The 118,704-nt window shown below is 38.1% G+C and overlaps 3 protein-coding genes and 1 pseudogene across 3 annotated transcripts; 1 reads left to right on the top strand and 3 right to left on the bottom strand.

The window, feature by feature from the left end:
• The first annotated feature begins 5,548 nt into the window (after positions 1–5,548).
• Positions 5,549–61,088, top strand: LOC121319644 (annotated as a pseudogene).
• A 4,835-nt stretch (positions 61,089–65,923) lies between these two features.
• LOC121319643 (endoplasmic reticulum-Golgi intermediate compartment protein 2-like) lies at positions 65,924–80,821 on the bottom strand. The gene is made up of 14 exons (XM_041257273.1): positions 80,609–80,821; positions 78,420–78,568; positions 76,698–76,806; positions 76,046–76,092; positions 75,675–75,745; positions 74,775–74,815; positions 74,556–74,657; positions 73,287–73,382; positions 72,895–72,950; positions 72,387–72,485; positions 72,061–72,158; positions 69,807–69,969; positions 69,348–69,427; positions 65,924–67,430 (listed from the first exon to the last, which is right to left on the bottom strand). Exons 2-14 carry the CDS (start codon positions 78,526–78,528, stop codon positions 67,365–67,367), a joined length of 1,137 nt encoding a protein of 378 aa, XP_041113207.1. The 5' UTR covers positions 78,529–78,568; positions 80,609–80,821; the 3' UTR covers positions 65,924–67,364.
• Positions 80,822–82,880: 2,059 nt separating this feature from the next.
• Positions 82,881–85,422, bottom strand: kxd1 (KxDL motif containing 1). Its single transcript, XM_041257272.1, has 5 exons — positions 85,240–85,422; positions 84,632–84,749; positions 84,168–84,320; positions 83,743–83,789; positions 82,881–83,562 (listed from the first exon to the last, which is right to left on the bottom strand). The coding sequence occupies exons 2-5, from the start codon at positions 84,724–84,726 to the stop codon at positions 83,312–83,314; spliced, it is 546 nt and encodes a 181-aa protein (XP_041113206.1). The 5' UTR covers positions 84,727–84,749; positions 85,240–85,422; the 3' UTR covers positions 82,881–83,311.
• A 23,104-nt stretch (positions 85,423–108,526) lies between these two features.
• LOC121319104 (tumor necrosis factor-inducible gene 6 protein-like) lies at positions 108,527–109,253 on the bottom strand. Its single transcript, XM_041256294.1, has 2 exons — positions 109,051–109,253; positions 108,527–108,798 (listed from the first exon to the last, which is right to left on the bottom strand). The coding sequence occupies exons 1-2, from the start codon at positions 109,184–109,186 to the stop codon at positions 108,527–108,529; spliced, it is 408 nt and encodes a 135-aa protein (XP_041112228.1). The 5' UTR covers positions 109,187–109,253.
• Positions 109,254–118,704: the final 9,451 nt, after the last annotated feature.

The raw sequence follows: 118,704 nt of genomic DNA, 5'->3' as shown, positions 1-118,704 counted from the left end.
GTTAATTTAAGAGCAGGAGAGTTTCTGAAAGTGATTTATTACTTACTTATCGAATGTGCTAATTGCACTTCGGTGTACAAATCTTGATAAATCTGGCCTAAAGTATCTGAAGGTACTGTGGCTACTGTAAAAAAGTAACTAGCCCATGCATTTCGTATTCTATGATTCTTACCACTGCACATGTGTGTCTTTGTTTGCTCTTGCCCCATGAACAACATGACTAGCCTCCTGCTCTTCTCCTTAAAAACGGAACAGCACAGGGTCCGGAATACGTAATGACGTTGTTGAGAATGTCATGGTTTTGAAGTCTCTTGTTTAGAAGATGTTTATTACCTTTGTAAATTCTAAACCCAGTCATTTATTTAATTTATTTATTATTATTTTTTATTTAAATTAACAAGTGAGACCTGGCTAAGAAATGTTCCAGTTCCAGAGCTCCATAACCAGTAGTTTTTTTTCTATTTGCTTTGAGAAAAAGGTGATCAGGGTACAATTCTTGTGAAGTACTCCATTTACAGTAGCACTGTATTGAGTACTCTGGTTTTACGGCACCACAGTACACAAAAATAACGATGCTGTTTTATTTTGTTTAATAAGCTCTTTTAATGTTCATTAGAAAATCAATTAAAATGATTATATAATTCATTTTTTAAATGTTAAATGCATTATACAGGCATGACATACAGTACTTACAAAATAAGGAATCGGTTGATAATAGAAGGTCTATATTAATGATCTAAACTGTGTGATATACTGTAAATACAGCCTAAACCAGTTATGCTTTCTTTTGTATTCCTCACAACTGAGTTCTGCTGGACTTCTCTGTTTAGTTTTTTTTCACTGTATGTATCAGAATTGTTATTGGAAAAAGTACTCCGAATCACATAAAAAAATCTCATTCCAAGTGAAGAGTAAGAGCAAGCAGGGTGACCTTTCAATGATAGATTACATGCTTGTTCACAGTTCTTGCTTGTCCTGAACCCAGGCAACGATTCATTGAAAAATGTTTACATGGAAACGTCATTCAGGGAATAATGACTTCAATGAAATACTTCTCTCTCAATTTAATATTAGTAGTGTTTTATAACACCTGTATTCTGGAACAGAGCCACAGCCATTTTTAAAAACATGTATTTATGATAGCAGACCCTGTTTAAATACTGCAGCTGTTAAGTATTTTAACATGATGATCTCTTTACTCATTTTAGTCTGTAGAAGTATTCTAAATGATGGTGGTAGTTAGATGATTAAAATAGGTCCCAGCATCACTGTTTAAACATCAATCAACTTCACTATTGAACCAAAAGCAATCAATATGCTTACATCCAATAGGAACTACTACAGCACAATGACTGCATGCTTGGGTGTGCTCAGTTTTGTAAATTGCAGTTACTGACTCAAGGATTGGAGTGAATAAGATTGCTGTGATATCAGAGTGATAGTATCCTAGTGACAGTTGAAAAAAAAAAAAGTGTCTCCTACCTAGGACTTTATGGGCCCTATTTAGCATCTATGTGCGTAGCCGCTATTGCTAGTGCAAAAATACGCTATCTCCAGTGCACCATCCTAGACCTGAGACACCTCAATGGGGTCTTGAGGAAGAGGAGGTTCCAGATGGTCACTTATATCCACATCATCCAGTCTGTCCGGCTAGGTGACTGGTTTACAACAGTGGACCTGTCGATCCAGCACACAGGAAATATCTCTGCTTCGTCTTTAAGGGGAGCATCTTCAAATTCTCTGTGCTGCCATTCGTCCTCTCCTTAGCCCCCTGCACATTTTCAAAGTGCATGGATGCCATCCTAGCTCCCTTGTGGCTGCAAGGGATCAGGGTGATGAATTGCCTAGATGACTGGCTGATTTGTTCCCAGTCCCAGGAAGGAGCAATGGCCCACACAGCGATTGTGCAAAAAGACAATTAACACCAGTGCAGGGTATGGTCTATTTGGGTCTCCGGCTGGATTCCCTTGTAATTCAAGCCTACCTGTCAGATGACGGGGTAGCTTCTATTCGCAACTGCCTGGCCCTGTTTCAACCAGGGTCCACAGTGTAATTAGTGTTGTACCAGAAACTACTGGGTCTGATGGCTGTAGCGTTCTCAGCCATTCAACTGGGGTTACTTCACATGCGGTCCTCACCCGTCAGAATGGTGACTGCACCCTCAGGAGGTGCAACGCATTTGGGAATGCGTCGGGGAATCCCAGGTCGATTTATTTGCGACGGCAGAAATGACCCATTGCCCCCTGTGGTTCTCCCTCTGCAGCTGTGGAGGTTCTCTAGGCATCAATGCCCTAGCACACGAATGGCCCAAAGTACCTTTATGCTTTCCTGCCTATACCGCTGCTCCCTGCCTTCCTCGAGAGCGACTGTCCTCCTGGTAGCCCCCAAATGGCCCAGGCAAACCTGGTTTTCAAACCTCTGCCAGCTCCATGTGCAGTGGGATCTCCTCAGTCAGGCAAAAGGCACACTGGCACACAGAACCAGGCTGACTCCATCTGTGGGTCTGGCCCCTGAACGGGACCATCTGTCCACCCTAGGGCTCTCAGACACAGTAGTGAGTACACTGCAGAATGCTAGGGCTTCTTCCACAAGAGCGCTGTATTTTATATTTTCAAAAGTGGTGCATGGCCAGCGGCCATGATCCCGTGTATTGCTCTATAGCAGTTATTTTACAGTTTCTGCAATATCTACTAGAAGTGGATAAATCCCCCTCTATAGTGAAAGTGTACCTAGCAGCCATATCTGCATGCCGTGTTCCCATCGACTTAGTGTCCCTGGGTGCTCATATTCTAGTGGTTTTCTAAAGGATGCTAGCCGGTTACGATCTCCTATAAAGGATGTCCTTCCTGAATGGAGTCTAGATGTGGTACTGGAGGCTCTCAAGAAGGCCCCGTTTGAGCCCATAGATACTATAGAGCTGAAATATCTATCTATGAGGACAGCCTTTCTATTAGGTATCACTTCCGCTAAGCGACGAAACACCAAGAATGGAAGGTGCCTACTTGAAGACCCCAGAGATGTGTCCTACTTAGCTCAATCCAGACGGTTGTCATGATGATGCTCTGGGTAGACCGCACTGGGTTGATCCCTGGACCCAGCATTGCAGCCGTTGTGTGTGCTGATGCGATGGGGAGGCAAAATGAGATGATCCCTGGAGCCAGCATTACACTTCAGCAATCAACACCAGACAGAAGGATATCTACATCATTAGATGGAAAACAACGCAAATGGATGGAGATGCAGATGGAGCACATTAGTTTACTGCAAAGCTACATCTTAGGTAGTGCTTATCTTGGGGAGAGCTGAGTTCAAACCAGAATGAAGTTTAACATCTACTCTCATGTAATGGAAATCATTAGCACATTTAAAGGTATGGTTATACCTCTGTTTGACAGGGGTCGTGGGATTGAGCAGTGGTGTCAGTAGTCACTGCTTCAGTGGATACAAGTTATCCCCTATCAACCAGCCTCTCAGACTGTCATACCACTGAAACGCAGCTGCCACTTGCAAATTAGCATGGATAAACAAGTTGAGCAACAATAGTTTGCATACTCATGTGTGATGTAGTTATTTGCATCAAAGATCACACACACTACTTGCATGTTGAAAGAATACGTCCCTTACGATTTACATAGAAGTGCCTATTCTGTGGTGGTGCGTGTATCTTAGTGCTACAAGCAAACAGTGTGCTCTCCGCATATCTCCTTCCATGTCAGCCTAAAGCAGTTGGTAGATGTCAGTGATTGTCTGTAAAGGTGAAATTGCTGCACATTGCATATCAGACAGGCTCAGAAAAGACAGATGACTTTTAAATATTTGGGGACGTCTCCTCCTCCACTCTTTGTCTGGCCACATAGGAATAATAATAATAATAATAATAATAATAATAATAATAATAATAATAATAATAATAATAATAATATTATGATTTCTTAGCAGACACCCTTACCCAGGGTGACTTACAATTGTACAGTACAAAGTATCACAAAAAATATCAAATGAATCCAGTGCGCACTCCATATTTCCTTTTTTAAATTTAGTCTTCTCCAATTTTTTACCAAGTTTCTCCCTAATTTAATGTACCCAATTATTTTTCTGTATCCTCGACTCATTGCTCGCAACCCCCCCCCAGTCTTTTCTTTGCCTGTTTCCCTGATAGTTTCACCGGTATTTATAGTCGACCATATAATTTGCGCTCAGTTTACACCTGGTTTTCATATGTCTACTGAAAGGCAAACGCTAACTCTTTTGATGGTTTGCTAAATCGCTACATTTGTATTTAAATGAGGACACTCCCCAAGTTCAGCCAAAGTCAAGCGCTGACGCCAACTTGCTGAATGGGCACAAAAATACGTGTTGCTAAATCATATAGGTGGGCAAAGTCACCTGATTGCGCCTGATTCTGGTGCGCTAACTGTATGCAAAAGTGTTTTCCGATTGCCTGAGGGGTTTGCAAACTTTGCTAAATAGGGCCCTATGGCCTAGATATTCGAAAGGTTCGTGCACCACTCAAAGGGTTATGCGCGGCGCAAATGGCCGTTATGTGTGAATGCGCAAAATGTGCCATATTCGAAACTTATTTTTACGTGCCACAATCCATTTTGCGCTGTGCACAAATGTAATGTATGCATAGCGCAATTTGGCGGGAGTGACCGACACCTGCAAGATCCTGCCATGTTCGAAATTGTGCGACAAGCACAACACCAGTTTTGCGAGGCACAAAATAACGCTTTTAAAAAGCAAGCCTTAACTCTGCGCACATCACTCCGGCACTCACTCATCCAATCACTGAAGTGAAATGCAGAGGCTTTCTGAGGTACTACAACAATGGAAAACACCCAGCGATCATACAAGGCCAGGGTGTCCTCAGCTCACCATGCACAAGCGACCCCTTAGACTGGCTGTGCGCCTGCGGGCTTGCCTGTAAGCTCTCCAGAGCTGCGTTGTCCTCCGACGCTGTAGCTCTGGGCTTGCTGCATGGCTGGCCTGCAGAGTGAAAAGAAGTGCTCGTCTGATGGCATACGCTTCGGAGGACAGCTTGTGTTCGTCTTCGCCACTTCCGAGTCAGCGTAGCGGTGCGCCGAGGCTAAATACAATTGGGCATTCCAAATTGGGAGAAAAACGGGGTAAAAATGAATTGCTGACTACTAAATTAGTACTAAAAATTCTGTTCGAATTCCGTAGAATCTGTGATGGCCCTTTAAATATTTAGCTGATTAGCCATGCTAATGCCTATGATAATGATAAACATTAGATACAAATTTATGCATGTGTGCAAATTTCATATGCTTAAGCACAACACATTTGAATTGCTCTGAATGCCAAATTTGAATGAAAATGGCTAAGTTTTGCGATAAGTGTGACAGGCTTACAATGCGCAGAATGCTTCCATTACATGCGATTAGCCAAGCGCCCTATCCTCAGCAATAGGCAAAGGGCTGCAGTGCCCAAAGCCTCAATTCGTAAAATATCGATGTAGTTGCATTCTCAGTGAAACGTGGCGCCTGCCTGGTGGCTAGAAATTTGCAAAATGTACTAATACAACCACCATATTAATAACTGGATCATTTGACAATTGCTGTTTGAACGAAGCTCTGCCTGTTTGTTAGAGGAACCTATAGTGTGACATTCTAGATAGTGGGAGTGGGGCCAGAACCAGCCTGTAGTCTCTCTGCATGCAAGTTCTTTCGTTCTGATCTCTGACATCTCAGTCAAAACCTATATAGGGAAGAAAGATCCCGACCAGAAAACAACTCCAATCACACCCATGATCACGGTAAGATAATGTTTTATTTTTCTCCGGGCTCAGTTCTTCAGGAGGAATGAAAGAAGGTTTTAAACAAAATGCTCTTATGGTGCTCGTGTCAGTTATATTACGGAATTCCTACTGTACCACTGTACATTCATATTGTTTTTTTATATTCTACAGCGACACTGAGAAATTGTCAAATACATATATATGGTTTTATGCTGAAGATAGATCATCTCTGGTACCGGTAGTTCGGGTTTTGCATGCTACGGTATTCCATTTGCAAAATGCAGAATGCAATACAAATATTGAATGTATATATATTTTTTTTAATCAGTCACAAGTATATTGTTTATTTTATTTTTTTTTTTTTCAACTTGTAAATTATTGTATTCAGTGCAACGGTAGCAGTGTGTGTGTGTGTGTGTGTGTGTGTGTGTGTGTGTGTATATGTGTGTGTGTGTGTGTATATAAAATCAAGCGTAAGCGGTTCAAGCGCAACACTGTGTGTGGCGTGTGTGCTGGCAAAGTGGCATTATCCTACTAATCTACAACTGTATAGTGCATGCGGTAGTTTTGCATTACGGGTCTTGAACAAAACAAACAGCGTTTTTTATACACACTGTGTTCACCGTACACTGTTCAGTGAGTCTAAACTGTGGCGGCGTTAGGCACATGCAATCGCATGGTTCCCAAGCCGGGCGTGGTTCCAGTTTTTTCTTTTTTTTTTTTTTTTTTTTTTTTTTTTTTTACATTCTAGTAACAATATTTACAAATTCAAAACATGACAAGACAACAAAGGTGCCAGTTACGTATCACTGGTGACTAGGTAAACCCAAAGCGCAGTGAAAACCGTTTTTTGACAAGTTCTGGCCGGGGGAGGGACTCTGCAGGTGCGAGTGCTGCCTATTAGTGCACAACACACATGACTATTTGGGGAAAGAAATTGCATTACCAATACTGACAGTCGCGTGACCTGACAAGACTATTACGATCAAACAGGTGGGGGTTGTACTGGAGATTGTAAATGTGTTTAAGGTTAACAAATACAAATAACATTAAAATTACAAATAAGGTATACCCTTTCTTACACTTATTACACAGACCGGTTAAATTGTTTGATTATTTTTGTTATAGAATAGACCTGTTAAATGTAATATTGCATTTAATTATATAGTCTAAAAAACGTTAGGTTACTCACCGTAACCCTGGTTCTCTGAAAGAGAAGACGAGCACCAATGACATTACGTATGGGAGATGCCTGCCCATTGGGTAGGTATCGCTGAGCTCTCTATACCAGAGCTGCTGATAGGGCTCTTCCTGGGATGATGCAGTCGGTCCTGCCCACTGAGAGGATAAAACTGGTATCCAAAGGAAGCCATTTCTCTTTTTCCATCGAACCTTTGAGGACGACCGATGCGACCTTGCGGTTGGTGGTTGTCTTCTTTTTCAGGGAACATGAAGTAACCTAACGTTCCCTTTCAATTTTGGAAACGACCACCACTACATTATAATGGGGATAATGTGTACCAGAGCTGTCGCAAGGAAGAAGGAATGGCAGCATATGAGTGACGCACAAGCACTGTCTAATCCAGAGGTCAGCAATGTGAATTTACACTCTCACGCACCCTCGTGCCTAAAGAAAGCAGGGCAGGGTCTACCTTAGCGGAGGTGATAGCCATGAGAAAGGCTGTCTTTATAGACAGGTACTTCAGCACTATGGCGTATATGGGCTCAAACGGGGCCTTTGTCAGAGCCTCCAGTACAATATTAAGGCTCCATTCGAGGAGAACAGTCCTCCTGGGAGGGCATAATCGTAGAGCGCCTTTTAGAAACCGGGTAGCCAAAAAATGTGCACCTGGAAACACTAAATCTATGGGGGCATGGCAAGCAGAGATAGCTGCTAAATACACCTTCAAAGTGGACATATTAGCATCAAGCAGTTCTTGCAGAAACTGTAAGATGACTGGCATAGGGCAAGATACGGGGTCGTGGACCTAGTGGAGTCTGCCCTAGTGCTCTGCAACATACCCACAGCCGCATCTGATAGCCCTAGGGCTAACCAGCTGTCCCTTTCAGGGGCCAGACCCATAGCCGGAACCTGCCTGGTTCCAGGTGCCAAAGAGTGCCTCTCGTCTGACTGAGGAGATCCATGCGCCGTGGAATCTCCCAGGGCTGGCCATGCAACAGCTGGCAGGGGGTCAAAAACCAGATTCTCCTGGGCCACCTGGGGGCCACTAGGAGAACTGATGCTTCCTCTAACTGGACCTTTTCGAGAAAGGCCGGGAGCAGCGGTTTAGGTGGGAAAGCGCTCCACCATCTGAGGGTGGAGTCGCCACTCTGACGGATGCTTACTGTTCCTGGAGAGGAGGTCTGCTGCCCAGTTCACTGTTCACCCATAGGGACATCAAGTTTCTCTGAGCCCAAGTCAATAGCCTGAAGGCCATGTGATGCAACCCTGGGGACCATAGGCCACCCTGGTGGTTGACATACGCCACCACTGTCGTGTTGTCTGTTCGGATTAACACATGTGCACCACTCAGTACTGGGAGAAAGTGGTGGAGAGCAAGTGATACCGCTTGTAACTCCTACATGTTTATACGCAGGGATGTCCAGCAGTCTGGTCAGGAGCCGCATACTCCTCTGCCTGAGATAGTTTATTACTCTGATCCCCTGCAGCTTCAGGGGGGGCCAGGATAGCGTCCATGCACTTGAAAATATACAAGGAGCTAGGGAGACACCAAATGGCAGCACAGCAAACTTGTAAACGCTTCTTTTGAAAGAAGCAGAGATACCTCATGTGCTCTGGACGAATGGGAATGTGAAAGTATGCGTCCTTTAAGTCCACGGTGGTGAACCAGACCAGACAGCTGGACTGACTGGAGAATGTGACGGTGCATCAGCATTTGGAACCTCCTTTCTTTTAAGAACTCGTTGAGGAGCCTCAGGTCAAAGATGGTGTGAAAGCTGCCATCTTTCTTGGATACCAGAAAATACCTTGATATTACCCCTCTCCATGGGAGGTGGGGTCTATGAGTCAAATATCTTGCTTGCACAGCAAGGTGGCCACTTCCTCCTGGAGTACCGAGACCTGGAGAGTCTGTCACGAAAGTATTCGTGCTGCCACGAAAGAAATGGAGGTCCCAAGCGGAACTGAAGCGCATAACCATTTTGCACAGTGGCGAGCACCCAGGAGTGGAGGTGCAAGCGCTCCAGTACTGCAGCTGTTGTGCCGTAAAGGGGGTCTGAGATCTCCTCCACGGCTGGCCCAAAGGTATGTCCTGGGGATATAGGCGTGTCAAGCAGCACAGCCTTATTAGCTTCAGGAACTCTGGCTTGTGACAGCCACAGCTATCTACGAGTCACTATGAAGCTAGTCAGGCTCCGGTCAAGAGTTTACCCTTGGAGACCGGAGATCTACAGCACCATGCTGGACAGGAGATGTAATTCCGTGGTCACCGGCTCAGTGAGCAGGGCCTCACACAGTACACCGTCCATATAAGCTGTGAGCACACTCGCCGTGTTAGACAGGCGTGCTCCCTTCAGCTGCTTGAGATGCGTTTCTGTCATCTTGCATTGAGGCTTCGGGGCATGCCGGGTCTCTAGCCAACCCACCCACCGGCGGGGCCTTAACCAGGGCCGAAATGGTGGAGTCTACCAGCGGGAACCCTACTAGGTCAAGTTTTTCTGCGCCTTCCTGAGAGGCAAGCAGTGCGGCCTGCTTTAGTATACTATGACCTGAAGCCGGGCATTCACAGGAGGAGCGTACCTCCTTCCTGAAATCTAGGAAGGCTATGAACTTCTGAGGGTGAGGAGCCATCGCCTGCGTCCGGAAAATGGACCGGCATAGTTCTGCCGTTAGCGTCCAGGGGACCTGCAGGAAGGCTGCAGCGTGTCCCATAAGTGCCGAAATTGAGCTAGACAACCGAGGGGCACTGGCTTCCGAGGCTACCTCGAAGCCAGGTTTTTCCTCAGCAGGGGGCTCACCCACCTTCATGTCAGAGGAGAAGGAGGCCCCTTCCCCAGAGGCCACTATGGAAAGCGTGTCCTCTTGAGCTGTTGAAGTGTTGTCTGATTTACATTTTATGTATTAACAGTAGTCTACAGTTGCAAGTTGCTGAAAAATATAATCATATTAAGATAAGGTGTTACATGCAGCGCTCCAGATATGGTTTTGGGTTTGGGAGTAGCTTACCCTCTAATTTTAACACTGAGAGAGTAAAATGTATCTTCAGGAGGTAAAATGCAACTTTACCAGGGGGCAGCGCATAATTGATTGAGCGCTGGGGCTTAGGTCGGCCAGGGTGTCCTCAGTTCACAGTGCATCAATGCTGTAATTACTATTGAAAAGCTTTGTAATTTTTATTTAAAAAAAAAGTTAAATGTGATGATAAAATATTCAATAACAGTCTAATTCTATCCTTCTAAAGTAAACAAAAAAAGATAATATACTTTTTAAAAAAAATGTCTAGCTCCTGAAGTATTTTTTTATAGACATTTGAGTAATGTCTTTCCTGGTTGAAAGACTTCTCACTCCGATTCTTATGGCACAGCTTGCACTGTGTTCTGTCCTGCTGTAAATGTTGAAATCGACTGGCAACCTCTTTATAACGTTCCTCAGTTTGCTCTCCCTGTGCCTCAGCCATGTTGATATAGAGAATACTGAATTGGTACTGATACAAGATGTTAAACTGGAGCATCTGGTGGTGAGGCTAATGGGATTGCCACTCAAAAGTAAACAAGTAGTGATGTTGTGTTGGAGTCATGGTTGTAGAGTCGGGATTATGGAGTCAGGGTTGTGGTGTCAGGTGATTTTTGGGTTGGTCAGAAAGAGGCCTTATTTTTTTTTCTTTATCAATTCAGGTGCAGGGGGCCCCCATGACTTCAGTATGTGAGCTTAACTCTCTGGCAACCAACTTTTGGCCAATCAAAAGTCAGGACATCATTTCTGAAAACAGATTGCTGTAAAAAGAGGTGAATTTAGGTAGAACAAGAGCGTAGCGTGTAGAGTGAAAATAGATTTGCCTTCTTTTGCAAGTGTTTTGCAAGAGATTGAGATGACAGAATCAGTTCTGGAACTGAGAAAGGGAAGGTCGTAAGATTTAAATAAATACAAATAATGTGTTATTTACTAATAGCTGGTGTGAGAACTGCTTTTATTTCATTACCCTCCAACACATAACAATACCTATGAAGTTACATTATTCTGTTAATTCAAGTAAACTGGACATAATGTATCAGAGTGTTCAAACCTTAGCGGTCCAATTTATTTTCACATGCGCTGTTTATTTTACGTGCGCTGTTTATTTTTTTTTTCAGAGTAAAACAGGTTTAAAAGGCACTGCATAGCAAAATGACATCAGTACTGCATCCAGCTAAGCCCCACCCCTTGTTTGCTGTATTTTTCACATACCTCTTAATAGTCGTGCATACTCATGCTCGTTTTATTACCAAACTCCTCAATCATATGATCCAAGTCATTATTGTATTACTATAACATCTCATAAAGCTCTGCAAATGTCTGTGATATTCTTTGAGCGCTGGATGCGGAAGCAGCTACCTTCTTTGTTTGTGTCCGTGTTATCTCTGTGGTGCAGGGGCTATGTGTATTGCTCAGATACACCCCTTTTTTTCGGCTTCATTAGCTTCCTTTCGGTCTCACTCGGTCATTGAAAGGTTTTTTCTGGAGAACAAAAGACTAGAGACCTGTGTGCTTGACGTGTTTTTGATGATGTCGGACAGTGTCCGACATCAAACTGGAAAGGGAAAAGTGTAATGTTGGACCTGATCTGACATAGGACTGCAAAGGGTTAATGTAAGGTAGGAGAGAGTTGAGCAGCTCCGGGACCTCAGCTCCAGGCTCCGCAGCACTCTGGTGAGCGTGAATCCAGCTCTGCTCCGGCTCTAGCACTGCAGCTCCAACTCCGCTCAATGTACCTGTGTTTGCCAGTTATCGAATAGTGGGGAGTTGTTATGATGCTTATTATTGCTAAGATTCAAACTGGGGGAGAGGCAGAGATTTGCAGACACTGTTTTAAAGGGAGTTGAAAGCTGCAATAAACAAGCTTTCTTTGTTCAAAGTTTAAAATCAGTTGTTTGTCCATTTACGCAAAGTAACCACATGCAGTATGCAACAAAAGCTTTCCTATACCTAATAAACAGTGTGTTTCGTTTGCATAGCCACTGATTACTGTTGTTCTACATCTTGGAATTGTTTCAGAGATACTGGTCTGGCAACCCTGCCCTGGTAGGGGCCCCAGAATCAAGTATTGCATGGGTCTCCCAGGGGGCAAATGACGCCACTGAGTCTAAAATCTGGAACAAATGGGTGTGTATATTTTTTCCATTCCAGTCCTGTTTCAAATAAGACTGTGTGCTTCTAGTTTTGACGGGACACTTATTGATGCTTCAATTAAATGTTTTAAATCCAGCAACTGCTAAGTTTTTAAATCTGGTGATTTAGTTTAGAATGACCAACTAGTATGCCTCAATAACATATATCTTTATACACTACAATAACTAGCTTTCTAGCACATTGCTGTGTAACACTACATGGAAACAGCCATCATTGTCTCATCATAAGAAATTTATTGGGCTGGAAACTGTTTTAAACTGTGTGTTTTCAACAAAAAGGGTGCCTTAGCATTCCACCTGTTAGCATTAGCAAACCTGTTCTTGGCACGTGTGGAATTACACACAGGACAAACCTCCCACATGTAAAAATATTAACTGTCTAGACTTTAAATAATAATACAAAACTATATTATCTTGTTTTATTAGTACTTCTATTGTAAATTAGTTAGGAGGAGTGGTCTATGTCTTGAAAAGCAATATTCATCTCTGTGCCAGTGAGCAGTTGCAGTACCTTAAGGGAGCCAGCAGGGGCAATGCAGACAATGACGAGAAATACCAGAGATCTGATACTTTGACAACTTACATCAGGTCTTCCTTGACTTTTTGGAATGAGCCATTTTATGCAGTATGCCATGTACTCCATGAAGATGTGTGAACAGCAGGGATAGACCCTTCCAAAGCAGAGGTAATGTAAGCCTCCAGCCAGGTTCCGAAGCAGTTTCATTTCATTAAACCTGTTACACCTGATGTAGAACGGCCCTCCAGGACCAGAGTTGTCTCTGCTTAGTAGTATACTTCTGTCAAGTTGGTGGCTATTATAAGATTGCCAAATTCTGGGGTCCCCGAGTGGCTCACCTGGTGAAAGGACATCCATGTGGTGCGCAGGGTGAGTCATACAGCACAGGTTTGCGTCCCGGCTGTGCGGAGTCGCCGGTTTTCGCTGAGGGTTCCGAAGGGTTATGGAGGCAAAACCGTCAGGGGCTATTTCTCATTGCAATACAGCGAACCCTGCTAGCCAGGCACCCAGTGAGTTGCAAGGTGTCAACTTTCTGGATTTAAAAGAGGAAGCTGACTTGGCTGTGGAATTGGAGGGTTCCCACCACCCAAGAGCTACAGAATCAGAGGACAACACAGCTCTGGGCAGCTTACAGGCAAGCCTGCAGGCGTCCGGCCAGACTACAGGGGTCACTGATGCACTGTGAACTGAGGACACCCTGGCCGACCTAAGCCCCAGCGCTCAATCAATTATGCGCTGCCCCCTGGTAATGTTGCATTTTACCTCCTGAAGATACATTTCACTCTCTCAGTGTTAAAATTAGAGGGTAAGCTACTCCCAAACCCAAAACCATATCTGGAGCGCTGCATGTAACACCTTACCTTAATATGATTATATTTTTCAGCAACTTGTAACTGTAGACTACTGTTAATACATAAAATGTAAATCAGACAAAACTTCAACAGTGCACCTGTCAAGTGAACATGTGTTTCAGAAAAAGTATTTCAGAGAGAACAAGCTTCATCTACCAGTAATATTTCAAGCTGACCAAACTGAAAAAAATCTCTGTAAAATGTAAATTGTGCATGAGAAGTAACTTTTCACAATTACAAGTTTGTTCAAGTAACTTGTAACTGAAACAGACTACTCTTTACCCCAAAACTGACTGTCACAAATTTTTTTTGTGTAGGACAAACTCTTTGGTTGAGGCTCAGAAATATTTAGAAACAGTCAATAAACCTTAATTTAAACATGTGACACATAAATGTAGTCATTTGAGACATGGATAACATCTACACCTTTATAACATTCTCCACTGGCCAGTTCTTTGTATACAGTACATGGCAGCAGACCTGTCTACCTATGGGAAGGACATCCTTGACTCAGAATGGACTGTATAGTCTGTTGCCGTGGCAGGAGTGGAGCTCTGTAATTTTACTCTCCATGGAAATGTACTTGCATTTGATGGAAAGCTAATTTAAAAGCATAAATCAAGCAAAGCCACGTAAGTAGAGTAAGATCTGCAGCTACTGCGGAAAGGCATATTCAAAGGAACCATAACACATACAAAATAGCACATAATAACACAGTGATGCTGCCTGCAAGGTGACTGTCTGATTTGAATTATAGACACTAGCCTAGATAACCATGCGCCAAAGCCAGTCTGGAATGGAAATGTTTTAAGGATAAATAATAAGTCTTCAGTGCTAACAATCCCACTACGCAAATAAAAGCCATGACAAAAAATAGATCTGAGATAAATATTTCATTTGTATCCTTTTCTCATGCAAATACGTGGAAGCGTGTCATTCACTGTAGTGTTGATGCTTGTCACTGGCAATTTCCCAAGCAGTCAGAGGTTATTACTCTAGACCACAATTTGGTGGTTTGGAAACAGAAACATGTACAGGTGGAACTCTATGGCCTTGATGTGTCCGTGTCCAAGTTGTTAGCATGTATTAACAGAAATGAGTCTTTAACATTGTCAAGGATCTACCATGCTAGAATTGGAGCAGTTTAAAATGTGGACCATACTGTACCTTGGCACATGTACGAAATAAATGTTTCCAAATTAATATACAGTATACCCAGAGTCCTATTCTTAGGTATTAGTAGGAGGGTGTGTGCTTCAGTTAAATCTTGATATGATTTACAGTAGAGATGAGTCATCTTCAGAGAATTACAGCTAGCTGTATCAAAGTTATACAATGTAATCTATTGTTTATTCCAGGCAAATAGGGGTGCAGGCTTTATCTGACTATATTTGTATAAAGCAGCCTCTTGTGTGTGCTTTTGTTGCCAGTGAACTGTTTTAGATTTACCAAATTAAAACAGTTATTCCATTTATATAGTGCTTTTTATACAAAAGTATCGTAAAGCACTGTAGAGAACATAGCAGAAAAAAAGAACAAACCACAATACATTTGTATAGCATGTCACACATACAACTGCCACACTCAGACCATTTAAATAACAGTTTACACATAATAATACAAAAGTAGCAATTGTAAAGTTACATTAAAACCTACTAAGATAAGAAAGCCATTTTATAAAAGTGCGTTTTTAGTCTTGACTTGATATAAATATATATATGATATAAGAAAGCGTGTTTTGTGGGTAACCAGGGTAGATGATGCATTGGTTCTCTCATGGCAACTAACCTCCCTTTCAATTCAAAGATGACCAACAACAATACTTCTGGGATGTGCCTGCCACAGGTCAGGTATTTATTGAGCATTTTATGTCATTGATGCATTGATGCCCTCGGTCCTGCAGAGCCTCGTGCACTGATGCTTCGACATCCTCGGTGCAGCAGAGCCTCGATGCCTCGGAGCTTCACCACCTTCGGTGCACAGACACCCTCTACATCGATACCTTTGGTGCATTTGGTGTTTTGGTGCTGCAGAGCCTGGGTGCTGCGGTGTTTCGACACCCTCGGTGCCCCAGAACCTCAATGCCTCAGTGTTTCGGTGTCTTCAATGCACAGACACCCTCTGCATCGATACCCTTGGTGCATTTGGTGCTTCAGTGCATTGGTGCTTGGGCACTTTCGGTGCTACAGAACTTCAGCGCCTCTGTGTTTCGTGTCTTTAGCACAAGGACATCCCGTGCATCGGTGCTTAGAGACATCGGTGCATGACTCCTCTGCTTGACGCATCGAGGCTCAGACACACATACTGCAGATGCTCCGGGCAGCACCGTGTCTAAGTTCCAGCCTTGCACGTCCTGTGGAGGGATGCTTCCCGGACAAGCACCTCTTGTGTGTTAAGTGCTTGAGGATGCAGCACGCTTCGTCTGCCTTAGGTGACGAGACGTTCTGCTCGATTTGTGCAGCATCCTAGCCTTGCACCCTACTCTTCACCTGTCTTCCAGTCTGTCACAGGGTATTCCCTGTGCACAGGCTCCTGCCCACCATGTCCATAGCCACTCACGGTCTCCCTCGAGGAGCAGTAAGCGAACCAGGCACAGCAGGCAGGCGAAGGACATTTCAGACCTGAAGAGCCAGGTGGCCCAGGTCCTTGAATATCTGATCAGGTAGCAGGCTTTGCCCGCACGCCTGCCTCAGCTCCGCCCCCAGCACCTGCCCCAGTACTGTCCCCGCCTATACTTGTGGTCGACGACATCTTGGACTGAGATGAGGCGATGAGTGAAGGGGACCAGGACGCGATTTCCATCATAGCCTCCTGGAATGAGGATTCCCTGGAGCAGCAGAAGACAGAGGTACAGGAAGTGATTCAGGAGACAGGGTCCAGCTCTGAGATCCTCTGTGTTCAGACCTATGCAAGCTTCGACCCCCCCCAGCTTTTTCCGGTATTCCCAGATTTCTTAGAGGAGGTTCAATCTTCCTGGAAGGACGGGGGCCTTCGCCCCATCTTAAACCTGAGACACCTCAACGGGTTCTTGCAGGAGAGGAGGTTCCAGAAGGTCACACATCGCCACATCTCCAGTCAGTCTGGCAGGACGACTGGTTCACCACTGTGGACTTAAAGGACATGTACTTTCACAATCCTATTTGTCCTGCACACAAGGAATACCCCCGCTTTGCCTTTCTGGGAAGCTTTTTTGAGTTTTCCGTGCTGCCATTTGACCTCTCTTTAGTTCCCTTCACGTTTTCAAAGTGTTTAGATGACATCCTAGCTCCCTTGTGGCTGCAGGGGATCAGGGTGTTGAACTACATGGACAACTGGTTGATTTGCTCCCAGTCGCAGGAGAGAGTAGTGATCCACACAATGATCGTGACAGACCATCTGGTGAGACTAAGCCTCACCCTGACCGATACCAAAAACCAATTAACACCATTGCATAGTACGGTTTACTTGGGTCTCTGACTGGATTCCCTTACAATGCGAGCCTACCTGTCGGACGACAGAGTGGCCGTCATTCAGAACTGTCTAGCCCTGTTTCAGCAGAGATCCACAGTACAGTTGGTGTTGTGTCAGAAACTGTTGGGTCTGATAGCCTCAGCTTCATCAGCCAACCCACTAAGATTACTTCACATGCGCCCGGCCCAAATGCGGCTCAATGCCTTTCGGCTACATCCCAAATGTAACAGACATCATCAGTTGATTGTGTCTCGCATATGCTCAGAAGCCCTACGCTGGTAGAGGCAAACCCCTCATCTGCGAGAAGGCATAAAGATGGGGGTAATCCACAACTGTCACATGATGATGTCAGACGCATCCAACTCGGGTTGGGGTGCGGTCTGGGCAGGCAGAGGAGTCCACGGATCCTGATCAGGCCACTGGACATCCCTGCACATAAATGTGCTGGAGCTGCGAGCGGTCCATCTCGCTCTCCAGCACTTCCTCCCAGTGCTCCAGAGGAGACATGTCCTTGTCCACACAGATAACATGTCTGTGGTAGCATATGTCCACTGCCAGGTAGGACTTCGGGTTGCACCGCATAGCGTCTCAGTTGCTGACCTAGGCAAAGAGGCACTTGCTGTCCCTCTAGGCTGTTCATCTCCTGGGAGGGTCTGTGGCAGGCTGGCGAGTGGATAGAGGCCCAGAGACAGACTTCAGTTCAAACAAATATACTTTTATTATAAATAAACACAAAATGAAAGGGCACAAGGGCCAAAACAAAGCAATTTAAACACAAAAAAGATAAAAAGCAAAACTTACAAAAATAACAGTTTCCAGGCTGGGCAATGCCTTCACTGGATTCAAACTTTCTAAACAACCAAAAAAAACACAACCTGCTTCCTCAGCTCCATCTCTCCAAATGAGAAGCAGAGGCCTCCTTTTATATCAGGTGGCTGGGCGCTGATTGATCGTTAATCAACCTAATCAACTAATCAACCCCAGCCACCTGAACATAATAAACCCAGGCAGGTAGGGGAAGTTAACCCCATCCCTGCCAATTTAGGGCAGAGCTTTGCTCTGCCACAGGGTCCTCATCCATCAGAATGGCAACTCCACCCTTAGGTGGTAGAGTGCATTTGGGAATGGTTCTGGAGGGCCTGAGTTGATCTCCTTGCCACAGCAGAGACGACTCATTGCCCCCTATGGTTCTCCCACCACTGCTGCAGCGGTCCACTAGGCGTCGACAGCCTAGCGCACATGTGGCCCAGAATGCTTTTATAGGCATTCCCACTGATCGAGAAGCTATGAGGACAGGACGAGAGCGCTGTTTTAGTCTGACCAGCTGTTCGTCTGTCATGGTAAAACAACCCTGCCTTCATTATTTCACAGCAATAGCACTATACATTAAAACTCAGTCAGGATAATAAGAGTGCATGATGCCAGGGAGTCCTGCAGCTGGAAAACCACATTGAGGGCATAATTGTTTGGTGGCAGCAGTATCACTTAAAGTACATTTTTGGTTTCAGTTTGCCCCTACTAATAATCCATGTAATTCCACACTTGGCAGGATAGAATTTCTACTCCCCTTTTTGCTCTCCAAAAAGTACATTTCTTAATTAATTTCATCATCTTATTGCTTGGGCCGTCTGTGCACAGTCATGCAGAACTGACATAAAGTTATGCATGAGTGAGTAGGACAAGCTTCCAAGGAGTAAATGTCCTGGACATCGAGTTCAATACCTCTGTACTTCCTTTATCGGGTATATTTACATGCAGTCTTTATGCATGTATATTTACTCAAGGAGGGTCTGACCAAAAAATATTCTTCCATCACTGTTTTGATAGTAAAAGAAAGCATTTTCCTGTCTATCATACTATCATCTTTTTTTGTATCAAAACTGTCAATCATTCAGAATTAGGCCAGTACATTTTTTGCATTCAATGTTGATGTGTTAAGTAAACTCCGAAGTCTGCATTCAAACACCAAATCAGAAACATCCTAAATTTAGTCAATCCTGAACGCACATCAAGCACATTTGCAGCCATCCTACCAAGCTTTAAAAACACACCCCCTACCCTCTGTGCAGAAGTTTTTCTGTTAGGCTTCCCTTGAAAGATAAAAGAAACAATCTTTCTTGGTAGCCATGTATCACTGTGTGTTCTGTGTAGGGTTGGGCAAAATATTCAGGAAATGTATTTTCAATACAAAATACAAAATATTCAGAAAACAATGTATCAAAATACAAATACAAATTACTTTGGAATCACTGTATTTTCAATACAAAATACAATTGGCATTATATATATATATATATATATATATATATATATATATATATATATATATATATATATATATATATCATCCTTCCAAATTTTTAGCTATAAAATCAACCGACAATTATAAGTGGGAAGAGCAACTTCAGAAATTGCTTTATACACCCCAAAAATTTTTAAAACATTTGAGTACTGGAGAACTCTGGGGTAATGAGAAGGTTCGTGGTTCCAAGCAAAAAGCGAAAGTTTTTTCTACGTCAAAATGCACAACACACACTTAGTCGCAGTTATTTAAAACTAGACTGACTTTGGCACTGGGGTCTTTCAAAAACAGTCTAGAAAAAAAAACAGAACGATTTGGTAGGGGCAGTAATTCTATAGCAAGCAAAAACCTTTGAATATTCAAACTATATTTATTTAATGAATAACATTAGTGTAGTTTTCAGTACACATTGATGTACTAGACTGATATGTGGCACTGTATAGTTCTTTATCCGTTCTCCTTCAGCAAAACAAGTTTCTAGAAGAGGTCATCTGACAGTCGATTTCTTTGGGGGCTGAAAATCAAGCCAGCAAAAGAGAAGAGACGCTCAACAGGAGCAGAGGAAGGAAGAATGATATTAAAGCATAAAATCAGCTTCTTTATGAAAGGGTATTGCTCTAAAGATGCCACATTCTTCCTTGGGTCTTCAAGAAAATGAAGCATCTCCAGCTCAGCTTTGTTGCCTGTCATTGAGGGATTACTTACAGTATCTGGGAAACATCTTTGCTATCCATACAAACAATGAAGTCATCTTCTTCCTCTTCAAGGGGTCTGTCACTAGAAGATTCTGATACAAGACCCAGCTCTTCAGCAGCCTGAAGCATTAGTTGATGGAATCTTCTGGTGTCTGCAGAAAGACAATGTGGTAGCCAGCACATCATTGTTGATTTACAGTTACTCCCAAGACAGACTTTTTTTTTTTTTTTTTTTTTTTTATCGAATACATGATCACTATAATTACATTTTATACAGCTGCAGTTTAATATTTAAACTCTTACTGACAATGTATTTTGGAGCATTTCTAACTTACAAAATACTCAGGAAATGTATTTCCGTTACAAAATATAAAATACTTCTAAATTGGCGTTAGCATTACAAATTAAAAAATACAAATGTTATGAAAATATGTATTTTAATTAGATATATTTTTGATACTGCCCAACTATGGTTATGCGTTGAGCGAGAAATCTCAGTCCTGAACCACTCACCAGAAAGCTGTGATAAATGGATGATCATTACTCAAGCTGTTGCCGTGGAGCATCTGCTGAGTAAGCTCTGTGTTCACTGTGGGGTTCACTGAGGTCTCAACTGATCAGATTTATTTAATCAGTCAGGATGTCCAACCATCCCCTGCAATCCAGATTTATTACTTACAGAGCATGTCAAGGTTTTACCCTTCTAATTAAGGATTTAACCTGAAGATGTGGTTTCTGATCTGAGACACCCAAGGTTTGGAGAAGGGAGGAGCTTCTTGTACACTAGATCTTTACTTAGCATGAAAATTCAGAGATTCTCTGCTGATTATGGATCGCGTCCTCAGTAATGTACTATAATGCAGGACAATGCACTACAATGCCAGATAAGTTTACTGAGCGTCTTTCAAGGCACTTTACATCAGGTGGAATACCCTCAAGTGCTGCTTTTCCTGGATTGGAATACTGGTTCAGATGGTACCAAAGAAAATAAAAGCTATATAAATAACCTAATCGAGGTATGGAAGACCAACACCTAACAGCTTTTGTTGTTTCCTCTAGCAAGTTTTTGATACTAATGCTAAATCATAAAAATACATACTCCAGATGACTGCTGACAGAAAAGTTTCTGTCACCAGCTGGGCATAATTCAGAGCTTTCATCCCGTAATAGCATGGAGGTTTGCTGGCCTCATTAGGAATGAGCTTTTTGTGGTGTAGCGGAAGAAGCTGTCAGTCCTACACTGTGCCGCTGCGTTGCGCCATTAGCTCCATGATTGAGCAAGGCCAGGCAATAGCAGTGAAGGACCAAGTACATCCTATGTTCTACAAACGCTTCTCAATAAACACATTATAAACCTGTTAGTTGTTATACTCTTAAGGGAGGGAGGGGGTGAATAACCAGAGACAAATAATGGTGGCGCCCATCTGCCTGTCAGAGTAGGACATGTTTTCAAAGGGTTTACCAGTCTTTAGTTAACTCCTATTTTTTGAAGAGGCAAAACACAAACCAGAAGCAAACAATGGTTATATACCTCAAGTTCTCTTCAGCTTTTGTTTTTCATTTTGTAATATTAACATGACTTTTCAGACATGAGCCATCCTTAGCCATCCTTAGCACAAATTCTAAAAGGCTTTCAGTATAATTATCACATGCCGCTGCCCTCAGATTATAAGACTAATCAAGACTGAATCAAATGCCAAAATCTTTGTGTATCATTATAATAAGTTACATCACATAGTTTGAATGTAAGAAAAAGTCTGGCAATTGAACTGTACTACTTCATATAATAAGTAATTGTGTTGTTTGTTTTTGTTCTGATAGCATAAAGAGTTCCTGTTTTATAAAGACTACTGGTCTGCCATGGCTGCCCAGACACAATCTGATTAATTGTATTGAAGAAGCCCAAATAGCCAGGCACAGTCCATTAGTGTACTGATTGATTCAATTAGGGTACAATCATAAAAAAAAAGGGGGATGGCCATCAGTGTCAGAATATATAGGCCTTTCGGAATGCACCTGCTTTCCATCTCCTGGGCTGATTGCAATACTGCTCCATCATAGAGGGGAAGGGAAGAGACACAAACACTGTGCTATTTATTATACCACTGTAGCAATGCAGGTGTGTCAGTAATTGGCAGTAATAGCCAATACAGTATGTAGGCTGTCCATAAAAAATAATAAAATGCACTTATTGTGGTAATCGAAGCCCCATGGCAACTCCTACTGTGCTGTCTTATCAAATTTATTGAGTTATTGTGCACTGTGCCACTGTACCTTGCCATGTTTTTGTTTTATTGCTTGAGGATGTTTCTTTTTTTAATTTTTTTTTTTTTAGCTATTCAGCAATCTATTATTTGTTCATGCTTCAACTTCAAGCTGTTGCTGTTATCAGAAATATTGACAACAATGCATTAACACTAATGTTCTGGTTGATTTCAAACTTCTTTTTAGGTTCAGCCTACATAAACATTCTGGGAGATGTATTATGTGTCCTCTTTCTTTGCTAATGTGGGCCTCACATTGGCTGCACTGTTTTATCCATTCAGCTTTGCACACAATTTATTTATACAGTTCAAGAACAGCAGAAGTAACTGAGAGAAAGGGTTCTATTCTCTGAAGCTTTGCACAAGAAGAAACATTATTTGGTGCCTCCCAATCCCTAATCAGAGGCATGCTTCATTTTTTATTAATATTTATTTGAGCAACTGTATATTGTAATGGAAAATACTTTGTAAAGCACTGTTTAAAATACCTAACCATAAGCATAAATGCTAATATAAGAATACCAGATTACCTGTGTACCTCAAAATTTATCTAAGAGACTTTAAATACATTAATTTAATACATTATATAAGGTTTTTATTTTAACCTTGGACATCATTTAAAGGGGAACAATGTTTCTCTACAGGTTAAATAACCTTGGAAGTGCACATGAGAGTTTTATCAGTATAATTAATTTACCCGTTACCCAGCATACACTTATAAAGGTTTTCTGTGGTAATATAAAAGTATAGCAAAGTGTGAAAAAAGTATAGAATAGTGATAACACTGTAAGCATGATAAGCTTAAGAAAGAATGGTAAATTAACAATAATTATATTTAAAGAAAAAAAGATAAAGCATTGTAACTCATAGTACGAACACAGTCAACTGCAATAGTACTATGAAAAGCTTCTCTCTCATTTGCCCATCCAAGCAACTGCTATTTTTCACACACACACTGGTACATTTGAGACAGGCAACCACGTCCTTGTATTTACATAAAAAAGCAGAACCGGGTGGCTGGTATTTGAAAACAAAGGCTGGTGTGCTAATAATACCAGTCTGGTATTTCATTTTCTGATCCCCTCCTCTATCTGCAGGTGCCATCAGCACAAGGCTGGGAACGGGATGGCAGAGAGACAGAGCACTGTGGCATCCATTGCTGGTTACTATGCAGGAAAGGACATCCTCATCACTGGAGCAACTGGCTTCATGGGCAAGGTGCTGGTGGAGAAGCTGCTCCGCTCCTGTCCTGATGTGAAAAACATCTACATCCTGGTGAGGCCCAAGGCCGGCCAGTCCACGCAGGAACGGATTGAAGACATGATGAAATGCAAGGTAAATGAACTGCTGTTGATTAGTGATCTGAACAGAAAGATCTTCTCAGGACATCATAACCTTTCACCAGTGAGGTGCTCTATAGATGTGACATGAACTCAAATCAGATGTGGTCACGTGTTATTCACATCCATGCCTTGTAAGCCTGTTGAACATTTGATAAAATGTGTTTTCTTATAAAGGGGTCTGCTTCCAGAACTTAATCTTAGCATAGAGGAAGGGCCTCTGTGTAATTTGAGTTTACATGCTCACTATTTAAATATCTTCGGATACAAATCAAACTAGATGTCTTTGATTCTTATAATGAGTATAGAGATGAGGGTGAAAGTCCATATACCAATACTGTCTGAGTTTACCTGCATGTATAGGAAAGTGTACATGGAAGATTCTGGCCACATACCATAGAAAGTCTTGGAGACAGCTTTAAACAAGATAGTCTGCACATTTCAAGGGGTTCACTGACAGAGCAAATGCACAGAGAGAACCAAGAGCGTTGGTATGTATGGACTTCACTCCCACTGTAATTTGAACACCCTCCAAAAAATGCATGTTCCCAAAACTAAATCACAGTATCCTAAATCAATATTTAATAGTCCTTACAGATTTGACTATTACTGCACAGACTCGCCGGGAATAACCCTCAGGGTAATTTTGACTCGAGTTTGAAGTTGCTTTATATGTAAAGAAGGTCAGGTTTTACATCTGGGAATAAGGCTTCATATGAAAGATCAGATCATTATTCACACTGCATACGAGGGACTGGACTTCAATGTTTGTTTTCCAGCACAAACCAGACACCAACTACTTTACAAGTAGACCTGGTTGTGAAGTGAATAGGTACTGGATGCAAAATTGGAGAAGCCTAAAGGAGTGTTTATAGTATTGCAGTGAAGACTGATTCCAGATTCAGTTCTTTGTCCATAAGTACAGTGGTATGTATAAGCTCTTGATGTAAACATTACAGGAAACTAAGGGGATTACCTTTCTATCTATTTCCAAAATGTTTCTATTCAAGTCTGTAGTTAGCCATTCAGAACTTGCTGATGAGTTTATAATTGAATTCTTGCATTGTTTTAGAAAGAGAGCATGCATTCTTGACACTGTTGGTGGTGGATTTACAGGCAGCACCAGAATACAAAGGAATGACACTCTGGGGATGCTAACATCCAGACAATGCTTTGTACAATTTATGCTGTTATTTCAACGAGTTACATTTTTGTTCTGTTTACTGTGTATCTGCACAGTAAAAACCATAATAGATAAAAGAACCATAAAGATGGAAAACAGCAATTATTGCATTGAAGTTGGGTAATTGGTGTTTCTTTGTGCCCCTAAATGGGGTATAATTCAGTTTCAGTTACACTTTGGGTGTGTGCAACACAAACCTTAAAAAGTGCAGTAGTAATGTTCATGATTTAACTGCAGCATGAACATCTGAAGGGCTATCAAGGGTGGAGAAAATAATTGGGGATAGTCATTTGTTGTTCTGCCACTCCCATTGACGTGTGAGCTAATTTCACTAACTACAGTGTACAGTCTACTACATCTGGACATGCTTCGATCATGGGAATGGGATCTATCAAAACTGTTTTATTCTTGACTTCCTTATTATGGTTGTCAGCATAATGAATACACTGTTTTACCTTGAGACAGGATATTGTCTTAAAACACACAAAACATTGTGAATCACATGCAAATGTATGGATCCACCAGTGCAAATATTGCTGGGTTTAATTCAGGAAATATTAATCTGACATATTTGAATAGTCTGAAGTGCATACTCCTAGTTTGTAATATGTGCTAACTACTATATGTGTTTCATTACTACTATATGTGTTTCATTATTACTTTATGTGTTTCATTACTTTTGTATGAGCAGTGATGCTGACTTGTCATGTTTTGAAGCAGTTGACAAGAGATTGTGTCTTTTGTTCTGCAGTTTGATCATATTCAGTACTCTGAAAACACCATGAACATGTTGTCTTGCAGGGTTCTCAAGGGACTGGTAAATTACATCTTTAAATTGAGCAGACCTGCAAATAAAAAACCACCAATTTATCAAGCATTACAATTGTTCAAAGCTGTCGTCTGTCAAAGCAAAGCACACTGCTACTGTTCCGCTTGACAGATTTAAAACCCTCAGTGACACTAGATTCCCTTAAGTGCCTTCGAAAGACCACATAGCATACCAATTGTTGATTTAAACTAATTTAGGATGTGAGTAGGTCAGTGGGATTTTTCAGTGATGCAAAATGATACTATTTGGTAATTTAAAAAAACAAAAAAAAATCAGTACAAGCTTTTTCAAAAGCATGTGTTGAGCAAACAAATGTGTCAGGATGTCTGACCACTTTGGCAATTTAGTCCACCCAAGCCTGTCATACTGGAATTAGCAGGGGAGAGTCCTGGTAACTTAACAGGTGTGGTTGCTGAAGGGATGTGTCTTAGCTGAGGTTATGCAGTAAGGCTTTAAGATCAGCAAATAGGAATAGAAAAGTCAGACAACTCTTGCAGTTTTGTCTATTCATTGCACCACATTCACCTAATAACAAGCACATGCTGTACACATGAAGCTGGAAAGGAAGCTTGTTGCTTTTCCTGAAAGTGTTCGGTATGTCCGTTTCTAAAATGATGGGTTATTTCAGGTATTCGTCTGTACAGAAAGCACTATTACTAACTTGTGCCTCATGCCTGACTTACTTAAACCAGTATTACAGCTGGCACTCATTTACAAAGTGGGGTCCAATGCAGCACCTGGAAGTTTCCTGAGCCAGAACTGGTGGAAATAAAACCCATTTGACCACCTTCTGACCTTTTCCACTGGTGGCTTTTTTATCTTTCACAGCTTTGTTATACAAGTCGTATATGGAGTGAATTAAGGTTTGCTGTTTGGACTATAAGGAACGTGTCCACCCGTTCTACGGAAAGCAGCAGATTTCGGCACATTGTCAGTTTGATTCAATTTGACACATGCAGTTGTACAATTAACACAACATCATATCAAATTTGAAAACAATGCTGAGCCCTCTTGTGATCTTCTTTGAGACTTTTCACTGGCGTTGTACATTCTGCAGTAATGAACTGAAAAAAAATAAGACAAGTTATAAGACAAGAGACATTAACTAAAACTGCAAGGCAGGATATAAAACACTTTGCATTGGCCTTGGTCTAACAATCTGAGGTAATTGTTGTTCATAAGCAGTAGATTGAAGTCTTTGAATCACATAACTCAGTTCTGACAATTGTCAATTAAATGGTGGTTTTATTGTTTCATCCCACAAGAAACACAACATGATTTTAACTAACCTTGAGCTTGATCAAATAACACCACCCTTCTGACTCTGGCATAGACTATCCTCTTCAATATGTACTGGGACTGTTCAACATGTCTTTAATACAGCATTGTTCTACTAGTAAGGCTGCCTGTTAAGGTGTATGGAGAACTACAATGAGTTAAGGAAGTCATTGTGTTTTAAAGTTTCTGTACAATATTAAGATTGTTAATCCATTGCAGTCATTCAGGGAGTCTGCAAATGAATGGGTCTTTGAATTCTTATAAAAGTTCACCATCTTAAAGTATTTTAAGTATAAAGAGAACCAAAGAGAAGTCATAAGTGAGAATATTAAGTCATACATATCTACAACTAGGTATTTTGCTGGAAAAGCTTTTATAAAGGATTAAGTTAACCCACTTCTTTTTTAGTTAGTGGAAAAATGTATTGCCTATACATGTCCCATTTTTGTTTGATCAAGGGATGTTGTCTTACATGATTATGTGCAAGTCCAGACAAAAAAGAAAACATGTTTCAAATTACTATCAGTTTTTTTTTTTTTATTTACTGTGTTTATCATAAATACCAATTGTGGTAATGTGACTGTCGGTCAAGACAGACAACGGCAGGAATAACACTCACCCACTTTCGTGCACTTTTATTATTTACACAAAGCAAAAAGGTTTAAACAAAACACTGTACCCAAACAAACAAACAAACAAAAACCTAACTCCTACTGGAGTACAAATTAAACTTTTTCCAATCCCTAAATTTAAAACCAGATGACAAAGCCATTCATCATTTCAAAAAAACACACAGTATACACAGTACCTTTTACATTTTCAAGAGAGCCGCACAGGTTCATCCTCTCTGGTCTCTCGTCTCCCTTCTCCCGTCTTCCATCTCTTCACTGTTCTTCACACAGCTCCCACACAACAATTTCACCCTTCTTTTTACCAGCCTGCTTAATCACAGGCAGGTGTCCCTCATTCCATTGGAGCCAGGTGTAACTCAGCCTGGCTCACTCTCTTGGCATTCTGGGGGATGTAGTATTGCACCAAAACCCCCTGGACTACATTTTCTCTCTTTCCTCCCCCTATTCTGCCACACAGTATAGAAGTTGAGCTTGTTTATAAATCAACCCCAGCACTTTATTCAATGAGTATAATCTCTGGTCATTATAAACCATATCAACCAGTTACAGTTGTATTAGGTTTCTGGGAAACCTGTCTAGGATAATACAGCATATAAACAGCATTTCCCTTTCAAACACAAACCATTCAGCATACAAAGTGATGTGGGGGGGGGGGTGGGATGGGACTAAAAGCACTGTCAGTAATATTGAATAATAGCTACAGTATCTGTGTATGTGGGTTTTCTACATACCCAGCATACGCTAATGTGCCAAATGTGATACAGATTGATTTTTCCAAAGATGCAGAAAGAGATCTTGCAGCACACAGGATGAAGATAATAACAGTTTACTGAAGAACAGTGGAAAATTACAGAAAAAATAATCTCTCAAGCCACAGTTTCAAGATGTCTATTACTCCACAGACAGCATCCTTTTTAGCCAGCAGACTGCAATGGTGAATTGTAGTAACTGAGTACTGAAGCTATGTTACAGGTTATATTATATGGCTGCCTTTGAGTTCATATAATGTCTGTTCTCTGTGGGACATATTACACAGTCACCTGTATAATGTGAAGTTTACAGTTTAAGTAATTAACCCTTAGTGGTCCATTTATTCGGCGCTTGTCAGGTGCGTCAGATCCAGTTTATTTTCACACGTGTTTATTTTATACACACTTTTTTTTTCAGAGTAAAACAGGTTTAAAAGGCCCTGCATAGCAAAATGGCATCAGTACTGCATCTGCAGCCAAGCCCCACCCCTTGTTCGCTGTATTTTTCACATACCACTTCATAGTCGTGCATATTGATAAATCCTCTCCTGCTCACTCGTTGTATCACCAAACTCCTCAATAATGCAATCTAAGTCATTATTTTATTACTATAACATCTCAAATAGCTCTAGATATTCTTTGAGCGCTGGATGCGGAAGCAGCTATCTTCTTTGTTTGTGTCCGTGTTACCTTTGTGGTGCAGGGGCTATGCGTATTGCTCAGATATTTTCCTTTTTTGTCTTCTTTTGGATCCTGTCGGTCTCACTCGGCCATTGAAAGGTTATCTCGGCTTTTTCCAACATCGGACTGGAAAGGGAAAATTGTAAAGCCGGACCTGGTCCAACATAGGACCGCAAAGGGTTAATAATTTTACTAGTTCTACATTTGCATAATGTGTTAACACATGAACTATTTGAGTTATCTGAATATTACAGCCCTTTCACTATATATTAACCCTGCTGGTGTTTTCCCTCATGTGTATATTAATTTAACATAATTAAGTCTGAGGTAGAGCAGGTTTATGATTGTTAGAATTTACCAAAAGACCGTAGTACTGTACATGTAAACTGTGGTTTTAGTCAGGGAATAAAAACCTATAAGAACCACATTTCTGTTCAACCATTTCTCTCATGCACAGCAACCTTTGTAACAAACAATACATCTTTGTTTATATTTTCACAACAGCTTAGATGCAATATTTATATGGCAAATCAGATTGTTTAAAGATAGATCAAATTAATTTATTGATATCTCTAAATATTTGAAGATATCTTCAAATATTTAAATATATCTCTAAATCATTTTAAGGTATCTAAAATATATTTAGATATCTCAAAATGATTTCCATCTATCTTAAAATGGAGCTTTAAATGAGATATCTAAAATGCATCTTCACCTGTCTTTAAATCATTTTAGTTATGTTTTTGAGATATCTTTAAATATTTTCTCTAAATGAACAGGAAGTTATTTCAAGATATCTTAAAATGATTTTGATATATCTCTAAATGAACAGCAAGTTATTTTGAGATGTCTCAAACCATGATATAGTATACCATGATAGAAAAACATTATTTAAAGGTATATGTAAATCCATTTGAGATATCTTTATTTCATTTTGAGATATCTCATGGTTAATTTATAGATATCTTACATAAAAATATCTGCAAATGATTTACAGATGTCTCTAAATATTTCGAGATATCTTAAAAAGCAAATTGAGATCTTTCTAAATGATATTTGGGTTGCTATAATATTTATGCTGTGTGTATTGTAGATCCGTCAGGAGTCTTAATTGTGGTGCAATTAGGGGGATGTGAAAAGCTGTTATTTAGCTACCCACACAGCAAAGTGAAAGAAAACCATAGGCCTTGGATTCTATTCAGAACTAAAGCTGATTATTTAATTTTGCAAACAGTTGACAACCTAGCATTTTCTTGCGAGCTGTTTCCTATAACAATTAGCTGATTTGTTTTCCAATGTTCCTCTGAGCTCATTGCCTCCATTCCTTGTGCAAATCTATGATGTTCAAATGTATCTTCTGATGCGTTTACAGTTAGTTGAGTATTTTCCTCTTAGTCTAATACATAAGGATGGATTTCTTGTTTGGCTTTTTGAGGCAATATTTATGGCACCACACCTTGAATTTAAGCACCTCTCTTTTTTCTGGATACTTTCCTGGACAGACTGATATATATATATATATATATATATATATATATATATATATATATATATATATATATATATATTTTTTTTTTTTTTATGCTAGCTGTACTCAAGCCTACAGAAACATAACATACCTGAATAGATAAATGTCTGTTGTGAACAATGAAATACAAAATTAGTGTGTCACAGTTCAGTAGTATGAAAAGAGATAGGGCTTAGTCTTGAGGAGGGGTAACCGTGTCAGTGTGCCAATAATATCTGAATTTATAAAGGTTTCCTAAATTTGATGAAACTTGACACAGAACTTATTCCACATTCTCTCAGTGTAGCTTGCATTGATCACAGCACTGACACTTCCGGTACTTGGCAGAGATTTTCAAGGCTTAGAAATACTTGTCTGGTTTTAAGCTATGCATGGACATTTGTTATGAGATTCTGTTCTAAATGCTGTTGATGATTTTTTTCATTATACTGCAGTGGCACCTGCCATGTGTTATTTATATGCCTGGCATGGGATATGTTTTTTTAGTTTTTTTTTTTTTTTACATGGTTTCACTCATTAATACCAGATTAGCATACATTTCCCTGGTTTACTCTACTGCCAATTCTCAGACTGGCCCAAAACTGCTGTCTTAATTATGGCATATGTTGCTGACGAGAGCCTGCACTGGAGCAGCTGTGAGTTCACACACAGTCAGTGCCCATTAATGACTGCGCCTGCTTCTGCAGCACCCTCTGGATTATACCAGCTTTAAGCACCTGCGGTCTTCGTTTCCCTAATTTAAAGTGAACAGTCATTCTCTCCATATCCTCCTAGAAGTCTGTTTGTATGTCTTTGCCAATAGCCACAAATTGTACGATTTTAAAATGAATAATTGTTTTAATACATATTCTGAAGTTGCTGATGTTCTGATATGGTAACACAGGCTCCACACACACACACATATATATATATATATATATATATATATATATATATATATATATTATGTACACACACACACATATCTATGTATATATATACACATATATATATCTATATATATAGATATATATATATATATATATTATATATATATATATCTATATATATATATAAACACATGATAATGTATTGTCATTAAATGCTTATTTATTATGCCTATTACAGTATTAGGTAGATCTGTGGATGCATTGTTTTTCTTCAGGTTGCTGAAGTCATATTGTGTAAACATTACAAAACCACAGTCAGAACCTTCAAGAGACTCAATAAGTGCGTTTACACTTGCACAAATATTCCAGAACGAGCAGCCAAGAAGATGTATTCCGGTAGATTTTGCTGGTGTAAACCCTACCTTTTATCCACTTAAAAGTTGGGTTTTGATTCCAGCACAGCCGGAATATTTTCTAGGGTAACCACACTGAAGACACGTTCCAGAACGATTTGAGAAAATTCCCAGGAGGCACTGCAGACTAGCCAGCCACATCATCACCTTGCTGCCTTCCCATGATTAACTAGGCGGTAGCATCAAATACCGGGATTAAATATTCTCTGCATTATATACATGAACATAGAGAAAGTTAAATAAGATTAAATATATGCTGCTTACCTTTCCAAATGTTTTTCTAATCCTCTTCATCAACGTCCACCGCAAGCACTGAAGAAGGTAGTATTTTCAAATGGTGGTGCTCGAGGATGTTGTGTGTACACTCATTCTCTTCTCCTGAGAGAAGTACACCCTGCTGTTTTATACAAGTGTAGATGCACCCTTCCGGAACACAATGTTTCGGAATCCTTTCGAAATGATTCCAGATCGCAAGTGTAAAAGCAGCAAATGATTGGCATGGCTCCAGGGGATTCCAACTGTGCTTTTTGACATGGCTTGTGTAAAGAAATACACCATTCAACAAAGACTCCCAAGAGGGGAAGGCATCATTTTCTTAGCCTAATTAGGCTGAGTAGCAAATTAGCACATTAAGAAATTCTGCTGAAACAATGAAGAGCTACTTTGCTTACAGTGTGGTGAGAAGTTTCCTCTTAATGAATCCCACGCTGTAGTCGACTGCACCGGGCCTGTGACAAGACCCACATTCAGAATGACCACAAAAAACACCTGGCCCCAGACTGAAGGGAAGTATGGCAGTAGATTATAAGAAATAGATAATACACTTAACATAGGGGTCCGATTCTAGCAAACCCTTCTTCCCAGGGTCAAGATCACAAGCTTTTAAGTCTTAGGGTCTTGATTACAATTCGTAAGACGTGTGGCATTCACGTAAGGAATATATTGATTAATTGGTTAAATATTGTCTATTTAATTAATCTAAACAGTAGATCTAAATATTGCCACTGTTTAGCTAAATGATATAGGTTTCTTTGGGTTCTGAGGTTGTTAATCAAACATTTAACAGTGGATTTGAGTCTTTTTAGTGATTTCAAAAAAAAAAATTGTACTACCATGGTACCATATCAGTACATGAATGCTACTGTATATTGTCTACAGCTGGATCTGCAAAGGTTTCTTCAGGGTAATGCACTAATATATTAACAGATTCCCCATGGTATTTTTTTTTAACTTTTCTCTAAGGGTTGGAAAGGTCTTTACAAACACAGACATGACTAGGCATTGACTGACACGAAACACAAAGAAGCTTTTGGCAACTGAACTTCTCTGCTTTTCCTAGAAAGGCTGGTATTGAAACACACCAAGGACATCCTTACAATTCAAAGGACACATGGAACAAAGAGATAGCGATGAATCTGAACATCAGGGGACTGAACAGCACAATATTACCATACTCCCTGTGACAGGCTGGCGAGTGGATAGAGGCCCAGAGACAGACTGCAGTTCAAAAAAATATACTTTTATTATAAATAGATACAAAAATAAAAAGGCACAAGGGCCAAAACAAAGGGATTGAAACACAAAAAGAAAGACAAAAAGCAAAATGTACAAAATAAAGGTTTCCAGGCTGGGCAATGCCTTCACTGGATTTAGAAAATTGAAACATCACAACCAACAAAACACCAACCTGCTTCCTCAGCTCCCTCCTTCCAAATGAGATGCAGAGGCCTCCTTTTATGTCAGGTGGCTGGGCGCTGATTGATCGTTAATTAAGTTAATCATTTAATCAACTAATCAACCCCAGCCACCTGAACATAATAAACCCAGGCAGGTAGAGGAAATTAACCCCATCCCTGCCAATTTAAAAAGGGCAGAGCTTTGCTCTGCCACACTCCCTTATTTGTTTAACCTTGTTTAACTGCTGCATTGACTGTGTGTAGGCAGCTGCTTTTGTATTTTCAGCCGCTCTAATAGTTGTTTGGTATCCTCCGGTTCAAAAGTACACATTTAGAAGAAATATATTCTATAAGATGAGCCCCATACATACCCTGCAGTACCTGATACAGGAAAGTACCATTCCTGGAGTCGCTATGTAACTAATGAGACATGAAGTGTCATTGTGAACTACCATGCAAGCTCTTCTTTAACTAATAATGCTCATAGAAGAAGTACATATTTAAATACTTGTTGCATAGTGATACTGCATTGCATTGCAAATATATAGGGTTAGGTGCAAACTTGGTTTCTAGTGAATTTTACTTAAGTCTGTGAAACATGTCTGTAACAAGGCCAGGAGCCCTGTACAGGAGAAGGGCGCAGGGCAAAGCCCTGCTCCTATAAAGTATATTTGTTCTATATTATTATTATTATTATTATTATTATTATTATTATTATTATTATTATTATTATTATTTATTGTTAATATGATTTATTATGTAAATGTTACAACATAGCCATGCGTTTTTGTTTTGTTGTGATTTTCATTTAAAATGGCAGTGGCTAGGTCGGCAGCTCATCCTCTGCCAGTAGTAATTAAAAACCTTGTGCAGAAGGTGGCCATCTCCCGAATTAAGTGATTAATTTGTTGGTAATCAGGAGATGCTCACCTGCATAAAAGCCTGTAGCTCACTGCACTCTGTGTAGGTTGTTCAGAGGAGAGAACAGAGCAAGAGAAAAAGAGGAGAAAGAAACAAAAAAGAAACTAAACGAAACATAAAGTATAGTAAAAATAATCTAGGAACAGTGAAGGCGATTTGCCCAGCCTGGCCTGGATCATTTGTTTGGTGTTTTGTGTTTGTGATTTTTGTTTTTGTTTAACCCTTTATTTTTGCTCTGTGAGCAGTGTTTAGGTTTAAATATTTATTTTATTTTTGTTATTTAAATAAACGGTGCCGCAGCGTCTTTTGCAACACCAGTTATTTTGTTTGTTTTTATTCCAGCTTCTGGCCTGACATCACCACTTGGCTACACTCTCACAAGATCAAACAGGAAAAAGGTTATAGCATTTTACAAAAATTGGCCTATCCTTAATTTTCACCTTTTCAAAAGCAGAATAAAATTGTACACATGAGTTGGAGGAAATTTTGTACAATCCGCAAGTACAAACTAGGTTCCTACTAATTTTCCCGAAAATCCATTAAACATGAGTTGGTCATGCTTGCCATCTTTTGCTGAGCACAGATGTATTTTAAATTTCAAAGATGTATTTTATTTTGTATGCAACTCTAAGTTGCCCAGGGTAAGGGTGTCTGCCCAGAAAGAAATAATAATAATAATAATAATAATAATAATAATAATAATAATAATAATAATAATAATAATAATAATAATAATAATAATCCACCAGGTAATTGACTAAAGGGTGATAGTATGTACACTGGGGTCATTTCTGATTTTACTCCAGTCAGCAATTTACATCTGTTAGTTTTACAAAGCAAGAACCAAATTACTCAGTAGCTTAATTTAAAACCTCTCTTAAGCTTTCTGAAATTGTTTGATGTGTAAAATGGAAATTGATTATTTTTCTTTTACTTTAAGCAAAGCGGAGTGAATTGCAGACTGGAGTGGTGAGTTTTCAGAATAGACTTGAAAAACTGTGGGTGGGTCATGTGAGTGGTCCATCATCTATGGTTGCCAAGGTGCCAAATTGGCACACCTGCTATAGTTATGAGTCAGATTATCTACAGCAAAATGGGATATGGCTTGTCATGCAGTACGTTCGCTGCCAGTTGTGATAGTAACAAGGATTTTTTAAAATGTCAAAATATTATAACAATCCATACATACAGTACACATAAATATATTGCTTCTTGTCAACCTGTGTGAAAATGTGAGTAATGTTTGGTTGAATTGCTTCTTAGCATTGTATTAACTTGTTTCCTTGACAATGTTGCAGAGTTAGCTTTTCAGTTATAAAGTAATAAAACAAAAAGCTCTATAGCTCAGAAAAGGGAAAACTTAACCTTCAGATGCTACTTTACAGAGTAGTTTGAGTAAGAAGCTTCCTAAACTTTAGGAGTTTTTAAAAGTGGAGTGCCACCCACCACCCACCACCCATAGCATAGCATAGCATAGCATAGCATAGCATAGCATAGCAGTTTGGACCATCCAGTGTATTAACTATATATTAACTATTTAATTTGTGGCCTATTTCCACACAACAAAATCCATACAACAAAAACAGCTGTTGTTGAAAATACATTTATTTCTGTATTTCTGTATTTATTTTATCACTGTTCCAGCTGTTTGACCTCTTGAGGGCGGACAATCCTGACTTCCACAAGAAGATCATTCCTATCAGCAGTGAACTGACCCAACCCAATCTGGCCATCAGCCCTAAGGATGTAGAGACGCTAACTGCATGTATCAACATTGTCTTCCACTGTGCAGCCACTGTTCGCTTTGACGAGCCTTTAAAGTAAGACCCCATACTAACAGTAGATAAGGTTCAAGTTACAGAAGTGGGATACCTAGATTTTATGTGAATACAATTGAAGGGCCCAATGGAAGATTGTGTTAACATGCAAGTGTTAACCCTGATATAGCTAGTTGATGCTCCACCTGATACATTTTGAATATTGGCTGATTCAGGTTTTTACCAAATGGGATTTAAACTGTCTCTGTATAATGTAACATTTTTGTATTTATTTATTTTTTATTAAAGGGTTATTTGTTTGCTTCACAACCCCTTTAGTGAAATGACTGCTGATGTGCTTGCATCATTGTACACTTAATGGTTACCTAACCCAACCTAACTTTACATAGTACTTTTCATAGTTGTAGCTGTTGGGTATTCGTCATTGTCAGATTTGACTGGGAAAGCTTAGTGAAGTCAGTTGACGTAATAGTTCAGTAGCAGTGGACCTGAGAAGAAACCATGGGGTCTCGTTTGGAATTTGAAAGTACATTATCAACCAGATCAATTGCAATACTTTTATTGTGTTAATTGAATTCCTTCCGGTCCAAGTAAATCATCCTTGATGGGAAATCGCTAAGAAGTCAATATTCTGTTTAAAGTATGCATCAAGATTAATGTATCAGTTGTGGAGGGAGTGGTATTCAGTTTTATTTTTTTGAGTTTTTCTATAAGTAAAAAAAGCATGATACTATGCTATTGCATACTTTGCTTTATTTTCTGTTGAAGATAATCCTTTTTACATGCATTTTTAAGTGAACTTGAACGTAATGCTGCTTACCATTGAGTAAGTGTGTTTTTCAGTAATTTTACGCAACATTTCGATTTTTAAATGCAGTTGTTTAAAGTTGTAAGGCTCCATGGAATTCTAGACCTATTAGTTTAACTTTCGTAACTTGTAGAATGATGGAGGCAATATTGAGAGGTAAGCTTGAAGACTTTTACACAGCAACAATATTATAGGAGATAGCTAAGATGGGTTCAGAAAAGGGGAGTCATGCTTGACAAACCTACTTTTTGGGGATGTTACAGACACATGATATAATTGATCTTGATTTTCAAAAAGCCTTTGACAAAGTTCCACATGAAAGACTAATTACTTTTAAAATCAGCAGGAATACAGGGGAGGACAAGTAATTGGATACAGAACTAGTTAAAAAACAGAAATCAGAGTAATTGAGAGAGGTGTAAAATCAGACTGGGGGTGGATCTACTTAGCGGGTCTATCTTTGGACCCTTATTGTTCCTCGTTTATATAAATGATTTCACATTGCAAGATTGTTAAGTTTCAAATGATACTAAGTTTAGGGGAGTAGTGGACTCTGAATCCGCAGCCCAGCTTCAAAAGGGTTTGGACCTTCTCTATAACTGGGCAAACTTGTGGCAAACTAATTTTAATATTAAGACATTTAAACGATTGAGTATTGGATGTAAAAATCCACGTTATAAGCATAAAATGAACAGGGTGGAAATATTGGATGAGGACTTAAAAATGCTGATCCCAGGAATCAATGGCATGAGCTATGAGGACAGATTAAAATAAGGTCATCTCTTCAGCCAAGTAGGGAAAGAGAAGACTTGATTGAAGTCTTTAAAATCATAAATGGTTTAGATAAAGTTAACCCCAGACACTACTTCAAATTTAGCACAGAGAGAAACAAGATGGCATAAGTGGAAGCTGAGTAAAAGTAAGTTCAGAGCAGTTATAAATGCACGGAATAGCCTGCCAGGTGAAGTAGTAGGATCTAAAACACGGGGAACATTTAAAAAAATATAGTCTGTGCTTTTAAATGAGTTACTCCCAGTATGGGAAAAGGTTGTGATAACAAGGGACAAGCCTTGAGGGGCCTAATGGCCTTTTCTCGTTCTCAAACCTTTCTTATGTTCTTAAATACATAGCGTTTTTTTTTTCAATGCATATTAAACAAAGTGCTTTACATGCACCCGTGTTTGTGAAAGTCTGTTAACAGCTCATATTACTATGAATTATGGGTCGCAATCCCATCTGCAGTGATACAATAGAAATACATTATTCATATCCTATCGCTGGATAAAAACCAAGGAGGTGTGATGAATTCATTGTTTTTCATAGCCTGGGCATTTCAGAGTACCTGGCCTGAAAGCCTGTGCTGTGTGACTGATGCGTATGCAGTGTATGCTGTCTGACAGTGAGTGACGGGAGTTAAGAAGTGTATGGTGATGTACGAGCAATGCTAAGTTTTAAGTTTTGAACGATCCCCCCTGTTTCACTGTGTTTCAGGCATGCCCTGCAGCTGAATGTGATCGCGACGCAGCAGCTCCTGGCTCTTGCACATCAAATGGAGAAGCTTGAGGCCTTTGTTCACATCTCCACCGCCTATGCAAACTGTAACCGAAGACACATCAATGAGGTCATTTACCCTCCTCCCGTTGAGCCCAAGAAACTGATTAATTCCATGGAGTAAGTCAAAACCCCTCCCACTGATTCCATGAGTCAGGCAGCGATGTTCCAGTCCTGGCCCTTCGTGGAATGCCTGCTTGTCAACTTACATAGTCAATTTAATGAGATACTTTCCACAACAGCAAGGGCTAGGCTACAGACACATTTTGTAATTATAATTGTATATCCTTCTCTTGCTGGTTATATCTGCTCCTGGTTTGTTTTTATAAACAGTTTCTTTACTGACAATTGCTTTTTTTTCCCATGTAAATACAATATACATTTCCCTCAACACTATTGCAACAGTACTGTGACACAAGGTTTGAAAGCACGCAAGAAACCACAATATTTCATTTATTAGGCTACCCTGTGAATTTGCTTCCACAACTATGTCAACATGCAACATGTATTCAATGTATTCAGTGTTTTGGAAACAACAACCTTCACCTAATCTTTGGAGGTAGTGGCTTCATATTTGGTACACAGCTGTATTCTGTGATTCTGTCACTCAGTATTGATTACAGGTGTCATACATGAAAAAATAACCCTTTCACTACATAGTTGAACAAGACAGTAGTAATCCAGTGGAAACACAATGAGACATTGGTGGAACAGCAGAACAGTAGAACAGCAACACATGGATATGTTTAGTTGTCCTGTAAAAGTTGTTTTTACGCTATAATGACATAACTTTTTTTTTTTTTAAACTAGTTTATGCATAGTGCATGATGAAAGCTTGGAAACAGTGATGCCATCAATTTGGTATCTCACAGTTAACCAAGAGGGCCATTTTAAGTTAGACTTATGAGCTCTAGGGATGTTAAAAGACATCTGATGCTGTACTGTATATCACAATAGGGCAGCACAGTAGCTACAGCTACAGTACCCTCCTACTCAGGATCGATTGAGACTAATAGCCCTGCCAACACACTGTGTAACAAGCATGGGCAGTGCGAGATGCAGGTGCGGATGTACCCATTGACAGCAATGTCTTAACATCACATCCCTCTCTTAAGCTTTCTAATGCTTTTTTGTCGGGCTACGGCTGCCACTGTCTCTGCATGTGTTCTTTTGAAATTGACGATACATAGCACTAAAATCATTGGTTGTACTGCAGGTGTGTGAACATTACTGATGCTAACTAAGGCTGTTGTGATTGGGTACGCATTACGTTAACCAAAAACATTGGTCCCACATATCCGATATTGCTCTCTCTACTATGTAACAAAGAGTTTCAAAAGTTTACATAGTGTAAAAATAAATAAATAAATAAATAAAAACACATTAAGGGGATGTTTATAGGTGTCTGTTGGGGATTCACTTTCATTTCTACCTTTGTACAGCCTGATAATCCATACGTTTGCAGGTGGATGGATGATGGTATAGTCCGAGATATCACCCCTCTTCTAATCGGGGACTGGCCCAACACTTACACTTACACCAAAGCCCTGGCCGAGTACATGGTCCAGCAGGAGAGCAGCAAACTGAACATTGCCATCATCAGGCCGTCCATTGTGGGGGCCAGCTGGCAGGAACCCTTCCCAGTAAGTGAGACCATTAAACAAGCAAGCAGAGACAGAGAGGGTTACTGAGTGAAGTCCAGCACACTGACTCAGTAATGAAAGGCAGACACACACACCAAAAAGAAAAAAAACAATGTAGAAGAAACATGATCAAATGTAATGCAGCAGATGAGACTGTAATTGCAATCAGAGAATAACAAGCAAATTGTATACGGGGTCACAAATAAATTGGGAATTACTGTATGAAAGACATTTTTATATACAGTATTTACATTTTGTTTTTGTGACTGTATTTTTTAGGACTGTGGTATGATTTGATTTGGGTAACTCAGCAGTGCAATTTACTACCTTTTCTCCCGACTAGGATTGTCAAATCCAGGCAATGAATAGCAGTGACAGTGAACCTCATTAACTGGTCTTTAATAGTCTGCATTGGAGTTTGGCCTCCACAGTGATCCTTACTTTACATCCCCTGAGGCCGCTGCAGTGTAAGTCTTTTTTGACGTAGAGGGAGATGTAATTTTCATTCAAGCAGCACACTGGAATATTCTGCAGTAATTTATTTTTAATGTCCCACATTTCTTTAATTTATTTTTTTAGTTTATTTATTGCGCCCAATTATTTTACCTCCAGTATTTGTTATATCACCCTTTATAACACATTTATAGAGGCATCATTAATATTGTTATAACTGATTCTTACACTTTATGTTGCCTTTTAATGTTACCTCAATTGTATTTTATTATGAGCCTCCTCCGAAAGGCAGATCCAAGACTCTCCTTTGGAATAATTTTTACAAAGCTGCGGTTCTGTTTCTTTATCTAATGTGTGTGGGTTAATAGATTTAGACGCAAGCTAATACAATCTAGCATCTTTGAAAGGGCCTAAAAGCGAGTTAATGGGAATGAATATAAATGATTTAGAATCTGCTTGTTCATTGATAAAAAATAAATGCAGTCTTCTATAGCAATTACTCACTATAACTGTTAACAGAACCTCCTGTAAAATACAGAATCCACTCAGATAGAAGTATCTAATAATACAATGACAGAGACTTTGCCATGAATCTTGCTGTTTGAATCCATCGAGGATTACCGTACTTGAATTCATAGCATGATATAGATTCCCTGCTCCACAGATACCTTTAACCTAAAGTACTGTATTTGATAATTTTGTAAGAGGATGTTTTATTGTTTTGTGTTTAGTGGTTATAATTAATTTTACTATCAATGCATATGGTGGTAGTTTTCTACAATATAATGTAATTTCATACTATGCTTTTCTCCAAGTTTTTTATCGCATCCACCAGTGACGCATTGCTCCTTGATTTTCAATAGTCAGTTGATCTCTGCGATCAATTTTTTGCTTCTACTCAGTTATCATCTCAGTGCTACTGGCCTTATAAATCATGGGGCATGTATATCTTTGTTTTGGATGATATTTGTTTTTATTTTTGGCAGTTGTATTTGTGAATTTGCTGTTTTTTATTATTCGTGGCATTGTCTTTATTCATGCTTCTCTTTATGGATATTTTGGTTGGCATTTATTTCTGGTATGTGAGAAAGTGTTATCTTAGTTGTGCTCTTGGTCCTTCTTGGGATTCTGTGCTATTAGTTTCATTCATTTGGTTTTCTATCGTACAGGTGTAGCCAGATTCCTTTCTCTACCCCCTTGGCAATTTGAAAATAATTACCAATAACTGGGACTGGAGCATCTGTATGGCTCACAGTGGCTGTCGGCTTCTATTATTCAAGTTCAATTTCCCCCAGCAAGTTCTGTGGTCTGGATATCTTTTGACATTCAGATGCCATGCAAGTTGTAGTGCTGGGATTTGTCATAAAACAGTTCAAATTAGATTATTTATTTATTTTCAAATGGAGTTTTGTTTTAGTTTTTTTTGAGTTGTACATTATAATATCGTAACATTTTAATTGTAAGGTTCTGTTGCAATGCCCAGCATAATTATCATTGTAACTAATCAAAGCAAGCCTGGCTCCACAGGTGCAGGTAAATAGATACTGTTCAATCAGAACTTCTATACAACCAAGCTGTCAGGAGAGCTTAGAAACATGACTGTGGTCCATAATGCCAACATATACTGTAAATATCCACAAAATACATACATTGGATGGGTTTATTAGAACAACAAACCAAAAAAATAATAATTACACTCAATCAGTCAATGCAGTCCAGAACCTACAATAAAGTAATGTCTGCTAGCAGCTCCTACAAACTTACAGTTCATTTAAAAAGATATATTTCAGCCAACACAAGTCCTAGTTTTGCAGTTTGATGGGGTTTCTTCCATTGCTATAGCCAAGGCCTTAAATGAACACACACACACACTTCTGTAGCATTGCACTGGGAGGCATGCTTGAGAGGCACTCTAGAGTAACTCACTACCTTCAACCCATTTAATTAACAGCTGGATAGGATTGGAAGAACAGGTGCTGATAGAGGTCTCTGGAGGTTAAAACAACTCCATTATCAACATTTACACTGCTAAGCCCTACTTGCAACATTTCTTTTTTAAAGACTGACTGTCTTTCATGGGTGAAAGAATCCATTCTAAACACAGGAGGTTTGTTGCTAGGGAACTGACGGCACTGCCCTGTGACTTTTGTTAGTGCATTGCTTGTGTATATGAAAACAGTGTAATATTAATAATTTGGACATAATTTGTTTTTAATTGTTCTGTATATTTTAGTTTGTGATGCGCAGTACAGAATAAAACGAACAGTAATTCTAAGTGAAATTGCCTATGTATATTGCAGCTAAGACATGCACAGTTAGACTGTGAAAATAGGGAGCCAACTACAGGACCGCCATATATTCGAATCCGTAGTATAGCGAGGGGCGATATAATGAGAGGTGGGTGTATATCAGAGGCCATTTTCACAAAACGTATCAGCTATCTATGATCGGCAAAATAAAATAAACAAATATACTGCAAAACATTTAACTTGGGATGAGCAGGCCAACTCAATTGGGCACATAAGGAACAACACTGGCAATGTGTATTACAGTACATATTTGATTTTGATGTCTGCAATTGTATATTTATAATGTGGGTAGAGCAATGACTATTATATTTAATGATATTATTACATACGCATTTTTGAAAGTTATACCATTATTTCCTGTAGATGATTTTATTGGACTCATTTCCACTGTTGTGATTTTTTTTTTTTTTTGTTAAACATGATTATTAGTCTTTTCTTAACATGTATAGAGAATTTTCAATTAATAATAACAATAATATTGAAATAAGATGACATTGTTATAGCTATTTTATTGGGTAAAGTCCACCCTAAGGAAGTCAAAGCTTGGTCTTAAACATTCTTCAGTATCAAAATCAATGTTTGAAGTAATATTGTTCATCTACTTATGCGTGATATTAAACTTGTTCTTTACTTATTCATATCAGAAGAAAGGCCTAATCATTTTTTTTATTTCTATTTCATAAGGGTTGGATTGACAACTTCAATGGACCAAGTGGACTGTTTATTGCTGTATGTATTTATATTGAAATGATTCAGGTCCAAAACATGTCTCTGTATTATTGGTATAAAAAACTGAATTGACGAGGTTCTAAAGGGGCTGAAATAGCTGCATGGATTCATCAATTCACAGAGACTGAAATATTATATGTACCTCCACAATTATATATACCATGGATCAATAAGAAAACATTGTCAAAAACAAGTACACATTTCTATAGGACTTACCATAAGGTTATTTTGCAGTAGTTCCAGTGGTAAAATGCAGCCTGTTTCAATTCAGTTTAAAGGCAGCATTACATTGTGATCTAATAATGAACATAGCCTTTTTTCATTTTATGTAGTTCTTTCCAGGTGACAAACAACCGTAACTTGTATAAAATCCTCCTACCACATTTCACCATTTTTTCTGATTTACACTTTATCTCACCAAAAGTGTTGCTTTTACAATTGATTTAAAGAAAAGTTTTGAAAAACTGCCTGCATTGAGCCCACTTAAACACACTGATAATGAGCAGGTCTTTGTTTTTTTTGCTAAGGCGAATGGGGAAGTAAAGCTTATATAACTATGCTCTTCAACTCTGACGTGGTAAATGATTTTTTTATAATAGAAATCCATTGTTGTATTGTATTTGTATAGTATAATATAGAAGTGATTTTTTTTTTCAGGCAGGAAAAGGGATTTTGCGGACCATGAGAGCCACTAATGATGCCGTGGCAGACCTTATTCCTGTGGACATAGTTATTAATCTCACACTGACAGCAGGATGTTACACAGCTGTACAGAGGGGGGGGGGGGGGGGGGGGGGGGGGGTGACGCATCCATGGTAACGCACAGAGGACACATACAGAAAGCTGTACAAAAGGCAAAATACAGTACAAAAAATACAAATAAATGGTGCCACACAGGGTGAGCACTAGCTTTATAAATGAGGTGTCCTGCTCTAGGAACTGACTACACTACCATGAGCCATCTCCACTCGATGTTTTTATGCTGACAGACACTCTGTCAAGATTCACCCACCTGCTGATTGAGGACTAGCACAGCCAATCACTTGCTGCCCTTCCCCTCAACCAAGCCTAGTAGGCAGCAAGTCTCAATCGAGCGCCCGTCTGTAAACAATAATTTAATTACGCAAATCAACTCCAAAAAGACCCAATAAACCAATTTCCACATACAAATTACAGCAACAGTAATTCCCCATTGTGCAGGACAATTGCCCTGCCACAGTGATGCAAGCAAAACTTTTGTCCATAGCTGTATAACCAATAACCAATGGAAGAAAACATTCCTCTCCTAGCAGAAATGCCATGTTCAGATGAGTCCGCTTAGGGAACAGAGATGAATGCTATTAGTCAATATTTGACATCACTACATCACTACCAATGGAGTTGCGGCTTTTAATTAAATCCAGTATCTCACTGTGATAACACTATGTAACACAATTTTTGTTCCTGGGTAGTAAGTGTTATTTCCTAATTGCTTATGATAGTTATGATATGATAGTTTTTCGAGATTTACGATTATACTGTAAATACAAATCTCGAAAAACTACTCACTTCTAAATCTTTTGTAGTCATTTTTGTATTACTTTAGAATAAATACATGTTAATTTGGATTCATATGTTGTTTTTTTCTGACTTTATGTGAACAAAAAGACACACATTTGCCTGTTTTCCCATTGGAAATAGTGGTATTTTGAAATATCACTGTCCTGGTCACAAAAGCAAAGTTTGTGGGGAATAATAGCCATTTTCTATACTTTTGAGGCATAAGCAATTAGGAAATAACACTTACTACCCAGGAACCAAAAAAAAAAAAAAATGTTACACGGTGTAATCCATGGCACTTGGATTATCACAGTATTTTTTGCTTTAAATAAAGACTATGATTTAACAGGTGCAAAATATATATGTGAACTGTAGTGTTACATTACTTTGCATGTAACACTTTTAGATGGGCTGACCCTCACAGGAGTAATCCATTTGTAATGCAAATGGAATCCATGACATGTAAGTCATACCAGCTGCACATCCCTGTTGTGGTCCCAACGGCAAAGACAATAGATCTGACATTTAGAAGGCTGATTATAAGCACTCAGTTGGTTGGCGCTAACCGGTCCAAGACAGCAAGTTAATGATGTTTCACAAGGGGCAGTCTCAAAACTGATGAATCTGTGGGTCATTCTAGCAATGACCTCATATCCCTCCACAACAATTCAAATACATGCCACATTGAATCACCAGTATACAAGTTTATGGCATAGCACAGAGTAATAAGGAAGTGAAAGCTTGGTAAAGCCAGAGAAGTATAATCAAGCCTAAAACAAATAAACACATCAATAAAAATGGAAACACATATTGTGGTAAACTTTTATAAAGTGTGGTTGTAACTGACTGCCCTTATGGCTCTGTCTGCATCATTTTAATTGTATCATTTTTGTCCAACCAATGCTTATTTAGCATTATCAAGATAAAACGTTTTTAATACCATCAGCAGAATTAAAATCCATCCAGTGGTTTCAGGTTAATAGCTCTTCAAAACAGCCTTCAGTGAACAGTGATCCTTTTTAAATTATTATAGATGTTAGAATATGCAATATTTCTTTCATTCAGAAGATCAGAACTGGGGGAGGGCTAGTTTGTACTTGTAAAGGATCCACCAGGAAGATAGGTTTTCTTTTGAGTAGCTGATAAAATTGGATGAATTTTCTTTACATTCGCAGACCAAAATCAGCATTGGTATACAACTGCACAACAGGCGGGATCAACCCTTTCCGCTGGGGAGAGATCGGTGAGTCTTAAATAGGAATGGTTTGTTGTATTGTATTACTCGCTGTGAAAAAGGGTTGACAACATTTTTTTTAGAGCTGGTCACTGTTGTTGTTTATTTTTGTAAAATAAAGGTGCACGATTTCACCCAAACTTATGATCAGAATTTTGAACACATGAATAGAATAGAATCATGATGTATCTAAAAAAAGCCAGCTGGGTTTGATCCTAGCACTGCTGGTATGATTGAGATGTGAAAACTGCAGTGAAAGCAAGACCTTAGAGAGTTCTTAGGGCTAGTGCTCCACTCCAAACAACCACACCCACTGCTGCTGCCGAGTGGCTTTCAGCTACAATTCTCAACAGGAATTACTCAGATTTATCCCTTTATAAATAATAAATACACATTTCACTCAGGATAAAATGGAATGCTTCAGCAGGCTTCCATTTTCCTTTTTCATTTTTCATAAAGGTAAATCATATTCATTTTATATACTGCTAGCCACAGCATGTAGATTATGGGAGAGACAGCCTACCAAGGGTAAAGAGGGGATCAGAATTGGAACCCATCTAAGTAGCCCATAGTAGTTCCATGTCATCATAGTCTGGATTTTAATGTCAGTGAGTACGGGGACTTACTCTTTTCATAACCAAGTCTTTTCATAACTGTCTCTTTAGCGTAGAACTACATCAAACTACAACTACATCAAAAACTGTTTGTTACAACAACCATTAACTAATATTTCTAAAAGCCAGTTACCATGACATTATACTGTTACTTTGAAGGTTACTCCTATGGGCACAACAGCTATTTATTAAAAAAAATATACAATAGACAGTGGAGAATATGTATTAACATGCAAATATGACAGTTTTTATGATAATTAATTTATATATATATATATATATATATATATATATATATATATATATTTAATACAGGTACATATATTTAGCGTGAATACCCACGGACTGGATTGGTACATTGAGTTACTGTTGCTTTAATGGCTGACTACAAGGAAAAGGTAGAAGAACATATCTGCAGATATATCTCTTGAGACTAAGCAAGCCTTAGAGCAGTCATTTCAACAAAGGAAAAAGACATTAAATATACATTCATTGATTTACATTCTGTTCATGAAAAATCTAATGTATTTAGGATTTCCAGCAGGAGCTGCTCTCCAGCTCTCCAGAGGGATGTTTTGTGTGAATGAGGGACAAGAAAAGGTTACTTATTTTGAGACAGCAATTTATTTTTGAATATTTAGTTATATATTAGGATGGTACCTATAAACCACTCCAGGTAGCAAAGCAGAGAGTGATTTTTTTTTTTTTCATTTTGTGTGAATCAATATTAATTACAGTCTGTGTCAGACAGTCAGACTGCCCTTCTTGGCTGTACAGAGGGGAACATCTCAATGCCCTAGCTGGCTTAAAAGAGGATTGAGACAAGGCAAACAACTCTTCCACTTAAAGAAAAGAAAACAGATAGAAAATCAATTTTATATATATATATATATATATATATATATATATATATATATATATATATATATATATATATTTACCTAGTTCAGAAAACCAAGGCTGTAAGCTTACATTCCCCATGAAAATGGAAGTAGATAACCTGCAGTAGTGGACTAGCAGTTATTCTGTTACCAGCATGAGTTGCTTTTTAACTCCTTGTTTCAATAGGATTTCATATTTATTTAGTGTGCGTGTAACTGGTATGTGCAGAGCCTGGCCATGATAAAGTCCTGTAGAAAAATAATTTCCCCATAGTAAAGCTCAACAGAGTGTGGGTTAAAAATCAAGCTGAGACTTCCTGATAAACCAGCTTTGTTTTATTTGTATTCCGAAACAGTTTTAAAAATCAATTAAAAGAAAACAAATGACCATGTGCTTTATTTAACTTGAGTAACCTGTACACTGGATGGGCAATAATGCCAATTAAACCATTTAGACAAAAACAAAACATTTTTTAGCACAGTATGTTTACTCTCAGCCTGCAGTCATGTTACAGAACCTAGCATGTTCACATCTGAATTATTATTATTATTATTATTATTATTATTATTATTATTATTATTATTATTATTATCATCTTGTTCTCGGCTCTCTCTTGAAGAGTTTCTCTGATATCATGTAAAGCACCTAGAGGCTCAGCCTGACTGCTGGTTTTGATTTTGGATTATGGTGCTATCTCAGGAGTAGCTACATGGCTCTGAAATTAATCAGTTTTCTGAAGTGTAATGCTGCTGTTATTTCAGCGCAGCGTTAGTGTCGCACCTTTTTCCCTTGATGTTTTGTTGATGTGGGTTCAAACCGTCAAAAGTAATCTGGTTTGGGACCCTTTGTTTCTGCCAAAGAGCTTGTTCTGCTTAATGGTGTTTGTGGAATGTGTTACCCACCTGTTACTGTGATCTAAACATTTCCTTCCAATCCAAATGTATTAAAAGCCTTTTTTCCATACAGAGCCATCAGAGATTTTAGTCTACCGGGATGCATAAACCCGCAAGATCTATGTACATGAAATCCGTGGGATTGAATTACCCTTGCAATATAGATTGAAGTATTTATCCACCAGTCCCAGTGCAGTCTGAGTAGGGTTATTTTACATATTGGTGGAATAGCTATCAAATGACTGCGTTAATGTGTGTTATCAGTTTACTGTACTGCAGTTTGAGATAATGTCTTCTGATGAGGCTGTACTTTAACTCAATAATTCAAGCAGCTATGGAAATTCAGTCAGCAATGCCTAAACAAAGGTTTTCTTTATGAGCATGAGGAAATAAATGAAAGTTTCTGACAAGAGACTGATGAACGATGAAAGATAGGCATTTATATGAATTGACTACCTAAGATGGTAGCGAAACAAGCTTGATTATAGAATGCACATAGTAAGTACTATCTTCATTCATATCTGAAAAGTGATCTTGAATTAAAGACTAAATTGGACCATTTATTTAGTTTATGTCAGAAAAAAATAGAAGTAGAAAGGAGATTATAATGTGACAACTGCAACTCAAGTTCAGTGCTTGTGGGAAATCAGTAAACAGTACATAATCTAAAGAGCAACATTTTTTGGAATAATGAAAACCTGCTTTTCTAAGGGTTACAGTGCTGTATGTCCCCTTGAAGCAGGGCAATATGCAGCCCCAATTAATTATGGATTTGTAACAGATTTCCTTTGGGTTTGCTTGACAGACTGTGCCTGTTTAAAATATTAATGAGAACAAAGTGATCATGAGATACTTCTAGGGTGAATACCAGCGTCTCCCAGCACTAACAGAAGACGAAATATTGCACGCGACAATAGTTTAATGTACATAAAACAGCATCATTAAATTTAGTATTGTCAAACCTAAATGGCCCGTGCAATTACCCTGTGTTGATTACAAAGGTTTGCCTGAAGCAAGGGAAAAGTTCCCATCACAGCTCTACCTACGTTCCTACTACATTCTCAGCCTAAGTAGATACATTTTATTTACTTGTTTCTAATGTAATAAAGATGATAAAACTATAATTTGAGAGAAAAGCAGCCTGCAGAGTAAACTGATAAATAGGAGCGACCACACTGTTACTGTTAAGAGCACTTGTTTTTTAGCGTATTGTTTGTAAAAAACGAGTTATTTTCTTAATCAAAGATATTGCATCCTAAAGTATATCATTACAGTACGCTTTCTCATTCCATTCAGGAAACAGGAACGCATTTTTTAATCGTACACGTTGAGTAAAACATTTGCAAACTGAATAATTCTCACCTGTCAAACAAAAAGGTACTGGTGTGATCCAGCACAAATTAAGCCCTGCTGTTAAGTATTGACAAATATGAATCAGAAGAGGAGCGATTGCTCTTAAATTTCAACAGTGCATTTGTGCATTAGTAGAAAGATGATTATTTCACTGTCAGTAAGGAACCTTTGGAAAAGGGGTTTTGTACCACTCAGTTGGATTTTCCCATTAGCTATAATTTTCCTCAAACGTATTATTTATTGTTATTTCATGTCTGATGAATTTACACATTCACTGTATAAACGCTTCCAGAATATGCATAATGTTACGCAATTTATTAATATGATCTGCATCTGTAACTTCTGGAATAAGGGAATATGTATAATAGAGCTTACAGTACGTGACTAAGTATTAAATTGCAATTAAAACAGGAGTTGTTATTCCAAAAAAACTTGCACGACTATTAATTGTTCTGCAACTGTGACAGGTTTGATTTGTTAAGGTCAGGCTTTTAAACCCTAAGGGAAAAGATATATTTAAGTTTCATATATATGAATTGTTCCTGCTAAGGCTGTTTAATATGGGGTTAGATTGCAGGCATTTAGATCTGCAGTACAGATCTTAAAAATAAATACCAGTGCACACTAATGGGTTAAAATAATAATTATTATTACATTATGGTTTTAATGTATGTCAAGAAAGTCATCTATTCTAGTAAAACCAGCCGAGTACCCCCCCCCCCCCCCCCCCCCCCCCCCCCAACTTCCGTGCTCTTCTGGGTTTCCACTCCCACTGAACTAACTCACTGCTCTCATCACATCTCACTGCCACTCTGAGCTGAGGCTGGAAAGCGAAAAAGGGTTCTTATTGGGTCGCTGCTACCTAGCAACAGAAAATGACATCATTTTATAGGTTTGGGATTGTTTTAGGCTATTGATCAGTACAGGTTGTACCACAATGGGCAGCCTCGACTCCTGCTGCATACTAATGTCATTGTGGCAAGATGTGTCCTTTTTGTCCTCAGTAACCCCTGGTGTAAAAATAAAAAAAAAAGAAACGTAAATATAAAGCTTTCTGGCTGCACAGTGTCTTCAGTATTGATTGACATTCACCATGTCAGTCTGTGGCCAGCAGGCCTGCTTTCTGTAAAAAAGAAAAAGTCTTTTTAAAAGGGGAAAAAATAGAATAAAGCGTGACGCATTGGTTTAATTTCTATGGCTTTTAATCAGATGACAGGATCCAGAGATGTGCCTCTGGGCGCTTTGGAAAATGGCAAGGGACGTTGTTCTGTGAGCAATGACAAAGCAACTCTTTCCTGCCTTCCCGTTTTGTCTGCAGTTTCTTAGTCTTGGAAGGCATTGATGGATAGCATTAATAAAGGCTGAGGGGGAACAAAACTGATGTGGTGATTTGTGACAATAAAAACTCACCTGCACTACCCCGCTGCTATTGTGACTTTAAAAGGTGTACTGTAATTGCTATCGATTTAGCACCTCATGTTCACTGAAACACAAAAACCAAGGTACGCTGCAGTGGCGCGTGCGCCGTTTTATAAAAGAGAACAAAAATAAATACGATATTTAAACAAAAATAACACTGTGCTCACAGAGCACAAAAACAAAATAATAAACAAAACAAGTCACGAACACAAAAATAAGATGCGATCCAGGTCAGACTGGGCAATCGCCTTTACTGATCATAAATCGTTTTCAGATTTATTTTCCTCTCTCACTCCTCGCTCGCTCTCGTTCCTCCTCTGAACACCCACCCAGAGTGCAGAGAGCTGCAGGTATTTATACAGGTGACCATCTCCCGATTAGCAACAAATTAATCACTTAACTAATTCAGGAGATGGCCACCTTCTGCATGAGTTTTATAATATGGATGGGGCTTCCCATCCACGCTGCAAAACAATAACAAAACAAAACGCACGGCGGTTCGCCATCATCTATATACAAATATAAAACAATAAACAAATACAAAATAACATAGGGGTGGAGGGGGAGACCCTGTTCTAAAAATAAACAAACAATACGAATAAACAGCAGGGCTTTCCTACCGCCCTGCTACAGGCCAGTACATGAGGAGGCTCTTAAACTCTTAAACAGGCCTTCCACTGCTCAACATTCTTGAGCCAGAGGGAGAAGCAAACATGACCTGAATGACAAGCTTAACCCTACACATCCTGGGTACCCCTGTGGTTGTAGTGTGTGACACAGTATCTTCAGGATAGGACTCAAACACTATTAAGAAGAACAAATGATCTCCTCTTTTCCTTCCTGAGCTCCAGCTGAGATAGCATCATTTATAAACTCTGCAGCTAAACCTACCTTCCGGGAATGTAAAGAAACAAGACTATCAGCTAGGTATGCTAAGACAGAGGGCATATTGTGGCAAAGCTTATGAAGTGTATTAATATTACAGATCTTCATTGTGGGACACTGCAACTAAACAAAAATGTCAGGAGGGTTGATTGTGATTTACAGGAAAAAAAAAAAAAAATCCATGAGGTTTATAACAGGAGTGTTAAGAAATGCCTGAATGGAATAGTGATGTGTTTAGAAATAAATGAGTTGGGGGATGACATGACTAATGATCATATACAGCTGCCATGGAGGATCCTTGCAAGGTCATTGTATTCCTCAAAAAGCATTACAGGTTCTGTGCTTTCATGCAGAATTGTTTTAGCAAGCAAGAATTTATTCCTAAACCTTCCGAAATAAATCTATTGCATTCTCTTCAGTTCTGGGATGTGCTGCAGATTATTCTGTTTCCATTATAGAAGAGGGTGGGGGTCGTTTCAAAACTTGTCATTACTTCTTATGATAACCAAGATTCTTCGCTGGGAAAAGAATGCCAGGAGAGAAAACCAAGCAATAAACACTGTGGTTAGTCTCTGGCCGTGTGTTCAATTAAAATGAAATGAAGAGGAAATTGATTGTGTTTAATGCTTTATGTGACAGTACACTGTTAACCTGTGAGGGTTTACTCATCAAACGTATCTAATTGTCAAAATATTCCACAGGCTGTACAGCAGTGTTGTACTTCCTGACTTCCTGTAGTGCTGTGTATAGAGTACAGATTTATTGTGTAAAGCTCATCTACAGTTATGGCCAAAGGTTTTGCATCACGTACAATTTTACGATTGAGACATAATTGAAAGTAAAAATATATATGAACATAATTTAGATCTTTTATTTACCATCATGTAATCAAATAAACTGCATCATGATATTGCTAAAGTCTACCGGAAGGCATAATAGTAGCATAGTAATTCATGTTAGATTTCGAAACGTCACATTTTTCAGTCAGTTTTTTCGTTAAGTATATGAAAACTACAAAGCAGTATGTAAATCATTATGTTAACATAACAATATTCCACAGGTTTCATTTGACTTTATGATATAAAATGTGTTTATTCTATAGAGCAGTGTTCTTCATTGCAAGGCCCACGGGCCACTGGTGGCCCCTGGTGGACTTTAGTGCAGTCCCTGATGTGCGTCCCCCGACAAGACACAAATATGAAAAAGGCAGGGTGGTGGCCCTCACACTGATGTCTTATCGGCAAAAGTGGCCTCACTCTGAAAATTCGTGAAGAACACTGCTATATAGTGATGCAAAACTTTTGGCCATAGCTATATATACTGAATGTGTAGAGGAAGTGGTTTTCTGGCACAACTACAGAGATTGTTGTATACTTAGTATACCATGTAAACTAAAGACAAATCAATGCAAAATAAATTCAGTATAAAATAAAATAACAATAAAAAAAAGTGTCCCTATTCACACAACATTATCTCATGCATTATTATGCATCCTTGTGCACCATTAAAACTGCTGATAAAGCAGAAGACTGTGATTAGAGGGCATTACTGTCAAGAAAATCAACTACCAAGGTAATGCCTGATATAAAAACAAGCATCCTCTGGAGCATAATCACAGTGAAATTTAATATCATATTCCTTTAATAAGTCTACTATTTGCAAATACAATATGCTTATGTTGATTTCAGTCAGATAGTTGAACATCAGGTGCTTCAGTCAGCACTGAAGATGTCTTTGTATGACTAAATTGACTCTTTTTGCAGTGTGTTTGTAATCTTTAAATTAAGATGCATGGTGCCTTGTCAACAGCATCCAATTGGATGGATTACCTTTCATAGTCAGAAGTAGTTCATCTCTAACTTGTATAACTTTGGATTCTTGTACAGCAACACTAAGAATTAACTTAGTAATAAATGCAGACTAACATTTCAACGTTTAGTCTTTGTCAGTGTTTTAACACTGTTATAAACACCAACCAGCCATAAAATTTGAGAATATTGAAGTGACATTTGAAAACCCCCCTAGTCTGAAATGTATAAAAATGTATGTGATTAACTAGACCTGTATATGATGAATGAGTCCAATATTACACTCTTTCCACAAATATACAGTATAAAACTTAGCTTATATCTGCCTGCAATCATTTAAAAGTCCTATAAGAATGAGTCTCTTCATTATGCTAGCAGTTCCGAATGTAACATGACAACTTGCTCAGAATGGTCCTTCACTTGCAAATAATGATTAATGACTGTGTTAGAAAAACCTGACAGCTCCATATTGCCTGTATTAAAGGGATAAGTTGGGACTGATCTGTGGTTTAATTATTCCCTTATCAGCTGTTGGATCAGAGCTATTGTGCTGCTTTAATTAAATTAGATATGGCTTCAACAAAATTAAAATTAAAATTAAAACTGCTCTATTTTTTACTGGGGATTAAAGATGAAATCATCAGAGCAGGCAGAAGCACACTGATTTCACGTGAGTGCAAGGTGTTCAAATCATTGTGGATCTGGAAGGTGACCATTACTCAGTGACAGTGATTACCACCCATGCACCCGGGCACTTTTTATTTGTGGTAGGGCACCGCTCTTCCACTTATTTATTACCTAAAATCAACATGTTATTTTGATATTTGTATTTTATTGTAGTGTTGGGCAATATACCAGTACCCACGATTATCGGGCCATTGACTCTACGACAATAATATCACGGAGGCTGTGCTAATATGAATTGACATGCATGTGCTTTCAAAAGTGACAGATGCTTAGCAATATAGTGATATATAAGTTCTCATTCGATAACAGTAGCCCTGACTTGCATCAATGATGCATATGCAAACAGTACATACAATGAGGAGACATTGTGTCCAATACTATAGAATACTATAGTTCCCTTATTTTGTTTTAAATCCAGCTGACGACTAACTTTCTTCGACCCTTCAGAGGTGAAATAAGCTTGCGAGTGAAACAGCCAGGGATTGTCTGAGAGAAACTCACAAGCAGCTTATCAGAGTACAGTAGATACTGTACGTGTTTAAGCACAATATCCCTATAAACCTGGGGGTACTCAATGAAACCACTCAAAACTATAATCTGTCTGTCATTGTGTTTTGTTTGTAGAGTACCTTGTTATTTCTACCTTTAAGAGGAACCCACTGGAGCAAGCTTTTAGGAGACCAAATGCCAACATCACATCCAACTACCTGATAAACCAGTACTGGATCGCTGTCAGTCACAAGGCCCCGGCATTCCTCTATGACTTATACCTGCGATTATCAGGACAAAAACCCAGGTAGGTTAAATATTACAATTCCCAAGTAAAAATAAATGATGATAGCAAATTGATACCATCAAATTAACTTGGTTAACAGCTGTAACATGAAATATATACCTCCTGATTTACAAGAAAAATTGTAACACTTTAGGAATCCTTTATACATGGTCGTATACAAGCTATAAACATGTTATTGATTATGTTATTAAAAACTAAACATTGTGATTAGGAATATTAACATTACAGGAGAGTGCATGTGTGATTTTTTTTTTTTTTTTGCTATACCATATCAAGAATCATAATATATTTAGATCTTTATATTTTGTAACATAATTCCCATATACTGTATAAACACTTAAAAATGACCATTTTACTACACAAATCTGCTATAATGGTAACCAAAAACAAAATTCTAACTATGAAATTAAATAAAACAGCCTTTGGCACCACCAGCTGGCCATAATAGGCACCAATGAATTTGTGATACACAAAATACATGCTACTGCTGTAAAAGTGACAGTCTCTCACTACCAGCGTGCCTCGAAAATCAGCAACTGCTGTATCACACTGAAAAATGTGAGTATGACATATGGTGGCTGCTAGTTAATTAATCATATATATAGGACTAATGGACTGCATTTCATTTGTTTAATATGAATAATGTACACAAGGCAGATAGGTGATGTTTTTGTCTTCGAATATCACAGGCAACGTCTACAATGTGTCTTTACTAGTTGAACTGATCTTGAGCAGATGAATGTTCCAGTGCCATTCTGCATGCTGTTGATATAGTTCACAGGGACCTGCTTTGTAAAGGTCTTGATATCCTGTTTTATTAAGGTGACATACCTTATTTGCAGCGCTTTCTTACCTATTCTCTTCAGGATGATGAAGATTTTCAACAGGCTTCATAAGTCCATGATGTTACTTGAGTACTTCAGCAGTCAGTCGTGGGAGTGGAACTCAGATAACATGGCCATGCTAATGGCTCAACTAAGTCCTGAGGACAAGAAGGTATATTAAGGGAGATTAAGTGTTTCTTACTCTCAACAAATGACTTCTCCGCTCCAGGGTTGCCACCTAACCCCATTATTCCAGGACACTATAAGACAGCTCAGGTTTTTAAACTCCCTTCTAAACCACAAATGAATTTATTGCAATCAACATGTAAAGTATGTGAGGACCGTGTGAGTTGCTTTAGTAAATGGATTTAATTGGTAAATTGCAGCGTTTGTGAATTTATTGTTTAACAGACTGTACTTGTTTAACAGACAGTATTAAGCATTACAAATCCCAGTCATGTAATTAAGCAGTACCTTATGTCCCTGATTTTAATGCAAGAGAGTCATTGTAATGCAAAGAAAAGGTTGAGTGTGTCGATGAGATAGTGCCTGTATAAATGTGTTTACTATATACATCTCTGAATATGACTTCATTGTTTGGAGCAGTGGTGGCAGAACTGTGGGGGTAGGGGGGGGGAGGCGCAATGAAAAAATTCTGGCTATGAAAAGGTCATGTGTGCGTGATGAACTATTACCGTTTTGCTGATTTGCATACGTTTTGCATCATGCTTTGTATAATTTACGGCAGTTCTGACAGCATGCACGAAAATGTCAGCACCTAGAGTGAAAGGGAAGTTTGCTTCCAAATATATTTTAAACCTCACTCTGTTTAGAAAAAACTTCCTCGATCATGCATTTACCAGCAGAGGAAGCTGAGGTGATGAAAACGATCATATGTGCAAAAATGACACCACTCTACAGGCAGTTCTCAGAAATCCAAAAAAATATTTCTTGTAGGAAATCCTGTGCTGACTAGCCCTTACTCAGGAGTGCCTTTTCTGCATTATAGCTTCATATTTTGCCAGAAAACATGCTATTTTTTGGGTTTTGTTTCAGAGACCAGATGTATAGAAATTTAAAACTGTAAAATTGAAAGTTCACCATATTCGTTTTTTGTCTGTGTGCCATACAAGACTAAAAAAAGCAGACATGTTTATTATTTTTTGACAATAATTTGTGTTTTTTTTTTGTATGTGTATGCAAAAACAAATGGGGTATGTCTTTCCAAAAGTCCACAAAACAAAATTCAGTGCACAGTCATTTTTTTAGACCACAAGCTCTGGTTAAGAACACATATTTTAATGTGTATTGGTCTTCTTAAAATGCATTACCCTGAATTTTGACCTTTGACCATTTTTGGTTCCAGAGTGCAGATAAAATGATCAAATCTTAATTAATTGTTGGCAATTTACTTTAGACATTTTAAATAAAGATTGGTGAGGAAACGGAAAAAAATGTATCTGTTAGTTATTTTTAAAGATAAAAAAAAATAGATCGGAGATTCCCTTTAACCTGAAAAACAGAAAATCTTTTTGTGGGAACACTAAAAATAGCACGGAGGAGGCTTGGGCCCCTCAATCGAAAAATGAGTAACCATTATTCTTAAACTAATAAAGATCCAGTATTATAGTTTAAACTTTATAATGTTGTACATGCATTCTTTTTCAAATATAAATGGTTTTACCTTACCTGAAAATGTCTTTGTGCTGTGGTTTGCCATTCTCTCGGTTTCCCATTTATGAGTGACCCGTCTTTTTTTTTGGTTGCCTGAGCAAATCCTTCCCGAATTTTTGATTTACATCCTGGAAATAAAGCTATAAAAGTTCAACTTAAAATAACACTGACTTGCTTTAAAAAAAAAAAAAAAAAACTGCAGGAAGAAAGATTTGCCTGCTCACTACAGTAACCTATCATTCAAATATTGCCACTTTGTCGATGAGAACAACACTTGGGTTTGCTGATAAGTTCTTAGAATCACGTTTGCTATAAAAATTTGCTGATTATTCATTTTCAATCTCATTCATTCCTCTCTTCATTGGTTGCCAGTGAAGTTTAGAATCGATTATAAGATCTTGCTGCAAAATTTTAAAACTTTACATGCAGCAAAGTTTGAGGCCTGCTAGTAGTGCCCAGCTGCTTGTGCCGAGGACAAGGCTGCTCATCGTGGGCGATCGGGTCTTTTGTTTGATGGCCCCTTGCCTCTGTAATAACCTGCCTGGACATTTGAAGGATTGTGAAATTACTGAGGCTTCTAAATCTGGACTAAAGGCTTATTTTTAACAACTGGTGTTTTTGTAATGTGTTTCTTGTTTTTAGGTTTGTTTTAATCTTTCTATAAAGTGCTTTAAGATTTCTGTAATGAAAGGAGCTATATAAAATAAATCTGTTATTATTATCTAATGTACAACTTTGTGTACACTTTTCTTTTATTCATTAATAATTTAAGCTCTTTCATTGCCACGCTTCAATTATTTATATTTGTATTCTTCTTTTCATGTTACAGATCTTTAATTTTGACGTGCGTCAGCTTCACTGGCCAGAATACATTGAGAACTATTGTATAGGGACTAAGAAATATGTTCTGAATGAGGACATGTCTGGGCTTCCAGCTGCAAGGCAACATCTAAAGAAGTAAGTGCAATTCCCCTATACTGAGATTGTAAATTTAAACCAAATATCTGGCACTGTGTAGTATATGAATTAAGGGCTGTAGTGGCGGTGACACTGTGCCCAAATGCACTGCTGATTTGCAGTTTAGAAATTAATCAACAGCATATGGCATCCACACTGTGCCAGGCATATATGGCAGGGGATTTCTCTTTGCTGGAGGTGTGAACAAATGCCTCCTTAAGCAGTGAAATGTACTTTTTACAGCGAGGCACTTGGTACTGAAACCTAGAATATCACTGCGAAGCACTAGTGTTTGGAAAGCTGATATCTGCTGTACAAATCATTCATTCTTAAAAAGGAGCATTACTGTAGCCTGCAGTCTTTACACATTTGAAAGAAAAGTAACTGTAATAAAAACTGAATTTTACATTTGCTGTTCACTTCCCACGTTCTCTGCACTCCCATTTTTTTAAATTTTTTTTTATAAAACCACAGTAAATGACAACATATCTTGTTACAGGAACCACAATAAATAACCAACCTTAAAAAATCCAACATTTGATCAGCTGCTGGTTACTACACTTATATCCACGGGCCTTTAGACACTGAAACATCTTGAATCTTGTTAACTAGGAATGTCCAAATCGAACAGTTGTGGGACATGCTGCCATTACACCCTGTCCAGCAAAGACATGGTACATAAAGGAACTTGTAGATATACTGTCCCATAATGCATCTCTGAATTTATATTTACTGTGTTTTTAGATGATGTCTCAATTTGCTTTGGATAAGTTGTCAGTTTTCTTCTTTACATAATTTAATTGTACATTGACTAGTAATATATTTCATATTTTAAATGTATAGTTAGTACAAGAAATGACTGGGCACCGCTCACTCTTGTAACTGCCAACTTCAGGGTAACTCTACCCAAGTCACTATTGCCTTTTCATTTTAGTTTCACTTTTTTTTTGTTTCTAGGTTGAGGAACATCCGCTATGCCTTCAATACCATCTTTCTGGTGTTCATCTGGCGCGTTTTTATTGCCAGGTCTCAGATGGCTCGGAACATCTGGTATTTTGTAGTCAGCCTCTGCTACAAATTCCTGTCTTATTTTAGGGTATCCAGCACCCTCCGGCATTGAACCAGCAAACCCACAAACCAGCACTCATTCCTGCACAAGCCCAGCCCTCCGGTTAGTGCTGCTAGTTCCTCACTTCACAAGATGTTCTTCAATTTAATTCACAAGGTCTAAAGATTTTAGAAGATAAGATCAGTTGAAAAAGAAAGAAATGGTTGTCGGCTACATTTGAAGGGGCAACATTCCTTTTGAAACAGAAGTACCCTGGAATTTGTTTTCATCACATGATAAACTTCAACTTGTCTTTTTTTATTTTTATACCCATTCTTTCTTATAGAGTTTTTATCTTGAAGATATATGCAACAAATCCAATTGTGTGATCAACAATCTGTGCATCTGTATTGATTTTTTATTTATTTTTTTTGTAATGTATCCTAAAGCGTAGTTGTGTTGTTTTTTAAAGCAGTCTGTACAGAATCTCACTTTTGAATTATCAGTGTACTAGCTACAGCACAAACATATTTTCGACTGGTTGTTTCCTGCAGTACCAAAAACAGGAAATGTATTTTCTTTATATAGAAAACTAGGTGCTGGAGGATTCTCAGACATCAGGATTTCAAGCTCATAATTATGAGCAACTGAATATAAACAAACATAACAAAAAGTCAAAATTAAGGCAATGTTTTTTTAAGACGATTTACTTTTGTTTGTTGCAAATAATAAACATGGTTGCAGTGCACTCTGCCAAGTTTATTCACACTCCCCCTTCACTATTCTTGGTTGTTTCTATTCTACTGGCATGGCCTGGTGAACAAACACATTTAAGAGGTTGAGCAATCAAATTGAGAGTAAGAGGGATACACACAAGCCACCCACAGACACACATGAGAAACATGACACTAGATATTGATTTCTTATCTGGGTGTTTGACAGGACAGGTCACTGGCCAGGCTGTTAGTACCAGGAAGGGGGTAGACTCAGACACAGAGAGCTTGCAGTTTCAATGTGCTTTTTAATGAACAAAAAAAAAACAACTGTACAAACACTTCACAAAACACTCTTGACAAAATGACAAGGCACAAGGGCCAAAACAAAAGGTTCTACAAAACTTAGGAAATTGTAATCAAAAGACTGGTCAGCCCGGGACAGCCCAGCCCAGCCTGGAATATGGAACACAAAAACATGCACCTTTACCTCTAACACCAACATCAATCCTAATCAACCTTTACAACACCTTTGATCATCATATTTATACACCTGTGACTAGAGTCTTAATTAGTCATTTATTTAATTGCTGGCTAAAGCCACATTCTCACATTTTTTTTTGCCTTGCCTTCCATGTAGTTTTATTATTTGGTGCCATTAGTATCATAAACCAAAGGATCTGTTTAAAAACTGGATCCTTACAAAAAGCCCCAAAGATTGAACCAAGTGCTATGCCAAACCTGGTGGGGGGTTCAGTCGAGGATCTAAAGCAATAACATATATACAGCAGGTGCTACTTATTTATAGTGTGTTGGAATCTAATAATACTCTACTTCACAGATTTAATCTTGGATGTCAAGTAGTGTAGATTCCTGTACCTTAGTCTCTCCCAGGTGTAAGCTGAGACAGGGCTTCTCAAACTTTCTTGACTCAAGGCAGCCCCATGACATTAGGCATCCTGACTGAGGACCCCCTCTGAACTTTTGATATATTTACTAAAAGAGGTTGTTCATTTGTATTGGTAGTATTACTGCTTTCAATACTGTGTGACTGCAAATGCAACATAAACATGCCTGTAAAGGTAAGCGTGAGCATTATGGTTTATTTTATTAATGTAGGGGGAAGAAAATGTATCAAGAACTTCTACTGTAAAAACACAGTATATTGGTACAAATCCTGCATTTATTTATTTGTATTTTTAATTAAAACAAATTATAATTATAAAGTACATGATTTCCATTACATGAGAGTAGATGTTAAAACTTCATGCTGATTTTAGGACTTGACGCTCGCCAAGATAAGCACCAACTAAGATGAAGTTTTATAGTTAATTAATGTGATCCATCTGCGTTTCCATCCATTTGTGTTTCCTTCCATCTGATGATGTAGATGGCTAAAATGTAATGCTGGCTCCAGGGATCAGCTTATTTTGCCTCCCTGGCGCATCATGACAACGGCTGTGATGCTGGCTCCAGGGATCAACCACAGTGTGGTCTCCCCAGCACCTGGTGTTTCGTCGACTAGCCCACAACACTGCAAGAAAGCTCGACAATGACTCTGGCGTCCCCCACTCATCTCAGCCCAGCTGACTTACCTTTGCATCAACATTGCTTTCTTTCTATTGCGCTTGAAATCCCCAACCAGAATCATTCTGTCTCAACCACAGCCAGTTACTGCTTCTCTCTGCTGCTTCAGATAAGTTCTTCACTGTGCGGCGCAACTGTTGACCACTGAATCCAACCTCTCTGAAAAACCCAGTTGTAGAGTGTGCCACAAATCCTCGACAACCCACGTCCACTAGGTAAACCTGGACTCTCCATCCTCGCTGTTCCGCTTCAGCAGCTAGTTGAGCATAGTAAAGTTTTTACCTCTCATATGTCACCTCTACCAGGTGAACGAGGTGTGCTAATCCAGACCACAATACAATATCTGGTCGAAGGTTAGTGGTGGTGATCTCAGGTGGAAAAATAAGCTGTAGACCAGCATCTACCAGCATTTTCCAGTTTCTAGCAACTTCCAGTTGTCCTAGATGAGGCTTGGTTTTAATACCTTTTCTAGGTGGTTGCTCCCCTGGATGGAGGAATGTTGTCATTGTGTAATGTTTTGGTGGAACTGGTGGCAACTTATTGGCCATGTTATGTTTGTCTTCCAATGCTAAGGCCAAACAACACAACACCTGGTCATGATGCCAAGAAAACTTGGCTAAGACCCATCTTATATCCTGTCAAAATGTGCCTTAATGCTGCTGGTGATGAACACAAAGGACATGATGGATCCTCTCCTACCCAGATTTAGGTTCTGTGGTGATGGGAGGACATCAAACATGATGAGGAAACTGAACCTGCTCTCTTCCATTATCTGGAGGTCTTGCCAGCCAATCTTACATTGTTCCATACTTTCCCATCTCATCCATTCTCCCTGCTTGGCCTGGGAAACAGCCTTTACGCACCTCATTGACTACCAGCTTCCTCTGTTGAGCTGGGGCTGCCTTGTGCCATAAAGGAGAAGTTTTTATCCACTACTTTACCTTTAACTATAGAGATGCTCCTTGATTTAGTGGGCTTGAATTTCAATTGTGCCCATTCAATGTTATTGATTAATTTGCCCCATAACCAATTCGTGCAGGCTGCTATTGTAGTCATGGTTGTCATGTCATCCATGTATTCTTGAATTGGTGTTTGTCGCATTCTAGAAACCAAGCGCTTTCCTTCCACTACCGATTTTGATGCCCTAATGATTACTTACATGGTAAAAGCCAATGGAGAAATGGTGCATCCTGGCATTATTCCAACTTCTAGACATTGCCATGTAGTGCTGAATTCAGAAGCTTAAAAACTAAATTGCAAATCTCCAAAGTAGGCTTTCACTAAATGTGTTATTGTCATCGGTAGACTGAAAAAATCAAATGCTGCCCAAATTATTTCATGTGGAATGTCACATGGAGCTCCTTCCTCTTTTTTAGCTGATTGAATTTTGCCAGATCACCCTGATTTGTTCTACGGATATCAGGAAACCTGGAATGCCGGCCTTTTGTACTGAAGCATCAATGAAGCAGTTATTTAATAGGTAAATTGACAATCTCTGAGCAATAATGCTGAAGAAAATCTCGTCTTCCACATTTAACAAGGAAATGGGTGAAACTGACTGATGCTTGAAGAATCTTTTTCTTTTGGTATAAAGCCCCTGCCTGCTCGGCGGTCTTGGTACAACCTGTTTTTCCCATGCCACTTTAATCAATTTTATTAGAACTCCAGAAGCAATCTTATACTCTGTATGGAACTAATATAATTACCTATTTTGTTCTCCTTACCATCACTTCATTTCGTTGTATAATGGTACACGCTGTTAGCGTGGACACAAGCTCATGTCAAAGTTACGTCAAAAATAACCCCACGCACCTAAGAGCAGCATTCATGTAAATTAATTGGTCCCCTGGTCTGGGGAACATTGCTTTGTCAGTGTCATTTGGAAGAGGACATTTTTGAATGTGCTATTGCCCCCCATCTTAGAACCAGTACTCGGCAAAAAAGTTCTGTGTAATATCAAGGGGTCTTAAAATCTATCTGTACCATACTTTTTTGTAATAATATCCTTGAAAGGCTGATAGACAAAAGGTCCCGTATTTGTATATACAATAACTTACCAAGATAGTTATTATACTTACGAATGTGGTGGTTATTCTTTTGTCACTATATTAACATGTGGGGACATCTTCCAATTTTGCAAGGCCCAGTCTTGAAACAAGATTTTCAATAAATGAAAAAAAAAAAAAAAAAAAAAATTCCAAATGTGTTAGAGAAGACATTGTCAGTTTAATTTTATTTTAAATCCAATTTAGGTGGTGGAAGTTATATATATATATATATATATATATATATAATATATATATATATATATATATATATATATATATATATATATTATGACTACACTCTTGTTGAAGACCACGTGTGAGAACGAGTATTCAACAACACAAAATGTGAACTTTAAATATATATATCCTATCTAACTATCTATCTATCTATCTATCTATCTATCTATATATATATATATATATATATATATATATATATATATATATATATATATAAATATATTGGGAAGTCTTAAAATATTTCTTCCTAAAGCATAATTGTAATTACACAAAAATAAACTAAGCTACTGTTGACTGCAGACTTTTAGCAGTGCCATGTATAAATGTATGTGGAGTTTATTTGAATGAATGTAGTCAAACGTATGCAATATAATTTACAGGTTTGCTCTCTTGCTCTCAAAAACAGCAACAAAAAAATACAGCTTCAAGATACCTCTTTGCTCTTGTGCACTGAAAGAATAGCTAAGTTCATATTCAAGAAAATATACATCACATCTTGGTTTTCACTATATCAGCTACATTAGCTTTAAACTTAACAGCTATTGGTTATTGCTATTAATGTTCCAAAATGCTAGTTTATAGGACCTTGTCAGCCTTGGTTTGCTGTAGACTGGTCCAGTTTCATTTGGATCCTGACAGGACTACAGGGCCAAATAACATTTCTCTGGCTGTGTGAGGTCATCTTACATAAATAATTTCCCAATACACGTGCTTGAAAACATAAGCACACTACTTAAAAATGTTATAAATTGTATCATTTTCCATAGTTATGGTGTATCACAATTTTCAGGGCTGCTGCATACTTTATATACGCTGTGGTACTTTGTGAACAATGTAAAACTGGATTTTTTTTTTTTTTTTATAAGCAACCAATGACTAGCTCACCTTTTAGAAAATAAAGCACTCAAATAAATTGACTAGTTTTAGTGAACCAATTTACCAACTTAAAAACCAATCCTTGACTGCTTCTTCAGGGAAGGTAGTCCACAGTGGATGTATTAGTTATAAGATTTAAATTAAAGACAATTAAAGAAGTCTAAATGTATCCTCAAAATGTGTTTCTCTTAGGCAACAGTACAGTGCTTTAAAATACAGAATGAAAAGGAATAGAAAAAAAGGTTCTATAGAAAACTTAAATAACCAGACAAAAGTCAAAATATGGTCAGGATATCATTTTTTTTCCAGTGTCAATTTCACTGTTCCAGTTTTTCCATTTAATAATTTCTCAAACAGGAGATTCACTACTACACACTGAGAATTGTACATACAGCTTGTGAAACTAAAACTTGAAAAATCAGAACTGTCCCTTTTTTGTTCCTAATTTAGGCTCTGCATAGGAAAATGAATGAAAAATAATAACAGAACACACACACAGAGACGTGTATTTTTAATATACACCAACTTAAAAGATGTTTTCACTTTTGCATTTAAAGACCAGGACAACAAGGGAAAATGTTATATGGATGTTTATGAAAAACAGGTAAGAAAACAAATATTTGGCAATATTTCCCTTGAAAAAACGGCAAGATTAATTTTATGTTACTCAGTATCAAAAGGGACTGTACGTCTGTAAAGCTAGTTCCTGCAAAACAAGACTTAATTCTAGGGGGCTACTGTTTCCTACTTGGGGGGGTCACTTAAAATTCTGGACAAGATGTGAGTGAAGGAGAGAAAAGAATCACCACTGTGCATTGCACATTCCTCGCGATTACTTTCTTTCTATGGTCAAGTTTCATGGATGTGTTTTTATTTACAGAAATGATTCATCCTGAAACTTGAAATCATGCACTTTGTTCTTTGTTCCTGGTTATACAGTGGACCAGACAGGTCCAAGAAGGTGGAATGAACTGCCCAAGAGCATCGATGTCAGAAGCGGTTTGTCCTCCAGGTCCTTAGGTTCAGGTTTATATCGCTTTTGTTCTGGCACCTCTTATCTGATGTCGGTATAACGTCTGTGAAAATTCTCTTTTAAAATCATGACGTGTCAATACAGCAGAGGCAACAACTTACTTTCAAGGACTGTTCTGTTCAACATTTATTACAGTTGACAGGTGAAACTGATAAGACTTGACAAAATACTGTTCTTTTTTAAAAGGTAAAGATGCAGCCATCATCTTTCTGAATATTCTTTGTAACCTTGCATATGTACGTTTCACTATGCTACCATTAAAATCTGTTTTATATTAACAGGCTACCTTGTGGATAGCAGAACTTCGTATCTACAACCTGTGGTGCCAACTGCTTAATAAATATATTATTATGAACATGGACACTGAATTATATGATTTTTCTTAGTTGAAAAACAAGGCAGAAGATTTCCTATTCTGTTAAAGACACATCCATGCATCTGAAAAATTCTACTGCATCTTTAAATTTAATCTGTCTAGCAATAGGTGGACAAAATCTGTTATTTTTCAGTGGTGGTCCCAAGCCTTCCACTCTCCCAAATTAAAGATCATTAGACATGTTCAGTGTACAAAAGAGTACCCAAGTGTTTTCTTTTTCAAAAGTTGTATTTCTTTGTAGCCTACCAGTGTCTTGTGAAACCACTTTGCATTTCATATAAAAATTGGAAGAAATTTCTGGCAAGAAGGGAATGATGGTTCATAAGCTAGTGCTTGTTGTTTTCTGTTATCAGAGGTGTGTGGTTATTCACATGTCCATCCAGGAGACTGACCTAAGAAAACAAGAGGAGGAGAACACGTAACACAAGTATATTGGTGAAATACACTGTAGGTGTGCATCACAACAAGGTTATCTTTGTATGACCGCAGCCATCATATCCTTAGAGGCAGGATAATCGAGCAGCTTCATAAAAGGCTAATGTGCTGTGACATCACTTAGACAGTAAGTGCACGCTTTCCTGGTTCACTGAACATTTCATCCTGATTGGCCACTTAACTAGGGAGCATCTCAAATTTCAACCTTCTGAAAACTATGTGCTGATGTGCACATTTGACTACACTTTTAGATTTAAAGTGAATGAATGCTGGGCAACCACTAAGAATTCGTAATAAGGTGATAATGTAAAATTAACAATAAGTTAAACCAACAAGTTAATTTATTGATTTTGCTTCTGCAGTTTAACAGCAGAACATAAATGGCACTGAGGACGCTGTCCATGTAACAAGTACTTCAGATAGATGGTGCCATTACCAACTACTGAACAGGTATGTAATGTACAGTGGATCACAGCATACAAGACATTATTATTTGCCATATACTGTAGGAAAACACTTAAGGTTTCTTAACTTCCAGCTTTTCATCCTTTACGTGTAAATGAAAGGATGTCTTTAGCAATGGTATACATTTCAAATAAATTCAGCTATCATAACATTAATAAAAGATTTACAAATACCTACATTCCTACATTTGTTAGTAATCATACTTTCTGAAAGGTCTGGCAAATTTCCAGCTGTCGCGTCATTTCTGTGATCGCTTCTGGTGTGCACTGTGTTTTCGCAAAGAATTTGTCGTGTCGCACCAGTAAAAATCTGGTCACGTTTGGTAATCTCCAGCAGAAAGGCCGTACAAAATACACCCCCGCCAAAAGACACACACAACATGTACATTTATGAACTACTTCAATACTAGAATCTCCGCGGTTATACTCATACCTACAACTGCCGACGGCAGTGATTATCACCGTACATTTTAAACATCATCAATATTAAAATGAAAGACAAACTATCCGATAGAACTCAAAAGTTTTAATCAAGCTCTTCATATCAAACATCTGCACAGCCGAAACGCCATATTTAAATAAAAAATTAAACATGAGAGTTTATTTTCTAACTTACCACATATAAAGCACTACTTCAAAAATTGAAAACTATAATTAAATAAACATTTTAAAAACAATAGTGTGTAAACGGGTCAAAGTATATTCAAAACTGTAAAAACAAAAATTAGTTTTTAAATCTAAAACGAAAGTAACATCGGAGCTGGAGCTGCAGCACTCTGCTGCTTTGCAGTTTTGTGATCGAAATGTTTCTGCTGAAGCGCTGTGGCTAGCTTCAAGACAAAATCTTTATTCAAAATAAAAACATGTATTGTAAAAGGTGGTTCTTATGTTAATGAAATTTAGCTTTTAGATGTTCCACAAACACACACAAATATAAATTTTAAGTAGTAAAACTTGAACTAATTATATTTTATATAATTGTGTGTGTTGAAAAGGTAACCAGACAAACAAGTTGCTAATGCGCGGCACAAATCAGAACGTGGGCTACAACACGTGAATTAATTTCTCTTGTTAAATGTTTTTATCTTCATGGCAATGCATGAAGCTCTCCTCAAGATAGGTAGGGATATGCTTTACCAGCATTAGGCATATCCCTATTTAAAAAAGCAAATGTGGTTACAGTAACATAATCCTCACAAGAAGTTTTCCCAATTTATTTCGCCTTCATGCTTCAATTGATTTATGACATGTGAATTAAAATATCAAAACAAAATCAATATGTTAAAAAACTATTTTAGCAATACGTTTAGCAAAAGACACAGAGATGGCTGGTAGTGTGTTGTAAACACTAAAGGGTGTTCTGTAAAACTAACAAAATAAAATTCACAAAAAAAGACAAATTATACTTACATCTTTGGGCTTGTAAGTACCTAGTTTAAAACGACAGCAGACAATGTCCACTAAGAAGCCAACAAGTCCATGTACCATTCCTTAAAACAAACAAACAAACAGTAAACTGTAACAGCACAACACTAACAAGAATCAACTTAGTTGAAGGGAGGAGCAGTTAAATTACTGTTCCGAGCAGCTGTTTGCTGTTTTTTTTTTTGTACCTGCTTCAAAATAGCAGGGCTTCAATGACCACGTGTCAGTTACTCTGCAATTAAAATAGATTTCATTTTGAATATAGATAAAAACTTCTAGAATATTTTAACATCTTAAGTAGAACTGGATCTTATTATAATACGTACTGTACTTTTTTGTGGAGATATTATAGAACAGTCATGATTTAGTAGCGATAGTAAACCTATAACATTAAAGTTAAAAAAAAAAAAAAAATCTAAAACAAACTTCAATTGAAAAGAATACCTGTTGTTGAGAAGATCCCTCCAATAATGCCACAGAGGCGGATGAGGAACTGCCAGAACGGCATGTGCTGCTCTGTCACCGTCACCATGAGTGAGTTAATGTCGTATTTCATGAATATACCCGACACACCATGACTGCCTGTTGCATGGTTTACTACACGTTCCTGTGGGTAAAACAGTTGTTCTTATTGTTCTTCTCCATACTTGTCTTGAAGTCCCTGTTCTCCCTGAACATGCATTTTACATTAAAAACACCCTTCCATAATTTAGCCATCTGTACACTACTTAAAACAGATATATTACACTGATAGCATTTTATACGGAACATCTAAAAAGTATTGAGCTTAATAATGTGAGCTATTTTTTAAACATACGAGACACTACACCTTCCCCATCTTTTCTCTAATGTGCAATGATCAAAACCAATAAAATCAATTAAATGAATGCAACAGGAACTTGCAATGTACTGCATATGTCAAGGCATTGCCAAACTAGCTACAGTACATCATCGTATTCTAAACATTTCCAATATGTCACAAATTCTGGATTTATATGTAGCTTTGCAGTTATCTTTAAGCAGCTAACTTGAAAAGACAAAAAGATAAGTTGCATTAATACAGTGGGTTTGCACTTGTATTTAACATTATTTCCAGAAAAAATACCCTTAACACTAACACGCAGCGCTGAGCATAGGTTAGCCGAGGGTGAGCATAACATACACAAAGTGGTATGTCTGTAACATACATCCCATGCCACAGCTGTCACTTCAAAACTAGAGCTATCCAGATACAGAAACAGGGCTAGATGCAGACGTGTTTTTTATTTTTTTCACGTTTTCATACCAACTTTTGTACTTTCATTTAAAAATCCAAATGATGCCTACGATTAATACATTTTTGTGACCAATTTTAAGCTATGTTTCAATATTAACTAAATTGAGTTATTATTTAACTTGATTAATCTTGTTACATAATTGATTTATTAAAATGTTTGGACATACCATTACTTGATTGATTACTGTCTTGTTCACAGTCATCTTAAAATAACAACAAAATATGTTTTGTTGGAAAATTTTGCTGCTGATGTACTTATTTTTAAAAGGTTTTCTTCAGGTTGTGCTGCAGCTGCAAAGCACACTTCTTTTTTTTGGGGGGGGGTGGGGGGGGGTTGTCTACTTCAGTCATGCACCAGGGCCCAGTAAATCCTAGCGCCGCCACTGTACAGAAATATTCTTGAATTGTCACATTAAGACGGATGGATTAACAGAGACATCCCCCCCCCCCCCCCCCCCCCCAACCAGATACTCAATAACTTACGCAAACTAACATTACAATCAAGTTTCGTGACAAACGGATGCAGTTTTCCAGATATAAGGAAAAGTATGAAGTGTAGCATATGTATGACAACCTCCACTTATTCCTTTTTGCAAGGATTTCCTCCCAAGCAGTAGATAAACAAGTGTCTCAAGGGGAGTTACAATTCTGCATTTAAAAGATTTTGATATCTAGAAAGGCTCACAAGGTTGTGACTGTTCTGGATTTGTGGAAAATGCATCAGCTGCCTTAGCTGACAAATAGGCTGCCAAACAGAACATGCTGAAGAAAAGCACATCCAGCTAGAAATACGAGGTACTGGTGCACAAGCAGCAGTAAAATGTTAAATGAGATCGGAAGCAGGCAACAGGTGAGCATAAACATTATAAATCATGTAGTAACTTACACTCAGTCTGGTTGTGAACGCTCAGCGGCCAAAGTTAATTGACTAAGTTGGCTGCACTGATCCAGAAAAGACACATGCTATAGTTCTTTCCCTGTCAAACCATTATTATAAAATATACAAAGGACTTATGAACATGTGAGTAGGCATATGGAACCTAAAATTGGAAAACTGCCTCTATCAGCTTGTCTACGCATAAATGCATACATTCCAGGGTGGGCTGTTAGAGTGAAATGCAGTCAGTATGAGAGCGACAGTCCTGTAAAGATTGTGGATTACATGCCGTTTGATGATAACTACATTTCTCCTGGGTATTTTTTATTTTTTTTATAGGCCGAAATAATGTGTTTTGGTCCAAGCTAAGTCTGCAAATACTAGGTCTAACACTAACTTAACTCAACACAGCTCTGTACTGTAGAGGGCCAATTAACACAAACACTAACTTTCACAGGGACAAAAAGATAATTTAATTCTACTCATTTATCGTAACAAATCGTTTTGTACATAATAGCACCTGCATCTGATCTCCTTTTACATACCTGTTCTGTGACTGAAAACTGGTGAGTATCTGCAGAGATCTTGTATGTTTTTAGCTTCGTTGGCACAATTGTGATGAAGTACTGGAACATGCGATTATCTGAAACAGCACAAGTAAAGGCATGTCACTGACCTACAGGTTTGAGTTGACACTATCGGCATACAGAAGCAAGTGTGATTGATAAAGGGTTAATCTTCCTTTGATCATCTTATACATTCTACTGACTCCCAAAGGCTCTTTGCTGAAACGGAATGGGGCAATGGGCAGAGGCAAATACTAAAAGGGTTTCCTCTCTGTCCCAATTGGTTTGTTTTTAAAATAACTCACGTTCTACAGAGATTTTTTCTGTTCCATCCAAAGGATTAATAATTCCTGGAATTTCCTCCCCAAAAGATAAATGATCTATTCGATGTGAGAAGTTGTAAGCTGCAACACAAGAACAAATCAAGGGAAGGCTGTACACACACACAAAAAAAGAAAAAAAAGCATCTGCATTGCACATAATTATCAGAATTTTGCTGCAGAGCTGGTTGTTGTTGGAAAGCCTTGAAACATGTTTTAAAATGATACCAGAGTCATTTAGCCTCTGTTGAAGTTAATTTAATTTAACAGAAAACTCCCCATCCCTTAATCTTTGAAAAATATTTAGATACCTAGCAACCGAAAGTTCCATCATGAGGTCAAATGCTGTAACTTATGTGCATCAGAATCACTTCAATGCCCCACTACAATTACAAACTCTTTTTACAATGTCCATAAATCAAGAGTGTACAACAAAGTGCAAAAAAAAAAAAATCTAATCCAAAACACTGTATTTAATAATGAGCCAACTTACTATCATGGCTAATAAGAGCTGCTAAATGAGCATGGCCTCGCGGGTGAGGAATTGCCCTACAAAAAAAAAAAAAAAAAACTTTAGTGAATTAAAGTACATACTGGCATACAACTACACAGCACGAAATATTTGGATTATTACTGTCCACTGTGGCATAGTATCAAAGAATTTACAAAAATGATGTAACTGCATAATTGATTCACTTGATTTGTTATAGAGTAGGGAACGAAACAGTCAAAATGCTTCTCATTCAGGGTTGCTTCAAAATGAGCTACTTTGTGCAGCAGTTTTCTTTTAAAAGGTAATTCAGCACTACACTATATGCAAGCCCAGTGTCAAGCTTAAAACGAAACATGCAAGTTAAAATAATGGCATCTTGAAAAACAACATACTTGCCCACTGTTATGTGAAAATTCCCTGCAACTTTGTTGACATACAGGTGTCCATGTATCCTGCAAGCATTAGGGGGCTGTGAAGGATGATCTTCCCTGCAAGCAGATCAACATGCAGTAAAAAGGTTAATACAATTGCATACTCTTGTTTTAAAAGTGGGAGAAAGACCCTTCATCCCTATCTGTCTCAAAGCATTGGATGGTACTATGGCAGGGCAGGGGCCCTACACATGCAAATAGTGTGGTTTTGGTGCTGTGAAAATAAAGTTTGACTAGCTTAAATTTAAGTTTGGCAGTGGTGTTAAAATCCCATTCCTACCAAACCCACGTCTGGAATGTGGCTGGGTGTGGATGATTTAATGGGCAATCAGCCCCAACCATAAGGTAAAAAAAAGGAGACAGATCCTTTGTTTGTGGATGAGTTTAGGGAGGTCAAAAAGTTCAGTGAAGGTGAATGCCCAACCTGAAAAATAAAGGCTGTTTGTTTCAATGATTTATTTTTGATTAAACCTTTTATTTTAACCTTTCTTTTGTTCCTGTGTTTTGTTTGCTTCTCTGTTTAATTCATTCCTACTGTGTGTAAATAAGCAACAGCTCTAACTGCAGCTTTCCACTGGCTCTGCTTCCTGCTACTCACCAGCCTTGGCCGTGACGCTATCCTGTCACAGGTACATTCAAATGTAAATCCAAAAAAACATTAATGGCTTTGAACAGCTAGTGCAATAGATGTACAAGGAACTAATGAACAATGTGTGCTCAGAGACATCACACAGAACAAAACCTTTGTTAGAACAATGGGTTATTTGCAGCTGTACTGTAGGATGAAAACTGTATCAGTTACAGAGATGAAGGCCGCAAAACTTTCCAAAAAGAGCAAACCATACTGTACAAGATTACAAAAGGAGATCAAGAATGTGTTCCGTTACATTATATAAGAACAGGCGGTGAGCCTGTTTACATTTGTCATTGTATGGTGATCTCTGGTAAAGATTCAAATCAACATAAGAGTCAGGGATGCAATGCTAAACAGTGGCTGCATTGCTAATTTTATAATTCTCTCTTTACAACATACTCCTGATCATTTATCAAGCACAGCTCTAATGAGCGGCTATGCTTGTGTAACAGTAAAAAATAGGGCATATGCTGCAAATGCAACTTCACTAAAACCTGGACTCAATGTAGCATGCAAGGGAATATTTCCATCTGCAATCCAAGGTCACAAGATAACACAATACTACTTTTAAACTGCTGAACTGTGTGGGCACCAACCTTGGAGGCAAGGATGTTGGAGCTCCTTGAAAAACACTTTTAAATAATACATCTTGAAGCGAATGCTCTTCTCGCAGTCGACTCTGAATGTGTAGCAGTGTTCTGAAGGATATTGAGAAGAGATATTAGTCAGAAATTCAAGTGATTTTTCATCCAAACATTTTTGGAGGTGTGGGAACCAACTATCTGAGAATTAAATAAATAGCATACATTCCTTACCTTTGCCAAATTCTTTGCACAGGTGAAAGGTCAAAATTAACCTGTTAAATACACAATTAGTAAAGGTTCACATAAATAATGGTTAAAATATGTACATGTATTTATCTGAACAGGGTGCAACAGTTGCTTCCCAACTTAACCACAAAGTATAATTTACAGCAAGGCCCTTAATTTTTCCTCCCCCAAAAGCAACAGGGATACAGATTAATTTGATGTTTTTTTACCCATTTCAGAAACATCTTCACAAGTTCAATTATAAAATCTGTATATGCTGTCACAAATTGTAACATGGCTTTGGTGAACAGAGCTCTGCTACTGGCTGAACAAGAGCACACACAGATTGTCGTTGAACAGCAGCACATTAGATGGGTGCCTTTAGTGTTTCTTTTTGGAATGGGACATTAAAACTCTCGAATGAACGCACTGCATTACAAATCTACAGCATCTGACTTGGGCATTACAGTATGTGGTTCTGCATATAAGAGTTCAATTTGATTCCTATTCTCCCTCTGCCATGCAGTTCCTGGATATTTCCTTACCAAATGGTTTGCTGTTCCAGGCTTCAGTTACGAAGCATACAGTACAGGGATAAAACAACCATTAATTTGATTAATAGTTGAACAGGTCGACTCGTCGCCATTTAAAAACACAACATTAATACATCACTTATTTGATCATGTCTGATGCTCAATTTGTGAAGGTACTGTTTTGTAACACTTTGCTGTTTATGCACAATGTTTTAAAAGTGCTTGGAATTTGCTAAAGCTATTTAATAAATGTTCTAAAATGTAAATCCTATGTTAATGATTACAACAGCGCTTTCATCCACACAAAGCAGTTAGTGAAGTCGACTGTCACTTTTGTATTCGACTATTCAGCGCTGTCGAGGTGGTTACTTACTGGTTCATATGTTAGACCATCTGATGCTGCTACCATTGTTTCTGCTAAATCTAACACATCTGCACCAATATCTAGGGGAAGAAAATATATGAATGTCAACACTGCATTCCTTAACTCATTTTTCCACTGTTACAATATAGATGTAGGTTTTTACTTCATTAAACAGTTCATGCAAGCATTTTGCAGTTACAAACTAGAAACATTTTTAAAAGTAGTTGCTAAACACACAATATTGATGAGACAAGTTAACTTAGTGGTATTTGTACTTTTTAATTTAACTTAGTAAGCTGGAGTCATCTTTAATTAACACCATTTTATTTGGGAAATAAACCAATTATATTTGTTAACTTTGTAACAATCAAAGTACTTACATTGGCATCTCATAGCAACGGTGATATCTATATTTAATCTTAATTTACTGTAAATGAGAAAATAAATTGATTTAGAACAATAATAGTAACAGGTCATGGAAAATGCTGCAAGTAAGCTTTGAAAAAGATAAATCTAATGGAAGAAATTGTTTCTCTCTCCCTAATAACGTGCAGTGTTACACGCAGGATTTTTTTAATGCAACGCAAATAGTTTAATAATGGTGTGGTATTAATGTATATGTACTCTCTATACAATTGAAGCAGGCACTGTTAGTAAACAATAGCGTAATTCTTAGGCGTGCCACCTTGTCTTTACTATGTCCTACAGGGTCTAAACTGGCTTAAACAAATACTAAACAAAGTCTGGGTCAGATTACGGGTGATGCTGTAACAGCTAACTTACTAGTTCTTTCAAAACAAATCAGATCATGCCCTGCGGATACCAATGTCAGAATGTGGTATAGTCTAGATATTGTTAATGGCAAGGGCTGGACTGGCCAAATCATAGACTAATCTGGTTCCCATTGTTTCTGTACCAAAATAAGTAATGCGTAAAGTATGACTTTAAACTGATTAGGTCGCCACAGCTCTCACCATAGGAGGCACATTTAATACAAAAGGAAGCAATACAAGAAGTTATAAAAAAACATACCTGGAAAAATCTTTGTCAACTTCATATTCATATTTCATCCAGGTATGCTGATACACAAAGAACTCCAAAATGGCTAACACAGCCATGGTTGTAAAGGCTATTAAAGAAACTGGAAATAAAAAAAAAAGACACGTTCATTTTATTACCAAGATTTCTTTTAAAACACAAAAATTACTTGAATGAAATCAGGTTTTGTCCAGATTTATAGTTAATATAAATATAGCTATAGGGATGTGTGTACCACCACTAAAAGAAAGTTTACAAACCTTTCTCAAGCGGGGTGCCTTGTCCTGGGAAAAAATGTAACAAAAAAGTACTGTTCCAGCCGTAAGGCACAGAAAGGAAAAAGACGACAACTCCCAAAAATCCACAATCAAGGTTTCAACAAAACAAAGTGTTTATACCTACAAAAATTAGTTTACGCGTTTCAACAACATGTCTTCAGAGCAGTACATGAAACGTGCATCTCGGACCTTAAATACATACCGCACCCACTATCATAGGTATGACAATTGGTTGCACGTGATAATCTATTAAAAAATGAATACTCATTGTATCTTTAGGTTAAATAGTTGATTGACTTAAATATTAACAATGTTTATATATACAGTCAATAAGTAAAACCATGATCAAGAGCATGTCCAATTAGCATCATCAATTATTACAATTATTTGCGATCATATTGGTGTGCAGAAGAAGCTAAGATTACATTAGTTATTCCATAATAATGTGGTCCAATTTCACTCAATTGGAAAGCATGAATGACCTTAATCAGTATACTAAAACAAAAAACAAGGATAAAAAAACAGGCTCGGAATTTACAACATTTGTAACTGCACTCATACAAATATATAGAATGCCACATTTCACAGTAATCCATTTGCCCCTTACAATTAGAAAGAAATCTGGTATATATCTTAAATTAGGGGATAGATTAACATCTTCATTCAGTCCAAGTGGTTCCAGTGTTTGTAGGGTGAATATCCAACGTGCTTCTCTTCGCAATAACTGGTTTACCAATATTATAGGCCAGCCCAGTTGCATGGCAATTAATAAACCCATGTATCTTGATTTTTTTTGCCTGATCTTGGGTGTGATATATATTTTGTGTTTGAGCAATGAATACAATGGCCACATTTACAATTACCACTGTGGGATTTCTGATAACAAAAGTTTGTGGAGGATTCAATTTAGGACTGAATGAGTGAACAAGTGTGTTCTTTAAATTTCTTGCACGTTTAAATGTACATCCCTGTCTACATATTTAACTTACTGAACGGTTTTCTTTAAGAGGCGATCTTGATATCCGCGCATCTTGAATTTTGAAAACATTTCCTCCGATTTTAATGTATTGCTCTTCTGTGCTGCAGTATGGTTTAATATGCAAAAACCTTGGATGTTGACTATTCACAGTTGAATTACGGTCTGTAGGTTTATTAAACAGAGTGGTGTGTAGCATGTTATCTCTTTTATAGATCTCTAAATCAAGAAAGTGTATTTTTTTGTACATCCGATTCACACTTTAATTGTAAATTGCAATACACTTAATTAATACAGTATAACCCACAAACCGTTCAAGTTGTAATTTGGATCCTGACCATATCAGTAAAGCATAGTCAATATATTATTTCCATAAAAAAATAAAAGCTACACTTAATATAGCTTCCCCTGATCAGCCCCTGGCTGTATCTCCCCCAAACGAAATTCAGTATCTGACAGCACCTGTTCCTCCACTTGCTGTTGTCTCCACATAGCTTTCAGGAACTTTAGGAAAAGCATCCAGTTCTTGAACCAAATGGAGGGCCTTCTTCCGGTTCAGTCGCCTCATCATCTTCAGGGGAACCCTCCACCTCTTCCTTCATAAATTCCACCTGATGACAAAAAAAATCAATTTGTTCTGAATTATAAAGGATCTTGAAGTGGACTGTAGCATGTGAAGGCCTGTATTAACAAGCCAAAAAAAAAGAGGAGATGAAGTAGGCCCTGCATGATGTCTGAAGCCACCTTTGGGGAAAGTAAACAAACTGGCAGATCAACACTGCATGTTCCCTGAAAAGCGCACACAAGAAAGTTATAAAGCCATACCAAGGATTTCTCTTTTTTTTTTTTACTGTACAATACTGGGCATAACAGTGGGATTAAGAAGTTTTAAACTTTACAACTGGAGTCACAAAAACTCAGAATAGCTTTAATTTTCACATTTTTAAGATGTCTAAAATTATTTATGCAATTTTTTTTTTTTTTTGCAAAACTCCAAAATGCTAATTCAAAAGTATTCATTAAAGTATTCAAAAGTATTATTATTCAGAAAAATAAACAGATATCTAGTTGAGGCAACTTTAGCAATAATAACCTCTTTTAAACGATTACAACATTTGTCAATGATCTTTTGGCATGATTCTTTAGTGATTTTTGACCATTCTTCAACACTAAATTGTTCCAGTTCATTCAAATTCCAAGGACTTCTCTTGTGCACAGCCTTCTTCAACTCATACCAAAGATTCTCAATCGCATTTAGATCAGGACATTGCCTAGGCCATTCCAGAACCTTGATTTCAGTCTTCTTTAACCATTCTGAAGCAGATTTAAGTTTTATACTGGAGGGTTTCAGATGATTGGCCAATATCTATTGATATGCTATGGAATCCATTTTACCATGTATTGGAACTACATTTCCTGTGCCACTAGAGGGAAAACAGCCCATAGAAGGATTTTACCACCTCCATGCCTGACAGTAGGTATGGTGTTCTTTTCTTTGTATGCCTCACCTGCATGATGAAAGCTCAATTTTTGTTTCATCGCTCCACAAAATCTTTGACCTCAACACATACCCATCATTCAAATGCCATTTTGCTAACTTTAAGCAATTGTCCTTGTGATGTTTTCCTAAGAGTGGCTTTTTCCTTGGCCTGCGACCATTGAGCCCTTCACCATGCAATACTCGACCTGTGGTTGAAATGTTAACCCCAGTCACAGTTGCAGCCAGTTCACTTTGAATATCTTTCCTCACAATTCTTCTACTTGTTCTTGGTGAAAGAACCTTCTTTCTTCCTGACCAAGGAAGCATTGTGACAGTACTTGATAATAGAAACAATAGTTGAAACTGGGATACTCAACTGCTTGGAAATCTTCTTGTATCATTCTCCAGCTCTGTTGTTATGACAATAAATCATTTTCTGCCCCAGGTCTTTGTTTTCCCATGTTCACTTATTGGTAATGACAACAATCATCCTATACCTAACCCTTTTATACTAAGAATGTTCACCTACAATCCAGCATTTTTTTTTAGAGTTTTCTAGAATTAGGTTATGCATTCATATTGAAAAGTCTAGCACGTTGTTGACAACACTATCATAGCATCAAAGTGTATGAATACCTTTGAATTCGCATTTTTTGGAGTATTATAAAAAACATTGCTAAAATAAATATTTGTAGACATCTATTTCTTGTAACTTTTTTTCGCCATCCACAAAACCTAAACTTTTGCTACAAGATTTGTCCTATAATTCCTTGTTTTCAAGATATTTCTACATTTCCACTGCGGTATGTAAACTTTTATATATATATAACAAACAAAACAATGTACTTATATAGTCTAATATTACCAATTTTTTTTTATTGAATTACCACACTACATGCTCCAATGTGCTCAGGCAAGAACAATACAAATTTATACAAAAAACATGTCTCATTCACGGGAGCGGTTAAGCCAGCATATAAGAACATAATGATAGCGGCAATAAAGAACATATGGATAGCGGCAATAACAGAATTAATTCCCAGCTGTGATTCGTTGGTTAATACAAACACAAAAAACTCCAGCAACAAAAAATAAGTAAAAAAAATGTACCGCTAAGCTCTCCAAATGTTGCATGCACTAATTAACAAAAACGGTTACATTTTCTTTTTACCTTTGTTACATGTATTTTCCACGTCGTATGTGCCTTTCGAACCCAGCCTCTGAATAGATTTAGTATAACTCGATGGTAAGCCCAGGACGACAGACCTTAAATTATACTATTTATTGTACAGTCAGTGCAACGACTGTCTTCTTCCTGGGTAGTTCCCACTGGCTGTAGCTACTTACTCACTGTTACTTCTAACCTTTGACTCCACCATAAAAAAACAGACCGCATCAAGATATGACAAAATCAAACGGAAGGGAAGCATTTGGAGGAGTAGTTTATGTTTTGAGCGCCCTCTGTGGGTGCAAAATAAATAAGTAGACTGTTTTTATGTTGGGCTGGGGTTGTTTCTGCACCCTTAATAAATAAATAAATAAATAAATAAATAAATAAATAATAATTAAGCTTTATTAAGAAGTCATATCTTTTTCTGAAATCAAACCATTAATAAACCCGATATCAAATATAGAATACAGAATATTTTTTCTAACATTTAGCAGAGCTTTCAATTTTTGATAAGGAGTGAAATATAATTAAATAAAACCCTTTAACGATACGCTTTTATTAGTCAGTCCAAGATCGCTATATTGAAATCACGGGGGTGGGTATTGTCTTTAACCTACTGGATTGGTTATGCAGTCTCCTTTATATGTGTGTGAGTGTGTGTCATTGTTCCCGTCATGGATAGTTGTAAAGATGTTAATGACTACAGCTACGTTTTGTATGCTTTGATTTGCAACCTTTCTGCTTTAGTTTTATCAGTTGTATCTTCTCGTTGTGTATTGCTGCCTGATTGTGTAGTTTTTTTTTTTTATTTTTTTTTATTTGCTTAATTAGACCTTTTTACTTGTGTTTTTTTTTTTTTTTTTTAGCTCTTGAACAGTTGCATATTTCAAATTAGCTATAACATCTGATAAATAACTTAAACTGCAACTGTTTAAGAGCTGAAAAAAATATATATATAATTAAGCTAGTTATCAGTTCAATTAAAGGTTTAATTAAGTAATTGAGAGCTTGGTTGGAATGAAAACCAGCAGACACAGGGGGTCCCCAGGACCGAGTTTGAGAAGCCCTGGTTTAGATGGTGCACTAAGCATCAGTAAATAGGACTGCCAGCACGCTCAATCTTCCACTATTGGACTGTTTGGTATAGAAAAAATGTACAATTACAATACATGTAGATATGGGATGATATGAAAAATATTTGGAATGATTAAATTGGAATTGTCACAGGGTATTTCATCTTCACCCTGCGTATCTCTCTGCACCTGTGAAGAAGGGCCCGTTAATGTAACAATACTTGCATTAAGCCAATATGCTGACTGAACTGCAATGAGTCTTATTTGACATTCCTGGGAGAGATTCTTGTGTATCAACCCAATGCTGTTACTACCAATAGCTCCTTCTATTGGGCCAGCAAATTGGGCACAAACAATGTAATTAGGGTAATCATGGGGCAGAGGATGGCCACATGCTCTGCTCAATTGCTGTTGGCATTCCTTGACAAAATAGTTTCTGCTCTGTCGAGTAATTCTGTACATGACCACCAGCCATGACTTCTTTGGTATGAATATTACACCTTTACATACTTGGATGACTCGATTTCATATCTGATTACATTTACAGCTTTGATAAATTCTTGCTCTGATTAATGGTCTCGGATAAATACATTTTGTATATACTATGCAAAACTATCAAGATAATTACATATTTTATTTATTTATTTTTTTGCAGAAAAAATGGAAATGATTACTCACATAAATCCTTTGAACTATAACAAACTGGAATAAATTGGTTTGAGGTTTACAGATAGTCTCCATTCTCTGCTACCTACTAAACCTGAGGATCAGCTAATCCCCAACTCATTTGTTCATTGCAATTGGGTCAAACTTAATCCACAGCTGGGGATGATCCTCAATAAAGTACTGTACTAGCTTTCCCGAAGTTAGTACACTTGGTGCAGACTAACTCATAATGTTCGTTGCAACTGACCCAACGTCTTTGAAATAAAAAAATGGGCAAAGGCAATCATTAGCATCACCTACTTAGGACTGCTATTTTATTGCAAGAGTTGCAAATGCCATACCAGTGATCTTTTATTTATATCGTTTCACGTGAACATGTCAATCAGTGGTTGGATTTAATGTCACCTTGTGCCACAAAACCTTTTTCAGTAAATCTATCTTCAGCATTTAAAAATAAAACAGTAATCTATTTAGTACTAATAAATACATGAACTGTATCATGTATGATTGCATTGTTAATGAATACAAAAATATTAATAAAAAAACTGTTTATTTATACAGCTGTTTATATTGTAAAACCAGCATCCTCAGTTTCACTGAATACTTTTTGTGACAAGCTGGTCCTACAACTTTTCAAATGATTTTTCACATTATGGGTTTAAGATGGCAATGTTTAAAACAAGACAGCACTTAATTCAAAGTGTATTCATCTGCCTTTCGATCTTGAAAAAGCTTAGGGTACTTAATGTAAAACAGAACAATCTCTATTAGGTGTTATGCTTCCTGGTTACAGTCAAGCAACATCTCACACAGTACAGCTGCATTAGCTTTTCTCTTGTTAATGCCAATTAAATATGTGATATCAACTAGTGTTCATCCCCAGACAGATTAATATTAACAACACATTTGTAATACAACTCATGTCAGGATAGATTTTGTTTTAAAATGTAATGCTGCTGTTCCTCTATTCCTTTTCTGGATCATGTTGTTCTTCATCTTCATCGTAAGGTTTCCTTTGTCCATTACAAGTAGGGGTTTCTGGCAGTTCCTGAGAAAACTCTTCAGAGCAACGGCTCATCGACAGGGATAAGATATCCGGACTGGTGTCACAAGATTCTGTGCTCTGTTCTGATGTGGCTGTCGTGGTTGCTGTGCTTGGAGGTATGGGATCAAAATCATCATTATCGTCTTCAAGAATTGGAGATTCGTGAACATCTAATTAAAATAATAAAAACATTTACAGGTGAATTCACAGAAAATGTTCCACTGAATCCAATAACTAATTTATCTGAACTTCAACAAAGAGCTTTCCTTTGTCAAACGAAAACTTGTGTATTTTTTAAAAGGGGTATCAGCCAATACATATGTCACAAATATGTCACAAAGAGCACTTACTGTTAAAGGTATCTGGGTATTGTTTTGAAATCTTGCTCTTCAGTGTCCTGCAGATTAAAAATAATTATTATTGGTTAAACCATAACTGGACTTCCACCTTATCTGCTTTAAAGAAAACAGCAACAATTTGTTATGTGTTTGCAGGTGCACAATGACTGCCATATTCCATCCTAGAAGTGTGGAAAGGAGCTACATAAATTCATGTTCCACCAGAACTGTACCATGGTATCAGATTGGTACTTTTAGTCTGTGTGTGAGTTTGATCTGCCCTTTAGCTTCCACTCCACTGTGCACAGGCATAATATTTTTAGTTTATTTTCACTTTCATGTGTTTTTTGTACTGTGTAATTTTGCCCCTTCTATTCTGCCACCCCCACCAGAGGCTGCTACTCAGCCAAGCCTTCCCACTACAGTACTCGAGGCACCTGATTCGCCTGAAGATGCTGTCAAGGTCCTTCTTCATCTCCACCAGTGTTCTCGTATGGTGTTGAAATCGGTCATTCATCTGCTGCAGACGTACGTTCGACAGCCCATTAAAGTTTAGGAGCATCTCATTTGTCTTTTCAAATCGATCAAGCCTGCAAGACATGTAAACCAAATCACAGAATTCCAGCTTAAAGAGGAAGTAGATTCCAAATGTCTTCCAGTCCCGCCTAATCTATAGATACAGTACACGCAGGGTTGAAAGGTTACATTGTCATGTGATTTGTATCATCAACAGATGGAGGAAATGTTGGGTCCACTTGAGCTGGACTCTCCGGTTAAAATGTATTTGGCCAAAGAGTTTTTTCGTCTTCTTCCTTAAATCTTAATAAACACATACAAGTCAGGTCATGCTGCAGACGGGCTGGTTTCACTTCAATAAACACCTGTTTTTAATATTACTCACATGTGCCTCTGAGCTTGGATAATGGCATTCACATCCTCTGAGTTCACCATGCTCAGCATCCTTCCACAAAACATGCCAGAAGCTGTGGGATCCATAATGCTCTTCTTTGTTCAAAATACTGCAATAAAGAAAAGCACCCTGTTACAATATCCACAGTACACAAGGGTATTAAGCAAGGTATGAGGATATAGGCCCTATCCTGTAAACAAGCCCCAGGTAAAATCTTCTGGTTTAGTACCTTCTGTCCTTAAGTTACAGCAAAAACTACAGTGTAACACTGCCTTTCCGATAGAGAAGGCCAATAAATAGACCATCTGAAAGAATTCAGTAACCATAAAAGATTTAAATGAAAAATGTATGTATATATATATATATATATATATATATATATATATATATATATATATATTGCATTTTTAAGACAGTATCATAGATAACTAACGTTTTTAAAAGCCCTCCAAATTAATGAACATAAAAAGAGTGCAGAACAATGTGTTTGCTCGCTTTTATACTGTGCATATATTTGTCTACGACGCCTTATCTTATCTCTCAAACAAACAAGCTATCTGGACACACAAACAACCGAACAAAGTACATTTAACAATTACCAATCAGTGTACAGACGTCCTTATAATCCCTTCTTTCACTGTTTTGAGTATGCAGCTGTAACAGTCCGAGTTTATCCATCTGCTTTAAATTGGGTACTATAATAACACATGCCTACTATTGTCAGTATAACTTCAGATTATCCGCTATCAGTCCAACCACAGCGGTACTCGCACTGCACTTCCGTATTGTGTGAACTTAACAAAGGTACTTCCTGCTGCACAGGGAAACCACGTGGGAACCGAAGAGGATGTGGTGGGGTTGGGCTGCAATCCACAAAGATTAAGTTTTTCTTAAGATAGATATTTTTTCTTACGTAAGATTTTTACTTAAGTTCTATTCATGAAGGGTGATAATGTAATTCTTAGCTGCTAAATTCTTAAGCCGTTAAAAAGGAATTTCATAACCCGTTACCAAGGAAGCTAAACTAGCTAATAACACTCAATATATTTTTGTAACTAGCCCACTGTACACGGGTTTTCTTTTCTCATGCTGCCAAGTTAGTTTCAGTGCGTGTAAATAAATAGCGTTTTGTACCCTTTTGCATGTAACAGAAAGCCTAAATTATGTACAAAACTGACTTATGGATGAAACTCGGGTAGACAAACTACAGTTACAGTACTGTAAATAAGAAGTTCTGGATAGCAGTCAACTACTGATATGACGTTGTTTTTTTTATCTTGTTAACAACTTAATTGTAATGTTCTTCTAAACTATTTCACTATTACAATAGTGACAATGCTTCATTGTGTAAACCAATAATTATTTTTGCATGGCGGCTGGCTGTACCCTGAAGCCATATTGAAAATATCTGTAGGTCCTGTCACCCCTTGGTTTCACATCCTTAGGCAATTTTGTGCATTATATTCCCTACAGATAATAGCAGGTGCATTTATGTTAATTAAGCCTATTGATCAGTAGGGGAGAGACAGGTAGTGTGAATGTAGGAGATAGCAAAATCATTATCTATATAGGGCAATTAGAAAGTAAGTTTACAACATCAACGCACCATACTGTGTGGTAAACTTACTTTCTAATCATCCAACCTGTCCCACACCTGTGTACATATATATATATATATAATATATATATATATATATATATATATATCCTAGCCAAAGATCAGGCTTCTGAGGTAGCAGGAGGGGAAAAAAAAAACAACAAAAAAACCCAGCAAACTTAGAATATGCAACTAATAGTCCAGGAGTAATCAGTTAGTGAAATTAAGAATCATTTAGCTCATTTATTTACTCAATACCATATCTCAGTACTGTGTGGCATTAATAATGCTAGAAACAGTCCCTGACAGTGTAGATTGATTGGATTGAGTTGTGCTTACATGTTACAGAGATAGTATGTAAATATGCATTTTTTTTTGTATTACACTTATCTTTGTGTGTGTATGCATGTATATAATGCCAGCTTTGAAGTGGTTCCTTAAGCACAGCGTCAGAAGAGAAGTATATGAAATAACATTAATATTTGAAGGCATCCAGAACTAGAATACAAGAGCATCCAGTACTGTACGCCAAACACTGAAGTTTGATTTGTTTGTTGTTTCTTTACTTTCTGGGGTGCTGTAGAAGCTGCTTTTGATTTATTAGGGTGTTGTAATATTTGTGGTCAACTCTTTACCAACCCCACCAACCTTTCTGGGGAGCAAGGAAAGATCCTGACCTTGAACTGGGAGAGTAATAGATCAAACCCCTTCCTTCCCTCAAAAGAACCCTTATATCTCTCACTTAGCACAATTATTAAGTAAAAAAAGGAATAAATTAATATCTTTTATCCACCCTTCTTTAGAAGCAAACACACATGCAACTTGTTTATTAAATGATGTTTTTGTAAACATGTATTTAATAGATTATGTCTAATACTTTACTGTAGGCTGACACCTTGGTGATGACAGTTGGAACGTTGGAGACACTGTTTGCTGCCCAAGCTTACAATGCCAAATAGATAAAACACTCCACCTTTCTGGCATACATCAATATATAGTACTGTAGATATTGCAGGTGTAAGTGACACATTAATTACAGTAATAAATAAAAGACAGACATAGGAATATATTTCATTAATGAAAATGTAAATTTACAAAATGTAACTGATTAAAATAATTTAGGTAATTTAATAACAAAACAACGGTAACACTTTAATGGCCACACATTCCTAAGTTAAGGATTCTTAAACTACGAGTCTCGATCCAAAGTGAGTCAAAATGCAGCTTTAATTCCTAGGTCATTGTTCTGCAAGACAAAAAAAAAAAAAATGTAAAACTTGCTTGTAAGATATATTGCAGTTTGATGACATCTAAATATAATATTCAGAGGTGTACATAGAGATTGATAGACAGGTAGACAATTATACACAAACAATAGGAATATACAAAATGTAAGTAACTTACTAAATGTACTTTTGATTTATTTTTCAATGTGATATTTTGTGACAGCTATAAATTAACTTGGGTGACAGCATCGGACAATAAGAAATACATGTATATAATAATAAAAGCATGCCCCTTGTTGGTAACAGAAAATAAACATGCAGATAACACGTAATGTATTTGAATTACCAAAGAAAAAGTATACATTGCAATACATTGTTTCCAACAGTTTGATATATTTAACATATAATCGCAACTTCTGTTTAGAACAGAATGTTACAATGAAATGTTAATACTTACTTCAATAACAACTGTTTGCGTCAAAAAACAGAAAGGCATTGATTAGACCTTTTCAAATAGGTTTGGTTGTGGGATGTGTTATATTTAACATATAAGCCATGTACTATTTTTTTCTAAGTGATCTAGAATAGGATATAGGATCAAGGATTTCAAATCAGAAGTCATTATTTAAACTGCTTTTACATTGCAAAATGTTTACATTAGTTCCGCCTCCATCTGGAGAAACAGTTTCAAAACTGAGCATAAAATAAAAACAGTAAAAAAAAAAAAAAAAAAACAGCATTCCGGAAGTATTTTTAAAAATCATACATAAAGGTTTTTTTTTTTTTTTTTTTTTTAAATAAAACCTAAAAATAAAAAGTAAATTCATTATTCCCAATCCTTATCTTTCGGATGAATTATAGATCAGAGTTATGGTGGGTAGATGGGATATAGATGTTTCAAATGTGTGACTGAATTTTGCTGTAATGGCAGATACAATTAATCAGGAACTTGTAGTTAAAAAAAAAAAAAAACCACCATATATATATATATATCTATTATATATATATATAATTATATATTATCATATAAATATATATAATATATATATATATATATATATTATATATATCACTATATATATATATACACACCACATATGTATAATATAATGTACTTATATATATTTATATATATATATATATATATATATATATATATATATATATATATATATATATATACACACATATATATATATATATATATATATATATATATATATACATATATATATATATATACATATATATATATATATATATATATATACATATATATATATATATATATATATATATATATACATTATATATATATATATATATATATACATATATATATATATATATATATATATATATATATGTGTATATATACATATATACATATATACATGTATAATATATCTGTTATATATATGTATATGTATATATATATATATATAAACAGGATAACAGAGGGCTGAGACTCAGAGACAATGTAAAGTCAAAAATAGTTATTTGTCAAACAAAAATAATCAAATAAATAAGCGCACAAGGGCCAACAGAAGAGGTTCAAACAGAAATAAGTGAACTTACAAAGTAAATGGTCAGGTTCCAAGTCTTTAAACAAGACACACCTTTCTTCTAAACACCTTTCTTCTAAACACACCCTCCTCCAGCCAGGCCCTCTCCCCTGGCTTTTATCCCCTGTGGCTGGAGCCCAATTGATCAATAATTACTAATTATTCAATTAGAGCTCCAGCCACATTCTCACATGTTTTCCTGGCAGGGAGGAATTTAACCCCCTCCCTGCCAGTTCCAAACACATTCATATAGATGGGGCAGTTCCCCATCACACTCACCCACCCCAGCCCTAAACCAATTACATGGAGGCATTCACTGTAATCATGGCTATGACTCATTGAAAAAAAAAAAAAAATTGCTAGTTGGACAGCTGAGATATGATGCATTTTCTAATCGATACCGTGTCTAAATTGGAGCACGTCTGAGGTAAAGGTTAACACTGGTAACTTGCTCAAGTCAGACTCATGTATCAGCAGAGGCAGCACATACCTTACAAGTAGTAGAAGCAGCTGCCCCAGCACACAAGTTGGTTGACTGTATGTCATCACCCCAGTAAGTTTTACAAGGAGTGCTAGCGACAAAAGGAAGATTGACCTGATACAACTTTCCAGGCATTTTCTTTTGTACAAAAAGAGAAATAAAAAGAGTTATTAATATCACAGCTGATCATGATATGTTGTAAAGAGCGTGTCAAGGTCCTATACAGTAGAAAGATAAAACCAATCAATGCAGTTACATTTTTCACCCCAAGCCACTCCTTTGTTCAGTGATGACAGCAAGTAGTCCTGCTTGCTGAAAAAGCACATTTCCACAACACAGCAACCCCACTTCAGACCATGAACTTAAATCAAAGACCTTGTAAATACAAGCCATTTTCCAAAAACTGAACTGGGCAAGTCTTTGTAAAACTTTCACAAACTCCTTTGCTTAGCATTCTGTGAACTACCAGAAGCCATCTGCATTTCAGATACATGGATAGATTCTTTAAGATGCCAGGATGTTTACTGGGGCCCATCTCTGCACCAAAGTCCTTGAAGTCCAATTGAATGACAGAGTTTAACGGAGCCACAGTTCTCCAATGGCAGCTATAGCAACACATTTTATAAGGAGGTTTGATAATTTTGCATGTGCTATCAATATACTCATAGGGTAATGTAAAGTGCTTGAATTAAGTACGTTTAAATGAAAGACCTGGTCAGTATGTGCCAGTTGCCCATCTCAACATATAAACATCATACTACCTAGTTGGTTTTCGATTGCCCAAGATGCAATTCTAAAAAAAAAAAAAAAAAAAAAAAAAAAAAAAAAAAAAAAAAAAAATGGCTGGGGAGGAGAAATCCATGTCCTACAAGATATCCAACAACTAGTTGACTAAAAAGATTATCTGTGGCTTAATTTACTCATATCCACCCAACAACACATTGCCACAGCCCTACTTGAGAGATTTTGCTCACCCTTGTTTTTCCCTGCTGGCCAAGTCCTGCAAATGTAGCCGATGAGGAAAGCAGCATTGAACAGCTTACTGTGCTGTCAATTCTTAAGATGGTTCAAACAGCCAAAGCCCCAGAAACCCAACATCTCACATTTAAAAGAACAAGATAAAGTGGGTAAGGGTAAAACTCCCAGAATTAAAGAAATGAAAACCACCCTATAACATTCTTGTGATCATTTTCAGAATTGTCCATCACATTATACCACGAAATAATGTTATATGTAAGCAATAAGGCATGACAGGGTGTGGGATATACTCTGATATCCATATGCCCGGAAGTGCCTTTATTGCGCTTATAAAATGGATCAACCGACATTACAAAACAAGACAACCCCCCCCCCCCCCCCCCCCCCCCCCCCCCCCCCCCACCCCCCCCCCCCCCCCCCCCCCCCCCCCCCCCCCCCCCCCCCCCCCCCCCCCCCCCCCCCCCCCCCCCCCCCCCGTAAAAACATGTTTTAATTAACAAAAAAGTATTTTTTAGTAAATATCCTTCCACCTCTGCCTGACTTAACAAAAATAATCCCTTAAAACATACAAAAATAAAACCAAAAATGCAAAAATTAAAAAAAAAATTCAGATGTTGAATTGAACATTGTCATTGAAAGTACAGTTTTGATTCGTTACACTTCTTGTAATTCTTGGTTTATTCATTACATTTGAAAGTAGAATATTACTGCCCATTTTATTCATGACAAAGCGCAAATGAGCCTGCCTTTAAATCACGCAGACCCTTCCTCACAAGACCTGCAACAGTATCATTTGAGAGTGCGTTTTTTTTTAATAATCCTTTGTTATCTGGGGTAGTAACAGGAGGTATCCATACTAGATTTGTGATACATCTTCACAGAAAGACGTTATTTGCATGGAATACCCGGTTACTTAACAAACTGACTTTGCAATTTACAGCTTGGTAACATGGAGAACTACTGGGCCAGTGAGTGAGTGTTAAGAAACAATTTGAAACAATGCAGGGCACAGCAGAAGACATGATACCCCCATACCTGGACACATTTAAAAGGTATGACAGGAACTGTCGAGATGAATTTATAAATGTTCAGCATCAGATCACACAGCTGCGCAGGGGGTGGGTCCAGTGGTAGCAGGCAGGCAGACCGAAGAACGGACAGCGGGAGCAACGGCAACAAAACATATTTTAACCCCAAAGTCTCTTTTAAGAGGGACCCAAATCTTTTGTGAAAAGCTGAAAGTTTAAGAGATTTTTTAAACTATTTTGAAAATGGGATAGAAACGCCGTAGTTCAGGGAGAAGAATGTTTGCCAATAAAAGCAACTCTTCCCTGATGTATGCTATTTAACAGAAAGCAGTGATGTGGGTAATGGCAATTTAAGTTTAGCCCTGAGTTCATAGCAAGACCAACAGCTATTGTAGGTGTGTGAAGAAAACTATTAAAGTTGTCTTAAAGTGTAAGTAGAAACTGACAAAAGTTAACTGTGGACACTTCATTGTATCTTGTATATCCCCTTTGTGTAGGAATTCATGATTTTATACAAAAGTAAAAAAAAAAAAAAAAAAAAAAAAAAAAAAAAAAAGGTCTAACAGTCTATAGTCTATAAGGTCTATATTCAAGAGCAATTCAGAAGTGTAAAAATAACAGAATAAATCAAATCTATACATACTATTGATGCTAAACAGGACAGAATCCTGATAATCCTCATATTCCTCATCATTGTCTACTTTGAGATCATCAGCCTCGATATGACCTACAAAATAAAAACGGAATGTACTCAAACCTCCAATCTGTGGTGCAAATTAGAACAAGAAAGTTTACAAGTGAGAGGAGGCCATCCGGCCCATCTTGCTCATTTGGTTGTTAGTAGTTTATTGATTTCAGAATCTCAACAAGCAGTTTCTTGAAGGATCCCAGGGTGTCAGCTTCAACAAAATTACTGGGGAGTTGGTTCCAGACTCCCACAATTCTCTGTGCAACACCCGACCTTTTGTCATTAGCTGTAAGTGTTGTAAACTTTGTTGCTTTTCTGGAAGGAGAACCCACCCCTAACCAGCATGTCATCAACAAGTGCATAAAGGCTCTGTGTGTTATTCTCCCATATCGCTTTTGTTTCGGCCTCCCCAGCCACCACCTTGGAGCGTGCCTCGTCCCAATCTGCGGCACTGGCATGCATGTAACTGTTCATGTTTTTCCAGCCGGCCTCGCACAGGTAGCCGTCAAGCACCTCCTGCCAAATTTATCTTTCATTCAGGCTCTGAGCGCCCATCACAGTTAATTAAATCATCTGCAATTGCAATCAATAAATCATTCAATCATTGTGGATTCTCTGTGTTCAAATTCCATTTCAGAACTGTTCATTGTTCCCTACACAGTCTTTCCACATGGTTGAGAATGGAATTCTCAGTCACAACCTCTAGGCCCTAAATAATTAAGTATGCTGTACTTTCAATATTTTGACAATACTTATAACTGAATTCATTGTAAAAGTTCTACAAACCTAGGTATAAAAGTTTACTCACTTTTTAATTTTGAGTGAATCCATTCCAAGAAGACTCCAACTCTAATATATGCACCAGGCTTCTTAGCCCTTGCACAGCCAACACCACAGCTACTGTAATCACACTCTGGACTGCATACTGCCGCTCTTTATTCAGGCACACACCAAGGGCCTGCCAGAGTCACCCTAAAACAGCAACACCCAGACTTCACACCTCCTGCTCGTCAAGCAAAATCATGCCTGGCTATAGGATAATTTGATCTAAAGTGGAAGAAATTTGTGGTTGACGGTCAGTAGTCTGGGAATAGCATGTCTCAATGTACCATCCTACAATGCACAAGTAGTGCAACTGCACCAGTTTATTTTGGCAACCCTTTTGAAACTGATACTTAACTGTTCCCAATACCTACCTGACATGAGTCTTTGCCACCAGTTCCAGGGTATCCAGCATGCATCATTCTAGCAGTTATACCTGGCTGGCCTGAGTAGAAGGAATGTGCACAATTTACTGAATTCAGGATAGGAACTTTCAGCTGCTTTCAATTACTTTCTTATTGTACAGTATTAAGTTTTCCGCTCCGATAGACCACAGCATGAAAATGTTTGTTATTTAGTAAACTACCATCTAAATTAATTGTCTATACACTGCATACAAATAATTCATTTTATAGTTAAGACACATTAAACCTTTAGTTTTTATATTGACTAACATGGCAATGGTATTAAGATACACCACTATTTAAATCAATGTATTCAACCCTTTTGTAGAATAACTGACAGGGGAGGGATCAAAGCCGGTGATAGGAATTGCTTCGCAGACCTAAAGGTTTTGAATGAAAGCACATCAACTCAAGACTAAGAGGCACTCTGTAAGGGGAATTATGATTTGTAAAATAAAACAAATAAAATGAAAAAGAAGAGAGAGAGACTTTCTGTTGCGGCCTCCCACCCAGTGGCAAAGCAGATATCGGAGGCTTGTATTTCTTCAGCTGAAGTGGGCAGGCAGGCTGGCCTCACAGTCATTAAAGATCAAAGACTTCTTGAGATGTAGAAGCGAAATATCATAATCTTCTGTTTCTGAATTATAATTCTCATTGGTTATAGCACTGTATACACCCATTTCTAGTCACCAACAAATAAAAACAAACACTGCAAAATAAAAACAAGGAAAATAAACATGCATTCCCCCAACCAGGAAAACAAGTGACCAGTACCCAACACACAGGTTACAAAATCTGACAAGTTAGTTCCAGAATGTAGCCTTCAATAGCACAGTCACTAAAGTGTCATTTTCTAATAGTAACATAAAGCATTTTAAAAATTTTTTTTAAAAATTTAATTATATATATATATATAAATATTATATTATATTATATATATATATATATATATATATATATATATATAGTATATGTATATATATATATATATGTATGTATATGTACACACACACACACACACACACACACTGTGCCTTGCAAAAGTATTCAGACCCCTGACCAATTCTCTCATATTACTGAATTACAAATGGTACGTAGAAATTTCGTTCTGTTCGATATTCTTTTTTAAAACACTGAAACTCAAAATCAATCATTGTAAGGTGACATTGGTTTTATTTTGGGAAATATTTTTAAGAAAAATAAAAAACTGAAATATCTTGCTTGCATAAGTATTCAACCCCTGTGTTGTGGAAGCTCCCAGTTTGCACCAATGAAAGAAATTGCCTTAACGAGGACACAATTACCTTACCATTGGCCTTCACCTGTGAACCATTAAAGTTGCTGTCACATTTTCTGGATAAAAACCCCACTGTAGAAGGATCATTGGTAAGGCTGTGAATCTGAAGGAAAATGAAGACAAAAGAGCATTCTACAGAAGTTAGAGATAAAGTAATACAAATGCATAGATTAGGGAAAGGATACAAAATAAGTGTTTGGATATCCCAGTGAGCACAGTTGGATCAATAACCAGGAAGTGGAAGCTGCATCACACCACCCAGACACCGCCAAGAAAAGGCTGTCCATCAAAACTCAGCGCTCAAACAAGAAGGAGACTTGTGAGAGAAGCCACAGAGAGGCCAACAATCACTTTGAAGGAGCTACAGAGTTCAGTGGCTGGGAGTGGAGTAATGGTGCATCAGTCTACCATATCAAGAGACCTGCATAACACGGGCCTGTATGGGAGGGTGGCAAGAAAGAAGCCGTTACTCAAAAAGTACCATCTGAAAACACGTCTGGAGTTTGCCAGAAAGCATGAGAGTGACCCAGCTGCAATGTGGGAAAAGGTTTTGTGGTCAGATGAGACCAAGATAGAGCTTTTTGGCCAAAACTCAAAGCGCTATGTGTGGTGCAAACCGAACACTGCCCATGCCTCAAGATACACCATCCCTACAGTGAAGTATGGTGGTGGCAGCATCATGCTGTGGGGATGCTTCTCATCAGCAGGGACTGGGCATCTTGTTACAATTGAAGGAAGAATGGATGGAGCAAAATACAGGAAAATACTGCAAGAGAATCTGCTTCAGTCCACTAAAAAACTGAAGCTTGGGAGGAAATTCACCTTTCAGCAGGACAATGATCCCAAGCACAAGGCCAAAGCAACATTGGAGTGGCTCAAGAACAAAAAGGTGAATGTCCTACAGTGGCCTAGTCAAAGCCCTTATCTCAATCCCATTGAGAATCTGTGGCACTATTTGAAAATTGCGGTCCACAAGTGTCGTCCAACCAACCTGAACAACCTGGAGCAAATCTGCCAAGAAGAATGGGCCAAAATCACTCCGACACTGTGTGCAAAGCTGGTACATACTTACCCCAAAAGACTTAAAGCTGTTATTGCAGCGAAAGGTGGCTCTACCAAATATTAATGTGTGGGGGTTGAATACTTATGCAAGCAAGATATTTCAGTTTTTTATTTTTCTTAAAAATATTTCCCAACATAAAACCAATGTCACCTTACAATAATTGATTTTGAGTTTAAGTGTTTTAAAATAAAATATCGAACAGAACAAAATTTCAATGTACCATTCGTAATTCAGTAATATGAGAGAATTGGTCAGGGGTCTGAATACTTTTGCAAGGCACTGTGTGTGTGTGTGTATATATATATATATATATATATATATATATATATATATATATATATATATATATATATATATATATATATATATACAGACACACACACACACACACACACACACACACAGGGCTGTGCAAAAGTTTTAGGCAGGTGTGAAAAAATGCTGCAAAGTAAGAATGCTTTCAGTCAAGAGCACCTGCTGCCATTTTTCTGCACCCCAGTTCCTATGTTTTTGTGCATAGTTGAGTCGCTTGGCCTTGTTTCCATGTCGGAGGTATGGCTTTTTGGCCGCAATTCTTCCATGAAAGCCACTTCTGACCAGACTTCTCCGGACAGTAGATGGGTGTACCAGGGTCCCACTGTTTTCTGCCAATTCTGAGCTGATTGCATTGCAGGACATCTTCTTATTGTGAAGGGAAGTAAGCAGGAAGTGTCTTTCAACAGCTGCAGTAAGTTTCCTTGGCCGACCACTGCGTCTACGGTTGCCTCAGCGTTGCCTGTTTCTTTGTGCGTCTTCAAAAGAGCTTGGACAGCACATCTGGAAATCCCTGTCTGCCTTGAAATTTCTGCCTGGGAGAGACCTTGCTGATGCAATATAACTACCTTGTGTCTTGTTGCTGTGCTCAGTCTTGCCATGGTGTATGACTTTTGACAGTAAACTCTCCAGCAACCTCACCTTGTTAGCCAAGTTTGGCTGTTCCTCACCCAGTTTTATTCCTCCTACACAGCTGTTTCTGTTTCAGTTAATGATTGTGTTTCAACCTACGTATTGAATTGATGATCATCAGCACCTGTTTGGTATAATTGTTTAATCATACACCTGACTATATGCCTACAAAATCCCTGACTTTGTGCAAGTGTACCTAGAAGAATTGATGCTGTTTTGAAGGCAAAGGATGGTCACACCAAATATGGATTTGATGTAGATTTTTCTTCTGTTCACTCACTTTGCATTTTGTTAATTGATAAATATAATCTATTAACATGTCTATTTTTGAAAGCATTCTTACTTTACAGCATTTTTTCACACCTGCCTAAAACTTTTGCACAGTACTCTGTGTGTGTGTGTGTATATATATATATATATATATATATATATATATATATATATATATATATATATATATATATATATAGACACACACACACACACAATGCCTATAGAAAGTCTACACCCCCTTTCAAAATGTTCACCATTTGTTGCCTTATGGCCTGGAATTAACAACTTCTAAGTGACAAAAATATTCCAGAAATTTGTAGAAAATGTATTAAAAATAAAACTGAAATAGCTTGGTTGGATAAGTGTCCACCTATCCAGTTGTAATGGCAATCCAAAATCAGCTCAAGTGTAACCAACTGCCTTCAAAATCACACACCAAGTTATGTAGTCTCCACCTGTGTTAAACTGCAGTGATTCACATGATTTCAGGATAAATTCAGAAGTTCCTGTAGGTTCCCTCTGCTGGATAGTGCATTTCAAAGCAAACCATGAGCACCAAGGCGCTTTCAAAAGAACTCCGGGACAAAGTTGTTGAAAGGCACAGATCAGGGAATGGGTATAAAAAAAAAATCTAAGGCCTTAAATATCCCTTGGAGTACGGTCAAGACGATTAAGAAGTGGAAGGTGTATGGCACCACGAGACCCCGTCTAGATCAGGCCATCCCTCCAAACTAGATGACCGAGCAAGTAGGAGACTGATCAAAGAGGCTATCAAGAGGCCAATGTCAACTTTGCAAGAGATACAGGCTTTTATGGCCAAAACTGGTCAAAATGTGCATGTGACAACAATATCCCAAGCACTCCACAAATCTGGCCCATATGGTAGGGTGACAAGAAGGAAGCCATTACTCAAGAAAGCCCACCTTGAATCCAATTTGAAGTATGCAAAAAAAAAAAAAAAAAAACACTCCTGAGATTCTGTAGCCATGTGGCAAAAAGTTTTGTGGTCTGACGAAACTAAAATGGAACTTTTTGGCCTAAATGGAAAGAGTTATGTTTGGCGCAAACCCAACACAGCGCATTACCCAAAGAACACCATCCCTACTGTGAAGCATGGTGGTGGCATCATCATTTTATGGGCATGTTTCTCATTGGCAGGGACTGGGGTACTTGTCAGGACAGAAGGGAAAATGAGTGGAGAAAAGTACAGAGAAGTCATTGAGGAAAAACCTGCTGCCCTCTGCAAGAAAGCTGAAACTGAGATGGAAGTTTACCTTTCAGCATGACAATGACCCAAAGCTCACTGACAAAGCTACACTGGAGCTACACTGGAAGAGACAGCGAGTGGGAGAAGTACAGGCGTGGAAAAGTACACAGCAGTTTACAAGCAGTAAGGAGAAATTGCATCTTGAATTGCTTTAATCAGGAAACAGAGGACATTGGTGAAACACAGCAGCAGCTCAAAGTCAAACAGCCGCGTGTGTTTTTCTGATAACAAACAAGCTGAAACTCGGAGCAGCTGATTCAAATTCAGCGCCGTTCTGAGACACGGGCGAGGGGAGGAGCCAACAGCACAGCAGAACAACGCAGTTAAATGAGGCAGTCTTCCCAGTGACAGCGAGTGGAAGCGACAGCGAGAAGTACAGGCGTGGAAAAGTACAGAGCAGTTTAGAAGCAGTTTGAAAGCAGGTTGACGGCTGCAGAAGAAACTAAACCTCAAAAAAAAAACCCTCAACATGGTCTTCAAGCCAGTAATCTGTGACACCTGCTTGATGTGAGAAATCCGAGAAAACCCAGCGGAGCTAAACCAAGTGTGCGTAAAGTGCCGCGCAATCCAGGATTTGCATAAACTAGTAAGTATGCTAGAAATGGAGCTGGAAGAAGTGAGACAGCAACAGGATCTTGAGGAACTGGCACACCCACAATTCATGGAAGTCTGCATCACCCCTAACAGACTGAAAGCCACCAGGGAGATCAGAACAGCTGGGTTCAGGTAGGCAGAAGCAGGGAAAAAAAGAAACTTCGTCAAACACAACCACCAGAAATCAAAACAACCAACAAATTTGAGTCACTTCAGAATTTTGATGAGCAGAACCAACAACAAGAGAATGAAAGGAACAACATCCAGGACCCTATTGACAGTGGTGACCAGACAGCAAAAAGAAGGGAGGTCATGATTGTTGGGGACTCCATATTGAGAAACACAGCAAGTTCAATTCGCAGTTTGGACCCCCTTACTACAACAGTGTGCTGCCTTCCGGGAGCCTCGGTCAAGCACATCACTGAGAACGTGGACAGGCTCCTAGAACGAACAGGAGACGACCCGGTAGTAGTCGTCCACATCAGTACAAACAACATTGGAAGAGACAGACCAAAATCCCTGCAAAACAAATTCAGAGAGCTAGGAAGGAAATTAAAAGAGAAAACCAAAACTGTGGTATTTTCTGGTATACTACCGGCACCTTGCAAAGGACCATATGGACAGCTGGAAATAATTAATCAAAACGCATGGCTGAAGATGTGGTGCACACGGGAAGGCTTCACCTATCTTGATCATTGGACCACATTCTACAACGAGGACTATCTGTATAGACGGGACGGACTGCACTTAAATAACAAGGGAACCAGTCTACTTGGAGAAAAGATCCTCGAGCAGGTTGAGAAGCATTTAAACTAGAAAGGAAGGGGGGAAAAATCAACAAAAAAAACAGAAGGGCATCAAAACAAGAACAACAACTCAGGTAAGACAACCATTAAATGTATTTATCTAAATGCTAGAAGTATCAGAAACAAAATTCTAGAACTTGAAGCTACTGCACTAACAGGTAACTATGATGTGATAGGTGTTACAGAAACGTGGTTGTCTGAGAGTGATGGGGACGAATATAATATTTGTGGGTATACACTGTATAGGAAAGACAGGCAGGACAGAAGAGGAGGAGGGGTAGCGCTATACATAAGAAACAGTCTTGAAGCCCAGGTGTTAAACCTGGACAAAGAAAATAAAACCGAATCAATATGGGTCAGAATAACAGACAAAAATTCAAAGGGCATAATAATAGGAGCATGCTATAGACCGCCAGATTCAGACGGTGAGCAAAATAATCTGTTATACAATGACATTAGAAATGTGTGTAGCAAAGGAGAAGCCATACTAATGGGGGATTTCAACTTCCCCCAAATAAAATGGGAAAACCCGGTAGGTAGCGCGAAGGATGAAATAGAAATGGTGGAAATGACAAATGACTGCTTCCTAACACAATTTGTCAAGGCACCGACTAGAGGGGAGGCATGCCTTGATTTAGTCTTTTCAAATAACGAAGATAGAATAACTAAAACAGAGGTCAGAGAACCACTGGCAAACTCAGACCACAACATGGTCTCATTTGAAGTGTTTTTTAAATCCCCAAAAGTAATGACTAAAGCTAAGGTTTACAATTTTAGAAAAGCAAACTATGAAGGTATGAAACAGAGACTTACAGAAGTAGATTGGAGTAAAATAGAGAAAACACCCACAGAAGAAGGATGGTTGTTCTTCAAAAATGTAGTACTAGAGGCGCAAAACAATTATATCCCTAAAGTAGACAAATCTAAATGTAAAACTAAATTGCCAAAATGGTTTAATAGATCAATTAAAAAAATATTTCAGCGAAAAAAGGCACTTTACAGAGCATTAAAAAAGGACCAAAAAGAAAGTACGCAGAAAGAGTACATGGAACTGCAAATGCAAGTCAAAAAGGAAGTTAGAAAGGCCAAGAGAGAAATAGAAATGAACATTGCTAAGGGAGCTAAAACCAATTCCAAAATGTTTTTCCAATATTATAACAACAAGCGAACATTCAAAGAGGAGATTAAATGTTTAAGAGATACAAATGGCAAAATCGTAGATGAAGAATAAAAAAAATAGCAAATATATTAAATGATTACTTTTCACAAGTTTTTACAAAGGAAGATACTGACAACATGCCCCACATGTCATCCAGTTCCTATCCAGTTTTAAATAACTTTAGCATAACTGAAGCAGAAGTGTTAAAGGGACTAGGAGCTCTTAAAATAAACAAATCCCCTGGGCCGGATGAGATCCTCCCAGTAGTACTCAAAGAAATGAAAGAAGTAATTTACAAACCGCTAACCAAGATAATGCAGCAGTCTCTTGACACAGGGGTGGTACCGACAGACTGGAAAATTGCAAACGTAATACCGATCCACAAAAAGGGAAACAAAACTGAACCAGGTAACTACAGACCAGTAAGCCTGACTTCTATTATATGCAAACTTATGGAAACTATAATAAGATCCAAAATGGAAAATTACCTCTATGGTAACAGGGTCCTGGGAGACAGTCAGCATGGTTTTAGGAAAGGGAGATCGTGTCTAACTAACTTGCTTGATTTTTTTGAGGATGCAACATCGATAATGGATAATTGCAAAGCATATGACATGGTTTATTTAGATTTCCAGAAAGCTTTTGACAAAGTCCCGCACAAAAGATTAATTCTCAAACTGAACGCAGTTGGGATTCAAGGAAACACATGTACATGGATTAGGGAGTGGTTAACATGTAGAAAACAGAAAGTACTGATTAGAGGAAAAACCTCAGAATGGAGTGTGGTAACCAGCGGTGTACCACAGGGATCAGTATTAGGTCCTCTGCTATTCCTAATCTACATTAATGATTTAGATTCTGGTATAGTAAGCAAACTTGTTAAATTTGCAGACGACACAAAAGTAGGAGGAGTGGCAAACACTGTTGCAGCAGCAAAGGTCATTCAAAATGATCTAGACAATATTCAGAACTGGGCAGACACATGGCAAATTACATTTAATAGAGAAAAGTGTAAGGTACTGCACGCAGGAAATAAAAATGTACATTATAAATATCATATGGGTGATAAGGAAATTGGAGAAGGAATCTATGAAAAAGACCTAGGAGTTTTTGTTGACTCAGAAATGTCTTTATCTAGACAATGTGGGGAAGCTATAAAAAAGGCCAACAAGATGCTCGGATACATTGTGAAAAGTGTTGAATTTAAATCAAGGGAAGTAATGTTAAAACTGTACAATGCACTAGTAAGACCTCATCTTGAATATTGTGTGCAGTTCTGGTCACCTCGCTATAAAAAAGTTATTGCTGCTCTAGAAAGAGTGCAAAGAAGAGTGACCAGAATTATTCTGGGCTTAAAAGGCATGTCATATGCAGACAGGCTAAAAGAATTGAATCTGTTCAGTCTTGAACAAAGAAGACTACGTGGCGACCTAATTCAAGCATTCAAAATTCTAAAAGGTATTGACAGTGTCGACCCAAGGGACTTTTTCAGCCTGAAAAAAGAAACAAGGACCAGGGGTCACAAATGGAGATTAGACAAAGGGGCATTCAGAACAGAAAATAGGAGGCACTTTTTTACATAGAGAATTGTGAGGGAATCAACTCCCCAGTAATGTTGTTGAAGCTGACACCCTGGGATCCTTCAAGAAGCTGCTTGATGAGATTTTACTAACAACCAAACGAGCAAGATGGGCAGAATGGCCTCCTCTCGTTTGTAAACTTTCTTATGTTCTTATGAGTGGCTAAGGAACAAAAAGGTAAATGTCCTAGACTGGTCCAGTCAGACCCCCAACCTAAATCCAATCGAAAATTAATGGCATGGCTTGAAGATTACTGTCCATCAACGCTCCCCAAGGAACTTGACAGAGCTTGAACAGTTTTGTAAAGATGATCAAATATTTCCAAATCTAGGTGTGCAAAGTTGGTAGAGACCTATCCCAACAGACTCACAGCTGTAATTGCTGCCAAAGGTGCTTCCACCAAGTATTAACTCGGGGGGGGGGGGGGGGGGGGGGGGGGAGACTTTATCCAATTATGATCTTTCAGTTTTGTATTTTTAAAAAAAATTAATAATTTTATATATATATATATATATATATATATATATATATATATATATATATATATATATATATATATATATTATTTTCTCAATAAAAGCTTTTTTCCGCCCTTAAGTGTGGAGTATGGTGTGTAGATAAGTGGGAAAAAAATCATTATTTAAATGCATGAAAATCTGAGGCACTGACACAACAAAATTTGTACAAAGTTCAAGGGGGTGTAGACTTTCTATAGGCACGGTACATGTACTATATTTTAATGCGTCTTGTCTGAGGAAGTTGACTTACTGCGCATAAAATACACTCCAACAAAAAGTAAATGTCAAGTTCATTGGTAGTCATTGAATGTTCCTCCTTCAAAAAAAAAATAGATTGACAATATAGCACTTTTTTTCTCAGTATGCGGATTTTGTTGATTTAATGTCTCATCTAATACATTTGAAACTTAATTTTAACCACTTTCTGCATAATGTAAATATAATATATTGTGTGATGTGTGCTGATTTTATAATTTATGTAAAACTTAACCTTTATACTTTGTAAGACTTACGCCAAGAGTAATAATTATATTCATGCTAATAATCACTACTTATCTTTCATAATGATCATATTTTTAATTAATTGTGTGTACCATTTTGACATGTATTTTGAACCTGCATCTCAATAGTGTTTCAATAAAACTTGTTTATTACTGATCATTCTGTATTTTATCCAAGATTGCCCATTACTTTCCTATTTTTTTTTAATGTAATTTTTTTTTTAAAACAATTATTGTTGTTAATTTGATAAAATTGTGTTCATTGCTGTGTTTAATTCTGAACTCTTACAACATATGGAGATTTCTTAAAACATGTATGTAACAACCATTAATGTAATAATCTCTCAGCAATGTAATAATACTCAACGTATACGTTTTTTCCTATAATTAATCACCCAATAATGTAATAACTCAACTGAATGTAACTGACATTTCTGCATGGTAACATAATACCCTTCTAACTGATAATGTAAGAAATGGCTTGGTATACTTCATAGCTATGACATGCCAGTTATTACATTATCGGTTGGCAAGGTATTATATTATCAGGGTATTACATTATCAGGCAGATTTTTATTACATTATCAATTTAATTACTGCATTATTGAGTGATAATTACATTGAGCATTATTACGTTGTACACGTACATCTACTTGCCTTTCATGTTAAGTAACCCAAGTTGTTTTGATGTGTTTCATATCTAAATCCTACAATCACATCAAGTAAATATTCACATGTTATTAACCAACCACATGTGGTTATGTGGATTTGTTGAAAAAAGGGTAATTTTTATGTGATCACGTTAATGCACATGAAAAACACATAACATGTGGTTCGCATGTTAACTGCATGTGTTTTTTTTTTTCATAAGGGCGACAATAATGGTGTTTACATAAGTTTTCCTCATGATGTTTTGACTGTACTTCTCAGGAATTGCGTTTCCATGTAGTTATGATCTAGTACGACAAATCGGGCTGTGACAATGTGCAGTCGTAGTGATGTAGGAGAGGGGATATTGAAGTGTCCCTGTCTGCATACTAATTAGAGAAATAACTTTTAATATCGTGAGGAGCTTGCATGCGTTGCCATGCAGATAAAAACATTTAACAAGATACATGAATTCATGTGCTGCCATGCATTAGCTACTTTGGCTTGTTACCATTCCAATACCCACACACAATGCTATAAATATATGTTTTACTAAGAATTTGTATTTGTGTGTAACATCTAAAAGTTACATTATTAATACTAGAACCACCTTTTACAATATGTTTTTATTCTGAATATAACCTACAATATTTGATGTTTTTATATGTATTGAGCATGAAAAGAAGCACTTATAAAATTCACTAGATGTGATCAAAAAAATGACCAACTTTTAGAGCTGGTGCAGTGACTTCTTGTGCTGAAGAACAATTGACATCATGAAGATGCTGATAATGACTGCCAATCTTGGGCAGGTGTTATGACTGTCAGTTCATGGCTGTCATTGACAGAAAAATTGATGGCTGTGAGCACCCAAGACAGCGAGCCACAACATGCTGCCCTACTCCAGCCTGTAACATGCTGATTGCACTGCTTCTTAGATGTGGCATTCCTGATGCTTGTTTTTATTCAAGTTTACAATTGAACAGCTGAAATCTCTATATCCAGTGTCCAATCAAGTGGATCACTAATTAGGCAATTAAGTGCATATGCTTCAGGGAGTCACACAAGCATATAACGATCAAAGATGATTAAAAAGAAACCAAAAGCATTTGGTCAATGTACATCATTGATATACCTCTTTTCAAATAGGGTTAGTGATACATTTGTTTGCTCTGTATACATAAGCCTAAGCCTGTCATCTCTACTGACCTGGTAGCCATCAATTGCTTCTTTTTGTACAAGATAAAGATGAAAAAGATTTCATTGAAGCTAGCCACAGCACTTCAGCAGAAATATTTCAATCACAACTGCAGCCAGGCTGCACTAGCTGAACCTGGGTTCTGTGCTGCGAGTGACACACATGCACAATCCTATGTTATTTCCCTTTTAGATTTTTTTTTTTTTTTTTTTTTTTTTTTTTAAATGTTTTAGTTTTTCATTTCACCCCCATTTGATTGGCTCTTGTAATGCTGAAATGCCTATATTCCCCACTTAGTATTACAAGAGCCAATCAAATCACATGAACACAGTGGGCAGGGCTTATTTACATACAAACTCCAGAATTGCTGGCCAATTAAATATTTAACTAAATCTTTCAATTTATAAATTATACCTGAATGTACACATTTAAAAAAAAACCCACTTACATTTATAAATTAAAGAAAGCAATTGACCCTGCCTTTAAAGTCGGACCAAAGAACGTTCTTTTGCGCAACAATTGATTTTCATGTGCCTGCAACCTGTAGTTCAAATTATGTAAATCATAAGTAGACGTCTCAACGTAGACTCTAAAGAAAAGTAGCAATATTTTAGAACCAAAATCTGTTACCGTACCATATTTCAGGAACTGTCATGGAGTATTTCCCACTAGCAGTCTGGGTCAAATAGTTGGTCAAAGACAGGAACGAAGCAGCTGAAGTTGGGTGGCAGGTGGGCACTAAACATAGGTGAACAGAAAAAACCCCACCATCTGAAAGCATGGCTTGCACACAGATTTAACTGCATAGGCAGAATGCTAGCGATGGAGTGTGACCAGGTTTTTTTTTTTTTTTTTTTTTTTTTTTTTAAAATTTTCAAACCTACAGTACATAATGAATGCAAAAGAGAATGTTAACTGTAGTCACTAATGGTCAATCCTGACTTGAACCTGTCCTGGGTTTTCAGCATTGGACCAGTCTACCCCCACCATCATCATTTTTTGGATTCCTCTTGCAATAGAGCTGAATTTTGGACCTTGAACCACTCAAAGCAATTTGGTGTAAAGCAGATATGGTAGGGTGTTAAAGCCAATATTTTTTTTTTTTGGGGGGGGGGGGGCAGCAGCAACTTGTCATGAAATAACCCATTTCTAAATAAAACAGGTAAGAATTAGTCTCTGAAAATGAGCATCTGCACAACCCACTGAAGCTTCAACATACAATTGGAATCTCAGTTCTAATCGAGCAAGCACTACAAAGCTATGGAAAACCAGGCCATTCCAAAGTATGAGGCATGAAGCAATCAGTCTAATTGTTAGATACTGTATTTGTCACCCCAGGCTATCCATTAAAAAGGTACCTCCCATTTACCACTCTAGAAATCCAAACACAAACTGATGCCACATTAGCAAAAAATTGAATTTTAATGCACAATCAGTAAATATGGGCACAACAGAAAGGGGTTCTACATAAAATGACCAGTTGATTGCATCATGTAGTGTACATAAAGAGCACAATTGTATTACAATTCTCCATTTGAAATTTTGCTGATCCACGTCCTGTATGCAGACACCTTGGTGTAAACTGCAGGAGCTCGAGTCACACATTCCTTGCTGCCCCAGCTTACAACACCAATCAGCACATATGGAGAAACTTTCTGGCATTCAAGAGGACCTCCTGAATCTCCCTGCAACACAATGAAAGTAGACAGCATAAGACACCACTTTATACAGCACCATTTGTTGCATCAATGAAGTGTAAATCCCAATTTTCCAGAATACCATTGGATAAATTTAAATATCAAAATGGACCCAACAGGATTAAGAAAATACCATTGAAACAAGAGTACGTACCCTACAAGATGTAGAACCAGCAGCCCCTGCACACACATTCGTAGATTTGATAGCATCACCCCAATAATCTGTACAGCTTTTGCTATCAAGCAGAGGAAGTGAAGCTTGGTTCAGCTTTGCTGGAAACACCTGATCTGTAGGGGGGGAGGGAACAACCAATTGTCATGGAGCATTTGCATTAGTGTGAAATTATACTTCATTTGCAGGTTATGCAAACATTTCAGGGTGTAAGTTGCCCCCCCCCCCCCCCCCCCAAAATGCCATCCTGCATAAATAGATTCCTCTTCATTATAGAAGCCCAGCTAGACCCTGAACCCAACACCTTGCAAAAGGTTGAGACAGAGGGTATGCATTTATATAAAATGCAATTCTATACTACATGGTGCTCCTGCAATGTCATCCAACAAAACCAATACTTACTAATTGGGTCCGTAGCCCCCCATCCTGTAGATACACAAGACCAGCTGGCATCCATTACTAAATCCCCGTCTGGCAGACAGATTGGAATAACTGTGTCTCCTTTTAAGGAAGAAACATTTTAGCTTAGGCACAGAATACTCCAAGAGATTACAAAAATAAATCTTGTACAATACCTAGTCTGGCAGGTGTCTGGAGGCGGAGCAGAGTGATGTCATTGACTGGTGGGAAGCCTCCATAGTTGTTGTGGTTGTATTTTTCACTTACTTGGATCACCTGGATTATTTCTGTTTTAGATGAGAGGTCATGTGCTCCCAAGACCACTGTATCAGTGTCACGGCTGAAGAAAGGTTTTACAAAAGATGTTGACAGCATTGCAAGAGACATTATACATAACCCAGACAAGTCACTTTGAAACCAGGGTAGACATCCACTTGTAAAGTGCTGAATGAATCCTTGCCCAGTGAAGACCATTCCACTACTGCCAAGCTTTCCTGACATTATGAACCTAGACAAACTGTAGATCGACAAGCCACTGTTCATACTTGTTCAGAAGAGCTCAAAATGAATTCTCCAAAAGCAGGAATTAATTTTAAGCTGTCACTTGCCATTTCACATTAACACATCTCCCTCCCCACAATAACCATGTTTTATTATACTATATTGAAACAGGAATTAATCAATTTACATACAAAGTAATCACTTACTTGAAGTCACAGTGGCCTGCTGTGAGAACCCAGTTCTGGTTAAGCAAAGACCCACCACAGTAATGCTGTCCTTTGTACTGCAGGCTCACTTGCCAGGGCCACGAGTTCGGACATGCCACTACACCATTTACAATTCTGGACTGTTCTTGCATCAATTGCCGTCCAAGTCCACAGGGTTTAAACTTGGCTATCCCACATGGATCTGAAAGGCAGATGTGTTAGCATGCTGCCTAAGTGTGTATAGCATCATGCCAATTAGATTTAATTAGGGTCATCATGTTAGTACATTTAAGACAATGTGTTGGTCAGGTGCCAGGTAACAGTGTGCCCCCCGCCCCAAATGAAAAGGCCAGGAACATCTATCCTTACACTTGTCTTCCCTGCTCTGCAAGATATCAGTTCGGGTGCTGAGACCAACATCCTCCGTTTCTGAATACTTGATCCTGAACCCCCTTGCTCCAGCACTAGAATCAGTCTTGAACTTCAGGGCCACAAAGCTGCTACTGGATATTAGCTTCATTGGGCTTTGTTCACCACACAAGGAAGCTGGAAATCAGGAAGAATAAGCTTCATTAGTATAGTAAAATGTACATCATTTAATGGTGAACTAGCCATATGGCAAACACTACAACCCAATTTACAAGGACTAGAAATTGGATCACTTTAGGACATAGAAAGTGTGTTCTGGCTGAATTCTCTTCAACTGAAGATTAAATTTACCACAGCAGTCTGTGGCCGGCCCGCCCCCCCCCCCCAAAAAACCCTTTGAGAAAGGACTAGAGGGACATTGCAATTTACCCAGCAATTTGGAAACTGCAGTCGGTCCATCATAAATATCCAAGCGATCCCAGTTGCATCCATGGGTGTCCTCAGTGAGGAAATCCACTACCTCTAGCAGGATCTTTTTTCCTGATGTGGAGTAGATGGTCCACATACAGTCTAAGTTACCAGGATACTGTTGTGGATAATTGGGAGACTTCAGCTCTCCAGGTAACTCTGGAATCAACACTAACACTGGGCATGAAGCTGAAATGACAAATACTTCAAATGAGTATAACAGCTACCTCCAAACCATGCAATGTTGCCAAGTTACATTAGGGTATTAAATTTTAAAAGCATTTCTTGAATCCACTAGTATAGTAGATATAGCAACAGTACATTTACTTTGTCAGAGTTATGAATCCTACTTTATACAGGGGTGACATTCAAACTTTGACTATCTGTCCATTTAAAAAAAGGCCTCCCAACCCATGTCCTCTCTACATTCACATGCTTATCTAAAGTCAGTATCCTCTGCATCTTATTGCTGTGCAATCAGATGGACTTCTTTCTCTGGGGAAATGATTCAGAAGGGCACTGGGAGAAGATTGCAAACAAATCAAGCCAGCCAACTAATAAAATAGTAAAATACTAATGACAGAGAGCAAAACTAGTTATTCCAATCAAACCTATGGATGTTCCTCTTCAAAAGGTCTTACAGCCATTCATGTTCAGTTAGAACTTAAGTGGTTTGTTATGGTTGCACTAATAGGACTGCATTGGCTATGGCAGGAGAAAAGTAAATAAAACCAAAACTGGTCAGTCTTTAAAAAGGCCTTAGTGGTTTGCAAAGTGCACAAAAATCAGACGCTTCATCCTGAAGGATATCCCAGCTATTTAAAATGCAAGATTCATTAAGGGAAATCTGTTTATAAGGAGTCTATAGGACATACCAGAAATCCGATTCTCTTCCATCTGTACATCAGATTCTAAAAAAAAAAAAAAAAATGCATCTCTTGTTCAGACAGCAATAATTAGCAGTTTTCAAATGCAGTATGAAATTGCTTGCCCCCCCCCCCCCCCAGGGAAATATGCACTTATAATTGGATATACATTTGTACAATGTGACAAATCCAAGAATCTCTTCAGTTGACTTACTTTGTTGCATCTCTATGAAGGAATACCCCAGTAGAAACCCTTTACTTGTTTCTTTGCAAGTAGCATGGAACACAATTGTTAATTCAGGGCCAGAGGACTTCACAGATGGAGGCAAGTCCTGACCAAAGAAGTGGGCTGCAAAGGTTTTTAAAAAAAAAGTAACTTGCATTACTCAAATGCATTTCACTAATTTTACACCAGTAGATACTCTTATGGTATCAAAATACATAAATATTTCACAAGTTAATGCTTTAAAATGTTACTGCATTTCATGGAGCCCAGAACTGGATCTGGGTTAGCAACACAAAGTGAAAAGGTCTTGTTCATGCTAGTGTTTACCATATTGAACTCTAGTGTTGCCCAGATAATTTAGAAACTTACCCAACAACTCCTTTGTGGCACCAGATCCTTCATAGAGATCTAGGCTATCACTGCAGGAACCCAAACTGTATTTGGTGCTGAAGGTCTTAAAATCAACTCTAATGATGAAGTTCAGTGGTGCTATAATTCTCCAATAGCAGCTATACAAAGAAAGTTGATATTTAATTCAGCATGCGTTATTGTTTGTGCAACATTTCTCACGTATTACATATGTGGCTGACTGGTATGCAGAACAGGGAAAGCCATGTCTCATGTCAAGTGGATAGGAGAATGGTAGTGATGAAGACAATTTGCTGAATTAGACAGGACATTGCCAAAGGATTTAAATCTGATCAGAAACCCAGAGGACTGCTTAAGCATATGTTGTATATGCTCACTACCATTTTATATAAAAAGGTAGTAATTAACAGCCAATGTTTGCCATGTCCAAGATGGTTATGTTGTATATACATTTAAGGACACCCACTATGCAGTTATCAGTCCATAAACAAATTCATTCTGCACCATACAAAACTGAACCGATTTACAAATGATTGCTAGTCCAGATTATAAAGAATCAGTTTTCCAAGTTGCTGTAGTGACATTGTATATGCTAGTACAAGTTAAAGTAAATGACTTGTATTTCAGCAAGAACACATTTGAGTCTTTGCAAAGAATTCAAAACATTGCATTTCTGCGATCATGCAACGTGAAAAACAGCAATTCAAAAAGCAGTCAAATGCCCCCCCAGTAGAAAATCTGCCAAATTTAAATACTAGACAAGGATTTCCTGTTATACTGCATGTTCCCACCCTCCAACTCCACTTAGTGATAGTTTCCTACCAGCCATTTCCATTTAGACTAGAGCATTTAGGCTCCAGGATGAACAGAGTAAAAAAAATAAATAAATAGAGGGGGTGTGAAATCTCTAGCATGTTCCAGTTCTGTGGAACAAATAATTTAGTTCCCAGACAGCTCTTCCATGCTTTGGCCATTGTATGCAACCAAACCACTGCTTTTCTATTACTTGTATGCTTTCAATGTCTAGACACTGGACAATGCTCCCCCATAGCATCACTTAATGTAGGCAATTGGGAAGTGCACTAGAATCAATTACTCAGCATGTGATTCATGCAAATCAAAAGCTTGCTCAAGAAAACATTTTCCATCTGCTTACCTGGCATCATTGGGGTAGTTATTGGGATATTGTGGAGATGTAATCTCACTGCCACTTGGCCCCATCAGTAACACGTCACCACAGTTTTGCTTGAAATCCACTTCAGAAACAGCTTGGTCATGTGCTGCATAAACAGCTGTTAAATACATAAGTGCTTTGTCCACCCCCACAAAAAAAAAAAATACTTCCTTGAATTTGTGAAAATGGCTGACAGCTTACCAATGTCTTTGTTAACTGTATAGTTCAGAGCAAAGCCTCTCTCCACAGCAGGGTCATCAGTTGCAAACTGAACTCGCACTACTGATCCAGAACTTGACTTCACCACCAGCGGACTGTTAAATATTCCACAATACTGGCCTTCAAAACAAACATGTACAGCATTACTACAAGTCAAATACTTAAGACTAGCACATTAGTCAAGTTAAAACTCAATGTTACCTAGAAGAATAGTTTGGTTGCCTATCTCTTCACGAATGCTGAGGAATGCCTTCTCACACTTGTTTGACTCCGTTATAGACAGATTGTATATGGAAATCTGCACTGTGCTGCTTGGCTCCAAATTAAATACCCAGGAGCAGTTTAGGTAGCCAGCATATCCAAGGGGATACCCTGGGGATGTAAAGGAACCTTGCAGGCCAGCAAGTACTGCATCAGAGGGACATTCTGTGGAAGGCAAGGAATTAGCAAGCAGCACATTTAAATCCTTAAACTGCTCCAATAGTTCAATGTTTGGCTCCACAATATTAAGTGCAATAGTCATTATGAATGACATTTAAATGATTCTCCATTGACAGCAACTGTAAAAATAAAGCCAAATGAGTTTATCACGTGCATATCAAAAGCATCTTAGCAATGGTTAACCACTGAATTTGGTTGCCAAAGACCTACCATTGATGTCAAGGGATATTGAGGCGTCATCTGCAGAAGTCCCAGTTCTTTTGTCAGGTTTATAATCTTGAAAGATACAAAAAAAAATTGCCCCAGATTTCAGATCTACAGTATCGTAATTCATTCAGCACCACAAGTTGAATATACATGCTTACCCTTTACAGCTCTAATCCAGTCGATTAAGACTCTGATCCGAGTGTATACTCCAGGCTTGGTTCCACACCCAATACCCCAGCTCTGCAAACCATAGAGGACATATCTTCCATCTTCCTCGCACACCAGAGGAACACCAACATCCCCCTAAACACAAAAATAGTCAGCTCCTTAATGTACTTTACAGATGTCCAGCACTGGAGACTGTTACCTTACAATATGAAAAAATGACCAGGAAGAGCAATTTTGATCCTGCACATCAGAGTTCTTGATTTTCTGGAAAAAAAAAACTTCCAACTAGTGCACCTACATAGCAGGAAGCTCCGCCAGCCGTAGGGAAGCCAGCACACAGCATTCTATCGGTGATGCCACCAGGGTGCTGGTAGGAGTCCTTGCAGATATCTGTGCTCTGGATTGGAACATACTGCTGCTGAAGCCTAGTAGCTATCTGTATACCTTGAAGAGAAAAGTCATCTATAAAAACCAAGTACAAGACACTGGAGTACAAAAGCAATTAATATGGAATTACATCACTGATTAGACAGAATCATGTGAGCTAGTGAAAGGATTTGTTTTGCAGACTTATCCAATGCTTAAATTTCACACTGAACAAAAAGTGCAACAATTTCAAAGACTTTAAAAAGAGTTAGTTCTTAAGTAAAGCAGTCAATTGAAATGACTTCATTAGGCCCTAAGCTATGAATTTCACATGACTGGGAATATATGCATCTTAGTCATACCTAAAAAAAAAGGGACATGGATCAGAATCATATAGTGTGACCTCTTTGCAGAGAGATCAGGCTGTTGAATGTTGTCCCACTCCCAATGGCTGTGGGAAGTTGCTGGATATTGGCAGGAACTGGAACACGCCGTTATACACATTGATCCAGAACATTCCAAACATGCTCAATGGGTGACATGTCTGGCGAGTATACAGGTCATGGAAGAACTGGGACATTGTTTCCAGGAATTTTGTAGAGATCCTTGCGACACAGGGCCCCATGCATTATGCTGAAACAAGGTAATGGCGGCACATGAATGGCACGACAATGGGCCTCAGGATCTCGTCACGGTATCTGTGCATTCAAACTTCAATTGTGTCCATTATCTGTAGCTCATGCCTGCCCATACCAATACCTCACTGCCACCATGGGGTACTCTTCACATTGGCATCAGCAAACTGCTTGCCCACATGACTCCATACAATCTGCCTGGTACAGTTGAAACTGATTCATCTGTGAAGATCACACCTCCAGCATGTCTGACCAACAGTGAGCATTTGTCCACTGAAGTCTTATGCTAAAGTGCAGCCCGGTCAAGACCCTGGTGAGGACGACACACGCAGATGAGCTTCCGAGATGCTTTCTGCAGAAATTCTTCTGTTATGAAACTGGGTTTGCATCAGCTGACTGGTCTCCTATGATCCCACAGATGAAGCTGGATGTGGAGGTCCTGGGCTGGTGTGGTTACACATGATCTGCGGTTGGACGTACTGCCAAACTCTAAAAGGATGCTGGAGGAAGCTTATGGTAAAGAAATGAACATTCAATTCTGGCAACTGCTCTAGTGGACATTTCTGCAGTCAGCAGGCCTATTGCATGCTCCCTCAAAACTGGTCTTGTGACATCTGTGGTATTGCGTAACAAAACTGCAGTGGCCTTTTGTCCCCAGCACAAGGTAAACCTGTATTAATCATGCTGTTTAAGCAGCTTTATGCCACTGTCAGGTGGAAGGATTTTCTTCACAAAATATAAACATTTGTACACAAGAGAAAAACTTGTGCATGTGAAATTTCTGGGATCTTATTTCAGCTCACAACATGGGACCACCTCTTTACATGTTTTTGTAAAGTGAATATATTAAAAAGTACCCCCCCCCCCCCCCCCCCCCCCCCCCCCAAAAAAACCTCATCTGGATTAGCATATCCTGCAAATTGTCAAGGACAGATTTTAAAAAGCATTCAAGTAATGTTGTAAACAGGACTTTTAGTAATATGATTTAACAGCTGTGTCCCAGTGAAGCATGACCAAGCTCTTTACACATTTACGTTCATATTGGCTTACCAGAGTTGCAGCCTCCAGGAGGACAATCTGAAGAGTATGGATCTTGCTGACCTACAGCAAAACCCCAAATCCATGTAACTATCTACATTCATTAAAGCTATGCATGGCACACCAGACTGAATTACTCAATCATTGCAAATTACAGTTAAGGAAATGCATGTCTCTGGGAATTGAACTCAATATATATATATATATATATATAATGATATATATAGATATATCATATATACCATATATATATATCACTAAGTCAGTTCTACCATATAAGTCCATATTCCTGCGACGATTTAAACCTGGTAAATGTTGTTTACGATTTCCTGGTTCTGTAAATGTTATCTAATCCGTTAACTTTAAATTAGTTATGACGTTGTTGCACTTTTTTGTGTTCAAGAAATCTTCCAGCAGCACAGGTGAATTTAAAAAGGCACACAATTAATGGCCCAAGCAACAAAAGTGGTTTATGTTGAAGGCTTTAAAATCAGCAATGCATTACCAGACATCATTTGTATTTTTTTGCGAAATGGGGTATTTAAATCAATTAGAGCCACACCCATTGGTTGTGGAGCTTCTACATACAGCATGGCACCATTTAGAAGTTCACACCCACTGCCAATTGATAAAGGCCTTACCTTCTATGACCCCCCAGCCAGAGACGACACAGACTGAGGAGGGCTCCACTGGACTGGATACAGTGGGCAAGCAAACTGGTCTTACGTTGTCATTGAAGATCAAATCTGACACCTTGACAAGAGCCAGATCATAGTCTTCTGTATACAAGTTATAACTCGGATGGAATATGATCTTGATTATATCCCTATCCTTAAGGATACAAAAAAATGCATTATTAAAGTAATTGCAGCAGAACAGGAGGTACAGCACGTGGAATTATTTGTAACAGCAATTCCATTTTTAGTGCAGAGGCCAGGATACAGGTATCAAAAGGCCATCTTGCTTACTTGCTCTGTTCTTTCAGCTAGGTTTCGGTCATGGTCACCAGTAATAGCTCTCCAGTATTTCCTTAGGGGAGAGCTGAAATTGTACAAAAGCTTTGTTAAAGGCTGTTATCACTGCAAATTTTAAATTAACTGGGGATTCAACACTTTCTGGCATGTGAAATCTTGTTTTCAGCTTCAATCTTACTATAGTTCATACATAACATGTACTTCAGTACATAGGGGTGTCTACCCACAACTTCCTGGGATGGAGCATCTAGTTAAGAATTAAAACGTACCAGCTTCAGTTTGACAATTACAACATTTTAGTTTGATTGTGCCCCATCTGCACTACAGTCTGCACATGTGTATGGCCCAATTACAAATAGACAAGATGACATGACTTGCATATTAAAGCAGCTGGCAGCAGTCACAATCCAATTTGCGTCAATGACAGCCCCTGCACAGTATGGAGTGCCCTGGTACATAAGGGTTGCTTGCCAGGGCCATGAGTGTGGCACAGCTTCCTCTCCACCAACAATGTGTTTGTTCTTCCACTGCGGCTCAATTGGCATCACACCACAGTCCGCTGTGAAAGTGAGGGTTTAAAACAAGCGCCAGTTTAAGCCATTAATACAGACTGCTTACCCCACCCCATTAGTCAAGCAAGGATTAAAATATAGGTAGAAGTATATTAAATGTGCATTTGAATAGACCCATTATTGGTCTGCCATATCCAATATTGCCAAACAGGATCATATTGGTCTTGCATATTTCACAAGATACAAGTTAAGTGCAGCTTACCCACAGGCACAGATTTTGGAATTGCTTCTGCAACAGGCTGCCAGTGTTTCACAATTTGAGATCCTATGGGCGAACACAAGTTCAGTTTAAGAGTTGGGAACAAATGTAGATGCCACACTCCAAACATTTGACACATGGACTACAGAATATCTTCAGAAATGCCATTATCGGGCATCAAGACCTGTTTGAAAGACATCCTTACCAGCTGGCAAAAACAAGATTTCAGCTTTAAATCCTCTGAAGTTGTTCTCCTTATCACTCTTGAAGCGAATTGACATGGTGTTGCCTTTACTCAAGACAGGGCCAGGGATTGACAATCCACAGAGTTTGGCTAAAATAAATAAGCATTAGCAACATATTTGACCCCCCCCCCCCCCCCCCCCCCCCCCCCCCCCCCCCCCCAAAATCTCAGATGTATTTTAACTTTCTAAAGAAGTTCTACAGACATTAATACTGGTCCTTCATTAACTTTTCACTCAAATGAACACCCACATGCCAAAGTGGCCCAACTAACCGAACCATATTAAATGGGCTCAAGTGACGAGGGATCTGAATACAATCCAATACGTTACCTATCAGTTCTTGTTGGTTTTGGTCATTGAAAATTGATACAGAATCATACAAGCACTCCTTGCTTTGTTCCACTTCAAAATCAAGGAATTGTAACTGGGGGGGGGGGGGGGGGGGGGGGGAAAAAAAAAAAAAAAAAACCAACTTCACCAAGCTCAATTGTGCCACCTTTTCATTTAGAAATGATTATATTTCAGTTACATGAATGCAGTATTAGAGTACCAAATGTTTATTCATTTGGACCCGAGCCAATACAATTGTTAATACTGCACATGAGCCTTCTGCTAAAACACTATGAAAAAGCAAGAGGGACAGTAGACAGCTAGGAGCACCAAAATGTATTTGTAAACATATTCTATTTACCTTTATAATAGTATTAACTGGTGCATTGATGAGCCAGTGACAATCTACATTAGCAGGGTATGCAAGTGGATAGTTGGCAGTATCTATATTGCTTTGTCCCACCAGAACAGCAGTGCTTCCACAACCCGAAGCTGCACAAAGAAGTAGTGTTAGACTGGCAACAAAACCAATTCAAGGCATCCAACCACAAAGAATGTTAGATTACTGCGACCCTTTATAGGAGGCAAGTGCTTTAAATAAACCATATTTGTATTCTTTCAGTACATAAGCTCCTCCCTACACACAAGTTTAGTGTTAGCGGCACAGGACAGGTTATCACTATACACCAACACATTCAAATACACTAATGCTAAAGAATGGATGAATATAGACCAAAGTAGCACCCCTTGCACTGTATGCAAGTGAAGTTCAGAGGGTTAGAGTTAAAATGTATTTACTTGTAACCTGGATCTTTAAATCCACCCAGTTTGAGTTTATCCAATAAAGCTAGAACATGACATTACTGCATGTAGCACATGTACAGTTACCTTCCCGACTACTTTCATCAACGGCAGAGTAATTCAGCTCAAACCCCTGGCCACTATTACTGCTGTCAGAGTAGAACTTTATTTGAGCTTTACTGGTATCAATCAGGAGTGGAGCAGGCAGTGCCTTTCCACAGAGTTTACCTAAAAAGGTAAGGATCATCTTTAGTTTAACTTTCAAATATTTAAGGTACATTTAAAAAACATTTCAAACTAGATCATATCAGCAATATATTTCAATAAGATTGGGAAATTAAACTGATTTACAGTGAAAGGAATGTTTGTACTTGGACACTGGGTAGCTTACCAACAAGAACCTCTTTGTTAGAATATATTGCCAGGTAGTCATGGTCACAGGTGACATAATCCTCTATGTCCATCTGAGTGATCTTGATCACAATGTTCTGGCCAGCAGGGACAACAATGTTCCAGACACACAAGCTGCAGAGAACAGTCAATGTTACATGTCAGCTAGATTCTCTTGACCAGTGTAGTACAATACTGTATACCTGTTCTCTGAATAATTTCTTCCTATTGTCCGAGGGTATTTAATACTTCCTTGCACACCACTTGAAAGAATTCCACTGGAACTGCATTCTTCTACAAGAAAATGGAAGTTTGGATTTACACACTGGCACAAACATTTGCGGCAGAGCTCCTGTCCTCAAACACCAGATCAAATATAGATCTGGTTGCTTAAA

The sequence above is a fragment of the Polyodon spathula genome, chromosome 8 (assembly GCF_017654505.1).
Source record: "Polyodon spathula isolate WHYD16114869_AA chromosome 8, ASM1765450v1, whole genome shotgun sequence".
Classification (NCBI taxonomy): domain Eukaryota; kingdom Metazoa; phylum Chordata; class Actinopteri; order Acipenseriformes; family Polyodontidae; genus Polyodon; species Polyodon spathula.
Note: the sequence above shows the minus strand (reverse complement) of the source record. Positions and strands in the feature narration are given on the sequence as shown.

Excerpts from the sequence above, each read along its gene's own strand:
- LOC121319643 (XM_041257273.1), bottom strand. The coding sequence starts at position 78,528 with ATGATGAGGCGACTGAACCGGAAGAAGGCCCTCCATTTGGTTCAAGAA. Across the intron at positions 76,093-76,697 it reads GTTGACAAAGATTTTTCCAG|TAAATTAAGATTAAATATAG; the intron begins GTATGTTTTTTT and ends TCTCATTTACAG. Across the intron at positions 75,746-76,045 it reads CGTTGCTATGAGATGCCAAT|ATATTGGTGCAGATGTGTTA; the intron begins GTAAGTACTTTG and ends TTCTTCCCCTAG.
- kxd1 (XM_041257272.1), bottom strand. The coding sequence starts at position 84,726 with ATGGATCCCACAGCTTCTGGCATGTTTTGTGGAAGGATGCTGAGCATG. Across the intron at positions 84,321-84,631 it reads ATCCAAGCTCAGAGGCACAT|GCTTGATCGATTTGAAAAGA; the intron begins GTGAGTAATATT and ends CATGTCTTGCAG. Across the intron at positions 83,563-83,742 it reads ATACCCAGATACCTTTAACA|ATGTTCACGAATCTCCAATT; the intron begins GTAAGTGCTCTT and ends TATTTTAATTAG.
- LOC121319104 (XM_041256294.1), bottom strand. The coding sequence starts at position 109,186 with ATGTGGACCATCTACTCCACATCAGGAAAAAAGATCCTGCTAGAGGTA. Across the intron at positions 108,799-109,050 it reads TGCAGTTTCCAAATTGCTGG|CTTCCTTGTGTGGTGAACAA; the intron begins GTAAATTGCAAT and ends CCTGATTTCCAG.